This window comes from Phaseolus vulgaris, chromosome 8, assembly GCF_000499845.2.
Source record: "Phaseolus vulgaris cultivar G19833 chromosome 8, P. vulgaris v2.0, whole genome shotgun sequence".
In the NCBI taxonomy this organism is placed as follows: Eukaryota; Viridiplantae; Streptophyta; class Magnoliopsida; order Fabales; family Fabaceae; genus Phaseolus; species Phaseolus vulgaris.
Genome location: NC_023752.2, coordinates 59938674 through 60058279, shown reverse-complemented (window position 1 = coordinate 60058279; position 119606 = coordinate 59938674). Strand labels below are relative to the sequence as shown.

Below are 119606 nucleotides of genomic sequence, written 5' to 3'. Positions count from 1 at the left end.
TTTGTACTTACTAATATATTATAAAATGTCCTAAACTTTGGTCGATGTGAGATCTTTAGTACATCTCTTCAAATCGAAACTATCAACTCGTATGTGAAACTATATATTTATGAGTGGTCCAATAACGACCTGATAATTGATAATGAGTGACCTAATAAGTCTTATATAAACTCTCGTTAAAAAATAGACTATAAATGACTCTAATATAATATTAAAAAGTAAACTTTTAAATCTAATTCAACATTATAAAATTGATTTATAAAGAGAAATGAACGTCAACACAACTATATGTTTATGATGTAACTTGCTGCAATAAAAATGGATGTAATAATGTTCTTGAAATGCGGTCTCTATGGATCTATAATTATGAATACTAGTTCTGAAAGGGTGTGGAATTCAAGTAACTTTGAAAGAAAATTTTAATTCTGGTTTTGTGCATTATGGGGTAAAAAATCTGCATATATATACTAAACACATTAAATGTATATGAGAGCATTGACTTTTAGCGGCATCATATCTTACCTTTATCTGTTGATTCCATGACTGTAAAATTGTATTGGTGCAAAGGTTTGTCCAATGAAGTAAATGCAGTGTTGCAGTTTTAACTTTTATGGTAGAGATGTTGCTGTCGGATCCAAGGAGAGGTTCAATGGTGGAAATTTATGGTTAAGGTGGAAAGATACTATAGCATTCAATGCTATCATGTTACTCTTTGAATGATATTGTTCATCAACATTAAGATGGCAATGCATATTGCACTGTCTAGCATAAGATCTTTTATATACCTCTCATGTATGGAATTTATTTTATATTTTTTTGAATATTTGTATATTTATAAAATAATTTAGTTATTAGTATTCAGTGTTTTGTTTTAAGAAGAATTGTGGATGTTGTTTTAAAGTGATATATCTAATGTTGTTAAATCTAGATGAGTGGATTCAATAACAACATAATTCATAGTGAATTGAGTTATCTATTCACTATGTAGATAAAAAAAATTATTTAAATATAAAAAATATGATGATACAATTCTAGAATATTCCAAAAAAGAAAATGTACATAGATTCGTCAATCAGGGCATAACAAACTTTTCAAACGTGGATGGATTGAGGAGATTTACAAGAACATGGTTAGAGTCCAAATGAAAAAAAAAACGTAAATATGAGATGTGGAGAACAAAAAAGAAAACAAACAAGACATGATTGAAAATATGTATACCGGAAACTATCGTGCATGTGACTGCATAGAAAAGAAATTATTATTATTTTTTTAATTCTGTTGTGACGTTTGAATGCACTGCATAGAAAAAAATTATTTATTTTTTCTTTAATTCTTTGTGACATTTGAATATTCAATTACACAACTGTAGACTTATAGTTTATTGAAATAAATACATTCCAGCTATTTAATTATTGTTATAAACGGTTTCAGATTATTTGAGGGACAAAATTTGATTGATATTCTTTTTTATTTGAATTATATTCTTATTTGCCTTGTTTTTTGTTTTCTTTTATAAATGATTTGCCGTTACAACATTTACCAAGATGTGATCCTAGCAAAATTCAAATTCAAATTGAAAGTAGCACACATTTACCACAAACCAAGAATAGAACTCCAAATCTTAGTTACAAGTTTTGGAATGTGGAAGAGAAAACGTACAGAAAGGCCAATCACAAAGAAAATTTGAAGATGGGTCCAATAGGTAATGGTCCAATAGAAGGGCCCAGTCAATCTTTTCAAACAGTTGTTGATTTGGACGGTGCCCAAAATCAAACCTTACTTTCTCTAGATCATACATAGTAAGACATGGACATTTCACCAAATTGATTTTTGGGTCCACTTCCCAAATAAATGGTGGGGTTTTTATTTCCCAATATATATCTATGTTATATCTATTCCACATTTGGTGAATTTATGAATTATTGATTCATCTTTGCCGAATCTCAAAAATCGTGGACCAAATGACTTTTCTTCCTTTATGAATTCTTTGTTTTATTTGAAACATTAATTTAATTTAATCAAAAGTATAATTTGATTTTTTTTATAAAACAAAATAAAAGGTTTGAAGTATACTAATTTATTATATTGCTAAAATTTACTTGTGTCATACATTTTATAAATCGAGTTTCTACATTTATATTTAGTATGTCTAAGTTACGTTAAGTTTTAATTTTTGGTTTAGATGTTAAACATAATGATTTTTAAACTTCCAACGCTCATATTATTATATCTTGAAAAAGTATTAATGTACATTAATGTACGAAAAGTTAAATCATAGAACATGACAAAGTATATCACTTTTGTAAAACTTTCATTTTATAAAACTATCCCTCATTATAATGATAGTTTATTTGTATATCCTTCATTCTGAGTGATATCCTTGTATTTTTAATACATCTTTCTTTTATTGTAGATAGAAGTGATAATTGTAGAATATTTGAGAAAGATAGAAGTGATAATTGATTAATGAAATTTTTAAAGTTTTGTAAGGAAAAATTGGATGTAACCAAGTGTTAGATTAAATAAGTAAATGTTTATGTTTTCTATCTATTATATATGTATTATTCTTGAATGTCTTTCACAAGCTAATTGTCAAAATTCTTTTAGACACCTTTTCCAACAAGTAGAGGATCACCCAAAGACATCTATTAACGATCGTTTTGCAACAATATAAAAAAAAAATTGTTAACCTTTATTTAATTTTTTTCTAGAGTTAACATGTTTCTTTTCGATCTCTATAAAAAATTATATGATTATAAAAGGTGTGTTGAGAAATTTTGAAGTGACCTTAGGTTTAAAAATCAACTTCTTTGAAAGTAGGTGTGAAACAATTGGGGAGGAATATATAGTTGTGATTATGGCAAAGTTTTTCAAGTGTAAGATTTTATCATTTCCTTTTTTTTATTTGAAAATTCCTATTGATGCCAATTGGAGAAGAACATAAACATGGAGATCTATTATTAGGTAGTATGAGAATTTTGTTAGATGGAGAGGTGGACAATTAACTATGGTAGAGTAATTGTGTCTCATTAATTCAATGTTAACATCTCTTTTCTCTTTTAATTTTATCCTTAAGATACCTACTAAGGGTTGTTAAAAAGATTATAAGTATTCAAACAATATTTTTATGAGACTATAAATGAGAGGAAACAAAAATATCATAAGTAAGCTAGAAAAACGTTTGTTGTCCTAGAGTCATAAGACCTTGTGAATGTTGTGTTTATCTATTAGTTATGCGATTTGTTTTAGTTTTATGCATTTTGAGTAATAATTGATTACTTGAAGCTTACTTCACACACAAGCTTTATAAATAATCAATTGTATCAAAAAATAATTGATTAGGTTGTAGTTATTAAATTTTCAAATTCAATTAAGTTGAAAGTAATCCAGTTACTAAATAATGTATTAACTCTTAGTTTTTATATAAAAGCTTTTCCATTATTTCAAAAGATAAGAATTTTATATACTTAAAGACATTTTCTTGTTCTTTACCATTGATCTTCAAGAACTTTCTAGGATTAGTATTCTGTTTTCTAATAAATTTTTCAGAGGAATTTTACTTAATTGAGGATATACTTACATAAAATTTTAATATTAATTTTTTTTAATCAATTACATTAGGCGATATATTTCCATATTCCTTTCAAATTATTGACTTAATTTTTGTTTATATAGTATTTCACGTATAATTTATGTATTTTTATAATTTTTTTTAAAAAAATCATATCTCAAATGATTACATTTGTGTGTTTTTTTATCGACAATGAATTAATTGAATTAATAGAAGTATTTAAGAGATGATTCAACCTATATACAAAATATAGGTTAAAAGTCTCAAAGCAAAACAAAAACACATATGATACTTAACAAAAACCATCAGCATAGCATATTCTTTTTTTTTAATAATATTTTTTTTTCATGTGGTGACAAATGATTGTTGTTACTTAAAATGTCAGCCTAACTGAAATATCAAGTTGCATAATGATATATAACCGGAAAGTTTTTTATATAGGTAAAAAAGAACCACCAACATAACAAAAGTTGAGCATGTAAAGATCACACTATGTTCCCCAAACTCCCTATTGAGAGGATTTAAACCTATAAGCTTTTTCAAAGCATAAATGAACTACCCTGCCACCAGTCCAAGAAAGCTGCAGTCACAAGCTCAAATGAACTTTAAAACAAAATGCTTTATGAAGAGATTAATAGACTTTGAGCACTAAGAAAGCTACAATATTAGAAATGATAGATAAAATGTGAAGCAGGTTCTTGTGTGAATTGATATTGTATGCATCCTAATACCATAAGTTTTCTATAAATATATACATTAGTCGTGCAAACTTTTCCTGAAACTCACTAAGATATTAGAAGAACACACCAGAAAACAGTTTGTATAATTACATTTGTATGTTAAGTGTGAACAATCTAAATATTTAAAATAGTGAGAAAATCTCACTCAAATTGTTATGATTAAAAATAAATATAAATTTAAAGAATTCAATCAATATAAAAAAATCGAGTTATTTCTTTAATAAAGTATTTTTAAGAATATTTATAAAAAAATTATAGATAAAATTAAAAGTTTTTAAATATTATGTTACCTTATGATAGTGTTAAATATAATTTTTCCTATACATGCATTACATATAATTTATCTCTCGTTATTTTTATAGAGAAACTCAAGTAAAAAGTAAAAGGAATTTTTATTTATTTATTTTAATTAAAATCAATTAATTCATCTTAATTATATTCCAACAATTTTAATCTTAATTACAAATATTAAGCTCTGAACTATATGTAAATTATAAGCTAACTGGAGAATGTTTGCAAATGTTTCCATAAATAAAAAACTCATGATAAAATTAACTAACTTACAATTAAACTACAAGCTATCTCAAATATTGTTTTAAACATGCTCAAAATCCGGTAGAAAAATCAATTAAACTAATTAATATAGCATTGACCCATAACTTATCTTACGAGTTTAATCTTCAATTCAAATTTAATAATCAACTTCAAAACTTCCTCTGCCCTACAAATTAATTAAATATTGCGTTTGCATTAAATAATCGATAGAACATAACCAGCTGTACATATAGCAGTTCTATATCTCTCTTTCTTCCCAATTCAGCTCTGGATTTTATTGCAGATGACATGATCATCTATTTTGTTTGAAAATTTAAAATGTGACTGAACTTTTTTCAAATTAATTGGCGACCAATAATTCACAACTAAGTATAAATGAGAGAAAATTATAAAAATTATTATTAAGAAGTGAACTTTAAGTCTAAGTGAACCTCATAAAACTGATTTATAAGGTAAGATTTACATTCACTTATATTATTATATATAATAAATAATAATTTTTTTTTATTCCTAGTTGAAGTGGGATCTCCAACACCGTTCTGATACCATATTAAGCTCATAAAACTGACTTATAAGGTAAGATTTACCTTCACTTATATATAATGAAATTTTCTTATCTCTAGAAGTAGGATCTCCAACATCGTTCTGATATCATATTAAGAAGTAGATTTTGAGTCTAACATAATCTCATAAAACCGTATAAGGTAACGTTTGTACCCACTTATATATCATGAATTTTTCTTATCTCTAGTCGATATGGAATCTCCAACCATTATTTTAGTTTTGATTTTTTTTTTGTTATATTTTTTTTAAAATTGGAAAAAAACACTAAAAACAAAAATCCTATCCATTTAAAATAAAATACTGGATTGAATTAAAAGCCCGTCTAACTCGCGCATGCTTCCATTGAAAACTTTTATATCCAATAATTTGTTCATTAGTGACGTATGTTGGTGTGTGTATATATGACCCACAAACTTGTAATTGGAAAAACTAAAATAATGTATGATGAAGGGAAATTATTTGAAATAATTTGAGGATGAGAATGATGGCGATTGGGACCTGGAAATGAGTTGATTATTAATGGCATGGTCCACATTTGAACTAAAACACTAAATACATGAATGGAGAATTCAAATGAGTTGAAGGACATGCAAGCTGGTTCGTACCTTCATATTTTGCCTCAATCACACAATTTATCCAATTCAAGCAACCCAATTATTAGTACCTGTTCATTCTGCACTCCAAAATCAAAATTGCTTTTAACATTCAAATAAATACACATATGATTTGGAGTTATCTATTATTCTTTTATGATTTTTAAGTAGTTAAAGACAATTTTGTTTAACTTTTGTAACGTAATTAGAGTTTATATTTGCGTCAAATTTCAAAGCATGAATATAGACTATATGTGCTTCAAACATTTATACATAAATCATTTATTCAGTTTTTCAGTTTTAGGAATTGTTTATTTGTTTACTTTTCTTTTGTTTTTCTCAATTTTTATCTAAATCTTTAGAGAAGCGTGTGATAAGAGGAATTGTTTGATTCTTGGATATTTGAACTGACATTTTCATATTCCCATGTGTGGGATTGGTTCGTACATGCAAATATGCAAATGTTTAAAACCTTTAATTATAAGCAATTTTCTGGGGTTGAGATAAATTTTATACAACTGCATCGATCAATCAATTATCAGGTAAGAGTATTCCAGATACATATGTTTAGTTAACGTCTACACTAGAAGGTATGTCAATATTAAAATAAAAATAGTATTTTTTTTATTAAGAGATTAATTCTTTCAAAAGATGAATCTGGTTTTTTATCAATAATAAATAAATAAAATAAAACGAAATATTTTTAAAATATCTAAACTAACCTCACTTCTTAATTTAAAAAAAAAATATATTATATAAACATGAATATTAAGATGAATTTATATAATATTATGAAGTGAATTTTAAATTTAAATTAATTTTAAAAAATTAATTTATAAGAGTGATGTTTACACTTACTTATATAGTATGAAATATATTTATTTTAATCCATGTATATTTTCAAAAAATTTACTTATTTTAATAATTTCAGAAAAGATTAAGTATTTTACAATTTATCTTAGAAAACAAATACTTATACCTCTTAATTTATGTGTATATCGTTGAGAATGAGCAAAATTTTGGGGTATCCAAGAGTCTCATATTTTGAACTTATTTTTTTCCATTAAATTGGTTGTTGTTTGAGGGATAGATTAGATGGTAAGTAACTTAAATGATTGGTTTTCATACATGAATTTAGGTCAAATAGGACAGGAACTAGTACTTAAAATAACGGTACTTTCCAGTTCTCGATTTCAATCCTTAACTACCTACCACCGTACGTTAATTTCCTGTACTGGCTCAACATTAATCACCCATAATCAATAACTTGTTCGTACAAATAATTGGATTTTCCATCGATACACTCTCAGATATATTTGTATATATGACAATTAAAACATCACAATTGTTACAATCACAACATTTAATACATGCAATTGAGATTTCAGAGACTACAATAACAATACCTAAAATTCAATTGACAAAATTGAATATGGGACACTCAAATTTTATTATTATTATTTGTTACTGCATGAACGAATCCTTACAATTGTATTATATTGTATTTAGTTTTTATTATGAAGAGAATTTTAAGTTTAAGTGAATCTCATAAAACCGGTTTATAAGGTAAAGTTTGTTTCTATTTATATACTATAAAATGCTCTAATTTCTAGTTGATATGGAATCTTCAAACACTCCCTCACGTCGAGAGTGATAGTTCGTGTGTGGAATAACATATTATGGGTGATCCGATAACAAATCTGATAGCGGGTGACCTGATAAATCTAACAAACTCTCGCTTGGTGTGTTGGAGATCTCACATCTACTAGAAATTGAAAGAATGCATTATATATAAGTGGGTGCAAAACTCACCTCATAAATTAGTTTTAAGAGGTTGATCAGACCGAAAGATATGGTCCAATGAAATTCAACTATGAAAATAACCCTAAGACCAAAACAAATTAAGAAATTCAATGAAAAAAATAACTTACTTTATATAAAAATACTTCTGCTAAGTGCAACCTGCAAAGTTTTGATAATGTAAAATGTTTTCTGGTTTTGTCCGTATTGCAAGAGGGTAAAGGGCACTTATCTTCATTTTGGTTTTTTCCCCTACCCTTTATTCCTTTGTCTTTTATGAGTGAAAGAGTGAATTTCTTTCTTGATTCAATGGCAGTATTTAAATTTATAATTTCCATGGTTGCTTCTGGACTCATGCATGATTATTGATTGATCAAAGCCCCACAATTGTATGGGGACTGGTGTTTTTGTTTTTTCTGCTTATATTATTACTATATTTTTATGTAGCTGCATAGTACTATATAATTATGATTATTGGAAGTGACTGGTAAATTCATTCCAAGAAGTTTAAATGTGGCCACATGATTGTCCTTGGAATAAATTGAAATTTGAGGCAGTGAGAGGAAACTTTTATGTATGTTATGGAAAATTGGATGTATTTTAAAGTTAAAAATTTGTATATTACATTTCACATTATACAGTCTGGTATTATTTATTTTTTATTTCACATTATTTTCCATCAACAGTTTTCCTATAAGGATTGTTTGCAATATTTTAATTGTAAACCGTATGTACTATAAAAGAACAGAGTATAAAGAGTCTAGTATATTTGAAGCAAATTGAAGTTATTTAGATACTAATGAGTGAGGCTACTATTGTTGGAGTGTGTATCTTGGATTTAATAATGTTTTGGATTTAAACATTGATGTAAAATATTACTTTTGAGAAGCAAAGAAAAAGTCTTCTTCATTTAAATAAAGTCCCAAATCAAGAAGCTTTGATGCCACAAAAACAACAACTCATAAATAAAAAATACCAAAGTATGTATTGGAAATAATTCTCTCAAACTTGCAAAAAATTTATGAGGAGCAACAACAATAAAAAATTACAATGACAATCACAAAAGAAACATCAATATTTTTATATTTTTCCATCTAAGCCATATTCTATAACAAAAAAAAAATCTTAAGAGAATGTGGAGCTACAAAATATCTTCTAAGATGTTATGCTTTGTATGGGGAATGCTTAAGAGACAAACTCTTGTAGAAGAGAAAAAAAGATTTCAAATGCACTTACACAACAAAATGGCCTTTTAGTTAAGAGGAGAAAAAAATATGCTAGCCACTTGCCCTAGAATATACACAATATGGGAAAAATGAACCATTTCGTTAGCTTTAAATATTCTACTATCTTGTAATTAGTAGCATTATATATGTCAATATAGACTTTGGAAATGTACATGAAAAGAAAATTGAATGAGAAATTTTTGGTATGCAATTATTTGGAGTTTATGGAGAGAGTGAATTTGTTGAGTTACAAAAAATTGTGTGTATGTGAAGATAGAGTTATATAATATGTCAAATTTAACTGCTAGTCTTGGAGTAATAGAATGTATCCAAATTCATGTTTGTCTTATTCAGTAGATATACTGCACAAAATTTATGTCAATCAAGGTAGTTGTTTCTCAACAATGAAGGAGTTATTGTTGCTACAAAATTCAGGTTCCAAAAAAAAGTTGGGATAAACTCCATCTCTGTTGAGTAGATTGATCTTGACTACTTTATGTTGAAATACTCCATAAGTGTCTGGATAAAAGTTAAAATATTATTTTATTTTATTTATTTATTGTAAATAAAAAATGTTATTAATAGTAATTTTGCATGTTTAAATGAAGGTTGTTATGAGTGAAGGAGTTGTTGGAGTGTGTGAAAATGTAGAATTTATGAGGTGAGGATAATTGAGGATGAAAAAAATGAATAAATGGAATACTAATGATTAAAATATAATTAAGGTTTCTTGAAAGAAACAGAATTGTTCAAACAAAGCTTCAAAGTCAAAGAGAGATAAAGAGAAGATGCTATATTTCTTGACTTAATTTTTGGTATTCTTGTTAGCATGCCTTGCTTGGTTCTTGAGTGGTAGATATGAAAGATTTCTTATGGATTTTGGAGTAATTTATGAAGTTCTTGAAGAAAAGTTGCAATTAAAGGCTTTGGTTTATGGAATAAGAGATTCTTGGAATGAATAGATCAACTTGCCAAAATGGAAAGAATGAATAAAAGAGTAATTTTTTACTCTAATCAAAATTTATTTTTTATCAACAATAAAGAATCAATAAATATAAGCTATTTCAGAGTAGTACAATCTTTATAAAAAAAGTGCATATTAATCTTTCCTAACAATTAAAAATACCTCTAACGATCAACAAAACAACTCTTATGTCAAAAACATAAAAAACCAACAAAAGTAAAATTTCGCAAAGTCCAACATCAAGAAAGCAACCTTATACACACTAAATGATCAAAACACCAATCAGAGTAAAAAAACGAAACAAAACGTGACTTGAAAGTAAACCAAAATCAAACCTGATCAAGATTGTCCGCACCATAATATTCACTTTCAATTGCTACAAAATAAAATTGTATGTTTAAATTTAGACTTACATATGTTATTTTACCCTTTATATAAAAACAATTAACGTACTAATGAAATAAAACTATGAATGTAAAATAACTATCATATCTATACTAATTAATTATTTTTTATCAAGTGAATTGGCTAACGGAAGTATATTTATTTGTGTATCCTTCTGTAGGATACTATTCATTCTGTAGTGTGAAAATGGAGAATGTGTTAAACGTGCCATTGATGGTTTTCTTTTTCTATGATGAAAGGAAATAAAAGAAAGGGTGTGGAAATTATTGTGCAAGTTCGGCTACTTGTTTCCTCGTTGTTTCTTCCATCAGTGGATAAGCTTTTTGACTGCGTGTATATGCAGAGTTAGAGTAAGCCACGCCAACTTATATTTTCCTCAAAAAACCTAAATTTTTTTTCGTGCACATAAAAAGGTATAAAGGTGAACCAAAAAGAGAAAAAGAAGAAGAGGAATGCATTACCAAATTGACAAGCTCTAGTTTTATATGTCAACTCACCCTTTTTATAAAAATTAATTTATTTATAAAGTTTAAAAAAAAATGATTTAAAACGATTTATTTTGGTGTATTATGTTGTATTATCTTCATTATTACACATTAAATTGTATATATTGTTAGACATTGAATTATTAAAAAAAAATGGAACTACCATATTAGATTTTTCTAAAGTAATTGAATTTTTTAAAAGAAGCTGGAACCAAATTAATTTTTTTTTTTAAATAAAATTGGGGCGATATTAAATTTTTAAAATATAAAAGAGTAAATTGGTTTTTAATATAGAAACTAAAATTGTAATTAATTCTTTAAACAATTACTTATAAACTTGATTTAAAATTATAGGAAGACTAATTATTGATCGACAGTCAATAATATTACAACTTTCCATAAAGAGAATTCTTCCAAAGACATAACGTCATTCAGTCTGCATTTGAGAACAATAATTTCTTAATTTCTTAACTATATATGGCAGCAACCCTAGGCGGCTATAGAAGCGATGAAAGATAATCTGTGTATGTTTCTAAACATAGTAATTCGTATAATTTTGAAAGATAAAATAATATCTTATAAATTATATAACTATGAATTATATAAATTAAAAAATAAAAATTTATATAGTAGAAAGATATATTTTTAACAAAATTTGTTCTTTATTTTTATTTATATGTAAACTTAATTTTTTTTGAAATTAATACATTTTTTTATAAATTGTGTTAAAATAAAATTGTCAAAATTTTAATAAATATTTTTTAAATTAGACATTTTATCAATATATATTTTAGAAATTTGTATAAGTATTGATGTTCGATATATATCTCGATACGAATACACTAGATACATGTGATAAAACATAGAAACAACGTAATCTTTAAAGTGAGAGTTATTTATAGTTTAGAAGTGGTTGTTTTGGTTTAAGTGAAGGTTTGGTTTTGGATTACGTTCAAGTCTCTCTCTGATTTTTTTCTTATTTTTCGATTGGTGTCTCTAACCTTTGGTTTGTATGATGATGGTTTCTTGATTTATTTTTGAGTTCAGGTGCTTGTTTTTAGGGTGTTTAATTTTAAATAAAGTCAGCGTTTTTTAATCTTAGACGTCAAACATCACAAGTTTTAGAATGAAGTGACCTAGGTATTTTATTACATATAAATCGATAATTATTATTCACATTTATTTATTTTTTATTCTTCATTAAAAAAATGTGATAAAACATAATAACATAATAGAAGGGGGAGTTTGTGAACGTTAGTGCGAGAAAACTAAAACACATTGAAAACCACTCTTTTGTGGTGGGTAGTTTGGTCAATTCCAGTCCACAATTATTATTATTAAATCCACATTTGCATTATTATGATCGTACTCAAGGTGATTGGCTGTATAAATACCCATCTGAAGCACACAACTCAACAACTAAGATTCAAAGTTTGGAACAACAGAGGAAGAGGAGCTTCAAAACCACGTCAGAGACCAACAATGGGAAACAGCTTAAGGTGCTGTTTGGCTTGCGTTCTTCCGTGCGGAGCGCTGGACTTGATCCGCATAGTCCACCTCAACGGCTGCGTCGAGGAAATCACGCGTCCAATCACGGCAGGGGAAGTTCTCAAGGCCAATCCAAACCACGTTTTGAGCAAGCCTACTTCCCAAGGCGTGGTTCGCCGGATTCTCATTCTCTCGCCGGAGACTGAGCTAAAGAGAGGCAGCATCTACTTCTTGATCCCCGCGGCGTCGCTGCCGCCGGAGAAGAGAAGGCTCGTAAAGCATGCCACTGCCCGCACCACTCATCATATTGATAATCAAAAGAACCAGGTTAACAATAAAGTGTCTTCCAAGAAGAGTAACCACGATTTGTCACCTTCACAACAATGTGATGACAAAGGCTTAGTAATTTCTAGGGAGAAGAAATTCTCGCGGCGGGATCGCCGTAACGGCCGCGGCGGATTGTGGCGGCCGCGGTTGGAGAGTATCTCAGAAGACTAGTTTTTTTTTTGTGTTTTCCGGCGGCCGGTGCCGGAATCTGGAGTGGAACCGAAGATGGTTCGATACTTGAATTGTTAAAATGTAACATGACCTTTTTCTCCTTTTTCTAAATGTATCTAAATTTGTGGATATAGAAGAGTTTCTTTGCAGTCCTATGTGATTTTTTATTTTTTTTTCTCTTTTTGGTTTGAATTAACCAAATTTTGATTCAGAATTAATCAACACATGCTTGCGTTCTACAAATCCAAAAATGAAGAAAAGGAAAATAATCGAGGGGTTATGAGTAATAATGCATCAAGTTTGTTTTCTCTTCGTCTATAGAAAGAATATTTAGTTTTCATACATTTCACAAAAATTGAAATTCAAACTAACGCATTTTACGATAAATTATTATATTATTATGTATTATGTGACTATGGTTTTCATTAACCCCCATGTAATATTTAATTATATGTTCTTAATTTTTTTTGACAGAATTATGTTCTCTAATTAAAAATAGTTAAATTACAATTTTGATTTTTTTAATATCTGATAAGCAATTTTAGTCCCTATGTTTTCTTTCTTGAGATTTTAGTTTCTATATTTGAAAAATTCACATTTTTATTTATTTAATACTCAAATTTTCATATATTATATATTTTTAGTTTAGTTTAATGGAATATCTTAACCTAACATCACGAAAAATAGAGAATCTAAAACCTAAAATAAAAAAAAAATAGAGAATAAAAATGGCATTTAAGAATTAAAGAGAGACCAACATTATAATTGAATAAAATTTTGATTTTTTTATGACGTGAAGATGAACTCAACCATAATGATGCGACACCATATACCAATTTCCATTAAAAATCCTTAATCTTTCCTAATGAAAAATTAAGAGGCATTAGATTAATTTTTTGTTGGTTTTAAGTAATGAAGGAATGCACCCTAAACATGAAACATTAATGGTGGCATCCTGAATTAGATCCATATATTCCAATGATTAAGCTGGGTTTGTATTTGATTATTTAATTAGAAGATGCATGTTAGCCACCTATGTGTTCCCAGGAATCAATTAAGGAAAATGGAATAAAAGGCTTTGATTGACATTATTATTTCAGTTGCTAATTATTTGGTTGTGGGTCTCATTAAAGCAATACTAGTTGTATTACCATGGATCCACGGAATTCAAGTTAAGGCTGCAGTCCAAATTGACCCTCTAAACACGATTAAACACATTAGTTTTTTTTTATTAAACACATTAGTATAAACCTTAACTAATATAATTTCACAATAAATTAAATCATACAAATGTCAGATAAATGATATATGTGTTAATTTTGATTTAGTTTGGTTTTGTTGTTTTCGTTTTAGGTAGATGAGTTGTTTTTTGATGGGTGTTTTTGTTTAAGTTGTGTGTTTTTTATTTTTTGTTTTCTTTATGAATTTGTATTTGTTTGTTGAGACGTGTTTTAGGTTTTGTATAAAGATTGAATCAATATGAAGTGATTCTTATTTATTTTTATTTTTTTATTAATAAAAAAATAGAAGTATTAATCATCAAATTAGGAGGGTTGATCACTTAATTAAGCACTTAATATTTAACTCATTTTCGTAGGAAGTGAGCAAAATTACAGATTGGTCCTAACTGAGGTTGATGCTTGTGCTATGCTTCCGGTTTAGATTTTTCGCAACTGAATTTAAGCTGGTTAGTGAACTTTAGCTGGCCAACATTAAAAAAATTAAGGATTTAATATTAATATCTTTGTAGGTAAAATTATTATTGTAATTCAAAACTCAATTTAACATGATAAATTAATATCACACAGGTCATTATATATGTTAAAGTAAGGAAATTCATAATTTATATTGCAAGAATTATTTTTCATTTATATATTACTATAATTGATATGTCATTTTTAACAATTTTTTTTATTAATGACTTGAAGTTTTGAAGTTGAAAGCAAATGATCTTCTTATAATAACTATTAAGATAAATTATGATAGTATCTTATATATAAATGATTACTTACCTCAATGCTCTATATATGATAATTTCCTATCAACTTGGTAGCAAATGATCCTTCTATAATAAATTACGATAATATCTTTTATAAATAAATTATTACTTAACTCAATAATAATAATAATAATATATATATATTATCTTTAATTGTATATAATATTTTAACCATATGATTTTTTTTATTGATAAATAATAACATAAAATAATTTTTTTAAAATAATTTAATTTTTATAGAAAAATCGAATACAATCCAAGTAAGAGACGAAAAAAAGGTTTCAGTATGTAAAATATAGTCTTACATTGTTCAGGAATCAAGACAATAAGTTCATACTCTTTTAATTTATCAAAATATTTTTTAAACTCTAATTTATTGAAACACTTTTTGAAAATAAAATCATCATATAATTTAAAAGTATTTAATAATTTAAGAAATAATCATGAGAAAAGAGAGAGGGGATATATTAAAATAGGTGGAAAGTAGTGTTGATGAATGAGTAGTGAGTAGAAGAGGTTTAGTAAAAGAAGTAATAAAATGAGATAATAATTTGTTGAAAAAGAGGGGTGGAGAAGAGAGAAAGGTGGGACTTGGTAGAAAGATGGGCGACATGAGCACGGTAGAGAAGCAAGAAAGCTGGCATAACCTCCTTGACTTGTATCTTATTAAATTACTCACTTCTTCACATGGATTCCTTCTCCTCTCTCTCTCCCATACCAATAATACAACATTTTTTCCCACATCCCTTTCTCACTCTCCAACTCATCCATTTATTATTATACTACTTCGATTCGACCATATACCTACCTTCTCTTCACACTTCGATGCACATTTCTTTTACTGAACCATAAACACTCTTACTTTTCCTTTCCTTTCTTTAAATCAAATGCTTTAACTTTAACACAACATACGTACAAATACAGCATCCATTCAATATTCACTTTCTTTAATTTTCCAAACTAAAATACTTTTGTATTTGAAGTGGTTTATTCTGAAGTTTTTTTCCTCACACAAATTAAAATTTGGTCTTGAATTTTTTCAAAAGTATTATAGTAAATTTCTGATTCTTTGACTGGTACTTAAAATCCTCATGCATTCGATTAAAAGTTGTTTATAAGATGGTGAGGTTGATCATTGATTATTTTGTTATCTTTAGTTGGTGTTGATGAAGTAGAGAGTTGTCGATATTTTTGTGTTTTTGTTTGTGTATGGAAAGAGATGTGTTTGCCTTTTTTACTCTTTACGAGGGTTTAATCACTCCTAAAATTGATCACATTTATTTTATTTTTTTTACCGTAATTTTTTTTTAAGATTCTTTCAAAATCTAATCAGGAGCTTCATTTAGGGTTCATGACGTTAAGAATAGATGGTCTCTAATATGAAGTATTTTAAACTCAGTTGCATTTTTGAAGATGTGTGAGAGTTGAACAAGACAAACCATTGAAACATGTTTTAGAGTGTTTAAAATTAAACAGAATAGATTCTGAACATATATAGACGAGTGAAATGATTAACTAAATAAAAGAATTGAATGAATTTGATTGATAATGAAGCATAATTATTGTGAAAAGAAGTGATAGAGGGAGATCCCAAGGACTGGAGTAAGTAGCATTGAGCCTTGTGCTGCAGCTGGTTAGGACAAAGCAGATCAAGAAGCAAAGTTAACGGGGTTCATTCTCTCAAAACATGCACACATATCCCATCATTGGAGATTGGAGTTTCAATATATAACAAGTGCTAGTTTGATGAGAATTGATGAAGAACAACTTGTTAATACCCTCTTTAATCACCTCTTATACACAATCATATATTTATGTTTCCCATAAAATCTCTTTGAGCCTTCCAAATCAAGCATCTATTGAACTTCTATCCATCAACTCCAAATAAGTATGTTGGGAATGAATTTTTGTAATAGAGTTATCTTTCACTCTCGACATCCATTTCAACCAATAACAAGTAGTTTTATATGCATTTTTAATGTTTGTAGAAGAACTTCTTTCATATAGAGGTAGGTTTTTTTGAACAAACCATTGCATAAATATTTGTAAGATAAAACATAAAAAGAAAAACCAAACCATTTTTTCATAAATTAAAACTAGCTTAGTCATAAACTAAAGTTCTACTATATAACTTTTCAAAATTTTTTTATTTTTGGTTTACTAATATTTTTTTTATTAACAAAAGAATAAAATTAAATAAAATTAAAATATTTAAAGGATATTTCAACGCTAGAAGCCAATATTCTAGTACAAAACCATCCCGATATCTATGAAATCCAAAAATCTAAACACCTATTATACCATCATTTTACAAAACCATGTTTATGTGATGTTTATTTTAATCATATTGGATTACATTTTTGTTCGCTTCCTCGCACTTCCTTCTTCCCTGCACTGTCACTATCTCGTTTTCTCCTTTCTCCATTGATCTTCCATTTGTTCCATTGCTTCCTTCTTGGGTTTCCATTTCCAAAAGCTTCTCTACTACCGTTGAGGCTCATTTTTTAGTGTTGTCTCCTCCGTGCCTTGCATATCTCTCACGCCACCACTGCCCACCACCACTAGATTAGTAAAGCTTTTTATTTCACTTTTTTTAAGTGAGTTATATATGTTAATAACTGCCACCTATAGTTGTGTTATAGAATACAATTATTAAGTTGAAATTATAGACGACATGCACATAGATTACGATTCTACAACCGTTGCCTAAGAGTTAAAAAATCTTTCTAAAATTATTTTTGAAAAATGAACTATAACAAGAGTTTTATAGATAAAATGAGATTAAAATACCTATCAGAGTACAATAAGAATGATTTTGGGTTAGAGTTACTTAACGAGGCCCATACATTCCTCTAAGCATAGCATAATATTTCCTCAGCATAAGGATATGCTGACTTCAATAATACCTGGTTCATTTGCTTCCGTAGTGCCACCTAAACCTCTTTCCGGAGCTGGTTACCCTTTTTACCAAGATAGGTTAAGTAAAAAATATTAAAGTTTTGAACTGAGTTATTATGTATGACATTAGAAATACCCACACAACTTTCACACAAACACCATACTTTTTGTGTTAATCCTACATTGAAAGAACATATGTTTAATTATCTCTAGATCTTCCAAACACATAGGGCATTTAAAACTAGAAATATTAACTCCCCTACTTTTGTAAACACATCTTAGTAGGTATAAGGAGCCTCCAAGCAAAGAATTTCGCAAATGGTAAAGCTTTGACACCTTCCATAAGTTTGTAAAGTTATCTTCCCACTCCATATTAACCTTCAACTGAAGACAATCATAAGCAATTTTTATTAAATAAATAGTTATCAGTTTTATTCTATTTCCATCTATCTACGTTTTCCAATTAAGGTTGAACACTTTTTAAACAGTTTAAGAACTTATCAACCATCAGTTTTTCCCACTCAAACCAAGTTCTTCTACCCATAATCCGACTTCATGCAGTCTTATAGTTTTGTCTTTTACATTAGATAATAACATAGGCCAAAGTTCTAATAAGGTTTCTTCCAAGCCACCTATCATGCTAGAAAAAGATCTCTTCCTCTCCTACTACCCAGGATTTCTTGTCCCAAAACCAATTTCTCGAAGGTTTAGACCCAATTGATTTAATATCTCTCCACCATCTCAATTCCTTACCTCCCTTTATCTTTAGAATATACCTTCACACTCCATATTTAGATTCAATAATCTCTCCATTTTCTTTTAGATTTTATCCCCAATCGTCATTATATCCACTTGCTTAACAGGACTACATTGAAACTTTTAATATCCCTTATGCCCAAGTCCCTGGTCCTTTGTTTTACAAATGTCCAATCATTTAATCCATCAAATTCTCCCCTTAAAGAAAGGTTCAATTGAATTTTCATAATTTGTAGTAGACATTTTGTAAAAATGAGGTAAGAAAAGGAATACCAGTATGCACAGATTTTACAATCAGGATGGCAATACGGGTTGGCCCGTCCTGCATAGCCTCGAATAAGGATTGATCCACGAGTCTGCGGGCCAGCCCACATAAGCAATATCTTTTTAAAAATTAATAAAATAGATTTTTAAATAGAATTTTTGAATAAATTTATTTATTTTTTATTTAAATGCATTAAGAAAATGGTCTCATAATATTATTCTCACGAGACATACGTAGTAAGATGTTATTAAAAAATTTGGAATGTAAAATATGAGACTACATTAAGAAAATATGGGACTGCAGAAAAAAATTTATACATTTTTTAGTTATGCGGATTATGCGAACTAGCCCATCCTGCACTTAGCCCACAAGAACTGCGGGTTATGGCCTATGCGGACCAACGAGTTGAAATAGATAATTCATCCTGCATTTTCTTGAGCAGGTCGCGAGTCGGTCCACTCCACTTTATCATCCCTACCTTACAAGGCACACCCTTCTAGCAAATGATAGAATTTTTCTTTTCCAAACTATCAACTTATTTTATTTTTGCTTTTGTAGAAATATCTCTGAATTTTTTTTAATAGATTATTTCAAACATAGTGTAATGTGTGCGATTGGAGAAAAAACCCTTCTTGTATTTTAAATTGTCGTAAAACCACAGTAGAAACGAAATTACTCTCACTTTGACAAATTCTCTATTCTTTTATGTTTTGTAATATTTAAAAAGCTTTTGTGGCACTTTATATATAAAATGAATATACACGGATGCATCTTGTATATGTTTGGTTGATATATGGCGCAGAGTTTAGTTTTGACAGTATAATTACAGTCACAGAACAATCTATCCACGCAATTATATTTTTAAATGTCACATCTTTTATATGTTTGTTTCGTTTTTTATAAACACATTCCCTTAAATTAGTCTATATTTACAAATCAGTGTTGGCTAATTATTTATTAACAAATATAAGTACTTCATGTACAAAGTTTAAAACTACATTAATTCCTGATCTATACAGTGGTTAAACTAATTTTGTCATAAAAATGAACATTTGATGGATTTGTATGAATCATGACATCTCATCTAAATTGATATCAGTTCACCAACAATCCCCATCTTGCCAAAAACATTGTTAAGGAATAACATGAGATAAAAGGGTAGATTAAAAATCTAATCTTGGTTAGACTAATGGTCACACAGGAGGTGCAAAGTTGGTGTGTTTTGAATAGACGGAACTGTCTAGACGAAAGTCATTCTGAGCAACCCCTGTGTTTCTTTGTTGCTGCACCACTAACACAGACCCATCAAAAGCAGAATCTGGAGACACTAACATGTCTCCTATAGACCCAAGTTCCGGATATTCATGCCAATCCCCCAACCCAGTAAACAATGAAGACTTGTTCTCATGGCATCTACCAACCAAAACCAGATCATAGCAACTTTCAAGTGTCTTTATGGCATTGATCAATTCCACACTATCTCTCACAAGTTCCTCCCTGTAATCGTGGCGTTTGATTTGGATGTAGTTGTCCTTAAACTTGAGAACCAAGTCACTATCAGCGTCTTCACTGAAGGAATTTGTAATTCTATCGCAAGGATCCACCAACCGAATTACTGTGACTCTCACATTTGGGTGATTAGCCATGCGCATGGCATATGTCAAGGCTTCACGATCATCCGAACCTTCTATGAAGACAACCGCAACACTGTAGAAGAAGACACCGTATAAAGGGTTGTTCCAAACCAAGTTGCCCCGTTCAACTAAGATCCCAACAGAGCAAGGTGCAGTTTTGAGCAAATTGCGGTTCAGTTTTCTAATGGGGTTTGCACATTTGGAAACCTCTCCCGAAATCCACTGCATGTGAAAAGGCGTGATCAACATGCATACTCTTTTGTCAGCAGCTAGCGTGCATATCTCATCATGCATTGTCTCGTAGGGTGAGAGGGAGGTGAAGAGTTTGACCATGACGTTGCCCATGTTTTGGTTCTGGTATGATTTGAAGGCGCTTATAATGTTGTCTGATTGACTAGAGTGCAATGAATTAGACATGGTGTTTTCTTGATGAACTTTTAGAAATGGTGCCGATCTGCCTTTTAGCTGAATGAGGTGCAGGGCATAAAGGCAAACGGGGCTCGAAAGTGTGGAGTGGGACATTTCTAGAAGATTGATAATGGGTAGGGCGTTTTCCTCAAAGTGCATGCATGCTAGCAAGGGAAGTACAGCATTGGGAGGGGCATGCTCAATGGTCCTCTTGCTTAAGGACAAGTAACTCTTAGATGGGTCATACAGGAATTTTACTATGGGTGTGGAAACCAGTGTCAACCATACTAATGATACCATCATTTGAGCATATGTTTGTTCACTTATAATCTGCACACATGGATCATCACATTCAAATTTAGAAAAGCAAAAGAAAGAAAATAATAAGGTTAGGTTAGGTTAGGTTAGGTTAGGTTTCTTACACGAAAGTATAGACAACTCTGGAGGTAAAGCAAATGGTTGATGCCTTGGGAACTGGTAATAAGACCCACGGAGAAAGAATCAACGAGTGACATGTTGCAGCACATTGAAGGCAACATGGTTCCCAGCACCCTCCCAACGAAGCTAAATAAGGCCACAGGCTGCACAATTGCAAAGCTATGGCCATCGATTAGACTGATATTACATTTGACACCACTGGAGAAGTAGAAGATAGGCATGAACACTGTTGTGACAAAGGTTTCTAGCTTTTCTACCAACGCTGATCCCAGAGGTGGACCGTCTGGCACCGCCAGTCCCAGAATAACAGGCCCAAGCAAGTAGTGCTCCCCAAACACCTCACCAATGAGTGAACACCCCAACACCATGAGAAAGATGGAAACCATGTAGGCCTCACTGATTGGTGTCCCTCTGGGTGTTTTGCGTATCATCCAAAACATGATTGGTCGAAGAACAAAAACGATGAAAATCGTTAACAAAAGCAAAAAAATGGTCGACAACGTGACAGAGTTGTTATGCTCTTTCACGTCAGCTGATATCAGCCGTGTTATAACTGTTTGCCAAAACGCAGACACTGCTCCATTCAACAAAGATAAAGAAAGCGCTAGCTGACCAACCTCTGAATTGAGGAGCTTTAAGTCTTCTAAGAAACCAGCAGTGACGTGAAATGAACCAGACGATAAGAAAATTGCTATGAAAAATATGGACTCGTAGATTTCTGATTCCGGGTTCCAAAGTCGTCGTAGAACAAAAATAAAAAATATGCTAAGTAAGACTGGAAATGTACAAGAACAGAAGGCAATGGCCCAAGTCTTTCTCCCTGTTTTTATCACCATATATGGATCTATTTTGACTCCCACCAAGAACAAGAATAACATGCTCCCGAAAAGAGAGATTGTCTCGCATACATAGAATGGTTTTGTCGTCGAAATCAACTTTCCAAAGAGTCTAATATTTCCCAGTACTGAATGCCCCGCTATGAACCCTGCCTGCATAAATAAATATGAAAATAATATTATCATAGAGACATGCAAGCATGCATGAGCAGGTATGAAAAGAATATTATATTACCAGAATTTGTGGAACGAAGGTAGTTGCCCCAACTTGGCTAAGAAGATATTGAAAAGATGAGGAGAACAAACAGACTAAGGAGGCCTGCAAAATGAACATGGATAAGGTGTGGTTTAAAGGGTTATCGCCGAAGAATACTCCTTTTGTAAAACGTTCAAATCTAGTTATTCGTTCGCAAACCCATACGCTCCTTTCTGAGGAGGAGTTATAGGTTACGTTCACCAAACCCGCTGACACCAGAGGAGGAGGCATACTTGCAGTCAAATTTACCCTCTCTAATGGAATGCAGAAAGAAGGAAGATATTAGTCAATAGGGTTAGCCTTTGAAAACTTGAAATGTAAAGCCATTGTGTTGATTTGTTTGGAGGATGAAGAACATGCATTGTAATTCTTAATTTCAAACGGCTAACTTGTGGGTTTGTACCTTAAAATTAGTTTATTTTGTAATTAGTTGATGATGATGATATTTTTAGCACTTAATTCGTGGTATACTGCAAACAGCTACATAAAACCATGACTCTTTTCTTTAGATTAATGGGTACAAGTTATTGTTAATCAACATACACACTTCACCACAAATCCTATAGTGGCCATACTTTCACACCATAATATTCACTTCATAACTCAAAATAACAATATCTTAATTATATTCTTTTATGTGCATAATATATTAACACTCTTAATTTAAAACTAGTTACATATATTACAATATTTAAATATTCATCTTGCATATTTTTATTTAATTATCTATATTGAAAAAATTAAAACAAAATAGTTTTTGTTTATGTGCATGAGTATTTTTTGGATAGAGTCTCTGTAAATGCAAAAATATATGCATATCATTTGCATGTGGAAACATATCCATTTTATTGTCTTATTTTATTTAATTTTATTTTAATGTGAGCATAGTCATTTTCATGTCAAAAGCTTTAAATATATATTTTATGTGCTTTAGACATTCTGAATTCGAAAAAACTAAGGCATACTAAAAAAAACTTGGAGATAACTTTTAAAGTTTAGTTGGTAATATGGAATGATATTAAAATTAATCTAACAATTTTTCCATATTTAAATTTCTTTTAATTGATTAAAAAGTTTTAGAATATTTGTGTATATTAATTTCAATGTTTTATTCATGTGAGGATTCATATGTTCAAATAACTCGTGACCTTAAATCAACCCAAACACTAGATGCGGATTTTGTTATACTTAAAGCTAGAGATAAATATAATTTGACAACCCACTTTTTCAAAACATCTACTTATAATTCTTTTTAATAATAAAATATTATATATAAAATAATAATAATAATAATAATAATAAATATATATGAAATATTATATTAAAATAATATTTTATTAATTCTAATGTGGTTACTAAAAAATATATAGTTGGTAAATGATCATGATTCAGAAAGCTAAACCAACATTTTCAAACCGGCAATTTCTTCCCAGTGAAAGGACAAAAATACCCTGAAAAAAGGTACACATAAAAATCTCTGGACTCCTTTTCCCATAACACAATAATCTCTTTTGAATAATTATTTTTCAGAATATATTATTTTCGGTCTGGATTTTTTTATCTTTTGATTTTTTTTTCTGGATTTTTATATTCGAAACACAATTATCTCTTCTATATTTATTTTTCTATAATAATTATTTTTAATTTCGAATTTTAATTTCCGAAAAAAGGGTATTTTTGGAATTTTTAATTTGTGTTGGGTGCTGGTTCAAAAATGTTGGTGCAGGGAGCAATTGCCTTCCAAACCTAGTGTCCTTTTATCCACTACTGGGCTTTCATTTTTGAACTTGCAAAAAGAATTGTTGACGTGGCACTTTACTTTTTAATTATTATCTATATTTTCTTACATTTTATTTTTTATTTTTTGTATTATATCTATTCAAAATCCAAATCTTGCACAGTCCTGAAGTTTCTCAATTTCATTAAACAGAACCAAAATTGATTGACACAAGTGTCTCTTAAACAGAAGAAAGTGTAACTTTTAGAATGATATTCATATATATTTTTTATCTGTGATGTGAAGGTCCATTTTCTAGAGTTATTATGATGTTTAACCTTAAAATAACTCCATTAGAAAACATAAAAAAGGATTAATAAAGAAACACAGCAATGCCACCTGTACAATAAAAAATGCAGTTAGCAGATTGATGACATCATTCATGGGGTCATCATACGTTATCAAACTATCTAGATGGTAACACATTTATGAACACATCAGCTGTCAGTTTTAGATCTTATCTATATCTTTCTGGATCTAACAAAACAAATAAATCTTTTGAACACCCAAAGGAACATATCCTATAATTAATTCTCAAAATAATTCCATTCTTTAAATTTGTGGAAGAATCTGTTTTTTTTTTCACTTTCAAAAGGTAAAAGAACATGTCAGAAACTTTTGTCTTCAAAAAATTGCATTATTTGTTGTAAACATCTTAGTGTATCATATTCACTCCATTCTTTGGTCAACCTTGGTAAATTACTTGTGAGGTTTACTGCATTGACATAAGAAAATTTGAAACCCTAACTTCCAACCACATTACTACAATAGATTATTTGGGTTCCTTCAATTTTGTATTGTTGAGGTACAGCAAAAACAAAGATAGAATGGATTGGCTTACCAAGGTAAGGTCGGCGAGGAAGGGAAAATGCATGTGTTGTGTGGCCCCATGACAGTGACAATGAAGGCCAGGACAAATGAATCTGCAGAATTTGGCTTATGGCCGAAGGAAAACGTGTTCATCACGTAAATGTCTCATTCCCACTTCTCCTACATCCACACAACTCTCATTAAACAAAAATGTGAAAACAAAACCCTTTTTTCCATGACTGTCCCTTCCCAGCACTACTCTTTCAAGCCCCTCCAGGGGCATTCATGTATTTCAACTCTACAAGACAAAATTTTGGACTACCCCACTTGCTTCTATAGATAGGGTTGCAACCTGGAAGCATCCATTTGTTTAAGGAAGAAAAATGCAAGGAAACAACCAAAGTTGACCTTGACTGGCTTACCCACCAAACAAGCCAGCACCCTATATTTGACTAGTATGGCATCCAATTAAATGCATAACTTGTCCTTATGCCCCTCCAATCATCAACTTCAACTTCTTTCTTATGAGTTCCATTTTCTTATAGGCTATGCAGAATTATGATTATTGTGTGTAAATCAAAGTCATGTGACACAATTTAATGTTTTAACAAAAGTAATTCACATTTCCTGTGATGTTTACTGTGTATGTAGTGAACAGTTGACAAGAAGAGATAACAATCTTACAAAAGATTAATGAGGTTGTCTTCCCAACTGAAGAGAAACCCCAAAGTAATAAAAAAATTTCAACAACACCATCTGTCACATACAACAGTTATGGAATATATACTATACCAATCCTGTGGTGGCTGTATAAATTTACAACAAAACAAACTAAAAAATGCAATAAATGGAATGAACCTTATTTGTTCAGTAAATCCTAATCCCCCTTTCAAAATTTTCAAACTTTTTTTCATGTCTACCAAAAGGGAAAAAAAATTTCCTTCAGCATAGTAGAGACTCAAGGAACACGTCATCTCTGGGCTCCTCCTTGGTTCTGGAGGAGAAAACATTGTCAGATAATTGTTGCTGATTCATGTAAGATCCCATTGGATTCCCAAAACCCGAGAATCCAAAACTTCCTGGACCTTGTAGCATCTCTAGGGTGAAGGGTGATTGCGCTTCTGGTGGTGCTTGTGGCCTTTGGGTTTGAACGGAATTGTCAGTGGGATGGGTCACTGCCAATGGCCTTATGGCAGTGGCTGTGGTGGTGGGGTTTGCAGCATTGTTTAGCAGGGGTCTGTTAACAGAATGACCACCACTGCCACGGGCTGCAGGGACATCATGGTTATGCTTTCCCTCATAAGTTGTGATCACAGCCCTTAGGTCATGTGAGGCTCGTTCCACGTGCTTCCTCACTGGACATCCTGGGTGTGTGCACTTGTAGTAACTCCTACATGTCACAAGTTAATAACAACATCAGACCAGCCAATATGAGTACTTTTATTCTTCTAAATCACATGCACACATGAGAAAAACCAAAGTTGCCAAATTTGACCAAGGAATTTCAGACAAGGAAAAGGAAAAACTGGTACAAGGATAGTAGTGTACAGCAGAATTTCCACAAAGAAAATCATTATGACAAGGTATGGAAAGATATAGGCAAAGAAAAAGCAGCCATCATGCAGTTATATAATGTCTATACCATATTTACATTTGACAAAATGGTATGTACACTTACAACATTACAAATTTTACACTACTGTCATATACAGTCAAATTCTACAATAACTACATTATCTACTATGAATTCCGATCAGTCCCCTAGGAAATTCTTTATATATAAATCAAACTCTTTCTATTATAATTAGAATGAGAATGAGGAGTTCCTAAATGGATTCTCAAACTACTATTTCTTCAAAGTATAACAACTTTAAAAAAGTTGGACAAATGTAAAACCTACAGTGAGTGTCTTTGTTTACCTTGGATTTGGATTGCCCTTTACAACTTTCTGTCCATATTTTCTCCATCTGTACCCATCATCTAGAATATCAATGTCACTGGTTGTCTGAACCACAACTCTAGGCTCTCTCACTGTTCTACTACCAGGCGCTGACATACCCTCATTTTCTGCTTCAATTTTCCTGAAAAATTAATGAAAAAATTAGCCGTGAAATTAACCACAGAAATGATCCTACAAGAAAAAGGCTACAAAGTGGAATAGGGAACCTTAATTATGATGCAAAGTAATAAAGTAAAAACTGACCATCTTTTTGCCTCAGGTTCATCTTCATCATATTCATCGCCTCCTGATTTACACTTTTGAGAACTCTGCTCAAAATCATCATCTCCTATTGATATTGATGAGTTATCTGGGGTGGCGGCGGAATCCATTTGTCCACTACCATGAGTGGCATATGATTGATCTTGGATTTCAGTGCTGATGGGATTTGAAGGAGGGATTGCAAGAGAAGAGGAAGACGATGAGTTTCTCCTAGTAGATTGAGGCTTGGGATGGTTATGAGTACCCTTATAAACTATCTCAGTAATTTGTCCATCTAAAGACCTCTCAACCTTCTTCTTCGTAGGGCAATTTGGGTATGTGCATTTGTAATAACTTCTTGGATTTTCACTCCCTTTCACTTGTTTTTGGCCATACTTCCTCCAATTGTATCCATCATCTGACTTTCTGCTCAAGGTCTGAGATTGTGGGGGATAATTTCCAAAATCAGATTGAAACCCATTGCTATGGTTAGTTTGGACACTAGCAATCTCAGGGGGAAAACTATGCATGGAAGAAGAGTTTTCAGTTTTCATCATACTCTTCCCTGAAGAAAAACTATCTTGCTTTGTGGTCTCCTGAAAATTCCATGGATGTTGCTGTTACAAGGCATCAGATTGAAGATTTAGAAAACAATATCATATAATGCAAAAATCCAACAAGAGAAAAACAACTGTTTTGCTTAAATGAGTAAATGCACCGAAATGGATCACGTACGTTTTGAACTGCAACATTTGAAGATTGATATGTTAGTGTGGATGAAGCAGGAGGCCTTGGCTGGGGCTGGAAAGAGAAATTAGAGAAGCTTTTGTCTTCTTCTTTGACAATTTGCTGGTTTCCCCCTGAACTGCTCTTCCAATTGAAGTTCTGAGAAACAAATGCTCCGGTTGTTGGAGATGGCAGTATCTTTATTTAGAAACACAAACCCATTAATTCAACATCAACAAAAAGCAAGTTGGTGAAACAGGAACCACAAGTCTGTATATAAGGAAAAACAAATTACCAAAACCAGAAAACAAAAATCTTAAGCAAAGCAAGTCCAAACTCCAAAGAAGTTCCCTTGTTTTAAAATACCAACCAATCATGTCTGATCCCAACAAAACTATCTATCAAAAACTACAAACTTTATTCATTTTTAGTCCAAACTTTTCTTAACAGCCTGACTCAAACAACAAAACAGGTAAGAGAAGAGAAGCGGGGTTGAAACTCACGTTAGAAGCGCTAAGGAGAACCGGAGAGTCAAGAAGCTCAGCAGGGCTCAAACCAGGTGGAATAGCGAAGTAAGAAGAAGGAGAAATGGGAGGAGGGGAGAGAGGCAAAGAAGGAGGTGGGGTGGACTTGAATTTGGGGACACCAGAGGCATTTCTCTCAGACAAGGCACCCTGAGGCTTGGTGTCTGTGGGAGAAAGAAGGAGGTCAGAGAAAGAAGTGGTCATGAAGGGGTGTGTGGAGAAGGTGAAGTTGGTGAAGGAGTTTGCAGTTGCAGAGGTGTCTAAACTACCGGTAGAAGAAGCCATGAGAAAGGAGAAGAAGGAGTGGAGAGAAAATCTTTGAAAGTTGGAAATGGAAATGTTTAATATAAAGAGGATGAGGGTACGTATTTCACAAGGCTTTGGTTTCTATTGGGGGACGATATTTCTGGGAAGGTAAGAAACAAGAAACGAAGGGATGGTTTGACCGCTGAAAATTTGCCACCGTGTATATCTTTTTTCTGGTTTTTGGAATTTTTAAAAGTGCTTTTTTTAGTCAAAACTCGTGGGTTTGACTGGGTGGCGGCTACCCTTGCACTCAGATTTGCTTCCTTCTTTGTGTTCTGCTATTTGCAGTTTCGAATCTCCAATGGGTTTAGCTTCTGTGCTTTAAAGCCTCTTTTTTTTTGTTCCCTCTGCATTAAAGCCAACACGTTAGCCACTTTGTGTTGTTACTTTTGAACACTTTCTCTAGAGTGTTTCTTATAGTTTCCGAAGTTTTTAGCTAGATTGTGTAACAGAGATTGCTTTGTTTTTTATGAAAAGAAGAAACACACAAACGCCTTCATATGAACACTGTTTGACATGTTTTCTGTGTCAGGAAACAAGAAACATAAGGAGAAAAAAAAAACAAATAGATAGATTGACAGATTCATAGATAATGTGTTGGAAAAAGAAAATATAATTGAAAAGAAAAAGATAAAGATATGATACCGAAATTGTAATAATAAAATAATAACTTGATGCAGTACTTTCTGTCAAATACTATTTATGAAAAAAATGGACTGCACCAAATATCATCTAAAATATACAGGTCGATGCTCTTTGTCACGCAGTGTTTTATCAAGGAAGATCTCATGGAATTCCTTTTACAGTACAAAAAGCCTTCTTGTCTTCTAATAGGGTCACTTTTACAAAACAATAATAAGCTTTCCATGAAGTTATTCTTGAAAACAATAGCTAATAAATGTTTAAAATAATACTAACTATCTTGTCTTCCAGTGGTTAAATGACAAGTAAATTTGATTACTCTATCAAGCAGAGACACCCAAAATTAATTAAGATGGAAGTGGAGTGTAGGTGATATGAGTGTCAATTTTTACCATTTTTGTTAGTTTAATATTTGGTAATAGCTTTTTAGGTGGTTATATTGTGAAAATTTTAGGTTTAGAAGAGTAACTATAAATTGGATGTGGGTTCCTGAATTTAACTTTGCTTTGTTAATGTTTGAACCTAGTTAAATAAATTTTAATTGTGTAATTAGAATTTTAAACTAGAATTACTATATTAAAATATGGATTAAATTTTGAACAATTGGCTTTAATATTTTAACGTGTACTTAGTATAATCATTTCAATACGTTAGTTACAAGTTTAAGAAACTTTCTTGTTGTTTTTATTATGTATTAAACATAAGTTCGTGTTTTATCATATCATATTAGACTCAAGTTGTCTAAAGTTGTGTATAAAGTTGTGTAATTGGATAAGTAAAAGCATTATTTATATGTTTTGTCTACAAAAACAAGTGTTGTGCACATGTATTACTTAAAAAGTTTTTCCTTATACACACATAAACAAGTATAATTAATCAAACAAATTTTTGTTTGAATAGACAAATAAACAAGTATAATTAATCAAACAAATTTTTGTTTGAATAGGCAAATAAGTATATTTCATTTGACAAACGCAAGCCTTGGGAACTTCACAATATATGTCAAACTTTAATAATGCTTATTTTATGCTTGCATGACTAATAAATTTTTTCAGTCTCCCAATAATATCTCGCAACACCTTGTTAACATCAAAGATTCTTGAATAATGTGTTGAAAATCGTTTCATTCAAAACAACTTCTCTAGAAAAGGCAAGATGTCAGCGTTGCAAAGTCGGTCAGTTCAGTCAAACCCAACACTTTGTTCAAAGGTGGAAAGAAGCCACATATCCAAGCTTATAAAGCTTTTCCATGCTCTAGATGTGCCAACGAAACCCTACACATTCAATCTTAAGTTCAAAGCACTTAGTGTGTCTTGAAGCCTCAAAACATGCTGAAACGTAAGAAGAAGCAATCATTCACAATGGCTACAAAGATGTGCAATGACTCTTTTCTTCCAAAATATATATATATATATATATATATATGTATGTATGTATATATGTATGTATGTATATATGTATGTATGTATATATGTATGTATGTATATATGTATGTATGTATATATGTATATATACACTACAAGAAAATCATGAAATAGAAACCAATTTGTAGAAACCAAAATAATTAGTTGCAATAGTAACTAAATTAGAGACTATTTTAGAAACTAAAAAGAAATTTGGTTTCTAAATTAGTTTCTATTATTTTCTATTATTGTTAAATAGTTTCTAAATTGGTATCTAATTAGCAACCAAGGTTTTTGCTACCAAATTTAGAAACTAAATAATTGGTAGTTAAAACCTTAGTTGCTAATTAGATACCAATTTAGAAACTATTTAACAATAATAGAAACTAATTTTTTTTTAGTTTCTAAAATGGTCTCTATTTTAGTTTCTATTGTAACTAATTATTTTGGTCTCTTAAAATTTGTTTCTATTTCATGATTTTCTTGTAGTGATATAATATCTCGTTGAAGAAAATTAGTGGACAAAGATGACATAATATGCGCTATCTAAGGAACTAGTATAAAAATGAGCGAGTAATTTTTTTTCTTCCCTTATCTTGTTTAAATTTAATGTTATTACATTTGTACTAACTTAAAGAAGAAGATTTTTAAACTAAATTTTTAAAATTCTTTGACAGATCATCTATTGTTCATACTAGAAATGGATTTGGAGAGTTCCAATGTGAAAAAGAGAAGACTTTCTTATGGACCAAACTTTGTAGTGTTAACCAGTCATAAGGAGAGAAAGAAAGTCCACTTGTAAAAAACTTTTCAACGTACTTTTTGAGAGTTATTACCTATTTATAGGTCTTCTTGAATTCAGACCGTTAAGAAGATATTTAAACAATTATTAAAAATAATATAGAGACAAGTATTCAACAAAGATATGAATTTTGTTTTTCAAGGTATTACAACTCTTCGTCACTTATCTCACTCCTCAAACTTAACGAGTTAACATGTAAATGATGTCGAGATATGTCTTTGCTAAAGATATGACAATTTTCTTTTAATATGACATGACTCTTCTTCACTTAGCTCTCTCCTCGATTTTAAGAGCTCATTAAATATGTGATTTTTTTCAAAACTCTCTACAATTAACTTTAAATTTTTTATCATTGTACTATTTAACTCCATATATGACGTTGATGAAAGAATAATGTTATCTTATATTAGTGATATAATTTTTTATCATTGTACTATATCAAATATTAATTTGATAAACAATCATGTAACACTACAAGAAAATTATGAAATAGAAACTAAAATTTAGTGACAAAAAATAATTAGTTGCTATAGTGACTAAATTAGAGACCATTTTAGAGACTAAAATTTTTTTGGTTTATAAATTAGTTTATATTATTGTTAAATGGTTTCTAAATTATCTAATTAGTCACCAAGGTTTTTCTACCAAATTTAGAAACTAAATAATTGGTAGTTAAAACATTGGTAGCTAATTAGATACCAATTTAGAAACCATTTAATAATATTAGAAACTAATTTAGAAGTCAAATTATTTTTTAGTTTCTAAAATAGTCTCTAATTTAGTTATTATAACAACTAATTACTTTTTGTCTTTCAATTTAATTTTTATTTCATGTTTTTATCGTAGTTTAACACCACTCAAATAAAAAATCTATTAAAATATTATAAATAAATAACTCAATTATACACCATTCACATTTATTACACATTTAATATATAGCCATATTTTTTGTTTGACTTAATACTAAGGTATTAAAAAATTACAGACCGGATTATAAAAAAAAGCAACATATCGCATAGAAAAGTAATTACATAACCCATCATATCTTAAATATATCAAGAAAGTGTTTAAATGTCAGTATCTCAGAATATAAGAAAAGATAAACTAATGTTCATTTAATGAAATTATCACTAAGATGCTCTTGGTTTAATTGATTTAAAAAAAAATATTTCATTCCTGATATCTAAAGTTTCAATAGTTTAGGAAAAAAGAGAGCAAAAACAATTGTACGCTTCTAATTAATTTTCCTGATTAACGTGAATTAATATCTTTTATTAATATTCAAGATCAGAAAATAGAACATTTCTTAATTAACTTTTTTTCACTTTTACATATATATGAAAAGTGCTAATAATTTTAATTTTCAGTGCAAGTTAAATTTTAAATAAAACAATTTATTATTTTTTTAAAAAAAATCAAACTATGCAAATCAATAAAAAAAATAATTTTAAAAATCAAAATAATTAGTTACTATATTATTAAATTAGAAACCCTTTTATAAATTAAAAAATTATTAATATTTAAAATAGTTTTTATTATTAATAAAAATTTATAAAATAGTTTTTAAATTGTTATTTAATTAAGTATCAGATTTTAATCACTATCTACTTATATTTTAAATTAATATTACTTTTTAAAAATTAATTTAAAATTTAAAATATTAGTAATTTTGATAATTAATTTAAAAATCATATTATAATATTTTATTAATAATAGAAATTATATGAAATATTAATAATTTTTTATCTTTAAATTAATATTTAATTTGGTTAATATAATGATTAATTATTTTTTATTTTTAAATTTAATTATTATTTAATGATTTTTTTTTAGTGATTATTGTAAAAAATTGTAAGAAGATGAAAATGGTGGTTCTTATGGTATTATTAGGAGAAAGTTGGGGAAGCCATTATTTGGTGTTTGCATTTTCAAAGCAGGAACAGTGGAAAAGGTGAGAAGAAGGAAGAAAATGAAATTAAGAAGGAATATTAGAGAAAAGGTTAAATGTGGAAAAATGGACAGCTTCACATGATTCGATTGCTCCAAGATGCCGCAATCTATGCAAAATATATGTTTCTAGAAGACTAACAAATAACATCTAACGTATTTAACATTTACAATAGCGTGTGGAACAAATTTTCAATAGTGTGTTTCAGGTTACAATTATTACAACAAAAATAACACTCACATTTTTTCTATACTGCTTAAAAATATTAAATCATAATTTTTTATAGTGTTATTTTTCGTTTAATGCTTTTCTTTTCTAATATAGATACGAGGTTCATTATATGTTTTCTAATAAATTTTAGTTTATGTTCTTACAATAAGGACCAAGAACACTAGAATCAGGTTGACAAGATTAACTCTTATACAAATCTTTCGAACTTTGGGTTGAACTCTCTCGGTCTCTTCTTGGGCTGGATACTCTGGGCTTCTCCTCACATTGGGTGCTCTAGGCTTCTCCTCAAGGTAGATACTCTCGGCTTCTCTTTCGGCTAAGTGCTCTCGGCTTCTCCTTCAGCTAGATGCTTTTGGCTTCTCCTTCAACTAGGTGCTCTCGGCTTCTTCTCGGGTTGGGCTCTCACGGCTTCTACTCGAGTTGGGCTCTCGGCTTCTTCTCCTCACAGGTGGGTGTGTGTACTTGCAAGGCACTCCGATGCCAAAGTCAGATATAGTTTTATGTTCATCAGATAAATTGAATCCCCTTACCTCTTGAGTTGAACCTCTATTTATAAGGCTCTCTTATTGGGCTTAAGAGTTACTTGGGTCTTTTCTTTTTGCACCTAACATTTTGAAAACACACCTGTATATTTGGACCCATCTTATTGACTTTGCTATAATCACTAATTTAATTTTACTTATTTACTTTTTATATTTAACCTTTCGATCGAGACTTTCGGTACAACCTTTCGGTCGAGACTTTTCGGCCTAGACAGTACAATTTATAATACCGAAAGTATTAGAAAAAAAAGGTATTGTTAAACTTTTTATTTATCAAGTAGACAAATTTATTGATATTTAAAAGTTTTTTTAGTTAATCTAATTAAGCCGAAAAGAACATAAAATATGACAAAGAATTGTTTCAACAAAAATCGAATTCCAACAATATTGGTTAACTTATTTATATATCATGTTTGGATCTACAATTTTTTTTTATCATTTTTACCTAATACGTGAATAAAACAATCACTTGTAATATTTGTTTTTTTTTTTTATAAAATATTTTTTTTGTCAGCTTATAAAATATATGTGGTTATGCTTTGCTTCTTATAGTTAAAGGTAAACTATATATGGTGAATATCATTGGATTTAAAAAATATTCACATTTAATAATTATCTGTGTCTTGAATATACTTATTTTTTAAAAAGTATACTTGGGAATTCCTTGAATGATAATTATATACATATATATCATTAAAAATAATAATTAAATAGTAACTAAAATTAGAGATAAAAATTAATTAATCATTATACTGAAAAAATTAAATACTATTTTTAAAATTTAAAATATTATTTATATCTAAATAATTTTTATTATTAATAAAATTTTATAAAATAATTTTTAATTTGGTATTTAAATTAGTTATCAAGATTTTAACTACTAATATTATATTTAAAAATAGTTTTTGAAAGATTAATAGATGCTAATTTAAAATACAAAACTAAGACTTTGGTAACTAGTAACTAATGATTAAATATCAATTAAAAATTATTTTATAAATATTTATTAATAATAGAAATTATTTTAAATATCAATAATTTTTTAATTTATAAAATATCTCTAATTTAATCAAATAATAATAAATTATTTTTGTCGTTAAAACTAATTTCTATTTAATAGTTGTATCTTATGAAAAAACTTATTTATTTATTTTCTCATTCTAGAAGTGCTTCTAGAAAAGTTTATTTAAATATTGATAGTGTAAACTTGTGTTGCCATGTTGAGGGTCAATATATGTTTTTGTTTAGGATAGTGATGATATGATATGAATAGTCTAACTTGTTAAACCATTTCATTTTAATGGCCATTTAATTGATTTTCTTTAACTTTTAAATTTTATTATACTTTATATTATTAGTTTGTAAATAAAAGTAGAAAAAATAGATTAAATATTATAATCGTATTTTTTGGTGCATTAATTTCAAATATTTTGATGATGATTTAAGAACAAAAAATTACAAAAGAAATTTAGAGTGATGAGCAAACAAAGATGAACCTAGTGTTAAGGCAAAGACTTTTCATCCATTTTTTTCCTTCTTGCCTTTTTCTATCTATCTTTTCTTCTTCTTCTAGTTTCTTGTTTCTTTTATCTCGATCTCTTTCTTTACCTACCATTTTCTAACTTTTCTCTTGTAGAATTTTTCTTATCTTTTCTAGAATAGATTTTAGTAACTATGGTGATTAATGTTGGAGATCCCACAACGACTAGAGATAAGGACATTTCATAATATATAAATGGGTGCAAACCTCAACCTTATGAGCCGGTTTCATGGGGTTGAGTTAGGCTTAAAGTCCACTCTTTCGTAATATGGTATCAGAGCCATTTTCGAGCCTATCCTAGCGAGTGTTTGTGTTGGGCCTATCGTGCTACCCGCTATCGGGCCGCTATCGGACCACCCAAAATATATAGTCTCACGCACGAGTTGGCAGTCTCGGCGTGAGGGGGTGTGTTGGTATCCGAGCCATTTCGAGCCTATCCTAGCGAGTGTTTATGTTGGGCCTATCGTGCCACCCGCTATCGGGCCGCTATTGGACCACTCATAATATATAGTCCCACGTACGAGCTTCTATCTATCACTCTCGGCGTGAGGGGGGTGTGTTGGAGATCCCACATCGACTAGAGATAATATATAATATATAAATGGGTGCAAACCTCAACCTTATGAGCCGGTTTTATGGGGTTGAGTTAGGCTTAAAGTCCACTCTTTCGTAATAATTAAATATATACAATAATTTTTAACCGTAATTGATAATAAATATATTATTTTAATTGAAATTTATTCAATTAAATTTAATGTATTTTAATTAAAATTATTGATTAAATTCGTATTTTTAAGTTCATTAACATACTTGTCTTTTTTGATGATATCTTAAATTGTACTAATTGTTTCCAGTTATTTTAAATGGTTTTGAAAAGTTAGAATTCCGATCTTGATAAATGAATAAAATATTTTAAAGATTGAAAAATTAAGATGATATATGCAATAGATCGTCTGGTTGTTCAATGCCCATTGATCTATTTGCTATGAATTCTTCTACGATAATAAATTCTATTGTTCTACCTTATTAGTCCAATTTACTTATTTTAGACAGAATTGAAAACAAAATACCAGAAACAAAAATCTACAAAATATGAGAAAAAGAATTGAAGAATAAAATATACAAAATCTCAAAAACAAAATATGAAAAAATATTTAAATTTTTAGAATCCCTTGGGAGTAATTATTGAGCACCTCAACATGAAACACAAGGTTTGAAATGTTGAAGGTGGAAACACTTGGTTAAAATACCAACTAGAACGTATAGGAAGAAACTTGAAAAACTAGGTTAAAAGCAATTTGTATGAAGAAATTGATTATCATAGTAAACCCATTTAAAGTGATAGTTTAAGTATAACTTTGTCAAGACACTCACTTAAGATTAAACATGTCAAAAAAAGTATCAATCATGTCCAAACCAGTGTACATTTTTTCTAATATTATTGGCCACGACCGAAGAAAACGAAGTCAACTCCATAAGTTCACAAAGTTTACATTGAAATGGTTGTTCAATTCTATGTTTGATGAGAGCCTTATAAAATAACATTTTGTTTTGTCCAATTTAGTGAGACAAGCCACACAAACTTGTTTACACTATTAATATTTTTTGACTTGTGGTTTTCCCAAGGGTTTGCTTGTTTTTGTGCCAAGTTGGCACTTTATACTAATATCTAGAAAGTTGTGAGGTGTGGATTAACATTTAGTTAGATTGTGATCCTCAAAAAAGTGTCGGCATTTGGAATTGCATCCTTAATCAAGGTCATTGTTGGTATTGGAAGATAAAAAAGGTATTAAAAGAAAGCAAAACCAAACCACTCCCATGCAAACTTTATTGACTCTTGCTTCATTACAACACTTTTAAATATAAGCAGTAAAATGGCCTTGTCAAGCTCTCTTTATTCAAAACGTATCACTCATGCCTCGTCAAACCAAATGGATCTACTAAATTATTGAGAGTGAATCATGTTGACTATGCTTAATTTTTATTGCCCTTTTTTCTATTTTTATTGTCTTAAAAAACAAAAGGTGATTTCCCTTTAAAAATCTATCATAAAAAAAAATATACATTTATTAAATTTAATTTAATATTATAAATCAGTTCATAAGGTGAGATTTGTATTATGAGTGGTTGAATAACAACCTGATAACGAATGACCTGATATAAGCTCAATAAATAATCGTTAAGATAAGTTCGAAATGACTCTAAACCTAACTCAACTCATACAACCGACATATAAGATAAGATTTGCACTTACTTATATACTATGAAATATTTTAATGAAATATTTTAATCTATATTTAATGATATCAACAAATTTAACTAATTTGATTGATGGATTTTTTTTTTATCATTCGCTTCATTTTAGAGTTTTGTTTACAGTTCCCAGTACAAGATTTTAATTGAGTCATAAATATTTGAAGAAAAAGTTTTACCGTCTATTATAATCCTATTGGGTTCGAATAATATTGTCTCCAATAAAAAGAATCTCTAATTTATACCAAAACGAAATATATAATTATACTATTCACGAATCTTGATATTTTTTTCTCAAGATATATGAAGTTTCTTGACAACAATTTTCTATAAGTCATTATCATTCATTTTCCAAACCGATGTGAACCCTTGCTTTATGAAAACTTCGTATATCTTTTAATTTTTTTTTATCACAAAATTATGCATTTATGAGACTCACGTGTATTCTTTTATTTATATTTTATGCAACAAGGTTTTTTTTTTTCATTTGTGATCAAATTAACTTGGTTTAGTTTTAAATCCGAACCAAATTGAACACTATTTTCCCTGGAATCCTAACCAAAAATAATGAAAATAACCCATCTTATAAGTGAGAAACCAAAGTTAAAGTTGAAAAGGATTATAGTTAAGTAAATGCAATAATCAGTAGCAGAAGGGAAATCACTATTGGATGGTGCCCCTTCTAGATTTTATTTTCTTTGACCGTTTCTGCTATTTCATACTTTGTCATTTTGCTATGTGAAGAGAGAATAGGTCAAATACCAACAGTCACATGTTCACACTTAACCATCTCGGATTTCACTAAATTCTGACTTTCAAGCTCTGAACAACAAAATCTAATGGGAAAAATCATTTTTCATTCAGATGAGAAAAAGATTTAATATGTTGTTGTTTTCAAAATATTAAATGTTTTTATAAACTCGTGTCGTGTCATACGGACACACGTATCGAACACGACACTCAACACTTATTGACAAAATACCCAATTTAAAAAAATATTTGTTAGATTTATGACAATTTTAGTAAGATTCTAACTATAGTACTTAGAATTTCGTCCATGGTCATAGTTGATCTGCGGTGAAACAATATAGAATGATTTTACCAGTATTTTCATATGATCTGCATTGCTAATTTGAATGCAGATGCGTATTAAGGCTGGTGCATTAGCATCACCATTATCATAATATTTAAACGCGCTTTTCATAAAGCTTTTACTTCCCACAAAAGTGAGTCCAAACTATATTTATTTAATCCAATCCATTTCTTGGCCCCTCCACATTTGTGTGAAAACAACATCGTCTTAATACACTTGAAAACAATGTTTTGCATCCACTTATTAGCCTTTATGTAACACTCTGCAAGGACTTTTGAACCCGTCAAAATACTATAACTTGTAACAAATGGGGCATATCATATCCATTTTGACCATTTATGATTTTGAAAAGCCAACAATGGAAATCTTTGACTGAGCCTAATGCACTTTTTGTTCCATCCCCTTTCTTCATCCCTTCCTCCTATGTTAGACACAAGACAAGCCTAGCAACTACAACTTTGTCTCTTTTTGTAACTTTGCTGTTAGTTTCCAAAGATTTGGCAGAACATTTTTGTTGCCAATATCAGTTCAAAGACATTCACTACCTGAATAGAATGTACCAGTAAAAATTAAACATCCAAACCTTTTTAAGTGTAGTTCCATCCTTTTGAATCTAGTCCCACCTGTCACAGTGCACAGCTTCCAGTAAGACATGTTGATTATTTGCATAAAACAATGTTAAGATTTAAGAATATCTTGTATTGTCGTTTTAAAATTCAAATAAACCATTTTTTATTTTCTAGTTACAGGTATCATAATATCTACTTTTGTCCCGGTTAGTCAAAATTGTATCTCATGTGTAGAGATAGTATCTTGTCCCCACTATGCAGAGAACTTCTAGTGGTTTTAATTGAATACCAAATTCAAGGATTCATGTATATCACTGAAGACTCAATTCATGCATATTAACTAGCTGGAAATAAAGGGCTGAGAAGGTACCAAGAGGCTTCAAACGTTTTTTCCCTCCAAACAAGCACACATCCACGAGCTTCCATGTATTTTAGAATTTGTTGAGGAATTAATGGCTCAAAGCATGCATGCAACTTCGCTTTAGTTAAATTTTGACAAGCCAAAAGAAAAGCAACTAGGCCATTTGAAGTTAAACCCTCCACGTGAAAAATGGATATATACTGCAGGCAGCTTATGCTAGCAAGTGCAATGAGCCCCACATCTGTTACTGAGCAATATGACAGCTTTATCTGCAATTCAAATAAATCAATGCTAGTTAGTTCTTAAATACACAGTGAGGGATTTGAAACCATAGTCCATCAGGAGGTAATGACAATAACTTCATAAATACTAGCATACAAAAGAATCTCCAAATGTATTTGACAAGTAAGGAATAGTAGCCTACCTGCTTTAGGCTTTGAGAATGTTGAGCCAGCTGAATAATTCCAGTATCATTAATTTTACGGCACTTCTTCAGGTCCATAGTCTCAAGATTCTTACAACCGACAACAATATTTGAGAGACCCTGTGGTGAAATATGAGGGCATCCTCGAATTTCTAGAGTTCTTAGTTTCTGGCATTTTGAAAGAAATGCTAGTGAAGAATCTGTGATGTTGCTGTTGTAAGCAATGTTAACAGCCTTAAGAGAAGGACAGCCAAGGGCAATTGCAACAATTCCCTCATCAGTTATTCTTGAGCTCCTGTGAAATAAAACAGAGCAAACTTTAAAGAAAAACAAAGGAAATTGTTAAAAAGTTTTATCCACTTGTCTAGAATCACAATCTTTAGATGAGATTAGAATTGTCTAATGTCTATGAGCCATCAAAAATAATCCTTTGCTGTTTACATATGCTTGATAATGAAGTTTCATGAAGCCTTTTCACTCATCTCTCACTTCAAAAGGCTGCAAATTTTCTCCCGTTAATGTTTAAGTTGGATTTAAATTTAACAAAGTTGAGATACAAGAACCTGTAAAGATCAAGATGTTTGAGCTGTGAACAACTCTTAGCAATATGCTTAAGTCCTTTATCAGTTATCATCAAACATATGCCCAACTTCAGACTAGAAAGTTTGGTACATCTTGAGATCGAACAAAGTCCTACACAAATCAAGAAGAATAAATCATGTACTGAAGGTAAAACATTTTATAATGTAAATGTAAGGTAAGAAATTCAACCTATGTCATCGATTTCAGTATCCGTGACATCTAATTCTTCCAAAAGTTGACACCGTCCAATAAACAAGAAACCTTCTCTGCTGATCAAGCTACAAGATTCCATTCTAAGGGATGTAAGCCGTAAACATGAATTTGTTAGGCTGGATATGAATTCAGGTGTTATTGTACGACAGCAGGTTATGTCTAACTTCTCTAGATTTTTGTTTGTTTTCACAAGGAAGGAGAGATTCTCATCAGTGACTCCAACACATTTACTTAAGTTCAATTCTTTGAGTGAGTTGCACGAATTACCAATGGCTTTTAATCCTGACTCCAGGCCCAAACAACCATCAAGTTTAACCAATTGCAATCTTGGAAAACTTTGCAGACATTTTGCAAGATCAGCAGTAACCTGAGAACACAAAATTAGTGGCTGCAAAACAACGCATGGTCCATAAAATGATTACACATAAATGATTAGCCATATTCACAACTTACAACCAGGCTGGAGGATAGGATAAGCTTTTCTAAGTTCTGAGCACCATTTGTAAGAGAAGCTATGCCAACATGACTAATATTTTGACATTTTGACAAGTTAAGCATCTGTCAAGAAAAGAGAGAACATGAGTGTTATCAAACAGGGAAAGTTAATGTATCCCCCTCCTTTCCGTAGAGCATACTTAAACTAGATCCATAAACAACTTACAGAATCCACAAGACTCACTTGCCAAATGTTTGAATGAATATCAGAGAAAAAATAAGTACAATTTCTTATACGTTGAAAATCACAAGCATTTCAGTCAGTCTCCATTGCTTGGCCACAATATTACTTTTCTCTATGAAAAAGATAAAGAACAGGCATAAAAAAAAACAAATAAAAGTTTACATGATAAAAGTACTTAGTTTATTTAAGGACAGGGCGTAGGGGTGAAGCATAAGGTGATCTTTTGACATTATCCTAAATCCTAATAACAAATAACAATTGCTAAATCCTACCATTCCCAAGCTGTGGAGAGTTTAAGAGAAGAGAGAAGAAACTTTTGAGTTACAAAGGCCCACTGCCTCCAGTGGGTCCTGGAAGGAAATGGAAAACCAAAAGGGATACCTTCATTGACTTGCAGTTTACTTGGAGGGCTGCAAGGCCGTGATCCTCAATGCCCAGACAATGCTCAAGAACCAAATCTTCTAGATGTTCTAATTGAAGGATATGATGAAGACATCTTTCTGTGATCTGCTACATTAACGAATTGAACATTGAATCAGTGCCAAAAACAAAAAATCCTCGTGTATATCTTCAAAAAAATTAACGATAAACTTGCACTAGGCATGCTTCAACATTAGCGTCAAAAACATATGCTGCTGAATGCTGTCTTAACAGTTAAACGTTCATGTAAGGAGCAATAAAATAAAATAAAGATAGGCAGAATAGTAATCCTTATCAGCAGCTGACTTTATCAGCATTAACATGATAACTATACTCACGATACTAAAGAAACCAATCATCTGAGTCAAGATTGACCATAAGTTTACCATTATTGAATCTGCACTCAATCAAGATCCTTCACCAATTAAACGAGCAAACAAAAACATGCTAAATCCACAACATTACACAGATTAATCACTCTAATAAAACATTCACAGGGCATCAAACTAACTAGGTCTTAAACCACAGCTCACAACTAAAATTACAGACAACATCAAGGCTTTTACACTCTCCACCACAGCAATTGTAGCCTCATCAGATACATTTATCTGCATTTTTCTTTAGTATCAAGGAAACTACAACCATAATGTAAAACCATAAAACTAATACAACGGAACAATTTAGCAAATTTCCATTGCGATTTTGAGCCAACCATCTCAAAATCCACGACAAGGACAATGCAGCTATTGAATAGGACGTGATTAACGATCACCAAAACACACAACAGTTATTAGACTCCACGAAAGCACTTATCCATTAAACATTTCACAATCATTAAACATCCAAATCATTACCGGCATATAAGAAAGATCCAAACTTCGAATCTCCTTGCACTTTATAGCAATCAAACCAGCCCCAAAATCAGTGACCCGAATGCACCACCTCAACCCAACATGCCTCAACCTGCCACACCTGACAGCTATGCACCCAATCCCCATGTCCGTTATTCCCTTACACCTTCCCAAACGCAGCCTCTCCAAGTTCACAGCCTCGGCGATTGCCTTGGCCGCCACGTCAGTGAGGTCGGGCCTGTTGGACAGGTCAACCTCCAGCAGGCACGTGCAGTTGAGAGCGAGAGCGGAGAGCCCCACGTGCGAGAAGAGCCTGCACCTGGAGAGGTCAACGGAGCGCAGGGAAGCCCGCCAAGCGAGCGAGAGGGCGGTGAGGGCGAAATCGTCGACAGAGGGACATAGCGTGAGGTCGAGGTGCAAGATGGAAGGGTAGCGCTGAGGGGCTCTGGGGAGGAAGTCAAGGCGACGCGGCTTGAGAGCGGTGCGGTGTGTTGACTCGAGCGCGTAGAAGGACTTGCAGGCTTGGGAGAAGAACTTTGGGGCAAAAGGGTCGTGGCGGAGGTGGTCGAGGATGGCGTAGAGAAGGTCCTTGGCGAGAAGATCGAAGAAGTTGGGTGGTTCCATGGTGGCGCAACGAGAGTGAAAGTCAATGGAACATTCTGGTCTTGGATGTGGTTCTATTAAGGTTGTTAACTGAAAGAAGAAGAGTGTTTGTTGTGTGTGGGCAGTGATGGGGAGTTTCGTTCTTCAGTTGAAACCGTAAAGCTTTGAGTTTGGTCGCAGGTGATGACCAACGTGTCAATGTCAGTTCATACTTCTGCTCACTTTCTCCTTCTCGTTTTGCTTTTGCTCTATCACCGAATTGCCCTTGTTGCAATTTTTTCTTTTATTTTCTAGTATTTTAAATTTATCAAAAAATTAAAAATTAAACAAGAAACAAGTTTAAAAAGGTATATAATATATCTTTTTAGGGAGATGAGACCTAGAGAATTATTGAAGTCTTAGTCTTTGTCTTTTTATTGTATAGGGTTTTCTTAAAATGTATACCTCATTGAGTTTGATTAGTGAAATGAATCATACTTATAGTTGCATTATCCAATTCTTAGTGATAGTTTAATTTCATTTACCTTGATTTGAGTGTTGATGGCTATATGTGTCACGATCAATTCGATAAAGGTGTCCAAAACACGTCATCATGTGGGTCGGTCATGCCAATATATATATATATAAAAGAAAAAAAAAGGAATTATTCTATGGTGAAATAGTTACCTGGTGGGATAGTACAGCTGTAATGCCACATGGTACGGCGACCACTAAAGCAGATCTTGACTTACGTTATTGATTATCAAATTATATAAGCAATACTTTATCAGAAACCATAACAAAAACCACCCAAATTTCGGTAACAGTTCTTCCAGGCCCAAATTCCTGTGTGCATGTTACGTACTAGACTTTTCCTTTGTCCTCATATCAAAAGTTAATATCACAATCTTAACACGCGCACAACAAATTACGTTCTTATACCTTTACTTTTTGAAAAAATATCTTTGGATACTATAATTCAATTAATACATCTATTAATTTTGTTAATAAAATATTATCCTATTTTGTCTTGGTGTTATAGATATAGATTTGTTATATTGGAAGAGAAACATATTATTATTAATGATTCTAATAGCAATGAACAGGAAGTTTATTATAAAGCTTAAAAAATATCAAATAGAACCACCTTTATGAGAATGATTGTCTTAAATAGAATTATGACTGTTCTTTTTAAAATAAAAAATATAAGTTTATAAAATTTGTGAGAGGACGCTTCCAAACAATTATCAATGTGTATATTGATATCATAAAGTTTTAGAGTTACATATTATTCATGAGCATAGTTTGAGAGTTACATATTATTCATGAGCATGTTAGTGATATGATACATTTGCAACAAGACTTAATAAAAACACATTTTGATGCTCTTGGATCAAATTTTGTTCTATTTGTTGACAAAGTGCTAGCATTTATGATCAAATTTGGTTTATTGAAGATCAACCTTTCTTGAGTCAACCATCACAAACCATTCTTGCACCTTGTGATAATGCTGAAAATAACAAGTGATAATAACTGTGAGTCACATATTGAGGTTCCAGAAGAAGTTTGTTCCCATATAGACCAAAACCTCAATGAAGATCATAACGTAGAACAAAATTCTGAATCAGATCAATCTGTCCGAATGAGTACAAGAATAAAAAAACCACCTGAGTATTTAAAGGATTATCATTGTAATATTAATGTTTCCAATACATCTTCAAGAGTAAAATATCCTTTGAATTTTGTTTTGTCTTATAACAATTTATCACCTTCTTACAAATCTTTTGTTATGTCTCTTTCTTCACATGTTGAGCCAAATACTTATTCTGAAGCTGTGAAACATGACTGTTGGAGAAAAGTTATGCAATGTGAGATATTTGCTTTAGAGTCAAATCAAACTTGGGAGACTGCTCTTCTGCCTAAGGACAAAGCTGTCATAGGTTGCAAATGGGTATTCAAAATAAAATATAAGGCTGATGGGACAATTGAAAGGTATAAAACAAGGTTAGTGGCAAAGAGATACACACAAATAGAAGGCATTGACTACCTTGATACTTTCTCTCCAGTAGCAAAAATGACCACCATAAGGTTACTTCTTTCTCTAACTTCTATCTATAATTGGGAATTGAAACAATTAGACATAAACAATGCCTTTTTACATGGAGATTTGAAAGAAGATGTATACATGGTTGTTCCTTCTGGATTGACTTCTATTCCACCATGAAAAGTTTGTAAACAAAAAAAGGCTTTATATGGCCTTAAGCAAGCCAGTAGAAAGTGGTTTGCCAAACTGTCATCCTTTTTGCTTTCTATGGGATATACTCAATCTATGAATGATCATTCCTTGTTCATTAATTTTTCTTAAGAATCTTTTACAACATTATTGGTGTATGTGGATGATATAATATTGGTAGGAAATGATAAAGAAGAGATTGCTCAAATTAAACAAACCTTGAATCAGACATTCAAGATCAAGAATCTTGGGGATTTAAGATATTTTGTTGGTCTAAAAGTAGAAAGAAGTAAGAAAGGAATAATGGTGAATCAAAGGAAATATGCATTCTCCTATTGATAATCATGAAAAATTCTCCTCTACTGGAAGTGTTCCTTTCACAGATATTCAAGCCTACAAAAGATTGATTGGAAGGCTTATGTATCTCACTAATACCCGACCTGACATAACATTTTCTGTGCAACAACTTTTTCAGTTTCTTGCTAAGTTTACAACTGCTCACTATACAACAGCTATTAGAATTCTCAAATATATTAAAGGAACTTTAAGTCTTGGTTTATTTTTCTCTTCCAACACTTCTGCTCATCTCAAAGCCTTTTGTGATAGTGATTGGGGCACCCGTAGTGATTCAAGACAATCGGTGACTGGTTTTAGTGTGTATCTTGGGAATTCTCTCATTTCCTGGAAATCAAAGAAGCAAGGAACAATATCAAAGAGTTATTGTGAAGCTGAACACAGGGCAATGACCACAGTTACATATGAAATTCAATGGTTAACTTATCTTATTCAAGATTTCATCCTTTTGAGCAACCATCTCTTTTGTACTGTGACAATGACTCGGAAAGATACATTACAAAACATATAGAAATAGATTGTCACTTTTAGAGAAAAATATTTGTTTCCCATTTCCACCACAAAACAATTGGCTGACATTTATACCAAAGCTTTAAGTCCTCAATCCTTTAAGAGTATTTGTTCCAAACTAAGTCTCATCAATATTTGTTCCCCAGCTTGTGGGGATATTAAAGGATATGGATACAAAGGTATAGAAGGATCCTAATATTAATTGTGACTTTTATAATTATTAGTTGTTTATCTTTATAAAGGTGAATAACCTTTATTTTGGTTTTGTCTGTTGTGATTTTAGTATTTATTTGATTGATTATTTCTCTCTTTAATTAGACGTGTACTGCTTATATATATTTAGACTATTTGTTATTTGTTTTGATCTCAACAAATATTCATTCTCATATCATTTGTCTTTCTTTTACTCTTTTGTTCATCTTTGTTCTATTTTATATTACAAAGCTTCCTATAATTTACTTTTCTTATTGTGTGTTCTCAAATAGATTGAAACTGAGAAGACTATTGTTTTCTTCCTTGGTTTGTTATCCCTCCTCATCTCTAGTCTCTCACACCTTCACAAACTTCTGAAAGGAACTTCGATGCTCAAGTGAGATCTCGGTGTTCGATGTAATTAATGTGTGATGATAACATACCTTTTCATTGAAACTTGTGACTATTTATATGATTGTAACAGATCCATTGTCATTTGGCCAAATTAAGATCTTGGATGATAATTAAAGATGCATTAATCACTGTTTAGACATGCTAATCTTATGTTAGAGTTTAATGAATTTGTTTGGCCCAAGCCGAATGCTGATTCATCCATTGTTCATCCGGTACTGACAGGTATTCTGTGTCATCTTTAGTTTTCTTTACAGATACGTACTCCACGATTTCTTCATTCACAATAAATTAGGATTACACTAACTTTCTCTCTAAAATAAACCATAAAAAATAGTAAGAACAAAGTAACTAACACACTCCAGTAGTAATTACTAAAAACTTCAACCAGTAATAATTGCATCTCAAGTTCATTAAACTTTACTAACGCTCTTCATCGTTCTTATTTCTGTCTTGTCTAAAATTGAATCACGTTTTCTCCTTTATGGCAGTAGGTTTATTCTGTGGCCAATCTCTTTTATAATTCAACACTCAATTTCACTCAGCATCATAAGTTTTACAGTAAAACTTAAATAAAGAGATGCATTTGTCACAAATAACACTTGAGACATGATACTTAAAATTATCCACCCTCCTTGAATCCTATTGTTCATTCTCTATCCTCAAATTCTCCATTGTTTTATATAATGAAGCCAAAAAACTTAAATCACGTGACTCCTAAGAAGACATGATCAATTTTTTTTACCTAAATGCAATAACTGTCTCCAACAAAGTAAAGTCTTTCCAGAGCTTGTTACCACACCCCTAATTTTTTTTATTTCCTTTCTTGACTCTTCAATTAAAACTATAGTTCAAGAACCTATTACAATATTCAAATGGACATGTTTGAGTGACAAGATTAAAACCAAACCACGTAAAATCAATAAACATTATAACAGCACTATCTCAACCTTTCCACAAATGTGGTTGAATTCTTACTCTGCCTTACCGGTTTGACTTCCTGTAAACTTACAATGTCTGCAATTAGTTTCTCGAAGATCTACAAAAATACAGACTACAGAAAACTGATAAGCTACTTCTTAGCAAAGGTTATATTCATGGGATTCAGTGGAGTGATTTTGAAGCCATTAAGAGCCTGCATGGCCATGGATGATTGCACCTCATCTTCAAAATCAACAAATGCAATTCCTGGCTTGGCGTCAATCAAGCGCACTTCCTTAAAACCTGGGTATTGTTCGAAGAGCATTTCAAGCATCCTACCAGTAGTTTCATGAGGCAAATTCTCTATGAATAAAATATTATTAGGAGCGGTTGCTTCTTGGGCACTGGGTCCTTGACGGAATGATGCCTGCAGATAATAGTAGATATTCTATTTTAGTACAATAAACATTACCATCATATCCAACGACCTACAGTTAAACAAAAAACAAAAACTATGATAATAATCATTGTTCTTTAATTTGCTAGTTTCATTCATACTTACAAGACTATCAGACATGAACATTGATCTGATGAACCAAATTTGCAAGAGAGAAGAGAAAATCAGGCACCATAAGTATAAGCTACAATAATTAGAGAAACTTACAGTTGGACCACCATTACTTGCACTATGTGTTCCATTTGGTGCAGCAGATTGTTGGGATTCGTCAGCACGCCGCTTTCTTTCAGCTGAACAGGCAAAATTATGTCAGTCTAAATTAAAGTAAGAAATTACTACCAACCCAACAAATGAACTAGTAATAATTCTTATGCAACAAGATCAGAAAGATGGAACTTCAAAACAATTTCCAAAAGATGAATATTGATATTTTTCTTAAAATGTCAAACATTGAATTTAAATGGATATGCAGATTTGTTTACACTGAAAATCTAGATGGCTTTATCATTTTGGTTTGCTGTCCATGTGTGCATGCAACAGTGGAAGGGTGATGTTTTTATTTTTATGTTTGGAGGGAGAATGGGTGGGTTAATTTACTGATCTTTCACACGCATAGTTGTCCATAAGCATCATCAAGAAATCCATGCATATGGTCAAATAATAAAACTGGCATCACAAACCTATAACCACTACAACTTCACTGCTAACAACCTTACAACAGAGAATTTCTATCATTTTATCTTTAGGCCTAAGAAATATGAGGTTGATAAAGGTTTGCTAAAATTCCGAGGCAAAGGAAACGAATATAAATAAAAAACTACATCAGCTGCATTCCCGAGTGACCCCAACAAATGACCATTGGGATCAAACCACAGTATGATCACCATCATATATTTAAATACTTTCAGCTATTTAACTTTTTTTTCAGTTTTAAATTCTCCATAGAGAGAAAGTTGCAATGTTATGATAAAATAAAATAACATTAATTATTTCTTCTTTATAGCTTCATTGCAGATTCCTCCCATTAAATTCTAAGGACTAGTTTTTGCAATGCTACAATCTCATTATATATGATTGTTTGGCCAGTTCAAACCTACAAAGAGGGAAAGATAATAACGGTACATGTAGTATGCATGCATGGGTTCTACAATTCAAAAAATGAGGAAGGAAACAACAAATGACAGTTATGCTCACCTTTCTCCTCTTGTTTCTTCTTCTTTTCCCTCGGAACATAACTACCCTCTTCTTTTGCGATACAATCTGACTTTGTTTTTGCATATTGGATTCTCTGCATCAAATTATTCACACAAAAAGCCCTTAGACACACATTGATAAAATAACACATTAACCAAAATCAAAATACCAAGCAACTTCATAGGAAAAAGCGGTGGAGGATAAAGAACACAGGATATCATCCATATTTTGTGTCATTCTTGATGATGAAAATAGTTCCAACAGGACAATAGAAATTTGGATCAAAGAAATTTTAAACAAATTTTTTAAATAATAACTCTCAGAGGTAAGTATATTTTGGCCAAAACATAAATTCAGAAAAACAGTGACGTAACCTGCTCAAGCAACAAGAAATGGTTCCAAAAGTTGGGTACAAGATACAACAGATTTACGAACAGAACTGTAAGGAAATTAACAACACCATAACTTGATTACCATTGGTTTTTCATAAAATGGGAAGTTTTGCATTTGTCTCACAGCATTGCTGGCTGCAGTGACTTCACTGAAACAAACCCATGCCTGTCCTCGAAGCTTGGGTGTCTTTAGAGCAACAACATCCAATATTCTTCCATATTGAGAGAACAAGCAATACAGTGATCTCTTCAACTCTGCCACATTGAAATGAACAGAATATAAAATTAAATTCTGTTACAAGGTCAATATCAAAATTCAAAATGAATCTATTTTCTAAAAACCTAATGTTATATCAACAAAATCAGTAAAATAACATCAGATTACAACATCTAAGATGCAAAATCATTGGCAAGCATAAAATAATGCCACAACATCTTGGTTTATAAAGACGCGATTGCCCAATTGAAACACGACCCTTCCCCGCAATAAAATTTCAGCCAAAGAGATGCAAAATCATTGCTCCTCCAATGTCAAATCCATAGTCACCCCAATTAATCAGAAAAAAAACTTCCATATAATCAACATCAAATTAATTTTTTGAAAACCCTAGAATCATAGAAGCAAATCATCAAAATAACAAATCCAATTAATTGTAAACTTTCATAGAGGGTCAACATGAAAATTCAAAAATCAATTAATTTTTCTAAAAATCTAAAGCCATATCAACAACATCCGCAAAATGAGCATATCCTATTATAGCTTCTGAGATGCAAAATCACGGGCAAACAAAATAAAATGCTTCTACACATATCTCCAGTTTATTAAGCTCCACGTTGTCTAATTGAAACATACCCACATCATTAAGTTTCCTTCACAATAATCAACAAAATTTCAGCAAAAGTGATACAAGAATCACAGCTCCTAAGCCAAATCTAGTAACTCTAATTCATCGGATCAAAACAAAATTTAAACACTATCATCCTGCCCCCAAATTATATCCCCAATTCACTTAAAACTTTACGGGCAGAAGTGCAACCTAGCAGAGTTAAAAAAACTACAGTGAACCTAGAAAATGGGTGCAAATTAAGCAGACAGTAAAAAAAAGCACGTGAAGAAGGGTGTGAAAAGATGTTACCATCTTTTTTGACCTTCTCATTGAGATTCTTGATGTAAATAGTCTGGTTTGGAGGTATGTCCCCTGATAGCATTCTCTCTGTCTCTCTGATAGAGATGAATGAACACAGTGTAGCGGTGGTGCCCTAACCAAACAGAGATGAATATTAGGAACAAACCGTTGTTTTCTATTATGGGCTCTCTAAAAGAAATTCAAATTTCTTAACTTGGGCTTGGCCCATTTTTCGTTATAATGGGTTTGCCATTTCCACCCCCTTTTTGTTATTGAACGAGTACATAATCAAATATAAATATTTAAAAATTAAATTAAAAGAGATATAATATTATAAAATATAATATCAAAGGACACCTACCTTTTTTTTTTTTAGTACTAAATAAAATTGAAAAAAAATTATAACTACATAAATATTGAAATAGAATATCAAATGAACAAGGAAGGTTTAGTAATTTAAAATAGGAAGGTGAATAAATTTAAATAATAGTTATTAAAATGAATTTATTTTTCATCCTTATTTATTATTATAAGTTAAAAATTTAAAATGATAAGATAATTTTAATTGACATATATATATTTCAATGTTTAGGTATCTCTTAGATTGAAAGATAGAGATTAATTGTTAATCTCCATTTATTATAAATTAAAATGACGAGATACTTTCGATTAGTGTTTGCATATTTTTAAAAAAATAATGTAATGATAAAAACATAATGGACGAAATTTTTTTAACTTAAAAAAATTTGATATGTTTGTTTTTAATTTGATTAAGTTTCCACAAATTTTTGATTTGAAGTGTATAACACAATTATCCTCCCTTTTTGCTTGTCCTAAGTTTTCTTTTATTTTCTCTTAATGTTCTCTCCTTTCTTATTATGATGTATATCAAGCCTTGTTTCAACCTCTATTCATTCCACCTATTACCAATTAAAGCGATATATATATATATATATATAAATTTATTAAACAATAACATCAAAATTTCTCTAATAAATTATTTTAATTGTTGTAACCTAAATGAAAGAATTAATATGAATACATAATAATATAAACGACCATAACATAAAAATTAAATTTTAAAAGTAATCGATCAAACTTAACATACTTTATTTTTCTTATATTTATATTTTCTTGACAAGATTAGCAACAATTAAATCTTCATCACAACATAGCCTCCCCCAACGTATCAACAATTGAATGAAGATCCTTAATTTTAAAAGTTACTTTAAATAAAAAAAATTCTTTAAATGCATCAATATCTTCTGGATGAGTTATTTTATCACGACCCCATAAATGAAGAAACAACTTTTTTTAGCACTCAATATGTCTCACAGTTGATACACAAGTTGATTATAATTATCGTCAGATGTTTGATTATTGTAGAAATTTGTTGCAAAAAAGTATTGATTAAATCAATTTTTATAACACATAGCATGAAATGAAATAAGATAAATAAATAAAAAACATATTTGAATTTCAATTAATAAACATATGGAAATTTTGGATTTAGAAACAACTTACTATTATGTGTTATTAAAAAAACTCTATTGATCCTAAATAAATAAAAATTTATGAATGATAAAAACGTAATAAATTAATAAGTTTATATAATATTATCTATTTAGTAAGATCTATTATCTTAATTAATAATATAAATTAATATCAATAGTTTTTTAATTTATAAAATAACATGTAATTAATCAATATGATGATTAATTATTTTTATCTTTAAATTAATTACTATTTAATAATTTTTCATGTCATATCCCAAAAACAATTAAATGTGAAACACATATATATACTAATAATTGAAAAGAGTGTTAAGACAAAATCACTATCCTTATAAAAAAAATTCTTAAAATTTTGGAGGAAAATCAAACTTACTTATTTACTATATAAGTGAATAATATGAACGGGTTGATTGATAATTGAATAATTTATGATAATATCAAATCATAGGATATTGTTGTAACAAAATATCACATTAAATAATAAAAACGAGTAAACCTTATCTTTAAGTTATTACTAAATGATCTCTCTATAATAATCTTTTATAAAATATTTAAATTATATTTTAAATATATTAGATACAAGAAATATAATAATAAAAAGATAGTATCGTCCATCTTTTTTCAAATGAAAAACAGTCCGAATTAATTTAAAACCATATAAAATAATTGAAAGAAATTTGTGAGATGAAAGAAATTTAAAAATAGTTGTTGTTCTCAGTGTCTCTTAATTAAAAGTATAAATTTGAGTTATATACAAATGTAAATATTTTTGTAAAGAACAATCTGTTAAAAAGCCAGTAACACAATACCCTCTATCAGAAGTGAAAGAGTGTTATTCTGGATACAGAACTTATAATAGCTTAATCATAATATAACTTGATGCAGACACACTAATAGAATATCAAACTTTTTGTTTATGCAATACCTCATTTTTTGGATTCCCATCTCAGTGAAAACCTACACAAAAAAAGAGGATGTCAAGAATCTCAAATTCAAGTGTATCTTGGTGACAGTCCTCTACTAAGAATATAGTTGAAATAAGATTTCTGCAGACTTGATCATCAGTATAAGGAATTGACTTCTCTTGTATCTGTTAACAATTCTATTTACAACATATACCTCTTCATTGCTGATAAAAAAAACAACATATACATCGTCTAAAGCCAAAAACCTGAACAGCAAAATCAGCTTCAAAATATCAGAAACAACACCACAATCAGCATTATACCAATCTTTAGTTCATTATTTGTTTTTGAGAAGGAGAAAGGTTATGCTAATAATGAGTACAAGGGTAGTTTATAAGCAATACTGCACATCATATTTCTTGTTACATTCATATGTTCTAAACTAAGTCAGCTAAACCAGTTCATAACCATTCGTCACAATTCTAATGATTCTTCTGCTTTTCTCTTCTTAGAAGTGTTTCAAAAAATAATAATATGTCGTTATCTCTTCTTAGAGATTGAAAATGGAAAATGTAAATAGGAAAAGTTGCTCAAATAAAGAAATAATGTTGTTATATATCTGGATTTTGATGTAGTTATTTCTTGACTCAATAGTTAAATGTAATTGAAGATACTAGGGAACGATGGAGAGAGAATAATACTTCAAAAGGCATGAAACTGGAACATGATACGGTAGTAACATAACATTTATTTATCCTGCCACATCGATTTCAACAAAACCTAAACAAACACAGAACAAGGAAAGATGGCACAACCAACAGCAAGAAGATTGTTCCATTCAACCTAAGTCACACAACACTACACTGACAGATATATAGCGAACTTCACAACCAACCAACCAACCAAGCCTTTTGGAACTGCACTTCACTAGATGGCGAGAATGAGACCTGGAACAGACTCATCGCACAGCGTGCTCTGCCAGACGCTTTGACACATGGCAGAAGCAACCACATCGTCGGAGCCATGGAAGCCGAGCCTGGTGACAGTGACGGAGGTGTTGACGTACTCCCGAACCTCCGTGATGACGCCGTCAGCGGTGGTGGTCCACGCGTGCACCCACCACACCAAGTTGGTCTCGTCGAACCCTTCAGCGATGGTCACTGATCCGAACCCAACGATGTGGTCAGGAACCAGCACAGGCTTGGAGGGGGAGGAGGTGGCGGTGGCAGTGAGGAGAGGAATGAGGTGGTGGCGGTGGGAGGGTGGGCCGTGGAACCACCACTCCAAGTCTGGGGCCAGAAGACGGTACATTGTGTTGGTGTCCTTTGAGGTTATGGCTTTGTATAAGTCTGTTACGGTTTTCTTGTTGCGATCTTCTTGATCGTGTAGCCATGCTTTCTGTGAACTCGAGTTTGCCAGCTCCGGAGAATGTTGAGAGTATGTAAAATGATTCAGTTCTTCTTCTTTGCTTTTGCAATAAGAATGAGAGAAAGAGTGATGGATTTGAGGAATTGGAGTGGAAGAAAATGGTGGTGAAATGTTCTTATATAGTTGTGTGGAAGCTTAGCTGAGACATGTTTTCAAGTTTTAATAATTAGGGTTAGTGAGTACTGTAAGAAAAAAATCTATCAATAAAACTATTTTATTATGAGAGCTGCATTAGAAAGTACAAGGGTTTGTTGCACACTTTTCAATCAAAATTTTCATTGTTGATTTCTTATTGGCATATGTTTGCATTTTCTTAATTATAATAAAGATTTGATATGTTTAATGTCTTTATACTTTTTGTAAGAGACATAATTATTTGGTGATTATGAAGAGATGGCGAATGTGCTCTCATTATTTAAATTCAATGCTCGTGCTACTAATTAATAAATAATCAAATTAGATCAGAAGCATTTAATTTAATATTACTGAATATTTATGACTCTGTCACTAATTAAATTAATAATTTTCACAACAAGAAAATTATATTAGAAATTAATTTTATAAATAAAAAAATAACTAATCATTATATCAATTAAATTAAATATACTATTTTAAAAATTAAATAAAATTATTAGTATTTAAAATCGTTTTATTATTAATAAATAATTTATATTTGATATTTAATTAGTTGATAGTTAAAACTTTCGTAACTAATTAAATACTAATTTAAAAACTGTTTATTAATAATAAAAATTATTTTAGATACCAATAATTTTTTATTTAAAATAATATTTAATTTAATTATTATAGTAATTAATTATTTTTATCTTTAAAAATATTTTTTTTATAGTGGTTATAGTTAAATTTGTCATGTTATTATATAACTATTAACAAAACCAATTATCCCTGTTCAATTTGAATGGAAAATATTCCATCACAAAATTTCACTATTAATCGTTAAATAAATAAAAAAAACAAGTAATTAAGAAAAATGATAAGATTGTCATTAAATATCAACATTATTCTGTCAATACTAAGCTGTCAATCGGTAATTTAATTTTGAATGATTTCACCCATTAAATAACTCTAGTTTATTATTTAGTGGGAGGAGAATTCACATAAGAGAAGATGCATATATTTTAATAAACTTTTATTACTTGTTCAAAAAAATTAGAGAAAAAAAAGAGTACACTCTATGGTCTGGGATAACATTATATATTTACACTCATGCATAACCACATAACCACTCATGCATAACCACATAAGTAAGTTGTAAATCACTACTCAAGTTACCATATCGGTCCATGTGTAGCAAGTCCAAACCTAATATTTTCTGGATCATTGGCAAAATTTGGGAACATTAAATCAAATTTCTTTCATTACAAACCATCTGTCGGATGCCTCATATAATCATTCTTTTTACATCCATCTACATGTCATCTAACAAGTTTTGCATCATCCGTATTAGTGAATAATTGTTTTAATCTTGAAACTATAGGAAGATACCACAACACTCTCGCAAGAGGACCCCTCTTCTTAACATCATGTTCGAAATCACCATATTTATTATTTTATCGAATTATCTCACATTGTGCATATTGATGTAACTAGTATAAAAGAACAATTGTTTCATCTATTATTGTTTACCTTCCTTTTTGTCATCCTTGCACAATATTTATGAATATTTTTTTGACCAATAAATGATCCCATCATACTACTTACACTTAATACACTACAAAAAAAAATCATTAAAAAAATTAATTTTAGAAACAAAGAATAATTAATTACTGACAAATTAAATTTAGAGACTAAAAAGTTATTGGTAATTAATCTTTCTTCTTTATCTTTCCTATTACAATTCTAATAAAAAAAAAAGTAGGTTAATTACACATATTTCATATTTAATTGGACCTAGGCTATAAGTTTTTGATTGTTAAAACATTTGTAGCTAATTAGACATTAATTTATAACTTATTTATTAATAATAAAAACTACTTTAATTATTAATATTTTTTTAGTCTCTAAAATAATATTTAATATAGACAATATAGAAATTAATTATTTTTTTATCTAAAATTAATTTTTTGTAGTGATAATTTTTTTTAAATATTTATCAAAGTTAACTTGTTCTTTTTAGATAGATAATTCACTTAGAAAAAAAATACTGGGGAATATTTAAATATCATGCAGTCCGGTATTTGAGTTGATCTTCATGGATAGAAAGTGAGTTGTTTTGTCTATAACTTGAAGTTGAATTTTGATGATTCAATGAAAAGAATTTTGTATATTTGATGGAGCAAAGGTGACAAAATACTTCCGAAAATCAAGAAGTTAGAAATTGCATAATGGAAGGATCTCTTGATAGAGGAGAGAGTTCATAGATTGTGCAAAATATTGAAGTAGACATATTTTGATATGTATTATGCAGAAGCACAGTTATCGTGCTAGTTTTCATACCTAAAAGTGTGAACAACTGAATTTAGCTTTTTGTTTCAGTTTTCGCTAGATTGAATTTGACTTGAGCATAGAAAATTATTGAGTGGCTATGTATTATGCAAAGAAAGGTTTGAAAGAAGTATGATAAATTAAGATTATATATGCATGCAGGTCAGAGAGATTTCAAGCATGCACTCCAATTATAACCTTTAAATTCAACTAAGAAAGAACCTGGTGAGGTGGGTTGAATATAAAAGCTTATCCCATGCACACACAAAATTCAGATTAAACATCACATAGTGGATCATACCAGAAGATACACCGATTCACCGACCTAAGCATGAATGGATGCAATAGAAAAACACAATAATTGGCCACACTATGTTCTCCTTTCTTGCAAAAGCCATGTTTTCCTCCATTATGTTCACTTACATTCCTCATTTGCATACAATTATTGTCATATTTAATGGTGTTCTTGTCACCATTTGCCAATATAATGTGGTTTATTTAGTAAATCATTTAGTGGTATGTCTCAAGAACACAAGTCAAGCATAAGGGCACTTACTAGCTTGTAACTGAACCTATATGTTTATATTCTTATAATAAGATGATCGTGAGAAATCAAACCCTAATTAAAATCAATGCATCAGCATCAAAATGGACCACTCAAAAATGGAGACATTAAGCATTTATTCGTGGTGCCTTACACGTCGCATGCACATGTTGTATTGCTTTGGGTATTTTGTAGTTTGCTTTGCACTAATTTGTTTTTATCTCATTTATCTGAATTGGGCATGCAATCTTTTTTTACGCTGTTTTTGGTAAAAAGTTCTTTATTCTTGTGGTAGTGGTCTTAGTATGTAGTTCACTTCTTAGGGAGATCTTGTCATTCCACTTCCTCTTCTTCCCAATGAATTCCTTCTAAATTGTTATCTTTCATTATTTAAAAACAACGATAAAGAAAGGAAGATATATCAAGATTATATGAGATATTTGATTCATGTATGATTTTGAACACGTGTCAACTGTATATTTCTTCTTTCAATAATTTTATGATTCATTAAATAATCACCAATTTGTAGATTTAGGATTCATTAGAAGGTAGTTTTGGTGTATTTGTAGGAGTTAACTTACAAGCTTATTACGAAAATACGTTGACCTACGGCATTGACATAATTAAACAGAGTTTGATACCTTCTTATAGAAGGTTTATTTCAGTAAGTCAAAGCGTATTATAAGTCTTCAGAAATATTTAAGATAATAGAAACTATTTATAAGATAACTATGTTGGAAATTGAGTCTATGATAGAGTCTCATAATTGGAAATGGGTTCAACGAGGATAATATACAAAGTAAAAACAACCTGCAATTCTTTTTTTATCAGAAAAAAAACCTGCAATTAATTAACATATAACATCATTTAACACAGTATGCCAATTTCGGAACACAATCATCCAAATCGAGGTATGGTAATTGATATTTTTTATTGTCAATAGCATGATCCTAGATAAAGTAAAGCAACTTTAACATTTTTAAGCAATATTAATTCTTCCTTTATCGTAAAATTTTCAATGAATTATAATTATTATATTTAATTTCAAGTTAGTTTTATATTTCTAACAAAAAAAGTATGGAATTTGTTATGTTTTCTAATTAAGTTTTTCAACCCAAAAAATAACAAAATAGTCAACTATATTTTGTTAGTTAATAATTTGAGTTTACTTACTTTCAAACATGTAACAATCAATTTAAATAATATAAATTAAAATTAATAAAAGAATACATAAAAAAATAAAATATTAAAGATCTCATGATGTGATCCAATTCAATATATATGCATAAATGTAATACTCCCCTTACAAGTTGATATTATAACTTAGACGTCACATTCACTTTTTGAAAGAGTCTATTCAAATAAATACAACTTGTTTTTATCATATATCACTCAGTTGAACTACTATTAGTTCCACATTTTATTTAATCTTCAGGAAACGGTTAAAAATCTTATCAAACAAAGATATAACTAGGTTATAACATAATAATCACCTTCAATAAAACTCATATACCGACTTAGACAATGTAACAAAAATATAAGTAGACAGTAGCTGACTAGTTCAGAACCAAATTGACATAGAATAAAATAAATGTTTACTTGATCGCTGTTGAACTTCTACTTCTACTGAATTTCTATAAACACAGGTAAAGACCCTTTTAAAAGTTAAACTTTTAGTATGATAATATTTTTTTTTCTAATAAAAATCTTTCTACTTTGACCTGTTGAACCTATGACACATATAAGCCTGTGATGTATCGTTGCATTAAATGTTGCTGACCAAGAGTGAAACGTGAGGATGACGCATACTACGCCCTCCCTAGATGCACTGTTACTGTCATTCGGTAATGTGTGATTCCCTGACAATCAAATAATCTAAAATTTACAAGCCATTCTGATTCAGACTACCTGCTTTGATCAGAACAAAAACAATGCAAACAATAATTATTACAACCATGGGAACAAAATCCAATGAGAGGATAATATGACAAAAGAGAAAGGAATCTGGTACACCTCTCCTAATGGAAAATATGATACACCCATGCTGTTGCCGCAAAACCATTGTTCAACTTCCTCTTTAATTTCGAGAAGTTGAACGCTATCTGTTTAAAAAGAAGCTTAGAGGAGAAAAGAATCAGGAAATCACGTCTGCTTCCGTAACCAGTTGAAGTTTGTGAGTTGTCCCTCTGCCTCAATCAGCATTGATTCTCAATGCTTGGAATTAGTGTTGATTCTCATATGTCAGACATTCACTTCATCCACTACTTTCAGTGCAAGATATCACCAGCAAGCAAAATTGGTAAAATTGAATTCATTACTCAGGGTGCAAACCATAGAACGGAGATTGACACAATGGGCATGATGATTTGTGAGAAGTAGAAAACCATTTACAAAGACAAGCAGAATGAAATTTGTGTTTGCATGTCTTGCAAGCAAGACGAGGAAGACTGTGGTCTGTGGTGTGAATTACACTGTAACAGATCGGGCACTCCTCAACACCTTCAAACTCTTTATCGAAATTGCGCTTCCAAATTCCTATAGCTTCTGCTAAAGCTCCATTCTGCAGGACCAGAAAAATAATTGTTAACTTCAGCGCAAACCTGCTCTGATAATCATTAATTCTCAAATTAATCCATTGTCAACTGAATTTCACAAAGGTTTATATACTGGGTAAAACTAAAAAGTAAATCACAGGAAAGAATTTTCAGCAAAGTTATATTTGAACTAATCATGCAATGCAAACAAAAAGGAGTAACTTCAGCGCAAACATGCTCTGATAATCATTAATTCTCACATTAATCCGTTGTCCACTGAATTTCATAAAGGTTTATATCATTCTACAATACTGGTATAAACTAAAAAGTAATGGATCACAGGAAAGAATTTTCAGTAAACTGTTATATTTAAACTAATCATGCAATGCAAACAAAAAAGATTAAGTTATACGAGTTTTGACTCTACACAGTTAACTCTAGGCAACTTGCAAAGTGGGCAGCAGAAGCCGTCTACAAATACCTGATTACGAACAAATAGCATCATTGACATCAACCATTTTCTTTGCTTGGTCTCAGCAATCCCAAGGCTCCTTGTACAATCAACATCTACTGGCCTTAGTGGATAAGATGCAGGGAGACGAATGACTAGATCCATTCCCGTTTCATCCTTGGTGTAAGTAGCAACAATCTCATTTGCTGATTTGCTTACACTTACTGAGAAATTCTCATCACGAAAGTCCGCTTTCTTAATCTGCATTGGAGATGACAAGTGAACATATATATCAGAACTAGGCTTATACATATATCAATTACTGCATGTTACAATAACATAAAGAACAACCAAAGCCTTTTTCCACTAGGTGGGCTGGCTACATGGATGGATTCTTACATAAACAAGTGTTTAGAACTTTAGATAGAACATTTAGATTTGATCCACACAAAAATAGATTCTCTGTAACTATGAAATACAGATTCTACACAACTGTTACCGCACAAAATCTATTTAACAGCTGCAATCTATGAAATAAAACATGAAAATTTTGAGATATACTAGCATCGATGTTCTGAATCTTCCCCCAGTTAACTTCTGTTAGAATTCTTGTTATTGCCACCCTTGAATCATAAGATTTGTATATAGTACTTACATTCAAGGTTAAAGTTTAGAACACGCATATATTTGTATATATAATAATAATATAACTTTTTCCGGAGAGAGTAATTTGATGTGATGTGATGTGACTATCACTAAAATGTTTAATTAATTTCTGCTATTCAACAAATATGTAACTATCATGCAACTTTAGGTTAAAATGTCCACACTCTAACAGATTATGCTATTCCACAAAAATATTTATCAGACAACAAACTACTTACGCGGACAACAAACTACATAATACCTGAGACAATTCATTTGCAATGAGAGGAGGGCTGCAGCAAGTCCTTGTAAAGGATTCAATGACAGCTGAAGTGTTACGGTCACGTAAATCACTAAACCAGCCACGTACATAAGCTGGAAGAACCTGGAGCATTAAGCCATATATTGCACCAGCAAGCGATGCAATTTTCTCCAATTCAACAGGCCAAAGAGATTCTACAGAAAACAAGAGTGAGCCAGTTGTGGTGGCACGAGTTGCAGCACTTGCAGCTTCGGATAAGCCACCAGAGAGCCCTGCATCTTTCTTCTTTAGACTCTGAACTGTGGAAATCTCTGCAGGAATATGCTGAAAAAGGCAATCCAAAATAACCGGAGTAGCAGAGTCTTGTATGTACTGAATCAGTCTCTCCCTCTGAGATGATGATGAAGGTAATGACTGTAGATGTGATAACAACAAAGACCAAGCAAGGAAGACATTTACCTACAATGTATTTTGTAGATCATTAGTACCATCAATGAAACGGTAAAGTAAATGAATAAATAAACATTAAAAAATGTTTATGAAGCATAGTTCAACTTCATTCCCATACAAAGCATTCTTACTCGTTGAGGTGAAAGAGAGTCCACCCCAAGAACCTCAAAAGGTGCCCTTTCTATCATGACAGATATTTCCTTTTTCAGATGGACTTTTTCTTCTATCGGGATGTCATGCCGTCTGACATCATCGTCACTAGCAGCATATATGTTTGAGTTGCAAGCATTATCTTCAAGAACAGCAATGCTTAAAACAGGCTCATTTGAAAGAACAAAAAATGCAGCAGACTGCAATAAAGGAATTGGCTTCGAAGTAAAAAGTAAAGCATACAAAGAGCTAATAGACCCTTTCCTTAGTCCCCAAAATTCAACTGATTTCACTGCTTTATCTCTACATTGTGATGAGGAATTAACAACTCCAAAAGCTACCAAATTCCAGAAGTGTGTATATTCAACCCGTGATGATGCAACAACTAAGGCAGCTTCTTTATAGCATTCAGATGCAATAGCCTCAGAAATGGCAGTACAAAATAGTAGGCGGAGGACACCCTCTAGAATTCGATCTTTAACAGAATCAAAATTTTCTGATTTAAATGTATTTAAATTATCTCTCTCTTCATCTTGTTGAAGTTTATAATGCTTAAGGAGAAGCAAGAAAGACAAAAGGGCATTTTCAGAAATTTTTATGAGAAAAGGATCCGAAATCAACATAATTTGCCCAATTTTCTGACTCATCAGATTTAAATTATCAGCTGAACTATCAACAAGACCATTTATATTTTCAGTTACATCCTCCATCACGACAACTGCGGATTGAATCCAACACCTTAGGTTAGACAATAAAAAGTCCCAATCTTCTTTACTGAATTCATTCCAGCAATATCCTACAGAAACAATCATGAGTTTTGATAGAAGCATCTGCACCACTGTAAGCTGATTGAACATAGCTGATCCACCAGCAACATGCCTTTGCTTCTGGAATAATTTATAGAGAAGCTTTCTCTCATCAGAGCTGATACTTCTCGCTGGCTTCAATGCTTGTTGACCACCCACTGAGATGAAAGGATAACAGGCAATAACCAACTGAAGCCAATCTTCCATGTCTACAAGAGGAACGAGCAATTTCATTAATACTAACATTATTCATCGCAAGATGTTTTGGATAGAAATTTTTCATGGTAACAGTTTCATTTGAACAAAGTGAAGAATTAGCACTATCACAAAAAGCACATGCCCATATACACTATCACGTACACACAAAAATACAGAATTTTAATGAATCTCTATCCGTACTGATAAAAATGCCTTTCCAGAACAAGCTGGTGAATTATCAATTTTAATCTGAAGAAAGAGAAATTTACCTTCTCCTGTTTTCCACGTGACTAAAGGTGGAAGACCTAGGGCCCTCTCCAGCCAGTCTATCATAGTATTTTGCACAAATCTTTCTTCTAAAGAACAATGATGGACACCAATACCAGGTTCCTCATACCCATAGAATGGTTCTAGAAGTATATTTATAAGCAAAGGTAGAATCTTAAGACAATTAGTATTAACTGTTTCACCAATAAAGAGTTTATTCACAAGAAGTTCTATCAGACTGGATGCCTTTGCTGGGCCCCATATTTTCTCTTTGAACAAAGCAGAGAGAAACAAAATAATTGCTCTCAAGAATGGTTCGTCAACACCTTCCACTTCATCAGCTGGAACTGGCCACATACTAACGGAACTCTTTGTGCCTGTGCCTCCATAAACAAGGGAACCATCAAGCAAGATTCTTAATGTTTCATCTAACAGGCTTTCCTGGAGAGAATTACTTCCCCTGGCATAAGCACAGAATGAAGGTATAAAAGAAGACATAGCACAGCTTCCGGGCCATCTCCACGTGCACAAGATTTCAGCAACTAACCATGCAGAAGATGCAAGCCCTTGACCTTTTCCAAGCAAAGATGGATTAGGAACACCACACCCAGAAATAACTCTATCAATCCCTATTTTTGAGATTAACTTGTCAATTAAAGCTACAAACTTCTTGTGTCCGGAGGCCTGCATTCAGTATAAATTAGTGGTTAAAAGTAGCACATAATTTTTTCTATATATCATGCAGAGATTTAACATGATGTTTTATTTCCTAGACGCAAACCATAACTAGCTTTATCTTTATCATAAACCACTGTCTGAAGGCATTAAAATTTCTTTTAACCATTCACAAAATAAATATGAAAAAAGAAATAGCAAAAATTCTAGCTACATACTCTGAGAGTCAATAAACTCCACAGGAGTCTTATTCCCTATTATTTGGTGAAGCAACCAATAGCTCAATTAGCTAAGGACATGCATGAATAAATTTCTCCATAAGAACTACTAGAAGAAATAAATAAGAAAATAAAACGAAAAGAGTTTCCTCCATAAAATAAAATTAACTTATACATAAATTAATTGGGAGAAACTCCTCCATAATAGCTTTTTGTAAAATATGATTTTTAATTTATGCATGAGATAAAGAGAAACTTATTTCGTGTTCCTTCTTATTTTCTTCTTCTATAAGTGTTTCTGAAGAAATTTATTCAAAACAAACCCTATATTCACATTGATGTAGTTTTACATGAAATTTGTTTCCAGAATGTATGTCAAAATAAATAACATGAATCATTCCATTTTACTTTGTAAGTAGTACATTTCAAAAATAAAAGATAAACACATAAATATTAATAGAGACAAATAATCATGTGTACCTTTGCCATGCTAAAATTTGGAGCAACAAACACAGGCCACATTTCATCTTTACTCAGTAGATAATGTAGCAGACTTTGTTCTTCATTTTCATCCACACAGACATGCTCAAGAACTTCAAGAACCCATGTGCAGCATAATGATGCAATTTCATCATTAATAAGTCTGTCTTCGGCAAATATTGCAAATCTTATTGACTGAACTAAGATATTTGACAATCTCTTGCGGCTATCTGAGGAAAGGCTTTTCAAAAATTGAACATTTATCTTGTTATGGAAAGCACACACATATTCACCAAATGTTTGCCTGGGCTTGATTTTTGTCATTGAATTGTCATCAAGTGAATTATCTAGAGCTTTGCTTAAATTACATTCCCATTCAATGACAAAAATTGCAGATAAAATTCCAGATACAAGTCCACTTTCCGCATCAAGAGTCTTCAGGCTATAGAAACTACCATCAAGTATTTCAAGAGCAAATTGAGCTATCTCAACAATGTTGAGAGAACTATCAAATTCTACACAGATTTTTTCATCATTGCTTAAAACAGAAGCTGCATTCTGTACCCAAAAGAAAGGTGAAACCTGGAGAAAACTTAGTAACTTCCTGAAAATCTCTTCATAAATAAGAATCAAAGCATTTCTAGACAGAAAAGAAGATCTTCCTTCTGTTAAACCACCAAGAAGAGAGCTGCAGGTGAAAAACACAAGATCAGAATGAAGTCTACACAACTTAAGTTGTCAATCCTTTAGTTCTCTGGGACAGGTTAAAAACAATATTTAGATATCTACTCAACTTGTACGTCTGTCTACTGTACCAGCTACATATGCCTCCCCCCCCGCATAAGCCTTAATGGCTTCAGAGATGCATATTATCGTCAACTTTTCAACATCATAAACTATTCCACCTTCCAATATCTTGCATAAATAGTAGCAGGTTCATGGATATGATCATGTTTAAAAGGGACTGACTGAATTAGCATTTGTAAGATTGGAAAAATAGGCTGTCTAACCACCACAAATCCTTTTTTACAAGAGATAATGAATCAGTAGACTCAGTCAATTCAATCCTCCCTTGATTTCCCTCTCCTTATTCCCAAACCCACCCAACAAAACAAACTCAGTTTTATGGCAGTTCTTTTATGAGACTAAATTATGTACAAACATATGGATGCATGCACAGACACAACCAAAAATAGCAACAATTGTCACCACTTGATGCATTCCATTTCACACCCATTACTCCCCTCCCCCTCCTAGCCAAAATGAATTTGTTAGTTTCTGAACTATTATTAGAGAATTTTAAATAGGGTACTTGAACTTATAAATCATTTTTATTGGACGCTTGAGATGGGACTTTGTCAAAGTTAGACCATAATCTGTCTTGATCCTTGTGAAAGTACCAGCATGTTCTTGAAAATTCCCAATATTTCAAAGATCAAATTACTAGTTTAATGTTGTCCTGACTATGTGGAAATTTTAAAATAGGTCTCTACATTTAAAGTGGGGTCAAAACAAAAGTACTCTGTCCAACATCAACATAAACCTAGCCCACCAACCAGATCATAATCTTTAAGTACAAGGACCCATTTAAAAATTCTTACATAATTTATGGATCAATTGATTAATTTACCCTACTTCCATTTTTGTTTGCTATATCCAATTCCGAAAATTACTCATCTGTTTCATGCAAGAAATGGGATCAGAGACTAAAATATAGGAAGATAACTGAACTTTGGATTTAAAACAAAAAAGAAAGAGAAGAATATAGCAATCATACTATAGACAAGTATAGTTCTTAACAGGTGAATTAATAAATAATGCATGCTATTACTTCATCTTGACACTGAAACTTTAAATTTACATACCATACAAACTGCACATGAGAATTGCTCAAAGGCAGCAGAGATTGAGAAATAGCAATAGCAGATGATTCGAGATATTGATGATGCCAATCTTCAGCATTACTGCCTGGAATATGACTGGAATCCTCTTTCACTTTTCTCTTCATACTCCCATCCCTTGCTTTTTCCAGGAGCATGGACAATATGGCTGCATGATCAGCATCCGGTAACCTTGGTTCAAAATCAGAATAACTTTGCCCAATCACATAGTTGACGATGAAGGACCATTGTTCTGAGAAGTACTCATCATCCAGCAGTGTCAACAACAAATCTAGCCGAGCACTGGTTGAGCAACTATTTGATTGCAGGCACCAAGGAACAAATATATTCTTGAAAATTTGCATAAAGTCTTCTGCTTTCCCTACTTTATCCCCATCATATGAACCCTGACTAGAATAATGCCCTTTGTTTTTAATAAAAACTTCTTGGACAATCATTTGTGGTCCAAATATTGAAATAGCAACTGAAAGAAGTCTCACAGTATCTGGTGAATCCTGATATTTAAAAAACCAGGTGAGTCTGGAAAAAAATGGTAGAAAATGAAATTTATTAAATTTAACAGTAACGTAACGCTATACGACTTTAAAGCCAGGCTAATACAACAATGATGACATATTAACTGATTCCCATAAGTTGCTAGTATAACTTACACCAACTATTACATCATTCAATAACTTCTAATTCAATTACCAAAACCCACCTGCATTGAAAGTTCCTTTCATGTAGATCATATCTACAAAATTTTATATTAACTGAAAATTATTTGATACCTTATTCATATCAATCAAAATCAATGTAATATGAATTTCATTAATGTCTTGTTGTTTGTTTTTTTATAAAATTTTACAATACCATCAATGTAATATTAATTTATAATTCAACCGTTGGATTGATTAAGATTACATTCATTGGTGTAATGGTTGTTGTAAGTCACACTAGTGAAATAATTGATGTAATATATTATATGAAGCATAATTCTAACAACTTATTTATATTTTAATTAATATAAATATAATGCATGATCCAGATGTGATACGTCAATACCAAATTTCTCATTATTTTACCAATGATTAAAATTACAAAACAAGAATAAGATAGATTAGAGTGTCACAAGTGTGTAGAAATATCAACTTACTGAAGATTTAATGAGCGAGAAAGACTTCGCTAACATTGGTCCCACAATATAGGGCAATGGCCAAATTGCACCTTTCAGCACAACATGTTTCTCCAGCAAAAACATGAACAAAATGATTCGTTCAACAATGTCCACATTACCTGCTTGCTGAAGAGCAGTCATGCAATTATCCTCAAGTTCCTCAATAAAAACAGATAGAACATTGCTATCCAATATATAAACGCCTAAAAGGATTTCAACAAAGCACTTTCCCAACTCTTCCAAATAAGGCATTGGATAATTCATATTCGGCGTATCCACTTTCTTGTTTTGAGAAACATTTTCCTCCGATGAAACTATTGATTTTCCTGAGTTTATTATGTCATTAGCTCTTGAGCTTCCAGCTGTAAGGAAATCCTTCCAAAAAAGCTTTACAAGGACATTATCAACAAGAGTAACTCGGAAATGACTGATTGAGTCTCCTCCATCATTATATCTATTACAAGCAGAAGACAGGTTAAAGAAAGGGACAAGGAAAGCTAAATATTTTCTTTGGTGGGTGTTACAGACATGTTGTAAATAGATTCTCAAAATGCAGCCAAAGAATTAAAAGGAAAATTTGTGTACCTTGAAGCATTTTTAAATGACCAAAGAAAACATTCTTGCAGTGCCTGAAAAAATGTCAATCTATCTGTAGATAGAGAAATTTTCCTTCCAACCCACAAGTTCTTGAAAAATTCAAGAAAAAACTTATCCCCTTCAACAGATTTAGGTGGCACACTGTCTAAGAATAAAACCAAAGCTGGATAAGAAACCTGCTGGGAACCAAAGCAACCATTCCTAAGAAAATTCCAAAACGGATTTAGTATGCTTTTTTTAATGTTTAAGGAAGACCAACTATCTGGGAATTTTCTACAGAAAAGCAATATTACATCCCACATTGAGGGATGACAAATTGGATCCTTCTCATTGAAAGCACCAAGAATTGCACCAGCAACAGTTTTTAAATTTCCATCATTAATAGCTTGTGGCATATTTTTTATTAAGCTCTTCAATACACTATAAGTAGCTGATCGAATGCTAGCCTTTTGTGACCTCAAAAAGTCATGAAAGTATTTATGATCTTTGAACAGCTTCTCAGTAAAAGAAACAGCCGCCACCCTAGCCTTAGATGCATGTTTAGGTTCAGCAGTTATGTTCTCAAAACCAGGTCGCTCTTGTTGTAAGCAAATTAAAACATCAAGAAGTGTGGCCAATGCTAACAACGTTGATGATATCACCTGTTACATGAAATGAATATTAGAATTCAAGTAAAAAATGTATGCCACCAAGATAGTTCGACACATTTGAGAAAAAAATTAAATGATAATATTAAAAAATTATAAATAGCTATCTGCATGCATAGTATCAGTTTGTAAAAATAGCTTCCACGATGCAATAAGCATACCATAATTTTAAAATCCTTACATCATAAAATAACTAAAATATGTTTATATAATATTTGTGCTGGAATATCTTTCATTACCGTAGAGAATGAGTCAGTTTTATGAGGTTGAGTTAGGCTTAAAGTCCACTTTGTAATATCTTTCTTACTCCACTAAAAAGGAGAGCCAGTGCAAATCAATAAATCAAAGACTTTGATTTCTAAGTGTGTTAAAGTGATTCTCACAATATACCTGCTGATATATCTCATATAATTCATCTGTAGCTACAACTTTGTCAGACAAATTTTGTGGTGTGAGCTTTAGGTTTTCTTCTAAATACATAAATATCTGTGTTGTGCATAAAATCAAAGCATCGAGTCTCTTTTCCTGTGCTGGAAAGGCTGCCTGTCACAATCAAACAAAGGATTAACATGAATAACATAAAGCACAAAATTTGGTCATAAAACTGCTCAAGTACAAGCTTAAAATCCGTTGTGTAGAATATACCTAGGTAAAACACAAACCCTACAAATTACAAGTTACTGAATTAACATTCAACTAAACACAACATGCCTGCAATTAAAATGGAATAAAGTATGACATCCATATACATTTTAAAGATACTTTAAGACAAAGTCTTACATGTTTCAGTTTTCAGTTTAAGCATATCAATACCCTTCATGTTCATTTCATGTAAATTATCACTATCTTCAAAGCATAGCCTGGTAGTATAACTAAAGCATTAGATAGTGGAAAAGGACTAAAAAGTGCAAAACCTACTTTCAAATTGCTAAATCTTTGTGTCATTTTCTAAAAAGTTTTTCAACAAAATTGGGGCATCATCTTTCAGCATGGAACATACAAGCATGCTTGCACACAAGGGTATGCATAAGAAAAGTATATGCTCAAGACTTCAAGAAATATTTCCCATGATAATCAGTTCAGTTCCACACAAATTACATAGAACATTTCATTCAAACTTAGGAAAGCTCCCCATCATCTTTTGAACTTATATTTATACTGAAATACATAAAAAGAAAAGAATTTTTCAGATGGATGATCCTTATCCTGACATCACAAACGGATGCAATAGCCCAAGAAACCCGATAGGCTTGATTGTTGATTAGGCATGTAGCATGCCTAAATCACATATAGCATAAGTCTAGATAGGACCACTGCAACTGGGAATTATTAGAATTTAAGATCTATCTCTCAACTCGACAAAACTACTGTCAAAGCATTATAAGTATCTTTAGAAGATGTAGGACTAAACCACTACCCTGGAAGCTGCAATTAAAGCAGTCCCAAAAGGAACTGTTTTAACCAAAGAAGTTGCAACTACAGCGGGCAAGGGGTGACTATAATTAGGGGGCTTTTCAACACACTTTCTCACGCCGAGGGCAATAGGAACCATATATTTCTTATGCATTAATAAGAGGACTAGTCAATTTAAGACCAAGTACAAACTATGCAAGCCAGGACATGGTACTACTATCTACAAAACTTTTGCCACAATATTTTTACTTACATCCCAGCTTAATAGAAAGACATTTTTCAAAAGAACAAGGAAACTACCAAGACCTCTAAGATACGCAATAAAACTAATAAAATCTAATAATTGCATCTTGGTCTTGCAACGCCACTAAAATATTTGAAGAACTATATCTATGAATTTAAAAATTAACTCGACAAATCTCAACGAACCAACTCTTTCCAGAGAAACATTTTCCTTTATAAACCTCTCTCTCATTCTATGAGAACATTATTACAAATTAAAGTGGATACTTGTAGATAAGAAACAATGGCAAGACATGTACTTCCTATGCATAACATAATATTACAGTAAGCTTCCAGAACTAATCAATTGTGTTCCTGGCAGGTTGAAAACATTTACATGAATGAAACATTCAATTATAAACAAGTTTACTATACTTAAGATAACTTGTTCTAACATCATGAAAGAAATAATTTAGAACACAACTGTAATTTGTGATAACCAATGTAGCAAACCTGGAAAGACCTTTTTGCTGCCAGAGAAACTTCAGAAACTGGATCAAATTGAGCAAACCACCATGGTCCCATCAAAGTCTTCAAATGCAGAGCTAAATCTCTCCTGAGAAGGATGTTAGAAGGGAAATCAACTATAAATCTTGTACTGGGTTAATTAAGTTCTCTCCAGAGAATAGTCAAAGTTTGGACCAATAACACAAGTGAATAACTAATATTTAATCTCTCTTCAAGAAAACATCGATTCTAGAAACTGGTAGAAATGCAGTTTGCAGCAGGCAGGTAGACTATGAGGCTATTGTCAAAAAGATGCTTGGCTTCCCCATAAGCTATTTTCGCAAGTAACTTAGAAGATATAAGCAATCAGATAATTGAAAGAGAATAATAAAACTAGTACGAACAGTAAACATAATATAATAGAAAACAATATGTCAATATCCCCAAGCATTTAAGGCCTTACGTGCTATTGCCAAAAGAGTATCCATATAAGTTTTGCAGAAAATGAAGCAACATATATTCAAATTTCCATGTTCAAATATTAAATTATACAGTTGAGAAAGCAAAAAAAAGAGCATATAAATGTCCATTAGAAAAGTTCTAACCCAACAGAAGTAACAAGAGCAGTCATGGTATCATGAGTGGCCCGCCTAACCTCCCTATTGTAGTCCAGCAACAGCCTTTTATACTCAAATGCCTACATAACAATTTAAATAGTCAAATATATTAAATAAGTATATTAGGAGATTTACACAAGTGGATTTCTAAAAATTAAAGGGGCACATATCTACCAGATAAGAAAGGCATGATCGAACAAAATAAATGGAAGTCCAACATCCAATGCAATGTCCCAAGTCCCATCCTTTTCTAGATATTAAAATTGGAGGTCTATTTATTTTTTTCACGTCAGAGTACAGTTATTGTTAGTTTGTCAAATCATGTCTAGAGAGAACCGCATGACCTATGAACTTTGCAATGAATGATGGTTTGCTCCATCGTGTCATGCTATGTAAATAAACTTAGAAGGACCCTCACATTATTGAAGAGAGTCCAGCAAAATCCTATTGAGAAATAGCGTGAACATTTGAAAAAATCTCCCTCCTATGATTTTCTCCCTCTTACTGAATTATTCTCTAATTTCCATATTCCAACTCACACACTCAACTTTTGTTAGCCCCACTAACCCTCATATTTACTTTTTTGTATCTCTCTACCTACCCTCAATATTCTCTCAATCCAATGAAAAGTTATCATGCAATTATTCAAGCTCTGAATCGATGGGAAGTGAGAATGATGAACAAGGTCTCAAGGGACAAACATATAAAAGGTTTTATTCTTCAAAAATATAATGCTTTGGATTTAACTATATAGGAGAAAATATATTTGTGATTACTATTTTATGTATAATTGTAGGAGATCTCACACCATCTAGAGATATGGTCAAATTATAGTAAGTAGGTACAAAGCTCACCTTCAAAGTTGATTTTTGAGGTTGAGTTAGAGTTGAAGTTCACTTTTATAGCATTAGAGTTGTTGGTTCGTCTTAGTGACCAGCTCGGGTGAGTACAATATGGAATAGATGATGAATCCTAAGTTTGTGGATTCTTTGTATCCTAACAAAGGTTTCAAGCAAGTATGTCCCGTTGTGGTCACCAATGAGGCAGTCAATTAAAAAAAGGTGCTTCCACTCAAGGAGAATGTACTAATCTGGAAGGGTCACACTTGAGGGAAGAGGGTCCCACAATGGGTAGAGATAGGCAAGATAAGCAACACATAAAGAAAAAGACTCATAAACCTATTTCTTTAAGGTCTTGGGTTGAAGGTGGTGTCATGGTCTCTTAAATGGGTTTGCTTGTGACTCATTGTTGTCAAATCTCCCCAAAATCTCTCCTTAAAAGAACCCAACAAGCAATTGTTAGATTCAAGTGTAAATTAGAGTATGACATGGGGTAGAAATAGGTAAGATGAGCAACATACAAAAAGAAAATACCCACAAACTTATTGCTTCAAGGTTTTGGGTTAAAGGTGGTGTCATGATATGTGGATTTTTTCATGACTCATGGTCCCTAATAGTTTGGCCATATTATGTCATCCTTTATTCCCATGCTCGAGATTTCCAGACTTCAACATAAGATGTGTTAGAAATCCAACATTTTCTAGAAATATGGCCAAATTATAGTATATAAGTGGATACAAACTTCACCTTACAAACCAATATTGGGAAGTTCGGTAAGACTTAAATGTCTAATTTTATAAGAACTTTCATGAAGTTGGTTTTTGGGTGTATGTACCTAGCCTAAGGATTGGATGTTAGAAGTTGTAGCGATTCCCTAAAATAGATTAGTTGAAAACAAATAATTCATTGATTTTATCACCTCTAAATTCAAATTGGTATCAAAGTAGGTACGATCCCAATTTGTCTTCACCTGTCATAAACCACCATGGTCCTTTATTTTTGGGCACCATTCATCATTATCTACTAACATTCATCTTTTCGTCTGACAAAGTACAACCAGATGTGCCTCTATGAGTGTGGCCCTACCCCGATGGTTGGGTGATCAAAAGACTCAAGCCGTGTTGATCTCCACCAACGCTGCACTAGGAATGGGTGTCCCATGAGTTGCCTTCTCGTGGTCGGAATCACAAAAAACTGAATTTATAAATTTGGTTGTATATTATCATCAGCCTAATAAACCATGACTAACACATGATTGATCATAGTGACATTGCTCATTGTTAGGTTGAAGTTTTGCAGGCTATAGCTTCTTGCATAGATGTTTGTTTAGATAGCTTTGTGGACTATGTCTGAGCTTGCCTCCCAACTATCGACACAAATACCTACTATGAGTAGTGTGTTTTAATTGGGGTTTGGGTGGCAACCCATAGTGCTAGTTGTTATCTTGGGATATTCCGCAATTTATTTGAAATGTTGATGGCTATTGGCACTAGGCTTTTTGGAGATGTTAAAAATGTCTTCTTCTTTGTCTTGAAGGCATTTTTCGCTCTACTTGCAAAGATACGCAAGGCAATCTGCTTAGGTGGTGGTTCTCTTTGAGCCACTACCTTCAAATAAATTTTATTTCCAAAACCACAAGGTTGTTCACACCTGGGTATTTTGTTAGTATCATTAGGGTACTTTTGTTGGGACAATTAGGGTGTTTTTAAATTTTCGTGTCATTAGGGTACTTTCAAGTACCATTAGGGTAGTTTATAATAATCACTCTTAGAGTGATATTAGTATCCTATTGTGTCCTAAACACAACAATTTTTTATGTTTTAGGTCTTTGTAGACAGAGGTAAAAAAAATATTAGGAAGTATGTTTAAGCATTATTCATTCTCACAAAACAAACTTAGTAAGATAAGGTTTGCACCTACTTATATATTATAATTTGATCACCTCTCTAGCCGATATGGAATCTGCAACACACTCCATCGCGTGAGGACATCGATTGTGGGAATAGAAGGGATCGATAGTGGGTGGCTTGATAGGCCTAACTAATCTTGACTAGGATAGACTCTTAATAGTTTTGTTATCATATTGGAAAATGGGTTTCAATTCCTATTTTCCCTTTCAATTCCCTCCAACTCCAGTATTAGGGAAAAAAAATAGAAATGCACACACATATCTTATCACTCCCATCCAGTTGGTATATCCATCTCTTTTCTCAATTTCACTTCCATAACAGTTTTTACAAATGGTAATCATGATTTTATGTGATAAAAATCTGACACGATTAAATTCCAAACAGTTAGACCATTCAGGGGATAGAAAATTCTTTTAAGGGAAAAAACACCATGCAAAGAACAACCAGTTAACTTCCATAACAGTTTTCAATAAATGGTAATCATGATTTTATGTGATAAAAATATGACACGATTAAATTCAAACAGTTAGACCATTCAGGGGATAGAAAAATCTTTTATTCTTTTTAGGGAAAAAAACACCATGCAAAGAACAACCAGTTCACTATTCAAAAGTATATATTCTTCCTATAAATGGTAAGAGAACTGACGCAGACAATACAGAGACAAACAAGTTATATAATATGAAGACAACATACCCATTGGGGAACTATTAGAATGATTTCTTTTGCAGACTTTTCTTGAAGCAGCATAGATAACGCTGTCAATGCCTTGAGCTGTTAAAAAGAACATGGAAAACAAGAAGCCTTAAGCACAAACTATTAATAAGAGATGTCATATGCTCACTTAAGCAAAAGCATATAACCAGTAACCCTAACAAATAGCAAAGTTTGCTTAAAGAGTGAAAATCATAAGGCAGCATGAAATCAAAATGTCTCCCTTAAGTGAGGCTTCCCTCTTGCTTAAACAGGAAGTTTGTATTAAGACCCAACAAATTCTCTTGTATTTTTAACATGGCCCAACAAATTCTCTTTTCAAGGCCCAACAAGATCTTTTATATAAAAGGTCTAGAACCATGTGCAGACCTAACTTTGGTGTGAGGGAAAAGATCTAAGACTCTCAAAGTGATGACAGATCCTTCATCATCACTCATTAAATTTGTCATAGTCATGAGTAATTAATCAACCATTGTTGGAGGTTGATATAGCTAGACCCAAAACTCAAGTAACTTTTTGGTTTCAATCTAACTTTTATTCAATTATATTTGTTATTATAGTTTATATTATCTTTTGAGCAACTTTGTAAAACTTGTTTTTGTTGTACCTATTTGGTCAATGTTTGGCAAGGAAAATGTTATTCATCGCCTCTCGTCATAGTCAGCCACTGTCTTTTTCTGTGGTAGATCAAAAGTGACTCTACGAGCGATCCAAAACCTAACTAGTCATGGAGGCAGATTCCACCTCACATGCCACACAAAAGTGGCTCACTTGGGCATGTGACGTCCATCTGCCACCATCCGATTACCAAAGCAATGTTGCACCACCATCTCTTTGGTTTCATCAACCTCTCTAGTCCCTCTTCCAATCCTCTTTCCATCCTTACACTACAAATTGAAGTCCAAACCCCTTGGGGGTTTCTGTTTTTACCCTTGCCCCCTCCAATATTGTCTTTCAAACCTATCCACTTTTTTTCTAGGTCTTACACAAATACTTCTTAGAAACCTAATAACAAAATTTACCTACCTTGGTTTGCATCTTTTGAGCTTTGATTTTTTGGCCAAGGTTTCCATGATCACTTTGTACTCTTTTGCAGCAATTTGTGAAAGCCAATATATTGAAACCCACAAAACATTCAAAACCTGTAAATTCCTTTGAAGAATGCACAAAGTATTTTTGCAAATGACATTAACAACTTTATGATTCTGCCCATAAATTGAAATCTCTTATTTGGGATCAAATCTGAACTGGTCAAGCAGTTTTGTCAAATAGAGAGCTTAATGACAACTTCTTCGTGTCTCAACCCTTAAAAGCATAAATCTTCATGAATCAATTGAATCTTCTACTATAGTGTCTATCTACTCATGGAAGGGGAAGTAATGGCAATAGAGGAGGAAATGGTAATCAAGAACATGCACAATACTCTTCTTGTAAAAGAATGGGTCATGCTCAAGAGAATTGCTACTCTTAGCATGGTTTTCCTAACAAGGTAACCAATATCTTCAAAATTTTAAACAATTGAACCAAATTTTTTTGATGAATAATCTCAAGAATATTAGAGGTTAAAATCCAACAATCTAATACAACCTTTTACATACCCCACTTTGTCAACAACTTGCATTTCACCGTTTGAGAAAAGTTGAAGTCTATATAGATAGTTGATTCAGGTGCTTCTGGTCATATTTTTGTTAATACCTCCTTGTCCTCTTCCATTTCTTCTCTTAAATTTTCTCACCTTTTAACCTTAGCCAATGGATCCAAGGTTGCTTTTGTAGGTGTTGGTCAAGTTTCTCTTTCTCCTTCTCCTTCTTTAAACTTTAAATATGTTCTTTTTGTTCCTTCATGGCCCTTTTTCCTTATTTCTTTGTCATTAAATTGTTCAATAACCTTGATGTAAATTAACTTGCTATACAAGAACGTGGAACCGGTAGACTAATTGGCGGAGGACATGAATCTAGAGGAATATATTATTTTGGAACTCGTTCATTTGTGTCCTATTTTGCATCCCTGTCTCCTAAACTTTTGCATGACCACTGAGGTTATCCACTATCAAATGAAGAAAAAGATTCTTGAAATTAGCAGACTTCAAGTCCTAGAGTTTGAATTGTGTCAACTAGGGAACATGTTAAATCCTCTTTTCCCAGGAGAATTGAATCATGATGTAACATTATTTTTTCAATCACTCATTCTGACATTTGGGGGCAAATCATGTCATATCTTTTGGCTTCAAATATTTTGTTATTTATCCAAACTTTTGTCCATCTTTATATCTTTCTTTAAAGAAATCAAAAACCAATTTGGACAAGTTATTAAAAATTTTATGTAGTGATAATGTAATATTTTTCCTTTGATTCAACTTTTTTTAAGTTCACCAGGCCTTTTACTTTCGTTTACTTGTCCTCTACACCTTAGCAAAAAGGAAACATAGGCAGTTTTAATTGCATGTACCATATCGGTGTTAATATACCTATTCATCATTGAGGTGATGTTATTCTTACGACTTGTTTCGTTATCAATAAAATGCTTTATTCTTCTCTTAAAAATAAATATGTTGTTGGAAATCTCACATCGATTAGAGAGTAGATTCATTTTATAGTATATAAGTGGGTGCAAACCTCACTTTATAAACCGGTTTTATAAGGTTAAGTTAGGCTTAAAGTTCACTTCTTAATATGGTATCAGAGTCATTTAGAACCTATCCTAGCGAGAGTTTGTTGGGTTTATCTGGTCATCCGCTATCAGATCGTTATTGGATCACCTATGATATAGTCTCATGCACGAGTTGGCAGTCTCGACGTGAGGGGATGTGTTGGAGATCCTACGTCGACTAGAGATTAGAGTCATTTCATAGTATATAAGTAGGTGCAAACCCCACCTTATAAGCCGGTTTTATAAGGTTGAGTTAGGCTTAAAGTCCACTTCTTAATATATATTATACTTTATCCATATTTCTAGTCGATGTGAGATCTCTGACACACCTTCTCATATCAATGATTGGACATATCGAGTGTTGAAATAGATATTTATGGATGGTTTGATAGCAGCCCAATAAAAGAGGACATGATAGACCCAACAAATCTCGTTAGAATATGCTCTAATACTACTTGTTGGGTTCTTCAAGGGAAAACATCAAGGAGATTCCGAACCAATAAGTTAAGAGCAACCTTATATAAGAGGCCAAAACACCACATGTGTTTTGTACACAAAGTGTCTCCAAGTTTGGACACACTCTCGACAAGAGCCATCAAATGTGTCTTCATAGAATATTCTCATCTCCCAAAAAGGTATTGATATCATTCTCTTGAAACAAAAAGGTACAACATGTCTAAAAATTTCACCATTTTTTAAGAGGCTCCTTTCTTTTCTTCTTCAATACAAGATGTTATCTCTATTAAGAAGTGGACTACTTCTTAATAATCTCTATCCGGTAAGTCTTATTCCATTAGTTGAACTTTTGGTATCCCCTACTCATAACACCCTAAACAAAACCGATACTCAAAGTTCCATTCCTACTCCAAGTCCACTAGAACCATTATCACCACCTATTATCATCTACTAACACAAGTCACAAGTGATTGGTCTGATGTTACCTGGTGAATCCTCTTCATCAAGTCATTCATCATCATCACTAAATGCAATGGCTCCTGTTAATGAATATTTTGATTGGCCTATTTCTCTCCAAAAAAGGCATTCACTCTACTCCCAATTTTCATCATTTTCACAAATTTTCTAACTTATCATTTGTTGTCTCCTTCCTATTTTTCATTTATCCCATTTGTCTTCTATTATGATTCCTAACAATGTGAATAAAGCACTTAATCATCCTACATGGTGACAAGTCATGACGGTTAAAATAGAGGCTCTTGAACATAATAGCAAATGAGAATTAGTTCCCCTTCCACCTAAGAAGATAGTTGGATGTTGATAGGCTTATGCCATTTAATTTGGGAGAAATGGTTAAGTTGATCACCTTAAAGCTAGACTAGTGTCCAAAGGATAACATTTAAATATATGAATCTGAAGAGAGATCTCACAAGTACCTTTACTCGTATTTTTTTTCTCTCAAGTATAATGTTCTTTTTCATGTGTGTATGAGATTGTCACCTTCTACTCGTTTCATTGGTGTTTGATTGACACTAAAAGATACTTTTAAACCTAGAATCTAGGAAGAACACCTCATTGGGATTAAACTGTAACTAGTTGCAGATGAGCATGTTAGATATATCTACAAACTAGCTCACAAGTTAATCCAAAATTACCTTAGTGGTGGGATCTTTCCTTCCTAGCCTCTTCAAGTGAACCGCAATCTCACTATCAACATCCTGCATATCCGAAAATCAATATATTGACATTAAGGCAAGGAATAAAATATCGTTCGCAAAGCAACACTGAAAGACTAGTCAGCTCTACTAACTCAACTCATAACTCTCATACAAACACAGAATGAAAGACACCGCAAATTAAATATTCAAACTCAGTGTATCCAAGTAGCACATGCGTGCTAATTATGAACTCAATTTATTGAAGCAGAACATGAAACTCGCAGCAGCAGTACCATTCCAGTATATTAATTATAACCAGAAAAACAGACCTAATCAATACTCAATTATAGACACAACAATCTCCAAAAAAAAAAACAGTAGCATAAAACTAAAAACACATACAACAAAGGGAAGGGAGTCGTCGGACGAAGAAGGAAGATCGAGGCGCGAGCTACCGACAAAACCACCAAATCCGACGGCGGCAGCGGCGGCGGGGCCGGTAGACAAGAGCGAGGCGGCGAGACTGCGAGGAAGAAGAATCGATAAGACGAGGAAGACGAAGTTGAAATTCCAAATTAGGGATTGACGCTAACCTGCTACTGGAAGGGCGTGACTTGCTTCTGGCGTTTTCTCCTTTCTGTTTTCCCATTATTCTCTATGTAATGCGTAAGCAAATTTCTCTTGTTTTGTGAAGTGTTAGTTAGGGAAACGAAGAAGAGAGAATAAATACAGTAATAACAGAGTCAGCGTGCGTTGCTTCGCAAATGAAATCTTCAGCTACTGAATTTATGTATTAGTGCTTGGACGATGGTGGTGAGAATCGCAGAGAGAATTGCGAGAAATGTCTAAGGCGAGTTTACGATTTGCAGCTAATTTATACCAATCACCGTCTCATACACTATTCGATGTGTTTAAAACCCTTGTGTAATATAGAAGCATTATAAATAAATTTTTATATTTTAAATAAGAATTTTTTTTATTTTCTCAAAAATTATGTACATGATCATATTCTAATTCTGTTTAGCAAAAAATATTGAAATAAAATTTTTTTACAAATATTCTTTTGATGTCTTTCATATTTTTTATCATATTCTTTTTACAAATATTTATTTTTTAAAAAGAGAATCTGAACCGAGAGCGCGAATTATTTTATTAAACTCTCAAGATAAATTCAATTCCCTATAAGAAAAACAAATATCCCAATTTTCAAGAATTATGTTTATTTTTTATTTATTATTGTTTAAAAAATTTAGTCTAATTCTTATTTAATTTTTATCAATCCAAATTTAGCTTTAAGCTATTATGTCAAAATAATAAATATAATTGAAGTGGATATATATTAATTTAAACGATTTATTTAAAAAAAATCCTTCAATTTTAAAAGTTGTTTTTCTTTTAAATATTTTGAAGTGTCATCAATAACAACAAGCATATCTCAGTTGGCCCATTATTTGTTTTAATTTTTTCTTTCTTAAAATATATAATTCCACCATTAGATAATGAGGTTATTTATATCTCTTAATATTTCCATTTGTACTTTTAAATTTCAAAATACTAATACCTAATGAGAAACTTGCTAGATCACATTACTTGTGTTATTTATTCGTAATTTATGTCTAAAGCCATCTTTATATTTTAAATGAATGGCCCTTATATTTATAACAAATCAAATGAATAACTAACAGCTTGTTCCTCCAAATCTGTGTCTATATTTGAATACATCAAGGGGCCTTTCAGGAGTCGTTGAATACATACTGGCTATGTGCCAAAAGAATGGTGAGAATATTATCTAATAAGGACAAATGACAAATGTTTCATGAGTTGCCCAGTTCAATAACAAAGTAAATGTTTCTGGGGCTAGGATCTAGCACCAGTTGAAAATAAAACATTGCTTCTTATAAGGAAGAATATCTCATTTCTTCCCCCTATTAGGCAATGAAATGATGTTATATGAGCAAAACAAATCTGTGAATGAGTGAGACAGAAAGATCATAAAAGACATTAACCAAAACCTTTTTTTTCTCCTTGCAGTTTCATGTGGATGTTACTGTTAATGTACTACTTTCTTCCACTTAAAAATATCACAAACAAAGCCACAATTAGAGCACGATCAATAGTCCCCGGAAAGATTGTTAGGCGAAATTTTCCCCTGCCGACATATATTTGGTGGAGCTTGTACATCAGGCTACTCTGCACAAATGTATAATGAACAAGTAAATCAGAATCAATTATTTTGATACCTTGGATTGTAATGAACTTTCATCACCGTAAACTTGTAAACCAGGCTCCTCTGTCATAATATACAAGTCTCAGCTTTAAATTATCATCAGACTCATCATATCAAATCATGCCTGTAGTGTTATTAATTCATACACAGAATAATTCTGCTGCATCACTTCCATATATTCAATCTTCTGAGGCATAATGTGTCCAATGTTATATTATTTGGAATCTACCTACTAGGATCAAGGACTTTGGATAGTTTGCATGAGGGTCATAGATTCAAACACCATTGCCACCATTGTATAATAATAAAATACTTATTGTTTGAAATCTGAATGCAGAGTTTCTTGGGTTCAGGAAACATAATTTCAATTATACATGGGCGGGTGGTAACTATGAGTCTATGAGTAACAAATAATTTATGACATAAATTTTAAATGGGAATTAAAGAAGTCTAAGTGCTTGTTTGACAGCATGCCATTATAGGACCAAAGATCTCAATTACCTTTAGTAGTTCCAAATTAATTATATCAAAATCAATTTTATCCATATAATAAATAGACTCTTGAATCACTTAAATATAGCATGAATTTAGTACCTGTGCCACCAAGTCAGCATCTTTATAGATGCAGCATGATCTCTGGAAAGGGGAACCCTTCACTTTCAAATCACAACCTTCACCATTGGATCTTCCACTCTCGAAAAGTACTTCTAACTCAACTCTAGTAAATGTTTTGAGGGTCCTCTGCACTCTAAACACCAGCTCCCTGTTCCCATCACTGTCTCCCTTATAGCACTTCCAAGACCCATTCTATCAAAAGAAAAAGAAAAAACATATTTGTTTAAGAAAGGAAAATTTTATTTAGTTTATTAAGAAAGAGAAATTAAGATAAGGGAAACAGACATGATAGCGGTAGATGGAGAAGAGGGTATTGCCTGAGGCATCGAGCAAGAGTTTCTTGTCCTTGGGAAGGGGCGATGAGTTAGGATTGGGTGGGTGGCGGTTCACCCTGAAGACTATGTTACCAGATTCATCTGCAAATGCTAGAATACCACGAGAGACTCCAGCATGCTTTTTGGAACCGAACAGATCAATTGGGATCTCCCAATTCCCTGACCCTGGATATGATGACTCTGAGGTTCCCAATTCCATCTTTCCTTGGTTATGTGCTATTCTCTATCAGCAACCCACCACTAACTGCAAAAATTTATTTAAAAATAAATAAAATAAAGGAAAGGAAAGGCGTTGTAGGATATCCATCTTTTATTTACAAGTATCACAAGGAATAAAGAAAAAATGACAAGAGTTGTGGAGAATGGATAGTGTTGAAGTCAACAATTGAAGTGGCTGTTTTATTTTTTCCACAATGATTATAAGACTTGGTTGCAATCCTTCATAGAAAAAAAATTTAAGTTTAACTCAACCTTATAAAGTCGGTTTATAATCATTTATATATTATGAGATTTATAATCATTTATATATTATGAGATGTTCTTATTTCTAGTCTATGTAGGATCACCAACACACCCTCACACCAAGATCTTTCAACTCATGCGTAAGACTATATATTTATGGATGATCCGATAACGATAGCGGGTGACTTGATAAGTCAACAAATTCTCGTTATGATAAACTCTAAATGACTCTGATACCATATTATAAAAAAGAACATAAATAAACAAAAGAGAAAAAAGAAAAACAAAGGATAAGAGAAGGAATATCTCTTTTGTTTTTTCTATTAAAATCAAAACAGATGGTATGAATATATACAAACAATACACTCATTATCGGTCTAGTTAAAGAGAGAGAATGGAAAACAAAGAGCCAATCAATAAAGACTAGAATCAGAACACACAAAATTAATATTAGCTTTCTTTTAGAAATCCATATCCTTTGATATTGAAGGATAATGAGCAAGAAATATATGGTTATAAATCATGTTTCCAATTTTTTGAACTTTGAAATTTATCAAACCAGTTCACTGAATAAGCCAAATCATTCATGTGAACGTTTTTTTTGGATGTGAAGACGTACACCCAACCTATCCCTTGTTATGCATGATCTGTTGTACAGCCATGTCGATGATGTCAAACATCTTACATTCAATACAAAACACCAAGAAATGATTACCTTTAACATTGAATCTAGCATCTAACAAAGTCACCAAACCATACTTCACACTCTAACACAGGGAGTAGCACATTATATTCAATATTCATGATCTATGATCAACTAATTGATAAAGGGGAATTCAGCAAACTTGGAGAAGATGCATAAAAGAGACATACAGAATACTATAATTAACTGCACTTAGCACAGAAGTTAATCCAAAATCACCTCAGTGGTGGGATCGTTCCTGCCTTTAACTGAACCACAATCTCACTATCAGCATCCTGCAGATGACAAAACAACACAATATTGAGACATTAAAAATTGTCAGAGTAAAATTGACAATCTCTTCCAAGCTGCAAGCAAGCCTCTTGGTACATTAATATGGAATGGAAGACATTTGTTACTTCAAATCAAACTCAGTTTACTAAAGAAAGACATGTAACCAGCAGCAGCACAATTATGTTTAAGAGGTAGTTTAGACACAAGCTTAGAAGTATTTTTCAGAATTTTTGAATGTTAACAATGAACACAAAAATCAAAATTGGACCTGCCCAATAATATATGACAATTATAAATTATAAGTAAAACCTGATAGCACGGAGGTGGAAAGAATGCTTGGAATCAAAGTATGGCACGGAACCTGATAGCACCCAAATATTAGTAAAAAGGCAGTCCTGGTGGTGGAGAGATCTAGTCAAGGTGTGTAAAGAGGGAGGAGGTGAAGGATGGTTCCAAAAAGAAGTTGGGTGGGTTCTAGGAAAGGGTGATAAAGTGAAATTCTGGGAGGATGTGTGGATTGGAAATCAGCCCCTTAAAAATGTATATCCTAGATTGTTCTCTATATCCTTAAACCAGGGTCAAAGGGTGGAAGAGGTTGGTCTGTGGGAGGGAATGGAGTGGCGGTGGAATTTAAAGTGGAGGCGGGGTAGATTTGAGTGGGAAACCCCGATGGAAATGGAACTTGGCATGCAGTTAGCTAGGGCAATTGTATCTAGGGATGAAAAGGATACACAGAGGTGGAGAGGTCATGACTCAGGTTGTTTCTCGGTGAGTTCTGCTTATGAATGCCTAACTAAGCATGATAGAGGACCCCAAATTGACGTATTCAAGTATCTTTGGAAGATTAAGGCATTCCCGAATGTGATGGTAACAGCTTGGAGGGTGTTGTTGGGAAGAATACCGACAAGAGAATGTTTGAGTAGGAGAGGGGTCATGCTCAATACAACTGGATGCGCCTTGTGCCAGGTTAAGGAAGAATCGTGTCAACACCTTTTCATAGAGTGCAGATATGCTTGGTGCGTGTGGTCCCTATGCTTCAAATGGGTCGGAATACTATATGTACAACATAAAGAGCTTATAAGTCACTTCGAGAGTTTCCAACTAACTCAATGTAGTAGCAAACAAAATCTGGTCTGGAAAGGAATTTGGGCAGCTGTTGTGTGGTGTATATGGGAGCATAGAAACTCAATTGTGTTTAACCAAGGGGTTGCAGATGTGGAAGAAATCTTCTCAAAAGTCCAGCTCAAAACGTGGCTTTGGATGAAACACAAAGCACATAACTTTAGTTATTCATTTGCAGAGTGGGTCCTGGACCCAATTACTTGTATCAGGAGTTATAAGTAAGTGAGGCTAGGCGGAGGCAATCTGGTTGTGAGTGGAAAGGTAAAATGCTGATAATGATGGATGTTGTAAACCCCCAATAGGACCATTCAGCATGTCTCGGTCGTATAGACCAATGGATGATTACTGGCACTAGATAAGCTCTGTTTGGGGGTTATACAATGATCTGGCATAACATGCACTGGAAGAAGTTTGGAAAGGTGGATTATGGAGCTGGTGGAGTGTTAATCCTTTTGATGCAGGATGGTATATGGTAAGTAGGAAGGAATGAGCTTTGGAATTGTCATTAATGTGTAGGTTTGTCGAGGCACAGAGAAGGGTTTTATGGTGCAGACCATGCTAGATGCCAAAAATATCTTGTATAGATGTGGTGGTATGTTGAAGAGAGTCTTGAAGATCAGGGAGCAGGACCACTAGAGTGTAGTACATCTAAATAGGAAGTGGAAGGTAGAAAGGAGATGCTGGATTTTGTTGGAAAACATAAGGTCGTGTAGTTCTTGGTGGAGGTTACTGAATGGGAGATAGCATAATATAGCTATATCATGATGCAACATCTGTAGCATATCAAAATAGATGGGATGGGCGCGGCGTGGCAGGTGTTTAAGCCAGCTGGAAAGGAAGTTTAAAGCATAAACTTTTGGTGGTGTTATTTGGGTGGTATAGGGTGAAGTTAAAGATCAATTTGAAGTTTCTGAAGATGCTGCTGAAAGCTATTCTGGTGGGTAAAATGCTGGTTAGGGTCTTGGTATCAGTGCAGCAGTATAATAGAATTAGTATGGGAGCTGGTGTAGATTTTTACTTATGCAGTACTTTAATTTATGCAGTAGGGTTACTCTCTTCCTGTTTTGGGTGTTTTCTAAAACAAGGTTTGGAGTTGTAAAGGGTTGGGATACAACTTTTGTATCCCTCTTAATTTAATTTCATTCTTTGCTGATAAAAAATAAATTATAAGTAAAACAAAATTGAGCTGAAATTGAAATTTCTGTCACCACACCAATATCCAGCAAAAGGGGACAAAAAATTGGGAATGCATACTTACATACACGGAAGAGGAGAGAGTCTTGAGATGACAGAGGTGGATCAAACTCAAGCTACTGACAAAATCACGGAATCCAACTGCGAAGATTGCGAGAATTGGGGCGATGTCAAATTTCTCAATTTAGGGATTGGTGTAGAATTCCGAACAATAACAAATACATGTTTATATGTTTATTTTTGTCTGCAAGTGGTGTTTATAAGATTATACTGTGCAGTTTAGTTTTGACACTGTTCTTAGCAGTAGAAAGGTAAACTGAATCAGATTCTAAATTTTTTGAAATATGAGTGTTGTCTAAACAAGGTTATCTTATGAAGTTTTAATTTAATTCTTTAGAGTTTTATTATATTATAATTTAATTTGTTTAAATTTCATTCTTTTTTACTTTTTAATATAAATCGTTTTTTTTTATATAAATTCACATTGTAATTAAAGTTTATTTAATCATTAATAAAAATATATATTTCTAAGATAAAAAAAATTATTTTATGATTTAAGATTTTATATTTTATTTTATATTATCATACTTCCTAATGAAAAGATTTTAAATTTATAATTTTATTCATCACTTTTACAAATAGAGATGTTATTACTAGGGCACTAACACCAATTCGGTGATATGTATGCTAAATACTAATAAAAATAATTTATTTATTTAATAAAATAAGTAATTGAACAACTTTTGTATACTCTAAATAACTAAATAATTTTTTTACTTAAAAATAACGTTATTTATATTTTTTAATCTGATTCTTACAAATATATATATATATAATATTTAGTATTTTTTAATATCATTTTTAATATTGAAGTTTATTTTTTAATGTAATAAAAATATAAGTATACTTGAGTAAAGGTGCATGTGTTTTTGTTAATATTTTTATTATGTTATATATTGTAATTATTTGAGAATAAAAGACAATTATTGAAGAAACTTGAAAATTTGGCATTTTTGGATAAATTATGTTTCATAGAAATGGATGAATTTAATATTTTTGGAAAATGCATTATAAAATTTGAAGTGTGTTTAGGAGGTAGCTTAAAGGTAATTACTGTTAAAAATTAGTTGTACAATAATTATTTATATGTTTAAATTGTATTTAAGTTATTTAGAAATTGTTTATAGTTTTAGGCAAACGGAGATGGAGAATGCTACCAGAAATGTCTTCTCCATATTCTCATCTTAGCATATACTCGTGAAAAGTATTGTTTATAAATTTAATACCAGACATTTCATAGTTCTCACACTTATAGATATTCACTGTAAAATAAACTGTTTATAAATATTGATTTAATGACCTTTAAATTTAAAATATTGGTTGGAAAAGTAATTAAAAACTAAAATAAAAATTCAAAAGTAACTAAAAGTTTAGTCTCAAAATTTGGACATTGATTTAAGGATTAGTTTAAAAACTTATTTCATAACAATAAACTATGATTTGAAGAATATTAACTCCTTAATTTTTAAAATATTTTTTAAGCTAATTCATAAAAATAATTAAATATTTTGTTTATCTTTAAATTAATTTATATTTAATTTCTTTATTTGTTTAGACAACTTTCAAAAATATTTGAAGCTTATCTTGTCATATTATCATTTGCAATTTTATGAAATATAAAATAATATACTTGAAAATGTAAGAATAATAGACTTCTTCCACATAGTCAACTTTATACTAATTTTGACTTAGAATTCGACATATAATTTTATAATATAAAATAATGATTCAACAAATAGCAGTTGAGTCGCTTCATTATACAACTCTGGTTCAATTCCCTATCTAACACCATTTAATTTTTATTTTTCTAACATCCTTTTGTTTTTATTTTCCTATTTAGCATCCTTTTGTTTTTATTTCCCTATCTAACATCCTTTTATTTTTTATTTCCCTATCTAGCACCATTTCAAAAATAAATAATAAATTAAATATTTTTTGATAATTTTAATTTTGAATACATTAAAAATAAGTATTTTTAATGTTTAAAATAGTTAAAAATATAATTAATGAATAAAGAAATGAGTTTTTACAAAATAAAAATAAAAAAGTAATAAATTAAAAATGTTTAGTTAATTTTTTTTTAAGAATGAAGAAAATAAAAAATTAAACTCTACAACATCATAAAAGTTGAATCTATAAACATAGATTAGTATTTGTTTTTATTATTATTAATGATGTAATCATGTTAATTTAAAGTAAACAATACAAGACATCATTATAAAAAAATCAAAGTCAATTAGTATTAATTAATATTGAACGCACAAATAATATCGAAGTGTCTATCTACCCTAAATGCAAAATCCTAAAAAGAAAAACTAATGTAATTGCTACACTTAATGCTTAAAAATGAGAAGAAGAAAAATGTAAAAATAAATAAATATAGAAAATAAAAACAACAACATTGCAACAGATTTTTCATGTTATGAAAGACTATTTGATGGAACTCATAAATGAAGAATATTGGCCTGCATATACTGGTCAAATACTATGCCCAAGTCTCGATATGAAAATAACCTTAAAGGGAATACATAAGTCAAGTCGAATAAGAACTGATATGGACACAAGAGAACAACATGATCGAACAAAAAAATGTTCATATTGTCAAACACAAAAAGAACATGTCCCAACATTATTGGATTGTGCATTTCTCGTCATTAATTATGTTTCATTTCGCACAAACTATTTAATGTACAATTGAAGAAAATATTAAATGAATTATCATCTTTCATTTATTTTTCTTTTTATGATCAATATCTACTTATTTAGTATCGTCTTATATCTCTTATCTTTATCTTGTTTGGATTTTTATATTTTTCTAAATCTTGTATATTTATCTTATTTTATTTTTCCTTTATTTTATATCTTATATGTTTTTAGTTATTATTTTTTCTGTCATTGTTTATTTATTTATTTATTTTGTTTTTATTTTATTATTGCTGTTTTTATTTTCTATACTTATTTATTTTTGCATTTTTTTCTTCTCATTTTTAAGCATTAAGTGTAGCATTTGCATTAGTTTTTTTTTTTAGGATTTTGCATTTAGGGTAGACACTTCAATATTATTTGTGTGTCCACTATTAATTAATACTAATTGACTTTGTTTTTTTTTATAATTATGTCCTGTATTTTTTCCTTGAAATTAACATAATTACATCATCAATAATAATAAAAATAAATACTAATTTATGTCTATAGATTCAACTTTTATGTTGTTGTAAGATTTAATTTCTTATTTTTCTTCATTCTTAAAAAAATAATTTAAACTAAACATTTTTAATTTATTACTTTTTTTTATTTTTATTTTGTAAAAACTCTTTTCTTTATTCATTAATTATATTTCTAACTATTTTAAACATTCAAAATACTTATTTTTTAATGCATTCAAAATTTAAATTATAAAAAAATATATTTTATCATTTATTTATTTATTTTTGAAATGGTGCTAGATAGGGAAATAAAACATAAAAGGATGCTAGATAGGGAAATAAAAACAAAAGGGTGCTAGTATAAATGGGACTAGATAGGGAATTTATCCTACAACTCTCCACATTACAAAATTAATATTATTTTATTTGTAGTTGTGGGTTTCACAAAAATATTTTGAATAGATTTAATTAGAGCATAACAAATTGGGACACCGTTACTCTTTCACAATTAACTTTGTTCTTCACTTTCTTCTCCTTCATATTCTTACCTTGCTTTTCTATTATCCTTCATCCTCTAGTGGCTTTTAGCTATTGTTCAGTTAGTAAAGAAATGAATCGTTGAGTTAGTAAATAAATGAATAGAAAATATATTATCTTTATCATTAATCTCTAAACTCATCATCATGAAAAGTGATAAAAAAAAGTGATGAATAGTGGAAGAGAAGGTGGAGGAGAAAGTTTGAGAAAAAGGTGGAAGATGATGCGCATGACAATGATACGCATGAAACTGGACAACTGAATGAGAGCATTTTTAATTAAATGTGCAAAACAAATGTGGTATTTAAGATGTCTATTTTTCTATTAAAAATGACACAAAAAATGCATAAACAAAATAACAGAAAAAATATTCCTGAATTTTTTATTTGGGTCTGTTACTCTTACATATTTTTATTAATAATAAAAAAATCATAACTTTTTTATTTGGATCTGAGAAGAATTAACCTTACTCTTACATATTTTTATTAATAATAAAAAAATCAGGATTACGTAGTTCTGTGTGTAAAAATTGTTTGTTTGTGTGTTGATATTGAAAGTTTTAACATTTTTAAAAAACTTTAGATTTTTTATGATTTGGACGGATTAAAGTACAAGACTATAAACGTCTATGCTTAATACTCTTACAAATCATACAATATTGTAGATTATTGTGTATTTTTTTTTAATTTTTTTACCATAATAATATACAAAATATAAGATTAAAGGTATATATAAGATTATTGTGTATTTTTTTTTAATTATTTTACCATAAAATAATAAGCACTATATATAAGACGTGAGTGATCATATAAATACTTAAATGACTTTTTAATATTAAAGGTAGTGTACACTACCCAGTTATATAAAATAAATCGGTGCATACGGAATAAAGCTAAAAACATTTATTTTTAAACACAACCTAATTATGATTTGATTGGTTGTGAGAATAACAAAAAATTAAAGAGGTCTATAATCAAAGGCCCCAAAATTTGATCCAATGGTGTAAAATTACTATTCATTTCCTTTAGTCAACCTTTTATCTCTAAATCCACTTCTTCTACTTTTCTCAGACACCTATGCACTTACCATATCTTTTAAATTCACCATCACCATGTTTACTTTGTAATATTTAAGAATTCATGATACAAAACAAAAAAACATGATCTTATTCTTACTTCATTTAAATAATTAACACATGGACATTAACACATGCACAATAAAATATTTTATTATTATTTGAAACATCACTCATAAAAATAAATCTTATCTTTAATTTAATTTCACAAAATTAATTCTTTAAAGTGAGATTTATAATACTATATATTGTCTTGTGAATTATAATATGTATAACCATATATATTAATATAAAATCTCTAATAGAACCTCATAGCATTAGATCTAGAGGTGAGAAAGTGAGGCAGGTCGTGCGGGTCGGTCTTCGGCCTACTAAAAATACGTGAGGCGGGTTGCTTATTTCAACTTGCTGGCCTGTTTAGACTCGTCCCGCATAACCCGCAGCCTACGCGGATCAAGTGCGTGGTGGGGTGGATTGACCCGCATAACCCCCATAACTTTAAAATGTATAATTTTTTTTTTCACACCCCTATATTTTCTTCATGTAGCCTTATATTTTACATCCCAAAATTTTTAATAACATTTTACTACACATGTTTCATGAAAATAATATTATGAAACTATATACCTAATGCATCTAAATAAAAAAAATTCAAATTTTTTATTTTATTTTATTTAATAAATATTTCTTATGCGGGTCAACCCTTATGCGGGACGGACCAACCCGATCCGCTTTTTGCGGGTCAAGAGCGAGACGAACCTATACGGGACGAGTCAGCCCGCATTGCCACCTCTAGTTGAACCATTTTGTCATACTAGAAAAGTATTGCTTCTCCATTTCCAACTTCTTAAGAGTAGTTATCTCTCAATCAATTCCCAAAAGTTTTGAAGACTATTTTTGTTGAATTTTTAACGTAAATCTAACATATTTTTTCAAGATATTAAATAACTATTCTTCTTTAAAGTCATCTTTGATATGGACCTATGAATATAAATTTGACTTTTAGGTTAACCCTTTGATAATTTTTTCTCAAACAAATTTGAAAAATTTGAAGTAAACATTTTTCTTTTTCGTTTTCACATTTTAAAAATAGTTCCCAAGTGGTTGCGAAAATTATATTGAAAATTATTTTCTAGTAATCCGTTAAGTATTTTGAAAACCTTTCATTCTAAACAGTTCATCATAATTATCTATCCACTAAAATATTCTCATTTAAAATTAAACAGACTATGAATTAGAATATAATTTGAATTCACTATACATTCACACCCATCAATGATATTAATTTATTAATGATCTACCAAAACCACTAAATTTTTTTTTACTCTTTTACAAGAATCTTAGTCACAAATATACTTAAAAAATCACTTCCTAAATAATAGAAAATATCTTGTTGATTAAAATTTCTACTCCTCATACAAAAATTTAATTTATATATCTGTCTAGATGCAATTGGAAAAAGAAATTTTTTAAAGTTCTGTTTTGAAATTTTTTAAAGTTCTGTCTTTGAAAATGTTTTACTTATGTCTTATGTCTCAAGTGTTGCATGAAGTGTATTGAAAGTCTATTATTAAGAAAACCTTAAGCTTAACTTAATCTTATAAAATCAACTTATAAATAAATTTTGTATTGATTTATATACTATGAAATGTTATAATTTTTAGTCGATGTTCGATTTCCAACACTTATATATTATTGATGGTTTGTAACGCCCGATAGCGGGTGGACTGATAAGTCCAATAAACACTCATTAAGTTAGATGACTCTGATACTATATTAAAAAAAAGTAAACTTTAAATTTAACTCAACTTTATAAAACTCATTTAAATTTACATTTATTTATATATTATAAAATATCATAATATTTAGTTCACATATAATCTCTGTCCTCCATTCAAAACATGATTGCGACTCCATAAAGATAATGTACATTTCCATGGTATTTTGAAGCCAAAACTGAAAATGAAATGCGACTCCATAGAGATAATATACATTTCCATGGTATTTAGTAGCCAAAATTGAAAATGAACCTAAAAATCATTTAGTGATTAGTGAATAAGTAACAAGTTTGAAATTATTGCTTTTGGCATATTAACCATCAAATCATAGCTATTTGTCCTGTTCTATTGATTATCCACTCTACTTTTTATGAATAAAAATCCATCAAATCTTATATAAAATCTTATGAACAATTATATTAGTAAAAGGAACAAATTTGCTTTTAGTATCACTTTAATAATCTTCCACGAGTGGGAAGTTCAGAAGAAAAAGCTGTAATCAACGTAAGGAATATTATTATATATCCTACACTCATAAAAAGTTTTGTCAATTACAGAAGAAAGTAATCCACAGCACAAAAAGATATGCAGTTGTTCATTTTCTGCGTGGCCATTGCTTTATAAAAAAATTGTTTCCCACTGTCAACAATAAAACAATCTTTCACTTGACAGTCTTTATAATAATATAATAATATAATAATATTTAAAATAAAAAAATAAAATAAATATAATTGAAATATTAATTTATTAAAAAGTGTCGACACTTCTCTTGTCACTAAAAAAACTATTAAATAAAAACTAATTTTAAAAATAAAATAATTAATTATTATTTGATTAAATTAAAAATTATTTTATAAATTACAAAAATATTGATATTTAAAATAATTTTTATTATTAATAAAAATTTATAAAATAATTTTTAAACGGAAATTTTACTATTTATTATTTATATTTTAAATTATTTTTTATTAATCTTTTAAAATTTAATTTATAAACTTTTATTAATAATAAAAACTACTTTAAATATAAATATTTTTTTAATATTTAAATTATATCTAATTTAAATAGTATAATAATTAATTATTTTTCTCTCTAAATTTAATTATTATTTAATATTTTTTTATAATATATATTATTATATTTAAATTAAAATATTCAAACAATTCATTATAATAATATAATATTTAAATAAAAAGTAAAAAAATATTCATAAGATCTTTTACAGGTATCCTCCTAAAAATCAAAGATATAAAACAAGAAATAAAAAAAATAAAAGAAGGAAACCGACCAAAAGCGAAATAATTAATTAGATTTTCTCAATCTCTCCGTACAAACAATTTCCAATTATATATAACCCTTATACCTATGTTTTCTTTTTCATAAAAGTTCAAAGAAAATAAAATTCACACCTGTAAGATAGTAAATACAATATTCATTAACGAAACATTTGAGGCGTATAAAAAAAAGTTTGAAAACTAATCAACCTATCTATCCGTGTATATAAAGTCTAATGATAGGTTTACAAATATATAATAAAATACATTCACTCAACAATTCAATAAAATAATATTTTAATTATATTTAATTTATTTTTAATTAAAAATATTAATATAGTAAACATGGCATACTTTTTTAATGTATTTTTTTTTAAAGAATAAAATTAAAAGATAAAAGAGTATCCAATCTTTTACTTAAACCAAATCACATTAAGAATTAAAAAAATAAAATGACGAATAAATACTCTCTGGACAGAATAATTTTCATAACAAAAAGGTTTGAAAGCTAGTGAGCCGAACTTGTTGACACTACGTGCTGATAAAAGAAAAAAAAAACGTGCACACACTACGTGCTGATAAAGAAAAGTGCAGACCCTACAGTAATAGGATCCAACCTTAAGACTTCCAAAACCTATACAAGGTTGCTTATAAATAAAGCTAAATAATGTGAGGTTCCATACCCCAAATCCAACAAGTAGTTAAAGGCAGCAAATAATGGGATCCCATGAAGAAGATCAATCCGCGAAACTACTGAAAGCTCAAACACACGTATGGAATCATATTTTGAGCTTCATAAACTCCATGTCCCTTAAGTGTATTGTTGACTTAGGCATACCAGACATCATACACAACCATGGCCAACCCATGTCCCTCTCAAACCTCATTTCTTCACTGCCCATTCACTCATCCAAAACTCACTTCATTCATCGCTTGATGCGAATCATGGTCCATTCTGGCTTCTTCTCTCAACACAATCACACCGAGAATGAGCTTGAAGTCAAGTATGCACTCACTGATTCCTCTTTACTTCTGCTTAAGAGCAATGCAATGAGTGTTACACCTTTCTTGCAGGCCATGCTTGATCCAGTTTTAACAACTCCATGGAATCAATTTGCTAATTGGTTCAAAAATGGCAATCCTACAACATTTGAAATGGCACAAGGGAAGCCGTTTTGGGAGTATGCTGGCAGTGATCCCAGAATTAATAGCTTATTCAATGATGCCATGGCAAGTGATGCTCAGTTAGTCACTAGTGTGGTGATTGAGAAATGCAAACGGGTGTTCATGGGACTGGAGTCTTTGGTTGATGTTGGGGGAGGTACAGGAACCATGGGAAAGGCCATTGCCAAATCATTCCCTCAGTTGGAATGCACTGTATTTGATCTTCCACATGTTGTTTCTGGCTTGCAAGGAAGTGAGAACCTTAAATATGTTGGAGGAGACATGTTTGAGGCAATTCCTCCAGCTGATGCCATTTTGTTGAAGGTAAAATATTGTCACGGATCATAGTTAATAAGGAGCTATGTAGTAGCATATGATATTGTGCTCATGCTATAGTGAAACAATTTTAGATCCACTCAATTTTATTTTTTTGGAGGATTATTTATATATATTGAGATTAATAGTATTACATGAGGTGCTAATTATCTCCTTTTGACTATTGTTCTGATGAGTATTACTTTGAATGAGAAAACAGTGGATATTACATGACTGGAGTGATGAGGATAGTGTGAACATATTGAAGAAATGCAAGGAAGCGTTATCGAGGAAAGGCAAGGAAGGGAAGGTGATAATCATAGACATGGTGGTGGACAAAGAAATGAAAGATGATGAATCATTTGAAACACAGCTCTTCTTTGATATGTTGATGATGGTGTTCTTCACAGGAAAGGAAAGAAACAAGAAGGAATGGGTTAAGTTATTTTCCTCAGCTGGTTTTAATAACTACAAGATAACTCCCGTTGTGGGATTAAGATCTCTCATTGAAATCTATCCATAGTAAGTGAATAAGATTGTGTGAGGCTATTAATCTTTTGTTTCATGAATGTTGGGGTATATGTAACAATAAATTAATGAGTCAGTTTGTTTGTATTTATAATTTTAAATAAAAAATAAGCAAATCTGAATGTTTTATATGTTTCTTTAATATATATATATATATATATATATATATATTTATTTATTTATTTATTTATTTTTTTTTTTTAAAAACTACCTAATCTTTTAATTTGGCTGTACAATTGTTTTTTTTTGTGTGTTTGAACAGTATGGAAAACATCCAAAGAATCCAAAAAACATCAAAATTACTAAAAACAGTTCATGTCTTTGCGGTCTTCAATACTAAAAGCAACCATTTTGTATAAAAAAAATCAAAATATTACCTTAACAATTTCTTTTTAATAATATATTAATATTCTAAATTAAAAAAAACATGTAACTAATAAAATATTAACATAATTTACTGAGAAGTATTTGTTTTATTGTCATAATGTAATCTCTTTGTATATATATCACAAATATAAATGGACACGTAACGTAATGAATTTTGTGACCCGTACATGTAATCCTTGAAGCATATGTTGAAAAAGTTCATAAAATTATGATAAGTAAAGAAAATTGTGATGTCAAATATTTTCTTTAAAATTATGTATGAATAGAATGAGTAGTAACTTTTGTAATAAAGGTGTTACTAAGAGTGAATTGCAAAAATTGTCAAGAAACAAAAATTATCACTTAAACAAGACTGCTTAAACAAACAAGAGATAAGATGTTTGTAACATGAGTGCTTTGTAGATAAAATGTCAAGTTATCATTGATTAAACATTGTGTTTCACTTCCACTACAGAAATCAAGAAAAAAAAATAAAATTTTAGAGATAAAAAATAATTAGTTGCTATAACCACTATATTAGAGACCATTTTAGAAACTAAACAAACTTTTAGTTTGTATTATTGTTAAATGATTTCTAAATTGCTAACTAATTAGTTACCAAAGTCTTTGTTACCAAATTTAGAATCTAAATAATTGGTAATTAAAACTTTAGCTAATTAGATACCAATTTAGTAACTATTTAACAATAATATAAACTAATTTAGAAACCATTTTTGTTTAGTTTCTAAAATGGTCTCTAATTTAGTCACTATAACAACTAATTATTTTTTGTTTCTAAAATTGGTTTCTATTTCATGATTTTCTTGTAGTGTTAAGTAAGAGATAATATATTTGTATGTTATGTTTCTTTAATATATTTATTTGTGAAAACTACCTAATCTTTTAATTAACCGATGGACAAACATTAAAAAAAAATCATAAAATCATTAAAACTACTAAAAAACAATAATGTTTTTCAGACGTAGATCCATAATTTTCAAATATTAAATTAAGTTTATATAAATATATAGTTTATTATTTTTGTTTATTTTTTTTGAATTGCTTTTAGTTAAAAATATAAAGTATATATATATTTAAATATTTTAAAAATAAATAATTTAAGAAAGTATAAATATATTTTTAGACGAAAAATAAAATTGATGGTGGATATTTTTATTATTATAATGTCAACTAAATTTTTTTGAATGAATATAAGTACTCATCAATAGCAATTAAGAGGAATAATAATAATAAAAATGTAACTTCCTTTCTAAAAAAGGAGTTGAAGAGAGTGGATAGACATAAGAGTTTTATGAGATAAAGGGGAGATGATGTTCAAAAGAAATAGAGAAAGGAGTAGGTATTAAGAAAGAAAGAAAAATTCATGAAGCTTTAGTTCATATAATATAATGTAAACGACATCTTTTATGTAGTTTATTATTTTATTAAGTGAAGTTTGTGGATAATTTTCTTTCTTTTATTAAGATTGATGATAGTTCTTTGATTAAATTGATTAAGCTTATTGTGATAACTTTTTTTATTCGGATGTTATGCGTATGAAGAATTATTCTAGTTTTTAGGATAAGATTGAGGTTTCTAGGACTATTTTGGTTATTAAAGATTTAACTTGTTTAGTGGGTAATTCGTCTAAAGCTAACACTCGTACTGATAAAGTTCTACGTCCTCTTACTGTTAGATGGGAGTTTCCTTCACCAGGCTGAGTTAAAATTAACACCGATGAGATTGCTAGGGGGATCCTGATCTTGCTACTTGTGAAGGTATTTTTCGTGGGAGTATGGAGATTTATTGGAGTTTTTTTTTGCGTTTCTTGAAGTTCAAACTGCTATGGTTGCTGAGTTTTATGAGGTTATACATATGAGGAAACTCAAAAGATGGGGCTTACTAATGTCTGGCTGGAATGTGATTTTGCTTTGGTTTGTGTCGCGTTTACTGCTAAAACAAATGTTCCTTAGATGCTTCGTAATCTACAGAATACTTGTCTTAATTACTGTGGGGAAATTAAGTTTAAGGTTACTCATATTTTTTGTGAAGGAAATGCGTGTGATGATAAGTTGACTAATTTTGGATTTATTCATAGAAAATCTTTTCATTGGTATAATAGGCTACCACCTAATCTGTTCTTAGAATTATTTATGAATAGGCATAGTCTACCTATGTATCGTCTTTGTTAACATATGAGTTTTGATATAGTCCTCACAGATTTTTGTATTTTTGTATTTTTTTTTAATAATACCTTTTTCATGTGATTATTGTTACTTGAGGTGTCAGCATAGCTGAGATGTCAAAGTTAAATAGTGATGTCTAACATGAAATTTTTTATTTTAAAAAAAAACTTCTATAAATGAATATTTTGATTTACTATACTAAATTATGCAGTAGGATTATACTAAATTATGTAGTAGGATTTGAGTTTATTAGGTGTAATATTTTGAGTAAACTTATTATATGGCTTGAGTATAGAAAATAAAATTGGAGTAAAAATTGAAAAAAATGCATATTAACTATATATAGTTTTAGAAAAAATTATTTGCAAACAAATATTTATAGAGTATATACAGTGAATTTGAATAATATTTTATTTAAGTTTTCACATATTATTTTGAAATTCATTTTTATAAGAAAAAAACTTATGAATATAAATTGTAGATGTTATATCCATTGCCGACACCAATCCATACAGAAAACAACCATTATGTATATGAAAAAAATTAAATATTACCTTAACGATTTATTTTTAATAATATAATTATACATAATAATATTTTTAATTAGAAAATAAAAATATTAATATAATTGTTCGAGAAATATTTAATTTGGTTGTCAAGATATAATTAATTTGTACATATATCATAAATATAAATGGGCACACGCATACCTAAAGCATGGTCCATGCCTAAACCATGAAAAATATTGGAAGGTTTGCAGTTTTATGATTGAAGCTATGAGAAAAAGTTAGGAATGTGAAAGGACTCACCATAATTAATACGAAAACAAAGATTTGTCAAACTACTTTTTGTGTATGGAATATAAATGGGAAAACAAAAACTTAACTATGTTGTTCACTTTTACCAAATGTTAAGGTTACATGGCTTTCAACTTTGGAGGATATCGTGTGGAAGCGTGATAGTTTTAATTAAAAATTATGAAAAATTAAAGTAATAAGAAAAATAAGAATGATATCAAATTTTTTTTGGTGAAGAACTTTTTTAAATAAAGGTAAAAAATCAACGATGTAAGAATCAAAATTTTCACTGTAATGGTACTGGGAGTACAATGAATTCTTCTCAAGCTAATAGATAAATAACCTCAAAACAAATTCTTTCTATATGGGTTAAACACTTACATCGAAGAAAAAAAAAATAGAGAATATATGAAAGGAGAGAGAAAACAAGTGAATGTTGTTGTTTTGTTGTGTTACATTGCTCGGAGAAAGTCAGTATATATAGTGGTTCTAGGAGACAATAATAATAAATAAATAAATAAAATAATTAATTCAGAATGGTAAGTAATTTTCTTTTGATAACAATTAATTGTAAATGATAAGTAACCTCTCCCACAAACTCGATCAACAAACAAATTATCATCATAAGATTGAATTTATATTTCCAACTACATAGATTTTCTTTTTCTTTGTAAATTCTTTTAGGATCGAACTACTCATTCCATTTCATTTTTAAGTTTTTATATTAGTAAACTTTAAGTAATTGAAATTCTATAATAAAAAATTAAGAATCTATAATTAATAATATACACATAGATAAATAACATGCGCGAACAATACTTCATCAAATTCTTTATAAGTTATTATAACATATATAGAATATTATTAGCACTTTAATGACAACATTTTCTAAAGAAAATTAAATTTTATTCATTATAAAATTTGGTTAGGCCAAATATTCATTGAAGAGATGAAAACACATTTTTTATTACTTTGTGTACCAGAAATCGTCACATAAAAGTTTAAATAGGGAAATCTCCACTTTAAACTACTAAGAAATTATCATTCACTTAAGGGAAAATTGTTTTTATTATAAACAATAATTTTTAAGCTAATATTTGGTCAAGTGATAGCAATTGCGTTTGAAGTGATATATATATATATATATATATGAAATGGTTATCATTGTTTAAGGGAATGTATGTTGGAGATCCCACGTCCATTAAAGATTAGAGTTTTTCATTGTATGTAAGTGGGTGCAAACTTCAATCTCATGAACTGGTTTTATGGGGTTGAGTTAGGCTTAATATGGTATCAGAGCAATTGCGTTTGAAGTGAAATATATATTTTTTTGAAATGGTTATCATTGTTTAAGGGAATGTAAAAAATTATTAAATATAAACTAATTTTATATAAAAAAAAGAATTATTTATTATATTGATTAAAAATTATAAACTAATTTTTAAATTGGTATCTAATTAGTTAATTATTATCTAATTAGCTAACTGTTATCTAATTACTTAGTCAAATTTTAGTAATCAATTCTAAAATATAAAGAACTTGATAAATAATTAAAAACCAATTTAAAAAGTAATTTATAAATTTTTATTAAAATATAAACTCCTATATCTATAATAATTTGTAAAGGACTAAGAACATATATCAGATTAACTATGAGTTTTATAAATAATTAAGATTTTATTTTCAATCCAAAATATTAAAACAGTAAATTTATAAATTTATAATTTCTTATTTCTTATTAAGATTTGCCTCAAATTCATTCTTAGTAATATATAATCCAATAATAAAGGGGCATTATAACTCTATGCTTTTTTTCATAAAAATTCAAAGGAAAGCCATACACTATAATGTGACTGCTTCCGTATTTGCTTATAAATAAAGCCAAATAATGAGAGGTTCAATAGCCCAAATCGAACAAGAAGTTTAAGGCAGCAAATAATGGAATCCTGTGGAGAAGATCAATCTGCAAAACTACTGAGAGCCCAAACACACGTATGGAATCATATTTTGAGCTTCATAAACTCCATGTCCCTTAAGTGTATTGTTGACTTAGGCATACCAGATATCATACACAACCATGGCCAACCCATGTCCCTCTCAAACCTCATTTCTTCACTGCCAATTCATTCATCCAAAACCCACTTCATCCATCGCTTGATGCGAATCATGGTCCAATCTGGCTTCTTCTCTCAACACAATCCCACCGAGAATGAGCTTGAAGTCAAGTATGCACTCACTGATTCCTCTTTACTTCTGCTTAAGAGCCATGCAATGAGTATGACGCCTTACTTGCAGGCCAAGCTTGATCCGGCTTTCACAAATCCATGGAATCAGTTTTCTAATTGGTTCAAAAATGACAGTCCTACAACATTTGAAATGGCACATGGGAAGCCGTTTTGGGAGTATGCAGGCAGTGATCCCAGATTTAATATATTATTCAATGATGCCATGGCAAGTGATGCTCAATTAGTCACTAGTGTGGTGATTGAGAAATGCAAAGGGGTGTTCATGGGACTGGAGTCATTGGTTGATGTTGGGGGAGGTACAGGAACCATGGGAAAGGCCATTTCCAAATCGTTTCCTCAGTTGGAATGCACTGTATTTGATCTTCCACATGTTGTTTCTGGCTTGCAAGGAAGTGAGAACCTTAAATATGTTGGAGGAGACATGTTTGAGGCAATTCCTCCAGCTGATGCCATTTTGTTGAAGGTAAAATATAGCTATGTAGTAAAATATGATTATTGTGCTAGTAAACAGTTTTATATACATTCAATTTGATTTCTTTGGAGGATTAATTATATATTGAGATTAATAGTATTACATGAAGGGCTATTTAATTCCTTTTGACTATTGTTCTGATGATTGTTTCTTTGAATGAGAAAACAGTGGATATTACATGACTGGAGTGATGAGGAGTGTGTGAAGATATTGAAGAAATGCAAGGAAGCGATATCGAGGAAAGGCAAGGAAGGGAAGGTGATAATCATAGACATGGTGGTGGACAAAGAAATGAAAGATGATGAATCATTTGAAACACAGCTCTTCTTTGATTTGATGATGATGGTGTTGTTCAATGGAAAGGAAAGAAACAAAAAGGAATGGGTTAAGTTGATTTCCTCAGCTGGGTTTAATAACTACAAGATAACTCCCGTTATGGGAATAAGATCTCTCATTGAAATCTATCCATAATAACTGATTAAGATTATGTGAGGCTATAAATCTTTTGTTTCTTGATGTTGGGGTATATATGTAACAATAAATGAGCGAGTGAGTTTGTTTGTATTTATATTTTAAAAATAAAAATAAGCAAATTTTAAAGTTTTACATGATTCTCATTGATTTTTAAAAATATCTAATATTTTAATTTGTATGTGAAATTGAATTTTTTTTAATATTATGTGGAAACACATTCAAAGAATCCGAAAAACATCAAAAATACTAAAAATAGTTCATATCTTTCACACTACAAGAAAAAAAGGTTTTAATAGAGGTTATTTAGTGGAGGTTATTTAGTGGAGGTTAATATAACCTTAGGAATTGATTTAATTAATGGAGGTTTTTTCTAAAACCTCAACAAAATAACGGGGTTTTTTTTAACCTTAGCTAAATTCCAAAGGTTTATTCTAAAACCTCAGTAAAATAACAGAGGTTTTTTTAACCTTTATTAATTTCTAAAGGTTTATTTTAAAACCTCCGCAAAATAACGAAGGTTTTTTTAACCTTCGTTAATTTCCAAAGGTTTATTTTAAAACCTCCACAAAATAACGAAGGTTTTTTTAACCTTTGTTAATTTACAAAGGTTTATTTTAAAACCTCCATAAAATAACAAAGATTTTTTTAACCTTCGTTAATTTCCAAAGGTTTATTTTAAAACCTTCGTTAAATTCTAAATATTTATTCTAAAATCTCATCAAAATAATAGAGTTTTTTAATTTTTTTTAAGTGTTAAAAGTTTATTGTAAAACATCAATAAAATATTTTATATTTTATATTTTCTCAATTCTTAATAAATAGATATAATTAAATTTTTTAGTGAGTTTAGCCTAAACTGGTATATATATTTAAATATGCTTTGAACTTAGGTTTTAGAGGTTGATTCATTAATTGAAGTTAGAAGGCACTTCATTAATTGAAATTATTATTCAATTCTTAAAGATTGTTTTTATGAATTTCAATAAGTAAAAATAAGTTGTTTGTGAAGTGACATTAACTTATCACATATATACATTATCATAATTTATTTTTTGGTTACATTTGCATATCAAATTTTGAAGAATCAGACACGGGAAACTATTCATTATAATAATATTTATAATAATATTAATAATAATATTTATAATAATAATATTAATAATAATATTTATAATAATAATATTAATAATAATATTTATAATAATATTTATAATAATATTAATAAAAATATTTATAATAATATTTATAATAATATTAATAATAATATTTATAATAATATTAATAATAATATTTATAATAATATTAATAATAATATTTATAATAATATTAATAATAATATTTATAATAATATTAATAATAATATTTATAATAATATTTATAATAATATTAATAATAATATTAATAATAATATTTATAATAATATTAATAATAATATTTATAATAATATTAATAATAATATTTATAATAATATTAATAATAATATTTATAATAATACTTATAATAATATTAATAATAATATTTATAATAATAATAATATTTATAATAATATTAATAATAATATTTATACTAATATTAATAATAATATTTATACTAATATTAATAATAATATTATTAATAATATTTATACTAATATTAATAAATATTAATAATATGAATAATATTAATATGTAAATGTAATATTAATTATAATAATAATATTAATAATAATGTTAATATAATATTAATATGTATAAATTATGTTAATAATTATAAGTAAAATAAAAATGATAATATAACCAAAGAACTTCTCTGGTCTAGTGGTTAACCCTTCCCTGATTACTGGAAGGACTTGGGTTCTTTGCAATATTAATTGTGGGTGTTTGGGTTTTTATTTTACGGAGGTTTTGAAACCTATGGTATTTTACGGAGGTTTTGAAACCTATGGTATTTTACGGAGGTCATGAAACCTATGGTATTTAACGGAGGTTATGAAAGCCTTTTCCTGGGGTTTAAAAAAACCCTGGGAAAGCGAGGGAAATCGCAACCCAGGGTAAACCACTTAATGGAAGTTTTAACCTTTGGTAATGTAAAAATAAACCCTCGTTAAAACCATTTTTTCTTGTAGTGTCAGTTGCGGTCTTCAATACAAAAAGCAACCATTTTTGTATATATAAAAGTTGTAAAAAAAATTATCAACTAAAAAAGAATATATAAACGAGAGATAAAGTGTTTATAATGGGTGTGCGTTATAAACAACATGTTAAGTTAGCATTGATTTATTTTTTATATAGCTTTGATATGCGGTATTATTATATAACTTGAAATATCAGTTATCTTGACATCTCAAGTAACAACAATCATTTGTTATTATACAAAAAAATATTATTAAAAATAAAAGAAAATCTAAACAAAATATGATGGGACTAGAACAAAACTCACATGTTAACAAAAATGGTATATAGGTAGACTATACCTATTCATAAAGAATTCTAACAATAGACTATAAGGAAGTCTATTATTCCAAATAAGGATTCTATATGAATAAATCATAAATTAGCCAACTTATCAGCACATGCATTTCCTTCATGATAGTTTGCACCACAAAACATATGTAGTCTATTTATAGAAGCAACCTCCCCAAAGGGTAGTTTATCGACCATGAAAAAAGGTTTTTGAATCAAAACTTGAGTGACTTTCAAGCACCTAAGGGGAGTGAATTGTTTAATGAAAGATTTTCAAAAATACTGAACAAGAATGAAGATTATTGAAAAATCACAAAAGAAGTAATTAGATCAGCCAAGAAACAAAACTGTTTTAAATTGATTCCGAAAAATCAATCGGTTGTTTATGCGAATCAATCAGATGTTTTTATCAACAGTTTACAAAAACATAGATCAAACAGTTTTAAAGCAGTGAAGGATAGAGAGATTCACTCACAATGTTTATATTGGTTCACTCTTTACCTAAGCTACATCCAGTCCCCAAAAACCCCTAGGTATTCCACTAGGTAATCAACCAAATATTACACAACACAAACACCAAAGAGGTGATCTTGAACCCTTCAAGAACACTCACCCTCTTTGATACACAAACACTACAAGTCAAAACACCCTTTGACTAAGTCAGAACACCATGTACACACTAGTGCCTTACAAGTTTAACAAATATGAAATGAAATACAAGTAATTACAGGAAAGATCACCATGTAATCTAATCTCTCTACATATAAGAGATGTAAACACCAGCTATATAGCCTAAAAGATAGTCGTTTAAGACTTTTAATCGAGGGCCAAAACAATTTTGAATCATGGAAAACAGATTTACCAAACTTAACCTAATAAGATTTTTTAAAAAACAATCGATTGAAAGCTCGATTCAACCGATTGAATTGGCCTTGACTGTGAGGTCAGTCAATTTCAAATTTTTCAAAACCACCAAGTGTAAAACAACCGATTGAAACGATAAACCAACAGGTTGTTTTTCACCACTTTGAAAAATATTTTTTCTTTTTTAAAGAACTTGATTGATTCAGTTTTGGATTAAGCTAAGAGTAGATTGATAAATTCTAATCTACCTAGAACCCATACCCACAAGCAACAACCTAGTCTTCAAGAAATCTTCATGGATTTGGAGGCATCAAAGCTTTAAGTTCAATACCTCATATCGCTGGAAAACTCACACACAACTGTGGATGGGATCAAGTTTTATCGGGCCCCACAGTGGGCGCCAAATGTTCTTGTCAGTTGACTTTCTTGCCGTTTGACTCTGGTGACAAGTTCTACCTCCGGTCTGTTTCCTCTGGAATCTGTTCTTCGTCTTGTTGTACTGGAACGTGGCTCCATTTGAAACAGAGGGGGCCCTACCTGTTGATCACACTCCGACGATCAAGTCAGTAAGGGCTTACTAAAACAAAGAAGTATCCAGTTTCAGTCTCAGAAACAACGCACCTTTATCTGGGGTCTTAAGCCCCCTTTTATAGCTTATCTCTTGTAACAACTTTCTCTCATGAGAATTTAATCTCATCTGAAAGCATACATAATAGGACAACAATCTGTTCATGGACGCCTTCTCTCGAGGTGCTACAACAGAAAAGAATCTTATCTCTAATGAGAGCATAAAATAATAATAGAACAACCACCTGCCAGCAGGACACCATCTTAGGCGCCAACAACATGGATATATTCTACTTACATGGGCACTCTTACTCATGGTGCAACGTTATCTTTCACTATGCATGCAACTTAACTATCGTGTGCCCTAAAACACACACTTAAATTAAAAAATATTTACGTGATGTAACCATCACGTGTACTATACGTACCCCTAGGTTCATAAATACCCTTTACTAATAACGTTATATTAGTGTATAAAAAGATTATTTTAATTATGTTTCAACGAGCTTACTAACATAGTTGGGCCAAATCCATGATCCACTTTATAGGCCCAACAACCAAGTTGAACTACCCACACCGTTCACCGAGCTCCGATCATTGAGCACCGAGCACTCTGTCCAGTACAATATCCAAAGTACACAAAATGAAAGGGGTGGTAAAGCACCACAGTATGTCTACAGAAAAACACAAAATGGTTTCAACCGAAATTTTCACCAAATTTAAGGTTAGACTTACAATATGTATGTATTAACCAACTATGAAAATTAATTTTCCCAAATTGTCCAATCAGACAATTCAAGATTTAATACAAATGATTAATGTTTAACTATTTGTACTAAATCTCAAACACAAACTAAGATTCACTTAATATATGCATGAATAAAATAATTTAAATGAAATTAGTACAACAAAAACAAATATATCACACAAACATACTACAATACATCTTACTTGTATAGTCAATTAAACTACATTTTCAAATTTAATTTCCCAATAATATATTTTTATAAATTTCCTATAATTTCATCTCTAAAATTTTAAATAAACAAATGACTAAATAATTAAGTCACTCCTAGGGACTAAAATAATTAATCGGTCTCTATAATTTCTACTATTCATAAATTTTAAATTACAATTTTAAACATTTAATAACATTAATCAATTATTTTAAATTAATTTTAATATTTCAAATTGAAACATCTAAATAACACATTTAAAATTTTAACATAAATTACACTTTCAACACTAACCAATAGAAACCTAATTGAGACATCCACGTTTTGTCATGATTGAGATATATTATTGGAAGCAAAATATTGAGATGACCATAAAGAGGTCCACAATCACCATGTTGTTATTACAATAAGAGATGAGAGATTTCATGTTGCGGTGCAATGAAAATGCGACAAATAATAAGATATTGTTGACATATTTAAATATTTTTACCTTTGAGCATAGGACATTCGACATAAGTGTTCATATTTATGTTGATTGTCGTCGGTGTCCAACATAAGTATGAACGCTTACATCATATGCCCTATGATTTGAAGTAAAAAAATTGAAATAATTATAAAAGTACTATCTCACATTTTTTACATCATGTTTTTTCAAGTTCAGCTACTACAAGAAAATTACATATTAGAGTCGGACAATAACGAAAGCGAAAGTAAAAAATTGTTGCTTAAGCGAGGTAGTACGTCAATCTAATGTCGGACGCTAAAACCCTAGAAGCTAGTTCACTTAGCGTCGATCTTAGAAGGGACGCAAGTAGCATGAGCCAAATCAACGCTAATGTGACGCAAAATATTTTAATATTTATGAAAAACGTGGGCTAAGCCAATAATAATGTTGATAAAAAAAATAAAAAAAATAATGCATGGGATAGGCCGACGCTAAATCCCAAGTAAATTAATAAAAAAAAGTTATGTGTAGGCTAGGCGAATGCTAAAGTCCATATTTCTCATCCTCCTACTACCCTTGTTTTTCTTCTCCCTGTTTTTGGCAGACACCCCTCCAAACACTCTGTCTCTCCCAAAACCATATCCAAATCCACCTGAGATCCATCTTATTGCAATTTCGTGCTCCTTCCCCAAAACGCCAATGTTTACGACTATAGTTTTTGAACTTGATTAATAGATAACTCCAATGTCGCTCCTCTCTTTCAACCTCTGCAATCCAAGCGCTCCAAGACTTCCTGTAGAGATATCGTGTGCGGAAGGGTGATAATTTCAACCAAAGATTATGAGAAATTAAAGTAACAAGTAAAGTGAGAATGATACCATAATTTTTAGGTGGAAAACCCCTTTAAATAGAGGTAAAAAACCACCGGCGAGAGAGCCAAAACTTTCACTATAATGATATTGGGAGTACAATGAATTCCTCTCAGACTAATAGATAAATAGCCCTAAAACAAATCCTCTCTATATGGGTTAAACACTTACACCCAAGAACAAAAATAGAGAGTATATGAAAAGAGAGAGGAAGCAAGTGTGTGTTGCTTGCTTGTTTGTAGAGACAACAATAATAAATACAATTAATGGTAATTAACCTCCCATTGATTGCAATTGATTGCGCAATTAATCTCCCATTGATTGCAATTGATTGCGACAATTAACCTCCCAATTATGACAAGAAAACGGAAAGGTGAGTCATAAACCCACACTTCCAAACCCTCGTCGGACGAAACGTGGACTTTTTCTCCAGTTCCTTCCAAACGGTGAATAGAACAACCAGGCTCCTTCCAACTTTACAAGATGACAATATCTAGACCCTTCTCAACGACATTTTAACCAATCAATAAACCTACTTAGAAGGCGTCCAAGCCATCGCTCGTGTCAACAGCATACTCTTTCTCCTGCTTTTCAACAATACCAAACTCTACAGTGTTTCTCTCGCGCTCTTCGCCAAGGGTTGGGTCCCCACCAACACTAACATCACTGAGTTTCACCCTTCTTCAGGAGAATGTGATGAACATCACACCACCTTGAATGACGTCATTGCAGCACACTACAAAAAAAATCAGTATTATCTACGAATTTTTACCCACGGATCTGAGTTCGTAGGTAAATTCAGCATTACCTACGGATATTACCTACAAACAACATTACCTACGGACATTACCTACAGATTCTGAATCCGTAGGTAAATTCAGCATTACCTACGAACCATTACCCACGAATTTTGAATCCGTAGGTAAATTCAACATTACCTACCAACTATTACCTACGGATCTTATTACCTACCAACTTTTACCTACGGATCTCTATTACCTACCAACTATTACTCACAAATCTCTATTACCTACGAACTATCACCCACTGATCTCTATTACCTACCAACTATTATCATAATAATTATATACATAATATTAAAAACATTAATATAATATGAAAAATTATAAAAACATAATTCATATTCATAAATAATAATAACCATAACTAATTTATACCTATTATTAATATTAATATAATAATTTAAATAATATAAATAGTATTATATTAATAATATAAATAATATTAATATTAATAATATTTTATAATATTTAATAATATTTTATAATATTTAATAATATTTAATAATATTAATAATTATTAATAATATTAATAATATTTAATAATATTAATAATTATTAATAATATTAATAATATTTAATAATATTTAATAATATTAATAATATTTAATAATATTTAATAATATTAATAATATTTAATAATATTTAATAATATTAATAATATTTAATAATATTTAATAATATTAATAATATTTAATAATATTAATAATAATTAATAATATTAGTAATAATTAATAATATTAATAATATTAGTAATATTTAATAATATTAATAATATTTAATATTATTTAATAATATTAATAATATTAGTAATATTTAATAATATTAATAATATTAATAATATTAATAATAATGATGATATTTAATATATGAAGAATTTTATTAATTTTTATTTTATTAATTATATTAATATTGATAATCATACTTATAAATATAATAATAATCACAACATGACAACAAAACTTGACTGGTGTAGTGGTTAAAGCTTCTATGGACATATCTCAAGGGACTTGGCTTCGAGTCCCACCTGCTGCAGTTTAGTTCTAACATTAATTATAATTGTCATAACATATATAATAATTGTCAATAATAATCATAAAAATTGGCCAACAAGTATTCCATTGATAAGAAAAGTGAAGGTTGACATTTATTTTTAAAATGGCAATGATATATGAACAATCTTAATTTTTTATACAACCATCCTACAATTCCCAATACTATTATTTTAATATTTTTTTATATTATTTAATTACAAATTTACCCTTTATTATATATATTTATTTCTAAATCTATACTACTTATTCTAAATAATTAAAATATTAAGTTTTTTTACAACAACAAGCCGACATAAAGATTTTTTTTAAATTAGTTTCCACTTAAAGTGGATTTATTATGCATTGACTTGACCGATATTATTTGCACCTAGTTCTCTCTATTTTTGTTGTAATAATCATAAAATATAATATTATTAACTTATTTTATACAAAAATGTAAATATATTCTTATTTCAATAATACCTTAAAACATTATTTTAAAACTTTTTCTAACAGATTTTTTTCTTAAATTTGGGAAAAAATAACTCATTGACCAAATTTTTTCGACGTTATTAAAACATAATTTGGGTGTGAAATTGTTTTATCTTTCTGTACAAACCGCATGGAAAAAATCCAAAGGATCCGAAATCAAAATTACTTAAAATGGTTCATGTTTTCTATAATTTTCAAATATTAAATTAAATTTATATAAATATATACTTTATTATTTTATTTTTTTGTTTTATTCGAGTAACTTATATTTAAAAATATAAAGTAAATATATGTATATTAAAAAACTTAATTATTTAAGAAAGTATAAACATATTTTTGAAGGAAAAATAAAATTGATAGGTGGATAATTTCATTATTGCAATGTCAATTAAAAAATAAATAAATTAGCATAACTACTTATCAATAACAATTAAGAGGAGTTTTCTCAACAAGAACGGGTTGAAGATGGACATGAGAGTTTGGTGAGATAAACAAACAAATTGAGAGGAGAGTTGTTGAAAAGAAATAGAGAGAGGAGTGGAATTGGACAAGAAAGAAAGAAGTTAGGAATTTAGGTCATATATAAACCAAGTCTTTATTATTATTATTATTATTATTATTATTTTGTGGTTATAATTATGGTTAGAATTAGAGAAAAGAATAAATTGTTATATTTTTTAACCTGAAAAGATATAAAATATAATAATGTTAGAAAGAAAATACAATTTTAATAAATATAAATATTTGGTTATTCAGATTGATAGTTAGTTAATAGTGATTTTCTTAAACTTGTTTAAATGATTATTTTGCTTTTATAGTGAAAAAATCCTTGAACAGACTAGACTAAATTATGTAGTAGAATTTGAGTTTATTAGGTGTAATATTTTAAGTAAACTTATTATATGGCTTAAGTATAGAAAATAAAATTGGAGTAAAAATTGAAAAAAATGCATATTTAAATATATATAAATTTAGAAAAAATTATTTGGAAACAAATATTTATAGAGTATACAGTGAATTTGAATAATATTTTATTTAAGTTTTCACATATTATTTTGAAATTCATTTTATAAGAAAAAAAAAACTTATTAATAGAAATAGTAGATGTTATATCCATTGCCGACACCAATCTATACAGAAAACAACCATTATGTATATGAAAATTTTTAAATATTACCTTAACAAATTATTTTTAATAATAAAATTATATATAATAATATTTTTAATTAGAAAATAAAAATATCAATATAATTGTTCGAGAAATATTTAATTTGGTTGTCAAGATATAATTAATTTGTATATATATCATAAATATAAATGGGCACATGAATACCTAAAGCACGGTCCATACCTAAAACATGAAAAATATTGGAAGGTTTGAAGTTTTATGATTGAAGCTAGGAGGAAAAGTTAGGAATGTGGAAGGACTCACCATAATTAATACGAAAACAAAGACTTAACTATGTTGTTGAACTTTACCAAATGTTAAGGTTACATGACTTTCAACTCTTTAAGGATATGTATAAGCGTGGTAATTTTAATCAAATATTATGAGAAATTAAAGTAACAAGAAAAATGAGAATGATACTAAATTTTTGTAGGTAGAAAATCTTTTAAATATAAATAAAAAATCATCTACGAGAGAGTCAAAACTTTCACTATAATAGTACTGAGAGTACAATGAATTCATCTCAGGCTAATAGATAAATAGTCTCAAAACATAAGTTAAACATTTACACCAAGAGAAGGAATAGAGGGTATATGAAAGGAGAGAGAAAAGAAGTGTAAGTTGTTGTTTTGTTGTGTTACATTACTGGAAGGAAGTTGTGGTTATAGGAGACAACAATAATAAAAAAACAATTAATTCGAAATGGTAAGTAACTTTCCTTTGATAACAATTAATTATGAACAGTAAGTAATCTCCATTTGTTTTCTTTAGATATGCTCCTTCAACTATGTCAAGAAAACGAAAAAGGTAAGTCATATCCCACAAACTTTATCAACAAACAAATAATCAACATGATTAAGATCGAATTTATATCCAAACTACATTTTAAGATTTTCTTTTTCTTTGTAAATTCTTTTAGTATGCAACTACTCATTGCGTTTCATTTTTATGTAATATAGAAAGTCTTAGAATCTTAACTTTTTTTAAAGTAATTATTAAAATGTTTTCTCATGCCTACTTTTTTATATTTCATCTCTAACAAATTTTATTAGAATATATCTTTTATAAACTTTCGTACCATCTTATCTTATAAAAGTAAACTATTCTTCATTAAAGTCATCTTTGATATGGACCTATGAATATAAATTTGACTTTTGTGTTAACCCTTTGATAATTTTTTCTCAAACAAATTTGAAAAAACCGTTTTCTGTTTCGTTTTCACATTTTAAGAATAGTTTCCAAGTGGTTGCGAAAATTATTTTCTAGTAATCCGTTAAGTATTTTGAAAACCTTTCATTCTAAACAGTTCATCATAATTATCTATCCACTAAAATATTCTCATTTAAAATTAAACAGACTATGAATTAGAATATAATTTGAATTCACAATACATTCATACCCATCAATGATATTAATTTATTAATGATCTACCAGATTGTAAAATCATTAAAAAAATTTACTCTTTTACAAGAATCTTAGGCACAATATACTTAAAAAATTACTTCCTAAATAATAGAAAATATCTTGTTGATTAAAATTTCTACTCCTCATACAAAAATTTGATTTCTATATACTTGAATTGTATTAAGAAAATGATTTTTAAGTATAACTTAACCTTATAAAACCGATTTATAAATAAGATTTACACATATTTATTTACTATGAAATGTTTTAGTTTATAGTCAACGTAGGATCTCCAACACCCTTTCATGTTAAAGCTACCAACTCATAAGTGAAATTATATATTATGAATTATTTGTAACAGTTCGATAAAGATTTAATACCGTAAATTTAATACCGTAAATTTAATACCGTAAACTTTAAGTCTAATTCAATCTTATAAAATAATTTAAATTTACACTTACTTATATATTATAATATTATAATATTTATTTCACTTAGAATTTGTACCTCCATTTAAAAAACATGAATGCTACTCCATAGAGATAATGTACATTTAATAGCCAAAATTGAAAATGAACCTAGTTATCATTTTAGTGATTAGTGAATAAGTAACAAGTTTGAAATTATTGCTTTTGGCATATTAACCATCAAATCATACCTATTTGTCCTGCTTTTAGTGTCACTTTAATAATCTTCCACAAGTGGGAAGTTCAGAAGAAAATGTTCTAATCAATGTAAGGAATATTATTATATATCCTACACTCATAAAAAGTTTCGTCAATGATTACAGAAGAAAGTAATCCACAGTACAAAAAAATATGCAGCTGTTGATTTTCTACGTAATTATCTTCATGGCCATTGCTTTATAAAAAAAATGTTTCCCACTGTCAACAATAAAACAAACTTTCACTTGACAGTCTTTATAGTAATATAATAATATTTTAAATAAAAAAATAAAATAAATATAATTAAAATATTAATTTATTAAATTATTAAAAGGTATCACACTAAAAAAAATTAAGAAATAAAAATTAATTTCAAAAATTATAATAATTAATTATTATTTAATTAAATTAAAGATCATTTTATAAATTAAAATAATTATAAATATTTAAAGTAATTTTTATGTAATAAAAATTTATAAAATATTTTTAAACTGGTATCTAACAATTAGCTATTTAGATTTTTTGTTATTTATTATTCTATATTTTAATTTCTATTAATTTTTAAAAACTAATTTAAAATATTAATTATCAAAATTTAGATAATTAATTATATACACATTTAAAAACTATTTTATAAATTTTTATTAATAATATAAATTATTTTAATATAAATAACTTTTAATCTTTAAATTAGTATTGTATTTAATTAATATAATAATTAATTATTAATATCTTAAATTTAATGACTATTTAATAATTTTTTAAATGTATATTATTACTTGTGAGTTATTTAAAGTAAAACATTCAAACAGTTTATTATAATAATATAATATTTAAATAAAAAGTAAAAAAATATTATTTAAAATATTAATTTAATTAATACATATCCTCCACTCATAAAAAGTGTCCTCAATGGTAACAGAAAAGTAATCCCACAGCACAAAAAAATATGCAGCTGTTCATTTTCTACGATAGACATTCCTTCATAAAAAGTTTGTTTCCCACTCTCATAAAAAAGCTAGTGAGCCGAACTTGCTGACACTACGGCTTCGTTTGGATCTAGGGGTGTCACTGTTGGCGACGACAGAAGTTACAACAGCACCCCGTTTGGATCCATGCATGCTTGCGGGTGAGTGTGGAAGGAAGGATCAATTTGAGTGAATTGTTTATCTGTGCAAAGATGAAGAGAAAGTTGCACTGTAGAGTGGGAGTGCCAAGTCATCCGAAGCAAGTTACAAAGTTACCCTTGCTTTTGTTGGAATCAAGAGAAACAGTGCCCCTGCGCCCCCTGCATGCATGCCACATGAAGCCATGAGATTCCTGACTTGGCTCAGGAATCGTTTGACTCTGTGTGAATCTGTGAAAGGAGAGTGAATGCAGTGGGTGAGTGGGTGAGGTAGGTGGGTGTGAAGCTGGCTATATAACAGCATGAAGTTCCTTCCTCCATTCACAGAAAACCAAAGAAACCGAGCCATCAGAGAGTGCATTGTAGTGTGGTTGGAGAGATTCCTATAAGCTATCTTCGTTTCTGTTAGGATACCTTGTTCATCTCACGTCCTGGGGTTGTTCTTGTGATTCATCTGGGTTCATCTGGGTTCGTCTGAGGTGTGAGCTTTTTCTTTGCAATGGTGCATAATCGATTATGCCTCAATTAGAACTAGTCAGATAATCGATTATGAGGCAGATAATCGATTTTTCAAAGAACATAATCGATTATCTGTAAAAATTTACAGGCATAATCGATTATCTATAGTGTTGAAAAAGGGCCATAATCGATTATTGTGTGCCATAATCGATTATGCTGTATTTTTGCCTACCAACATAATCGATTATCCTCTGTGTATAACTGAGAGCATAATCAATTATGTTCTATATTTTTTTGGAATTCTATGTTTCTTAATTTTTTTTATGTGATTTTCAGGCAGTGTTCTTCATCCTAAGTCATCCTATTGTGCTGTTGTTGCTGCTTATCTTCAGGTTTTTAATTTTTTTATGTAAAGTTATTTTTTTTTTCTTTCTGTTTTATATTTATGATTGGTTGATTATGATTTTGTAATATAATTTGTTTAGAATTTATTTTAGTTAATTATGTTAAGGAGTTAGTAAATTAATGTTGGTTGTAATCTAATTTGTTTAGACTTTAGTTTAGTTAATTATGTTAAGGAGTTAGTAAATTAATGTTATTATTTGATTTATTGTTTTAATTTTTGTAGATAGTTATAATTTTTGTAAGATTTTAAAAAAATATTTATTTGTATGAAATGAATGATTTTCAGAATGGAAACAAAATTTTTTAAAGTTTAGGTGATTAAAGAGAAGTGAATTTTTAAATTTTTGTATGAAATGTACAAAGTTATTATTTATTTAAAAATGAATTGTTTATAAAAAAGATTTACAAAATTTATTTTAGACAGAATAAAATTCAAAATTTTAAAAATATTTTTGTAATTTTTGTTATAAGATATAATTGTTATAAGAAAAAAATAAATGTATTTAAAATGAATATTTTTACAAGTGGAAATAGAAATTTGTAATTTGTAGGTTTTTTAAAAAGTAATTGATATTTTAGAAGTGCTATTTTTAATTGATATTTTAATTATAAATATAGAAAGTAATTATTTATTTCAAAATGAATTGTTTATGAAACAGATTTAAAATTTTTTATTTTGACAGAATGGAATTCAAAATTTTAAAAATATTTTGATAGGGTTTCATTTTTGTAGATTAAACATAATTTATTAATGTTATAATAAAAAACATTATAAAAATGTTGTATTAATTAAAAATAACAGTAAAAGTTTAATGTAGAAATATCATTTTGAGTTTTTTTTTTAATTTGTATTTCACATAAATTATTGGTGTTAGAATTAAATGTTAAAAAAAATGTTATAGTAATTTAAAAAGTCAGAAAAATTTTATTTTAGGATTGATAATAAATTATTACAAAGATAAATAAGTTTACAGAATCCAAATAAAAATTAATAATCGATAGTTAATATTATTTTAGATTGTACATAAATTATTACAAAGATAAAAAAAATGTATTTAAAATGAATATTTTTACAAATAGAAATTTTTAATTTGTAAGTATTTTAAAATGTAATTGATATTTTAAAAGTGCTATTTTTAATTGATATTTTAATTATAAATGTAGAAAGGAATTATTTATTTCAAAATGAATTGTTTATTAAACAGATTTAAAAAAATTTATTTTGACAGAATGAAATTCAAAATTTTATAAATATTTTGATAGGGTTTTCATTTTTTAGATTAAACATAATTTATTAATGTTATAATAAAAAACATTATAAAAATGTTGTATTAATTAAAAATAACAGTAAAAGTTTAAAGTAGAAATATCATTTTGAGTTATTTCTTTTTAATTTGTATTTCGCATAAATTATTGGTGTTAGAATTAAATGTTAAAAAAAAATGTTATAGTAATTTAAAAAGTCAGAAAAAGTTTATTTTAGGATTGATAATAAATTATTACAAAGATAAATAAGTTTACAGAATCCAAATAAAAATTAATAATATGTAGTTAATATTATTTTAGATTGTACATAGATTATTACAAACATAAAAATAAATGTATTTAAAATGAGTATTTTTAGAAGTAGAAATAAAAATTTTAGGTTTTATTTTTATTTTATTTGTTTATATTTATTTGTTGTTTGATTAAATTAGGTTATTGAATGATATAGTAATTTTGATTAATTTTTTTATTAAAATTAATTAAAAGTACGTTTTAGGGTAACTGTATTGGTGGACTTTTACACCGATATGGTAACCGCGTTCGGTATGATATTATGTTAAAACTTCTGTTTAGTTATTTATTGTAGTAATTGCATTATATGGCATCATCATCCCACAAACGTAACAGAACTCGTAAGGTAAATCTCCAACAAAAGATGTTATTGATTATTCAAGATACTTCAGTACCAGGCGTCAAATGGTGGTTTTTGAAAAGAACTTTCACGCAAGAGCAGTATTACCACCAAAAGTGATGCATACTCATTTTTTGCTGGTCCAGGATTTGAATTCCAAAATCTTCTGAATTGGCAAGGTTTACAACCTTTCCTTGGAATTAATCTTCCGTATTTTGAGGATTTGGTAAGGGTTTTTTATACAAATGCAAAATTCACAC

General features: G+C 30.2%; 10 protein-coding genes across 14 annotated transcripts; 3 read left to right on the top strand and 7 right to left on the bottom strand.

Moving 5' to 3' along the window:
* Positions 1–12315: 12315 nt before the first annotated feature.
* LOC137826918 (uncharacterized) lies at positions 12316–13042 on the top strand. The gene has a single exon (XM_068633074.1). It carries the CDS (start codon positions 12386–12388, stop codon positions 12887–12889), a length of 504 nt encoding a protein of 167 aa, XP_068489175.1. The 5' UTR covers positions 12316–12385; the 3' UTR covers positions 12890–13042.
* Positions 13043–19738: 6696 nt separating this feature from the next.
* Positions 19739–22739, bottom strand: LOC137825935 (cation/H(+) antiporter 15-like). The gene is made up of 3 exons (XM_068631747.1): positions 22359–22739; positions 21272–22276; positions 19739–21179 (listed from the first exon to the last, which is right to left on the bottom strand). Exons 1-3 carry the CDS (start codon positions 22608–22610, stop codon positions 20001–20003), a joined length of 2436 nt encoding a protein of 811 aa, XP_068487848.1. The 5' UTR covers positions 22611–22739; the 3' UTR covers positions 19739–20000.
* Positions 22740–25561: 2822 nt separating this feature from the next.
* On the bottom strand, positions 25562–29258 carry LOC137823325 (probable WRKY transcription factor 26). The gene is made up of 5 exons (XM_068628407.1): positions 28396–29258; positions 27902–28090; positions 27170–27783; positions 26886–27047; positions 25562–26356 (listed from the first exon to the last, which is right to left on the bottom strand). Exons 1-5 carry the CDS (start codon positions 28699–28701, stop codon positions 25909–25911), a joined length of 1719 nt encoding a protein of 572 aa, XP_068484508.1. The 5' UTR covers positions 28702–29258; the 3' UTR covers positions 25562–25908.
* A 10216-nt stretch (positions 29259–39474) lies between these two features.
* Positions 39475–44150, bottom strand: LOC137825681 (F-box/LRR-repeat protein 3-like). Of its 2 annotated transcripts, none has more exons than XM_068631412.1 (8): positions 43279–44150; positions 42386–42514; positions 41779–41883; positions 41302–41692; positions 41094–41223; positions 40531–40825; positions 40116–40375; positions 39475–39799 (listed from the first exon to the last, which is right to left on the bottom strand). In XM_068631412.1, the coding sequence occupies exons 1-8, from the start codon at positions 43897–43899 to the stop codon at positions 39790–39792; spliced, it is 1941 nt and encodes a 646-aa protein (XP_068487513.1). In that variant the 5' UTR covers positions 43900–44150; the 3' UTR covers positions 39475–39789. The 2 variants fall into 2 exon arrangements, with proteins under 2 accessions (XP_068487513.1, XP_068487514.1); XM_068631413.1 differs by having other exon boundaries at positions 42386–42511; positions 43279–44143.
* A 4305-nt stretch (positions 44151–48455) lies between these two features.
* LOC137824323 (U2 small nuclear ribonucleoprotein B'' 2-like) lies at positions 48456–51830 on the bottom strand. The gene is made up of 5 exons (XM_068629909.1): positions 51658–51830; positions 50604–50776; positions 50130–50223; positions 49143–49225; positions 48456–48905 (listed from the first exon to the last, which is right to left on the bottom strand). Exons 1-5 carry the CDS (start codon positions 51728–51730, stop codon positions 48630–48632), a joined length of 699 nt encoding a protein of 232 aa, XP_068486010.1. The 5' UTR covers positions 51731–51830; the 3' UTR covers positions 48456–48629.
* Positions 51831–54792: 2962 nt separating this feature from the next.
* On the bottom strand, positions 54793–55598 carry LOC137824423 (wound-induced protein 1-like). Its single transcript, XM_068630066.1, has one exon. It carries the CDS (start codon positions 55376–55378, stop codon positions 54995–54997), a length of 384 nt encoding a protein of 127 aa, XP_068486167.1. The 5' UTR covers positions 55379–55598; the 3' UTR covers positions 54793–54994.
* Positions 55599–60041: 4443 nt separating this feature from the next.
* LOC137823513 (E3 ubiquitin-protein ligase listerin) lies at positions 60042–81305 on the bottom strand. 2 transcript variants are annotated; one of them, XR_011083138.1, is made up of 17 exons: positions 80999–81290; positions 80808–80928; positions 80403–80465; positions 76126–76203; positions 72669–72760; positions 72070–72172; positions 70312–70464; positions 69263–69915; positions 68657–69131; positions 67486–68015; positions 65621–66308; positions 64250–64931; positions 62958–63991; positions 62377–62835; positions 61500–61730; positions 60498–61044; positions 60042–60392 (listed from the first exon to the last, which is right to left on the bottom strand). XR_011083138.1 is itself a non-coding variant. In XM_068628687.1 (16 exons), exons 1-16 carry the CDS (start codon positions 81052–81054, stop codon positions 60799–60801), a joined length of 5664 nt encoding a protein of 1887 aa, XP_068484788.1. In that variant the 5' UTR covers positions 81055–81305; the 3' UTR covers positions 60042–60798. The 2 variants fall into 2 exon arrangements, 1 of the variants encoding a protein (XP_068484788.1); XM_068628687.1 differs by having other exon boundaries at positions 60042–61044; positions 80999–81305.
* A 771-nt stretch (positions 81306–82076) lies between these two features.
* On the bottom strand, positions 82077–87673 carry LOC137826207 (protein LURP-one-related 7). 3 transcript variants are annotated; one of them, XM_068632092.1, is made up of 5 exons: positions 87401–87673; positions 84967–85022; positions 83533–83826; positions 83227–83439; positions 82077–82595 (listed from the first exon to the last, which is right to left on the bottom strand). In XM_068632092.1, exons 3-5 carry the CDS (start codon positions 83779–83781, stop codon positions 82464–82466), a joined length of 594 nt encoding a protein of 197 aa, XP_068488193.1. In that variant the 5' UTR covers positions 83782–83826; positions 84967–85022; positions 87401–87673; the 3' UTR covers positions 82077–82463. The 3 variants fall into 3 exon arrangements, with proteins under 3 accessions (XP_068488193.1, XP_068488195.1, XP_068488194.1); XM_068632094.1 differs by having other exon boundaries at positions 87405–87550; XM_068632093.1 differs by lacking the exon at positions 87401–87673 and adding an exon at positions 85330–85470.
* Positions 87674–95778: 8105 nt separating this feature from the next.
* LOC137824443 (probable O-methyltransferase 3) lies at positions 95779–97342 on the top strand. Its single transcript, XM_068630091.1, has 2 exons — positions 95779–96694; positions 96906–97342. The coding sequence occupies exons 1-2, from the start codon at positions 95924–95926 to the stop codon at positions 97206–97208; spliced, it is 1074 nt and encodes a 357-aa protein (XP_068486192.1). The 5' UTR covers positions 95779–95923; the 3' UTR covers positions 97209–97342.
* Positions 97343–102483: 5141 nt separating this feature from the next.
* LOC137824404 (probable O-methyltransferase 3) lies at positions 102484–103811 on the top strand. The gene is made up of 2 exons (XM_068630040.1): positions 102484–103271; positions 103449–103811. Exons 1-2 carry the CDS (start codon positions 102501–102503, stop codon positions 103749–103751), a joined length of 1074 nt encoding a protein of 357 aa, XP_068486141.1. The 5' UTR covers positions 102484–102500; the 3' UTR covers positions 103752–103811.
* Positions 103812–119606: the final 15795 nt, after the last annotated feature.

Bases quoted from the DNA above. Each gene is read 5' to 3' on its own strand.
- LOC137824323 (XM_068629909.1), bottom strand. From the start codon at position 51,730: ATGCTATCAGGGGACATACCTCCAAACCAGACTATTTACATCAAGAAT. The intron at 50,777-51,657 runs GTAACATCTTTT...TCAATGTGGCAG, and splicing joins TGAGAAGGTCAAAAAAGATG to AGTTGAAGAGATCACTGTAT. The intron at 48,906-49,142 runs GTAAGTTTCTCT...TATTATCTGCAG, and splicing joins CAAGTAATGGTGGTCCAACT to GCATCATTCCGTCAAGGACC.
- LOC137823513 (XM_068628687.1), bottom strand. From the start codon at position 81,054: ATGGGAAAACAGAAAGGAGAAAACGCCAGAAGCAAGTCACGCCCTTCC. The intron at 80,466-80,807 runs GTATGTGTTTTT...TCGGATATGCAG, and splicing joins ACGACTCCCTTCCCTTTGTT to GATGTTGATAGTGAGATTGC. The intron at 70,465-72,069 runs GTTTGCTACATT...TGATTGTGACAG, and splicing joins CAGCAAAAAGGTCTTTCCAG to GCAGCCTTTCCAGCACAGGA.
- LOC137826207 (XM_068632092.1), bottom strand. From the start codon at position 83,781: ATGGAATTGGGAACCTCAGAGTCATCATATCCAGGGTCAGGGAATTGG. The intron at 83,440-83,532 runs GTCTGTTTCCCT...TTCTTTTGATAG, and splicing joins TCTCCATCTACCGCTATCAT to AATGGGTCTTGGAAGTGCTA. The intron at 82,596-83,226 runs GTACTAAATTCA...ACATTTGTGCAG, and splicing joins ATGCTGACTTGGTGGCACAG to AGTAGCCTGATGTACAAGCT.
- LOC137824404 (XM_068630040.1), top strand. From the start codon at position 102,501: ATGGAATCCTGTGGAGAAGATCAATCTGCAAAACTACTGAGAGCCCAA. The intron at 103,272-103,448 runs GTAAAATATAGC...ATGAGAAAACAG, and splicing joins CTGATGCCATTTTGTTGAAG to TGGATATTACATGACTGGAG.
- LOC137823325 (XM_068628407.1), bottom strand. From the start codon at position 28,701: ATGGCTTCTTCTACCGGTAGTTTAGACACCTCTGCAACTGCAAACTCC. The intron at 28,091-28,395 runs GTGAGTTTCAAC...TTCTAAATAAAG, and splicing joins TTCTCCTTAGCGCTTCTAAC to ATACTGCCATCTCCAACAAC. The intron at 26,357-26,885 runs GTAAACAAAGAC...TGTGACATGTAG, and splicing joins AAGGGCAATCCAAATCCAAG to GAGTTACTACAAGTGCACAC.
- LOC137824423 (XM_068630066.1), bottom strand. From the start codon at position 55,378: ATGTACCGTCTTCTGGCCCCAGACTTGGAGTGGTGGTTCCACGGCCCA.
- LOC137825935 (XM_068631747.1), bottom strand. From the start codon at position 22,610: ATGCCTCCTCCTCTGGTGTCAGCGGGTTTGGTGAACGTAACCTATAAC. The intron at 22,277-22,358 runs GTAATATAATAT...TTATTTATGCAG, and splicing joins CCTTCGTTCCACAAATTCTG to GCAGGGTTCATAGCGGGGCA. The intron at 21,180-21,271 runs GTAAGAAACCTA...CCATGTGTGCAG, and splicing joins AGAGTTGTCTATACTTTCGT to ATTATAAGTGAACAAACATA.
- LOC137825681 (XM_068631412.1), bottom strand. From the start codon at position 43,899: ATGGAACCACCCAACTTCTTCGATCTTCTCGCCAAGGACCTTCTCTAC. The intron at 41,693-41,778 runs GTAAGTTGTGAA...TTGTGTTCTCAG, and splicing joins TCCTATCCTCCAGCCTGGTT to GTTACTGCTGATCTTGCAAA. The intron at 40,376-40,530 runs GTAGGCTACTAT...TTTGAATTGCAG, and splicing joins ATTCTCAAAGCCTAAAGCAG to ATAAAGCTGTCATATTGCTC.
- LOC137826918 (XM_068633074.1), top strand. From the start codon at position 12,386: ATGGGAAACAGCTTAAGGTGCTGTTTGGCTTGCGTTCTTCCGTGCGGA.
- LOC137824443 (XM_068630091.1), top strand. From the start codon at position 95,924: ATGGGATCCCATGAAGAAGATCAATCCGCGAAACTACTGAAAGCTCAA. The intron at 96,695-96,905 runs GTAAAATATTGT...ATGAGAAAACAG, and splicing joins CTGATGCCATTTTGTTGAAG to TGGATATTACATGACTGGAG.